Source organism: Protomyctophum parallelum (genome assembly GCF_964188405.1).
Source record: "Protomyctophum parallelum genome assembly, chromosome: 6".
NCBI lineage: Eukaryota > Metazoa > Chordata > Actinopteri > Myctophiformes > Myctophidae > Protomyctophum > Protomyctophum parallelum.
In genome coordinates, this window is record NC_139701.1 from 54,138,563 (window position 1) to 54,282,741 (window position 144,179).

Below are 144,179 nucleotides of genomic sequence, written 5' to 3' on the forward strand. Positions count from 1 at the left end.
GCCAGATAATATATATTTCGATGAACTTGAAACCTGTACTTTTTATGTTTGGGTTAATTATGTCTACTGTATGTCACAATAAAATTGAGATAACATACCTGAGATGTACCTAGAGATTGGAATTTTAACAATTCGTTGTAACTTTTAGAAATGGGTTGTATTGCTGAAATTGTTTGTATTTATCGTAAATTGTTTCATTTTTACACGGGCAAAAATAAGACTTTCTGTACATCTTAACATTCTATACAGCTGATTGTTTAATCAAATTATACACACAGAATAAATTAGTTGTAGTGGAAGCAAATAAAGTGGTAATTTATGTTATTATTTTTAAACCATTCAGTATATTTTCTGATGTACTATATGTCTTTTATCATTGCGTGCACACTAACAGATCTTGTTTTTTTATCAAGCCCAGAAATGAAGGAATGAATGGTCTGTGTCTGTGAAAACATTAAAATAGATTTTCCTGATGAGCACTAGTGTTGTGAAATGTCCCTTTTGTGCAGTGTTTATACATGTGCATGTGAGTAAATGTGATGTATGGCTAGGCATCAGCCTACATGGCATGGCACACGCCATCGAGTAGATATCTTCAAGGTGTTTATTTAACCATCAATCAGGGGTATTCAAAAAGGCAAAACATGTGCAATATCAGACACAAAGCTCACTCGACAAAGGTCTACGAATTACCAACAAGGGCACACTGCAAACTAGAAAAAGTGCCCTTCCGGGCACAGGTCTCCACCAGGTTATCCACAGATCCGTGCAGTTAGAGGTAAAAACACTTTTCGGCCAGTTATAGCGCCACCTTGAGGCTGAGTTGAAATTGTTCATGTGGCATTTTGTCCTCGGCCTAGTGGGAATGTGGGTGCACAATTTCACGGAATTCACGCGATGTGTTCATGATTTGCAGCATTTTGTTTGAAACTGAGCACTCCTGTGAACTTTGGAAGCCAATCTTAACCAATCAGGATGGAGTCTGATAAATCTGAAAGACCCGTTTCGTTGAATGGCTCTAGAGAGACTGTGTACCAATTTGCGTGATGTTTGGACAAAATCTGTAGGTGTACTGTGCAAAAACTTGTTTTGCACAAAGCGGCCTCCTGGTGGCGCTATAACAGGCCGTTGTGGAAAGTTTGGGGCAGAGGTTCATGGTTGGCATCCAGGGAGTGTGTGTGCAAAATATGGCATCGACCGGGTTAACGGTGGCCGAGATTAGCTGTTCACGGACACACGGACACACGGACACACGGACGGACACGCGGACGGACGGAGTGCAAAACATACTCTCCCCACATGCCTTCGGCCTGGTGGAGACAATAAAGGGCTTAAATAGACAGGGGTAACAGGACACAGGTGAACTCAAAACACAATCAAACACAGGATAAGGTAACAGGCAAACAGAACACTAGGTGACTAGGATACAATAATCAGGTAGGTAAGACAGAACAGGAAACGCCAACAAGAGGAGGCAGGAAAGGGCTCCGTCTTTTGAGCTAATTTAGAACTTCCTGTCTGAGAGCTAGCTAATTTAAGACATCCGGTTGCCTTCAGAATAAAATAAGGTTATTTAATTAATAATTATTACATTACATTATTAGTATTATTATTACATTACAGTTATTGTAAAGACACACATTATGTTTCTGTGTAAAAATATGTAATTAAATAACATCAAAAAGTTATCTAAATGGATAAATGCTATTCACTGGAGTGAATATTCTATTATATTCTAAAAACGACTTATAAATCCTAAAGCCTTGTTTATACTTCACTGTGCAACGGTCCTATGCTGGACAATAGCAGATATGCAAACTCACAGCACATCTCATTCAAGACACTGAACTTGCAGATCTGCCATTTTTGAACACACTATAAAGTTAACCATTTATCATGCTGCTCTACGTGGCACTGCATTCTGTGACATTAAACCAAATGGCATTTTCCACTCTATGACACTACTGTTCTACATTTTTGTCTAATAAAATAGGCTATTAATTTAATCAATCAAACTGCATTAACTAACAGAGATAGGCCTACTACTAACCAAGCTATCCATGTCAACATGCTCTATAGGAGTCTCAATAACAGGTATAAGTAACGTTTAATGTTTAGTAATTTTTTATGTAGCAGAAGAGGCCATTCATTGAACAGAGTTTTGCACAATTTTAACATCCCAGATCGATTGAAATATGAATCTACTGTGCTGTGCTACACCATGATATATTAAGAGTACAATAACATTCCATTGTGAATAAAAACGTATTAACCACAGTGTAATGCTAAAGGTTTCATCACAGGGCTGTCTGCTTCATGTAATATCATTAAAAGTGTTGTTGGTGACAGACTGACAGTTATATGAGTTGGAAGCATTAAGACCCATTTTAACCCCCAATGGCTTCCTTTCTGACAAATAACGTTATTGTAAAAGATTCACGCGTTCATATGTAGCTATTTTGCATTTACATTTTTATGAGAAGCGTGTGGGACCAAGGGACCCGGATGTAACGTAAGAGGACTACAATATGACTACAATCAATTCCCGGTTAAATCTCGCGGGCGTGGCCTCACACCGGAAGGAAGTGACGCCGCCCTCAAATACGGAAGAGACGGGTGGAGGTGGGTTTGGTCAGTGTTTGTTTGGAAGTTCCACGTCACCATCGGGTCGTCTTCGGAGCAAGTAAGTGATTAAATGTTATTTAATACTTAACGCTGTTGTTGTTTTTGTGTTCAAACGTCTATCACTTGAAGTTACTTGTTATGATGTTTTATATATGATGTTTGTACGAAACTGTAAAACAGTGTTTTACACCTCAGTCCTGGACGGGGAGTAGGGCGCGGGCCTCAATGTTTACTAACCGTCGACAGTACCCACTCGACTACCGAAACACGGCTTTAAAGAGTAGTATTTACATATCTAAACACAACAAGTAACTTCAAAAGTGATAACATGTTTGAGCCACGGACCACCATTTCACATTAATAGACTCTCAGAATGGTGGTCACTGGCTCAAATGGGTCTGAGAGACTAGATGGCCTCAAATGTTGGTCCGTGGCTCAAACGCTGAATAAATAATCGACTAGAGGTGAAAATAGTATTGTTTGGTAGGTAAAAGGACAAACATTCTGTGAAAATTGGCGCGAAGCAACAAACATTCTTTGAAATTGGTGGGAAACGATCCCGGGCACTAATGTTAACAAAGCTCAGTCACTAACCACTATGCTACAATCAGCATTATATAATCAAAGGATCAAAAGTAGCAATCTTCTACATTCTCTAATTGTGTAGTTTTTTGGAAATTAAGCAGAGGCTTAACAACAATTGAACTATTGAGAGTGTAAATATCTACTATTGGGTTCAATTTGGTTACCTAAATTAAATTGCTCTGTATTGTGACAGTAATCATTGCTATAGAGTGTGTGTTCAGTAACACTGGTGTTAAATAGCTCTATAGTGTGACAGTAATCATTGCTATAGTGTGTGTTGAGTAACAGTGTTAAATAGATATTGTGACAGTAATCATTGCTATAGTGTGTGTTCAGTAACAGTGTTAAATAGCTCTATATTGTGACAGTAATCATTGCTATAGTGTTTGTTCAGTAACAGAGGTCTCCCGGTCTCTCCAGCTTTTTGTTAAACACAGTCCCATAGTAACAGTACCTCCCATTCAGTCCCATTCACTCCCATTCACTTTTATTCACTCCCATTCAGTCACATAGTAACAGTACACCCCATTCAGGCCCATTCAGTCCCATTCACTCCCATAGTATCAGTCCCATAGTAACAATACCTCCCATTCACTCCCATCCACTCCCATGCACTCCCATAGTAACAGTACCTCCCTTTCACTCCCATTCACTCCCATAGTATCAGTAACTACCATTATCTTGCAACACAGCAGCCAAGTATATACAGAACACATATACACGCATTTGACATAACACAAACAACAAGACAATTTACATACATAAAGACATGAAGACAAGAGCAATATCCACCGCTTAGATTATCCTGTGGCTACTACAACTCCTGATTAAACCCTTTTCTATTTATTAAAGAGCTGGAGAGACAGGAATATTCCTGTTACTGAACACACACTATAGCAATTATTACTGTCACAATAACTTTGTAATGCTACTGATGTTTGTGTGCTGTGTGTCAAGTCACCTTAATTCAAGTGATAGATTATATACAGGGGCATGCCATGGGGTCTACCTGCACAGCCTTTGTGATCTACTGGTAGATCACGATGTACCTTTTGGGCACCCCTGCAATACAGGATTCCTGTCCAGAATTGTTTTTTATTAAATATAGAGGGTTTAAGTGTAGGGTTTGTCATGTTGGTGTTCTCTATAACTTTTCGTCCTGGGTGTAGTGTACGGCTCGAGAGGAACAAGGACGTCACTAGAAAGCGACTAAGCGAGTGGTAGGAGTTGACTGAATGTTATGCTCGATGCCTGTACTGTTTCACGTTACTTGCAGTAAAGCTTGAACTACAACACCGTCACAACTGTGTGGACATCAGCTCATTACATTGGCGACGAGAGATGCAGCTTTTCGGAGCTTAAAGAATCCACGGAGATTTTTGTATCTACAGAGACAGCCAGAGGGAGCCAGCTAACAGCTAACAGCAGCAGCTAACAACAACAAGGAGTAAAGTGAGTGAGCACATGAACGTGTTGGATGCCAGGTTACTGCTGTGTCCGCAAAGTTGGAAATTACACTGATAAGAGGCCAAATCGAAAGTGATGGGAATTAATGGAAAATAAAATAAACAAAATAAAAACGCAATTCTAGCAACCATAAAGGCACAAAGACATGGCTGCAGAACTACCCTCTTTTCCACCTTTTGACATAAATGCAGACACTGCTGCTCTAGCAATTACATGGAAAAAATGGATGAGGAGATTTACCACCTTCCTAATTGCAGCTAATGTTGACAACAAAAGAAGGAAGAGAGCTATGCTATTGTACTATGCAGGAGAGCAAGTACAGGATATATTTGAAATATTCCCTGACAAAGGTGCAGACGATGACTATGACCAAGCTGTCCAACTGCTCACAGACTATTTCCGCCCAAGCCACAATGTGGAATATGAAGTTTATGTGTTTCGCCAGTCAAAGCAGAACTCAGGTGAAACAATTGATGCCTATGCCACAAGATTGAGACAGCTTGCCCAGACATGTGAATTTGACGATGTAGACAGGGAAATAAAGTCCCAGATCATACTCTGTTGCACATCATCACGCCTAAGAAGGAGGGCACTCAGAGAGGCTGGTTTAACCCTTAAAGGCCTCCTTGACCTCGCCAGGTCATTTGAAACATCTGAATTGCAAGCTGCAAGCATTGAGAACAGAATTGACTGTGAACAAGTTGCAGCAATGTCAATTAGAGATAACAAGACATGGGCCACAGCACATCAACAACAGACAAACCGCAGAATGGAGAGAAATGATAAAACACCATGCAGGAACTGTGGAGGCACGTTTCCGCATCAAGGTGGCCAGTCAGCGTGCCCGGCAAGAGGACTCGAATGCAGGGCCTGTGGTAGGCTAAATCACTTTGCTCGTTGTTGTCTGTCAAAGCAACACACAGAACAACGTAGCCAACCAGCACAGAAAGAGCCACGTGGACGTGGACGAAGAGACAATCAACGACAGAGAGTGAGAACAATGCAGACACATGAAGATAAAACCACGCCTGTTGATCGCATGACTACAGCTGATTCAAGCACAGATGATGAATATGTCTATGTCACACAAGTTTCGAACTCATCTGAACCACCACCAACGACACAAATATGGATTGCGGGCAGACCTGTGGATATCCTGATTGACACGGGTGCCCAAGTTAATCTGCTGGATAGACCCACTTATGAACAGGCAATGCCAGATGTCACACTTGAACAATGCACCAAAAAGATTTTCCCCTATGGCATACAGACACCAATTCCCCTCCTGGGGAAGGCACAGGCGAACGTTTCTGCCAATGGAAAATCCACACCTGCTGTATTCTATGTGGTCCAAGGTGACCACGGCTCCCTGCTCGGGTACAAGACTGCATCTGAGCTAGGACTGATAAAGATTGTGTGTTCGACTAAAACTATGCAACCCACCATGTCCAAAGCAGGCCAGCTAATGCTCAAATATCCTGACATTGCTAAAGGGATTGGAAAGTTGAAGAATTTCCAGGTCAAGCTTCACATCGATCACAGTGTCGCTCCAGTCATGCAACCGCACCGCCGCATCCCTTTTCACATCAGGAAGAAGGTGGAACAGGAACTGCAGCTCTTGGAGGAGCAAGGCATTATTGAGAAAGTAGAAGGGCCTACTCCTTGGGTGTCCCCCATTGTAGCAATGCTAAAGCCCAAGACCCCAGAAAAGGTACGCATCTGTATAGACATGCGTCTGCCCAACACTGCCGTGCTCAGAGAACGGCACATCTCGCCAACGGTGGATGACATTGTGCATGACCTCAACGGTGCAACTGTGTTTTCAAAGCTAGACCTCAATGCAGGATATCACCAGCTAGAACTTGCTCCCGAGTCAAGATACATCACAACATTCTCAACACACGTCGGACTGAGAAGATACACAAGACTCATTTTTGGAATCTCATCAGCGGCTGAAGTGTTTCAACACACAATCCAGAATGTACTCCACGGTATCCCAGGAGTCCGAAACTTCAGTGATGATATCCTGGTCTATGGTGCCACAGCTGAAGAACATGATCGCTCTTTGGAAGCAGTCTTTGAGACTCTACACAAGAACAACCTGACAATCAACAAAGACAAGTGTGAGTTCAACAAAGCATCTTTGGAGTTCTATGGCTACATTTTCTCAAAAGATGGCATCTCACCTGACCCGAAGAAAATTGAGGCAATCACACACATGTCACCTCCTCAGAACCCAAGTGAAATACGCAGCCTATTAGGAATGGCAAACTACAGTGCTCGGTTCATTCCTGATTTCTCTTCAATCACCCACCCGCTGCGTGACCTCACGAAGAAGGACACAGAATGGTCCTGGGAAGCAAAGCACACCGACGCACTGAACACACTCAAGGACAAACTGGTTAACAACCCAGTGATGAGCTACTTCCATCAAAATAGGGAGACAAATGTCATTGTGGATGCCAGCCCGGTGGGCCTAGGTGCAATCCTTTCACAAACGGATAAAAAGACACAGATGACACACATTGTGGCATACGCCAGCAGAGCACTCACACCAGTTGAGCAACGATATTCTCAGACTGAAAGGGAAGCCCTCGCAATAGGAGCTGTGAGCATTTCAATCTGTATCTGTACGGTGCACCCTTCAACATGTTCACCGATCACAAACCTCTAGAACTTATCTTCAACAACCCAAAGTCTAGGCCGCCGGCGAGGATTGAGAGGTGGGCTCTCAGACTCCAGCCTTACAAGTTCAAGGTGATCCACAAAGCGGGGAAAACAAATCCAGCCGACTACATGTCCCGCCATCCACAATGTGTTCGCTCCTCAGTGCTCACAGATGATGTGGACACTGAAATGCACGTCCGTTTCGTTGCGACGCATGCAGTACCCAAAGCGATGACTCTTCAGGAAGTTAAAAAGGAAACTGCGACTGATCCACTACTGCAACACCTGATCAAAGTCCTTCATTCAGGCGACTGGGAAAGTGTGGATGTGAACTTCCCATTGGAATCTGATCGAGCAGCTCTAAAAGCATTCCACAACGTCAGAGACGAGCTCACTGCCCTTGAAGATGGCTGTCTTCTTCTTCGGGGCAACAGACTGATAATACCAAAGACATTACAGGCCAAAGCCCTCGCTCTTGCGCATGAAGGCCATCAGGGCATCGTTAAAACAAAGCAGCTGCTTCGAGAAAAGGTATGGTTCCCTGGGATAGACAGACAGGCCAAAGAACTGGTTTCCCATTGCATTCCCTGTCAGTCATCTACTCCTACGACGGTGCACCAGCCATTGCAGATGTCAGAGCTCCCACAAGGACCGTGGCAGAAAATCGCGGTGGATTTCTGTGGGCCGTTTCCATCGGGTGACTATCTCCTGGTCATTCTGGATGAATACTCCCGATTTCCTTTTGTGGAAATTACAACTTCCACCTCTGCAGGTAAAACGATTCCCCTCCTGGACAAAGTGTTCTCCATAGCAGGGATACCACTGGAGGTGAAATCTGACAATGGCCCTCCGTTCTCCAGTAAGGAGTTCGCGGACTTTGCACAATATCTTGGTTTCCATCACAGAAAGATTACTCCCTACTGGCCGCAAGGGAATGCTGAAGTTGAAAGGTTCATGCGCACCCTGACCAAAGCAGTCAACACGGCGACGGTGGAAGGTAAACCATGGAAGCAAGAATTGCACAAGTTCTTGAGGAACTACAGAGCTACTCCTCACCTCACGACCAATCGGGCCCCAGCTGACCTGCTCTACGGCCGCCCCATGTCAATCAGACTCCCCACTGCCCCGTTACCTCGGGAGGATATTATGCTTCGCTCCACAGACGGCTCCAAGAAAGAAAAGATGAAGGCATATGCTGACAAAAGGAGGAATGCATCACAACGCACACTGAGGGAAGGAGATGTGGTGCTTATACGTCAGCAGAAGAAAGGAAAACTTGTGACACCGTTTGACCCCAGGCCCTACAAAGTCATAGCGGTAAAAGGCACCATGATCACAGGCCAGAGACATGGCCATGTTGTCACACGAAACCAGTCATTCTTCAAACTCCTGAAACACCAACCTGAAATCCCACTAACACCACCCAGCGATGAAAGTGACGAAGATGATGACAACCCACAGGTTGATCCACAGCGCCCTGTTGAACCGGGACGTGTGCCCCAAGCCATGAGGAGATACCCTCAAAGGCCTGACAGACATGCGCCACAGAGACTGTTGTTGGAAGTTTAAAACACTTTGAAAACCAGTGTTAAAAAAAAAAAGTGTATCTGTATTTTGTGATTTGAAAATACAACAGTGATGGTTATTTGAATGTTCAGGAATATAACCTAGGCAGACGTTTGAAGGTCAGTCAAAAGAAGTGGGTTTTGTTTTGTTTCATTTTCTTAAAAGAAAGGAAGGGATGTAGTGTACGGCTCGAGAGGAACAAGGACGTCACTAGAAAGCGACTAAGCGAGTGGTAGGAGTTGACTGAATGTTATGCTCGATGCCTGTACTGTTTCACGTTACTTGCAGTAAAGCTTGAACTACAACACCGTCACAACTGTGTGGACATCAGCTCATTACACTGGGCATGACATTAAACTGTCCAGTGTAACTCCAAGTTACATGGGGTGGGTATGGTTTGAGAGTTTGTGATGCTCAGTTCTTTTTTTGCGTCACGGTTCCTCAGGTGGAAGCTGCATAGTTGGGTTTTTGATGGTTTGGGTTTCAGGTGGTTGTATTGTAGTAGCTTGACATTTCTTGGAGGGCACTTTCAAGGACAGACTCAATCTTCTGGAAGTCTGCTTGTTGGGTCGTAATGCAGAGGTCGTCGGCGTAGATGAAACGCTGGCATTAGGCATTGGGTAGTGGCTGGTCGTTTGTTTAGATATTGAAAAGGAGGGGGGCGAGCGCGCTACCTTGTGGGAGGCTGTTCTTTTTGGCTTTCCATTTACTCCTCTGGTCATTTAACTGAACATAGAAGCGCCTGTTGTTGAGGAGGCTTTTCCTGACCATTGTGCGGTGTTGGACAGTGTCGTAGGCAGCAGAGAGATCTCTGAATGCTGCTCCAGTTATTTGTTTCCCCTCAAACCCATCCTCAATGTGTTGGGTGAGGTTGAGCTCTGTCCAGCACAGGAGCGGCTGGGACGGAAACCAGCTTGGTCTTTAGTCAGCTTGGTGTCTGAGTGGCAACGAGGCGTTGGAGTAGCAGCTTCTGATATAGCCTTGTAGGTGATGCAGAGGGAAATGGGTCGGTAGCTCTTTGTGGATAATGGGTCTTTGCCAGGTTTAAGGATTGCAACCACTTTGGCCTTTTCCCAGACAGAAGGGATGGTTTTCTGTGCTATGCATGTGTTCAGCATCCCCACAAGCCAGGTCTTTGCGTTGGGTCCCAGGTGCTGTAACATTTCTGCCAGTAGGTCATCAATCCCTGCTGCTTTTCCGGGTTTCAACTTTCCCATTGCAGTTTCAAGTTCTTCTAGGTCGAAGGGTTTGGTTTGAGGGCTGGCTGATTGTGGTTGGTCTGATACCACTGTGCGATGGTATTCTCCTGTGGGTCGGTGGCGGTCTTGGTCACAACTGGTGGCCAACAGTTGTAACCAACACCGCCACCGACTCACATAGAATACCATCGCACAGTGGTATCAGACCAACCACAATCAGCCAGCCCTCAAACCAAACCCTTCGACTTAGAAGAACGTGAAACTGCAATGGGAAAGTTGAAACCCGGAAAAGCAGCAGGGATTGATGGCATACTGGCAGAAATGATACAGCACCTGGGACCTAACGCAAGGACCTGGCTTGTGGGGATGCTGAACACATGCATAGCACAGAAAACCATCCCTTCTGTTTGGAAAAAGGCCGAAGTGGTTGCAATCCCTAAACCTGGCAAAGACCCATTATCCCCGAAGAGCTACCGACCCATTTCCCTCCTGCATCACCTACAAGCTCTATGAGAGGCACTAAAATTTCTGAACAGACTATTTACATCAATATGTCTGAGTCCCCACCTACTCACTCAGGGTTGACGTGTCACACCTGCAGTGATGGGAGGGGCACCAAAATGTGGTATTTTGATTGTTTAATGGGGGCACTCCCTTAGTATAAAAGTGTATGTTTTGTGTACACATGACCTGATGAAGATCAAATAGATCGAAACGTTGTCAGTATTTCAATAAAGAACGTCTTTCTTATACCTGTGGTGTGCGGGCTCCATCCAATACCTACACCAGTTGTGATGCAACAGAGTTTGCTGTGACCGTTGTGAATTATGGGTGGTGTGGTTTTTGCCAAGACGGTGGATTGTGGCCCATGCCTTCCTGCTGTTATTTGTCATGTTGGTGTTCTCTATATCTTTTCGTCCTGGGCATGACGTTAAACTGTTCCGTTCGAGAGTACCAGCGACCCTCGAATGTAAACAGCCACGAAAGGAAATTATGTGTGTGTGAGGTGTTCTCTATGGGTTGGGTTTCAGGTGGTTGTATTGTAGTAGCTTGACATTTCTTGGAGGGCACTTTCAAGGACAGACTCAATCTTCTGGAAGTCTGCTTGTTGGGTCGTAATGCAGAGGTCGTCGGCGTAGATGAAACGCTGGCATTAGGCATTGGGTAGTGGCTGGTCGTTTGTTTAGATATTGAAAAGGAGGGGGGCGAGCGCGCTACCTTGTGGGAGGCCGTTCTTTTCGGCTTTCCATTTACTCCTCTGGTCATTTAACTGAACATAGAAGCGTCTGTTGTTGAGCAGGCTTTTCCTGACCATTGTGCGGTGTTGGACAGTGTCGTAGGCAGCAGAGAGATCTCTGAATGCTGCTCCAGTTATTTGTTTCCCCTCAAACCCATCCTCAATGTGTTGGGTGAGGTTGAGCTCTGTCCAGCACAGGAGCGGCTGGGACGGAAACCAGCTTGGTCTTTAGTCAGCTTGGTATCTGAGTGGCAACGAGGCGTTGGAGTAGCAGCTTCTCATATAGCCTTGTAGGTGATGCAGAGGGAAATGGGTCGGTAGCTCTTTGTGGATAATGGGTCTTTGCCAGGTTTAAGGATTGCAACCACTTTGGCCTTTTCCCAGACAGAAGGGATGGTTTTCTGTGCTATGCATGTGTTCAGCATCCCCACAAGCCAGGTCTTTGCGTTGGGTCCCAGGTGCTGTAACATTTCTGCCAGTAGGTCATCAATCCCTGCTGCTTTTCCGGGTTTCAACTTTCCCATTGCAGTTTCAAGTTCTTCTAGGTCGAAGGGTTTGGTTTGAGGGCTGGCTGATTGTCGTTGGTCTGATACCACTGTGCGATGGTATTCTCCTGTGGGTCGGTGGCGGTCTTGGTCACAACTGGTGGCCAACAGTTGTAACCAACACCGCCACCGACTCACATAGAATACCATCGCACAGTGGTATCAGACCAACCACAATCAGCCAGCCCTCAAACCAAACCCTTCGACTTAGAAGAACGTGAAACTGCAATGGGAAAGTTGAAACCCGGAAAAGCAGCAGGGATTGATGGCATACTGGCAGAAATGATACAGCACCCGGGACCTGACGCAAGGACCTGGCTTTTGGGGATGCTGAACACATGCATAGCACAGAAAACCATCCCTTCTGTTTGGAAAAAGGCCGAAGTGGTTGCAATCCCTAAACCTGGCAAAGACCCATTATCCCCGAAGAGCTACCGACCCATTTCCCTCCTGCATCACCTACAAGCTCTATGAGAGGCACTAAAATTTCTGAACAGACTATATTTACATCAATATGTCTGAGTCCCCACCTACTCACTCAGGGTTGACGTGTCACACCTGCAGTGATGGGAGGGGCACCAAAATGTGGTATTTTGATTGTTTAATGGGGGCACTCCCTTAGTATAAAAGTGTATGTTTTGTGTACACATGACCTGATGAAGATCAAATAGATCGAAACGTTGTCAGTATTTCAATAAAGAACGTCTTTCTTATACCTGTGGTGTGCGGACTCCATCCAATACCTACACCAGTTGTGATGCAACAGAGTTTGCTGTGACCGTTGTGAATTATGGGTGGTGTGGTCTTTGCCAAGACGGTGGATTGTGGCCCATGCCTTCCTGCTGTTATTTGTCATTTTGGTGTTCTCTATATCTTTTCGTCCTGGGCATGACGTTAAACTGTTCCGTTCGAGAGGACCGGCGACCCTCGAATGTAAACAGGTGCTGGGACAGGGACAGGTGTTGTCTTGACGCATCCTGTGATGATGTGACAGGTGTCATTTAGGGCTGTGTCGACCAATTTGGTGTGACGTGATCAGCTCCAGCTTGAGCAGGCATACTCTGCTGTAGAGAAAGACAGGGCCATGGCAGTTGCACGGATTGTTTGTGGGTCTGCACCCCACTTGGAGTTCACTAGTTTTCACAGGATGTCATTGTGGGTGTTGACCGTGGCTTTTATGTTCTCCAGGTGTTTTTTGAAGAAGAGTGTCCTGTCCAGTGTAACTCCAAGATACATGGGGTGGGTATGGTTGGAGAGTTTGTGGCCATCCCAAGTGACGCTCAGTTCTTTTTTCGCGTCTCGGTTCCTCAGGTGGAAGCTGCATAGTTGGGTTTGTGTGTGTCTTTCTTTTTCTGTCTTTCTTTCTTAGGACGGAGATAAAGGTAGACGCCGTTGGAAGGCTCAACACAAGCCGATGACCCTAGAGATCCATCCCAAAGCTTCCCTCAGGGAGCCCAGCAAGCCAGCTAGCCAGCAAGCCTGCCCAGTCAGCCAACGCAGCCAGTCAGCTCCGCCAGTCAGCCAGTGTAGAAAGTCAGGCTGCCAAGCCAGAGCATATCAGCCGTTGCAGTCAGCCATTGCAGCCATACCAGCCTTGCTCAGTCAGCTCAGCCAGGTCTCTCTCAAGGCCTGGCTCTCTGTCTGCCTTGCCCGGTCTGCCCTGCCCTGCCTTGCAGCAACAGAACCAGCCTTTCTGGCAAGCCAGCCCGCTCAGAATGCGAGCTGAGCAAGCCAGTGCAGCAACAAGCCCAGACTAGGTTACTGCAGCCTTACTGTGCAGCCACAGCCACTCAGCCCAGACCAGCAGGAGCAAGCCAGGCTCCAACCCTTGCAGCGCAGCCTTAGGCCGGATAGTCCCCCTGCCTGCACTTCGTTGCCTTCCTGGCCTGTCTGCCTGCCTAGGCGCCTCGGTCTTCCTGTCTGTCTGCCTTGGCCTGCCGGTCTGAAACTGGTTTAGACTAACTGCGTGCTTGCCAGCTGCGCTGGCTTGCTGAGCTCGTATTCTGAGCTGGCTGGCTTGCCAGCAAGGCTGGTTCTGTTGCTGCAAGGCAGGGCGGGGCAGACCGGGCCAGGCAGACAGAGAGCCAGGCCTCGAGAGAGGCCTGGCTGAGCTGACTGAGCAAGGCTGGTATGGCTACAATGGTTGACTGCAAGGGCTGATGTGCGCTGGCTTGGCAGCCTGACTTTCTACACTGGCTGACTGGCGGAGCTGGCTGGCTGCGTTGGCTGACTGGGCGGGCTTGCTGGCTAGCTGGCTTGCTGGGCTCCCTGAGGGAAGCTTTGGGATGGATCTCTAGGGGCATCGGCTTGTGTTGAGCCTTCCAACGGCGTCTACCTTGATCTTCGTCCTAAGAAAGAAAGACAGAAAAAGAAAGACACACACAAACTCAACTACGCAGCTTCCACATGAGGAAGGCAGGCAGGCACGCACGCAGGCAGGCACAAGCTGCCTGCGTGCTTGCTTCGCCCTCCAGTTGCTGCTCCAGTTATTTGTTTTCCCTCAAACCCATCCTCAATGTGTTGGGTGAGGTTGAGCTCTGTCCAGCACAGGAGCGGCCGGGACGGAAACCAGCTTGGTCTTTAGTCAGCTTGGTGTCTATGAGTGGCATGAGGCGTTGGAGTAGCAGCCTCTCTTGTAGGTGATGCAGAGGAGGGAAATGGGTCGGTAGCTCTTTGGGGATGATGGGTCTTTGCCAGGTTTAGGGATTGCAACCACTTTGGCCGTTCTCCAGACAGAAGGGATGGTTTTCTGTGCCATGCATGTATTCAGCATCCCTACGAGCCAGGTCTTTGCGTTAGGTTCCAGGTGCTGTATAATTTCTGCCAGTATGTCATCAATCCCTGCTGCTTTTCCGGGTTTCAACTTTCCCATTGCAGTTTCGAGTTCTTCTAGGTCGAAGGGTTTGGTTTGAGGGCTGGCTGATTGTGGTTGGTCTGATACCACTGTGCGATGGTATTCTCCTGTGGGTCGGTGGCGGTGTTGGTTACGACTGTTGGCCACCAGTTGTGATGCAACAGAGTTCGCTGTGACCGTTGTGAATTATGGGTGGCTCCCTGAGGTCCTTGATCCCCATGGGGTCCAACAGTGGTCATTGAAGCGTGCACAGACATGCACAAATGCACCTACACACGCACAGGCGCACATGCGTATGCACACCTGGACCTGTAAATGAACAACAACACAAAAACTAAGGCACAGGTGTCGGACTTCTGGTTTACCGGAACGGGGTTCAACTCCCTGCAGTGCCCTGCTCAATGTGTTATATTTACATGGTTCATTGGTCCATGGTCTCAGGTCATTGAGCGGCGCGCTATTGTGTGCGATTCTTCATCATTGTTGAGGATTAAAAAAAAAGGTGAAAATCAAGGAAAAGCGAAAGGCTATAGTCCATGGTCACGGACCGCATACTGGTCAAGGTAATTCATACTGGTGAAGATCATTTACTAGTCTTATGAAGGTAATTTATACTGGTCAAGGTCATTTACTAGTCTCATGAAGGTAATTTATACTGGTCAGTCATATACTGGTCACGGTCATTTATACTGGTCAAGGTCATTTGTACTTGTCAAGGTCATTTATACTGGTCAAGGTCATTTACTAGTCTTATTGAAGGTCATTTATACTGCTCAAGGTTATTGATCAATATAAATGACCTTGATGACCCCAAGGTCATTAAGTGGCATGCTATAGTGCGCGATTCTTCATCATTGTTCACGATTTGAAAAAAGGTTAAATCGCGGAAAAGCGAAAGGCTGTAGTCCATAGTCTCGGAGGGCATACAAAAATTTGTGGTGCTATACAGGCCGTTCTGGAAAATTTGGGACAGAGGTTCATCGTTGGCATCCAGGGAGTGTGTGTGCAAAATTTGGCATCGACCGGGTTAATGGTGCTGGAGATTAGCTGTTAACAAACTGACGGACACACACACACACACTCACTCAGAGTGCAAAACATACTCTCTCCCCATGGCTTTGGCCTGGTGCCATACCGTTATTAATTATTGCCTACAATGTCAATTGTGAAATTACTTTACCGTTGCAATGCAAAATTTACATTTCAACGAATGGACCTCGTAAAACAAAACAAAAACCAAGGCACTGGTTGTGGTACTTCTGGTTTACCGGAATGGGGTTCAACTCCCTGCAGTGCTCTGCTCAATTTGTTGTATTTACATGGTTCATTTTTATTTTCTGCTCATTGTGTTGCCTTTTCATAGATGATAACCCCCAGGTTCTTTAATGTGTTTGCACTCCCTACAGTTAGGTTACCAAGTCTATTTATTTATTATTTCTGTTCACTAGAACTAGAACCAATTACCAAAGTAGGCTTTCTAATGACACAACTCGCCTTTGTTTTTATGTGTAGCAAAAACGTTCTTTTTATTTACGCCAAAGAGTAGAGGCTGGTCTGCATTCATGCGAGCGGGGAAGTTTAGAGTAACATAGCTCTAAATGAAACGCATTAGAGCTATGGACCAGAGCTAGTAGTCATAGCACTTCATGGTATATGCATAGTTTATATAGTTTCATTATAGATATATTAAACAGAGAGGACTGGAGTCAATTGGGTTATATTATGTTTAACACTAATTTGAAGCTGTCAAAATCTGACAGACTTCTGGCGGCCATGGCCACGCCCACCTTTTGGTAACGCCCACTTTCGGCCAAGCCCACAAAAAGGACCCCCCCATGTCATTTGCCAGGCAGGCTCCACTCTCAGACAGATATTTGGCTCCGTCTTATGAGCTAATTTAGAACTTCCTGTCTGAGAGCTAGCTAATTTAAGACATCCGGTTACCTTCAGAATAAAATAAGGTTATTTAATTTGTTAATTAAATAATTGTCAATTCCCCAAGGCACAGCACTTTTTTGAGCGTTGACCTCAGTAGAAGGTCTGCTGCCGTGAATTTTACACCTCTCCCACTTAGCGGAGAGTGGGGTGTGGTACACGACATCTCCCCGAACGCGTGGGTATACTGCATCTACAAGTAGTACAAGATAAATTGAAACCATTGACACCTACTTCGATGGTTCAGTTGTCATCTATGCCGGGGAATTTAGCAGCTCTCATTCAAGCGTTTTTTCAAAATCCAGGTCACACATTTGATTGCAAAACAATCTGTGGTGTCACTCAACAACTAGTGAATAGCATCTTACTTGGCCTTAGGAATGCACAATGACCCATTAGATTTTATACACAAACTAGTAGTTTGGTTGAGTATGTGTGGTGTCCACACAGTTGTTCAAGCAAAACATACAGACATCTGTACATTCTGTGCCTGGACAGTTGAAAGCAATTAACAGAACAATAACGGAGGACAATTTGGAAGAAGATGATGATGATGTGGTTTTATGCAATGAAAGTCTAAATGACAATATGTGTGAAGCTATACCATTACCAATTCTAACATTTCTACAACAGACATCTGCTATCAAAAAATGTCACACACGGTTTGAAGAAGCAGCAGCGCAGGACTCAACATTTAGACGGAAACTTGAGAAATTCAATCTAGCCAACACATCAGTGTCATTAGTGTCTCAGAAATGTTCTAGGACAGAAGTATGCACCATATTAAACAGCTTTGTAGAATACACACTTCGGTCTCCTTTCCTTGGAGATGACCTGCTTTGCCTGAAAAGTCTTAGTCTGTATAGTTGTACTCAATGTGGTGACAAGGCCTTACCATCTACAAAGAACATGTCACAATTCATAGTGCAGCCACTTGACGTGTCACAAAAAGGCATCTTAGACACTATTGCACAAATATTACCTGCTCAATCTGAACAATGTGAAACATGTCAGCAGGAAAAGAGCTTATCAACATATGAAGTAATTAACAGCCCACAGACCTTACTTCTCCTGTTAAGAGCTGGCACAAAAATTCCAAAAACGTTCAATTTATCCTGTCTGTACCACCAAAATGAGTATGCTTTGACCAGTATGTGTGTATTTTTCGACAGGCCACCATATGCGTCATTGTACATCCTTAAAGATCATAAATGGCATATCTGGACAAATGAATCGAATGACACAGCTGATGCAAAGAACATCCGCTCGACAGCACACAAAGACAGTAGTCACAAGTAGTTTCTATGTCGTGTCATACGAGAAAATAAACAGTCGAGAAATAATCAAGTTTCGTCAGGACAAACAAATGCATAAATGCACAGACAGATGCAATCAACGCACACAAGTGACACCCATTTCAAAGCTAGAGGTAACTCCTTGACCTGACTTAGCTTGCGTAGAGAAAGTGATTTCATGTCAATGCCCCAAGGCACAGCACTTTTTTGAGCGTTGACCCCAGTAGAAGGTCTGCTGCTGTGAATTTTACACCTCTCTCGCTTAGCGGAGAGTGGGGTGTGGTAGAGGACATCTCCCCGAACACGTGGGTATGTCCAGATAGTTGCCTCGCGGAGGCCTCTTTGTCCAGTGTCCATTCTGGGTCCGGAAACGGTACTTTTTGTCAGCATTGACCCCAGTAGAAGGTCTGCTGCTGTGAATTTTACACCTCTCCCGCTTAGCGGAGAGTGTGGTGTGGTAGAGGACATCTCCCCGAACGCGTGGGTATGTCCAGATAGTTGCCTCGCGGAGGCCTCTTTGTCCAGTGTCCATTCTGGGTCCGGAAACGGTACTTTTTTCAGCGTTGACCACAGTAGAAGGTCTGCTGCTGTGAATTTTACACCTCTCCCGCTTAGCGGAGAGTGGGGTGTGGTACAGGACATCTCCCCGAACGCGTGGGTATGTCCAGATAGTTGCCTCGCGGAGCCGTCTTTTGTCCAGTGTCCATTCTGGGTCCGGAAACGGTACTTTTTGTCAGCCTTGACCCCAGTAGAAGGTCTGCTGCTGTGAATTTTACACCTCTTCCGCTTAGCAGAGAGTGTGGTGTGGTAGAGGACATCTCCCCGAACGTGTGGGTATGTCCAGATAGTTGCCTCGCGGAGGCCTCTTTGTCCAGTGTCCATTCTGGGTCCGGAAACGGTACTTTTTGTCAGCCTTGACCCCAGTAGAAGGTCTGCTGCTGTGAATTTTACACCTCTCCCGCTTAGCGGAGAGTGTGGTGTGGTAGAGGACATCTCCCCGAACGTGTGGGTATGTCCAGATAGTTGCCTCGCGGAGGCCTCTTTGTCCAGTGTCCATTCTGGGTCCGGAAACGGTACTTTTTGTCAGCATTGACCCCAGTAGAAGGTCTGCTGCTGTGAATTTTACACCTCTCCCGCTTAGCGGAGAGTGGGGTGTGGTACAGGACATCTCCCCGAACGCGTGGGTATGTCCAGATAGTTGCCTCGCGGAGCCGTCTTTTGTCCAGTGTCCATTCTGGGTCCGGAAACGGTACTTTTTGTCAGCCTTGACCCCAGTAGAAGGTCTGCTGCTGTGAATTTTACACCTCTCCCGCTTAGCGGAGAGTGGGGTGTGGTATAGGACATCTCCCCGAACGCGTGGGTATGTCCAGATAGTTGCCTTGCGGAGCCGTCTTTTGTCCAGTGTCCACTTTATAAAGTCCATGCACTCCAGTGAATAGCATTTATCCATTTAGATAACTTTATTATTATTATTATAAGGATTTAATTACTTATTCTTACACAGAAACATAATGTGTGTCTTATAGCATCATTTAAATGCTTAATTTGTAGTTTTAATGTGCAAATTAAACTTTTTTTCAATACTCTAGAGGGTACTCTTATTTTGAAGAGATCGTCCACCGGAAGTCTTAAATTAGCTCACTAGATTAGCTCACTAGACGCTGCCGCAGGAAAGCACAGGACAATACTACAAAACAAGGCACAACCAAAACAACAACAACAGAGTAACAGTAAACCAAAACCAAACACCACATTAAGGCCAAATACAGAACATACAGAATGAGTCCAAAACCTACTTAGGTTCCAAGTGTTCAAGGCAACACACATGACGAGCGCTTTCTTTAACATTCAAGGCATTACAGAACATGAACTAAACACAAAATGGTCATGTCATAATAAGAGTTCAGGGTTTGGGTTAGAGCCATGAGTCACGGCTCAAATACACAGGCAGAGGGGTGGGGCGTGACAGCTCTAACCCTTGCCCACTAAGCCCATTAATAACCTATATAGGACCCATACATGGGTGACCAGTGCTAACCCATGCCCACTTAGCCCATATAAACCCACAAGGGACCCATACATGGGTGACCAGTGCTAACCCGTGCCCACTTAGCCTATATATAACCCTCAAGGGACCCAGGTGTGGGTGACCTGTTCTGACCCATGCCCACTTTATAGCCCATACATAACCTATAGGACCCAGACATGCGTGCCCAGTTCTAACCCACTTAGCCCAAATATAACCTATATAGGACCCAGACATGCGTGACCAGTTCTAACCCAATCGTGGCTCAGACCGACACCAGACTGCACCCCCCTGTGGTAGGCCTATGGAATCAACTCACTATACACAAGCAAGTAAGGTAAAACAAAACAAAAATAAATAAATTCAACTGACAAATTATACTCTGGGAAAAGCCCAGGTTAAAAAAACTTGGCCCATATACTGTTGGGCGGGCCGTTCATAATAAAATCCAAGTATAAGCTGCGGGCCGAATATAAAATCGCCCCAGGGCTACATTTGGCTCGTGGGCCACACTTTGCACACACCTGAAGTAGGATGTTAAGTTAGGGAAAACACAAAGTTAAAATATGGAGATAGGAGGTTTCTGCCTGACAGCATCGAAATACTGTACGCATTCACATTATATTGTACATAATCTATCTATTTCATGCAGCGCGCCACATCTCCTGTCATGCTGTCATCTGACCACTAGAGGACGATAGATAACAAGGGCAGATGTGACTTACAGTATGGTGGAGATTTGATAGTCTGTGAGTGTTTGTTTCCTGTTTAACATTATCTTTCTTCATAATAATATGAGTCCAAGCCTCCCACCATTGCACCAACAAAGAGCTGTTGTATCATGTCTAAGCTATCTGAGGCTTGTGACTTGAATACTATACAGCTGTCTATTTTATTATTTAAGCCAAGAAATTCTGGGCTACCTCCATGGGCGCTCTGTGCGTGTAGCCTACTGTCTGTTACTGTATGCGTGAGCGCTTCATTCGCCCCAGGGAAATCCCACTTTCATCATCACTTCCTTATGAAGGTTTAAACATCTGTTCACTGGCCATGACCTAAGAGTCTTAGCAAGGATTGGGACTAAAGAGAGAGGCCTGTGCAGCCAAATACAGAGGTTGATAACGTTTTTGCGCCACTGCCAACTTTGGCATGAAAACATGGGACAGCAAACATACATTTTGCATTTTTAATGCTCAATAGGAACACACAAGGTCATTCATAAATCATAAACACATTCTGTCTGTTTTGTCTGGTTAAGTTCCGACTGAGTATAGGCTACTGCATAAATGTAAACTGAGTAGGCCTATAGGCTACTATATCAATGTAAACCAAGACTATTTATAGTCTTTACCATCATTTCAATATATAAATTATGGCAATTAAATAATCATCTGTTGATAGGTGGTGGAAATGGAGTGCTATAGGAATACTGAGGAAAGCCTGGCTAATGATACAGTGAAATATCTGCACTCCAATAACAGCATATGATCTGCTAACAGATAGTGTTATTTTACCCCGGGGCGTTGAGGGTAATAGACCGTGCAACGACACACACACACACACACACACACACACACACACACACACACACACACACACACACACACACACACACACACACACACACCTCACACACACACACACACACACACACACACACACACACACACACACACACACACACACACACACACACACACACACACACACACACACACACACACACACACACACACACACACACACACACACACAAGAATCATAAACTCAACACGGTTGATATCATTATGTGGTTTTATTTAGCTGTCAGAAAACACACACAGCCTTGAAGTGCAGTCAGCCAATCAGTCGGCCGGGGCATCCATTCAGTCAAGTCAATATGGAGTGTTGGCAACATTGTTCAGAGGCACTGCATAATGTGGTTTTCACAGAGAAAACACATTGTTCAGAGGCACTGCATAATGTGGTTTTCACAGAGAAAACACATTGTTCAGAGGCACTGCATAATGTGGTTTTCACAGAGAAAACACAGTGTTCAGAGGCACTGCATAATGTGGTTTTCACAGAGAAAACACAGTGTTCAGAGGCACTGCATAATGTGGTTTTCACAGAGAAAACACAGTGTTCAGAGGCACTGCATAATGTGGTTTTCACAGAGAAAACACAGTGTTCAGAGGCACTGCATAATGTGGTTTTCACAGAGAAAACACAGTGTTCAGAGGCACTGCATAATGTGGTTTTCACAGAGAAAACACATTGTTCAGAGGCACTGCATAATGTGGTTTTCACAGAGAAAACACAGTGTTCAGAGACACTGCATAATGTGGTTTTCACAGAGAAAACACAGTGTTCAGAGGCACTGCATAATGTGGTTTTCACAGAGAAAACACAGTGTTCAGAGGCACTGCATAATGTGGTTTTCACAGAGAAAACACAGTGTTCAGAGGCACTGCATAATGTGGTTTTCACAGAGAAAACACATTGTTCAGAGGCACTGCATAATGTGGTTTTCACAGAGAAAACACAGTGTTCAGAGACACTGCATAATGTGGTTTTCACAGAGAAAACACAGTGTTCAGAGGCACTGCATAATGTGGTTTTCACAGAGAAAACACAGTGTTCAGAGGCACTGCATAATGTGGTTTTCACAGAGAAAACACAGTGTTCAGAGACACTGCATAATGTGGTTTTCACAGAGAAAACACAGTGTTCAGAGGCACTGCATAATGTGGTTTTCACAGAGAAAACACAGGGGCACAACTAGGAATGTGGTGGCCCCTGCATGGTGATGGGGCAGCTATAGGGCTCTTTTCCCTGAAGAGGACCTCCTAGGTCGAAACGTTGGATTCTTGTCAATAAATATACAGCATCGTGGCTCATTTTTACGCGGCTATAGGGCTCTTGCCAGCAATCAATAGTGTACAGTGTAGGTACATCACATTGCGACTTCTGAGCTTGTACAATATGCTATTTCAGCTATGAATACAGTTGTGCGTTGTGATTTTGACTTTCCCATTGGTGGGCCTTAATTGGTCAAACCACTGTTCTAGATTGATGTGCAATTGAATGCAGGTGAATGTCAGATACGGTAAAGGTACATTTCATGTCATGTTGAAATGGCAGGTAAACAAATCAATCTGCTTTTTCAACAAAGGCAGATCATGTACATTACCTGCTTCCATGCTACGGTTTCTCAGCAACTGGTGCTGATGCTGCACTGCTACTGTACTGCTACTGTACTATACTACGGTGCCTCAGTGAAATCCATATATCATGCCCTGATTCCTACTGTAGGTAAATACACAGCATCGTCAGTGTGTGAGTCATATCCCCTCGCTTTCTGTAAACATTTGATAAAGGTTTGTTGAGAGGCAAATATACTGTACAATTGTAAGAAAGTTTATTTTTTGATTAAATTATATTGTAAATATATTCATTCTGAACAGCACTTTCTCTTTCGATATTCAGTGCAAAATATTATGTACCACCTTTCTCACACCCACAGTATAGACTTTAGGTTACAGTGAATAATAGCTGAATCAGGATTTTGACAACAGACCCTGTTGTCAAAATGTCTGACCACAGTTACTGTACTACAGCTGCAAAAGTGCAAACCATATTAGAATATGATATTACTGATCATGCAAAAAATAAATAAACAATGTACAGCCTGATGGACTAGACCAAATACCACCACAGTATGCTGAACACATCATCATCTTTAACAGCTTTGATAACAGTATTGGTTACTAATAGCAAACAAATTAGTAGTAGAACAACAGTAATAGTATCTGAACAAATAGACATGATTCATGGCTAGATGGAAAACAAGAGGAAAAAGGACCAGGGGCATTTAACCTTTCAAAATTTCCAGGCCGAAAAAGAAAAAGAAAACAGTGTTACATAACCATTAATGCATTCAAATCCATTTAATAAAAAACAGGCCAAACAGTGGCCCGTAATGAAATGCCAAGCCTTTAATGCCTTTGTGTAGTCATCAGCCTTGTTGGCCTGAAACCCTTTAAAATGCCTCTATACAAATTCCCTGACGATGGTGAATTTTTTGACAGCAAATATCTGGCCCATATTCCATTCACTCTTTCACATGACCAATAAGAGCAAGCGTAGAACAAGTTATATAAATATTCAGGATTATAACAAGAGTCATTTGTCACAAAAAGTCTTATTTCTATATCAGAAATATATATACAAATGCATTTCTATAAATCATCTCATGAACCCTATAGGGGAGGCCATGAGCACTAGATTGGGGAACCACAGCATGTTTAACTCTGATAAAGTACACTCCTGATATGTTGGCCATCACCGAAATGCCAGACTATAAAAAGGCTTTTTTCTAGTCAATGTTTTGATGTCGAGTCAAGCACGAGTTCTGAGATCACATTTTCAATTCAAGTTCTTCGGACCACTCCCATGGCCCTTTGTTGATCCCTTCTTTCTTCTGCAATGAATTATTCTATACGGTTGATGATGGCGTTATTCAAAGATGACCAGTATTAGATGCACACGCTCCCCTTTCAGCGTAATGCATAATAGATTACTCTGCTACCGATTGAGCTAATTCAATCCAGGCGTACGAGCGTAGACTAGTGGACAGAAGTTCTACTTTAGGGATGATAGTCGACTCCATCAACTCTGTTAGTGTGTCTACGATAATAAACTCTTCTTCTAGTACAGTAGTGTTCACCACGTACACCTTTGGTTACAGCTCTGCCTTGGTTCTTTTCTGATTAAACTGCATGGCACTGTTGGTTTATGTAACAGCCTAGCCTTTGCCCTCTCCCTGTCTCTCTCTCTCTGGTTTATATCCCACAGTTGTTCTTATCACAGTACTATTCAGTTTCACATGTGTTTGTGCTCTACTAGACGTGAAGCTGAGTTCTGAACTAGAGTTCTCAAACTCTGCTTGAATCCGACCAGGCCCAACCCGACCCAATGTTTTAGGCTAATCAGTAGGGCCGGGCTGGGCCTTCGGGTTCCATGAACAAATATATATATATATATATATATATATATATATATATTTAATTTGTTTATAATAATAAAAACAATAGTTCTGTTCTGTCTGTTTGTGAATATATCTATTATGAAGATGGTGCTGACTGGGGTTTCACTTTTACTCTGTGTAGAGTTCTCAAATTCTGCACAAACCCCCAACGCTTTAGGGCCGGGTCTATAATCTATTCTGATTAGTCGGGCCGGGCCCGATGAGAACTCTATTCTGAACAGCTCACCACAGCTAGTTAACACAACCAGAAACGGCTATGATGCCACCTTCAGTTTGCGCAACTAAAGTACTCTTCTGGAACAGTCGATCAGACTTTTTAACATTTTTATAACTTTATATATTCTTAATAATGGGGAAAAAAGTGCAGTGTTTTTCCGTACCCGCCCCCCAAGATGAAGAAAACAAAATAAATTTTTTCTGTTTATCTCATAGAATCAGCAATAAATTATTCATGTACTGTACACAGTATTTTCCTATGTGTAGTAGCAGTTGACCTTTATGTAATAGTTTAAATCAGCTTTCAACCCTAGGTTTAATAGCTTTTCTTTGAGGAAGAAACCTCATATCTCCATATTATTTCAACTTTTCTTTTTTAAATGAATGCCCTATTTCATCGTCACTCAAAAGTAGCAGAAATAGCCAAACTACGAGCTCACAACGTGTCACATCGCGACCCCCTCAAGGACCCCCTCAAGGACCCCTGGGGGTCCCCGGACCCCACTGGCTTATTCTGCACCAGTCCGAAATGCTCTGGACTGTACATTGCAACTTGCAATCTAATTTCAGGTGTAAACACTTTATGCAGCGTGGTGTATCCTTAGAAGAACATGCATGGCCCGGCCCGGCCCGCCGGCCTAGTGGTCCGGACCGCGGGCCTAGTGGGCCTAGAGGGCCTAGTGGTCCGGACCGTGGGCCTAGTGGGCCTAGTGGTGCATACTGTATATCCAGGCTCAATGTAGCCTGCCTTTGCTGCGCGTCATCCCCATCTCTCTCACCCCATTTTCTACTATCAATAGAGGCATGAATAAAAAGCCCCAAATCAAATCTTTAAATAATATATAGGGGAAAAAAAGGACATGCATATTCAGGAGACACATCTGCTAAGGTCAGGGTGGTTGTGTTTGGAGGACGACTGGATGCAAAAGATATCTATAGAATATGAGGAGGGAAAACGTTGAATGGTGTCTTTTTTTTTAATTTGTGGTCGAGTCAGCTCCTGGGTGTTGACCATACAGAGACAACACAAACATATTCATATAGGGAAGACTGATTAAAACAATCGAACAAATTACCGGCATTAATAATTACATTGTCATCTAACAAGACCCAGATATTCAATAGCATAGTGTATAGATAATACTGACTGTACTTAAATGGGTTTGAGTTCATATGCTGTAAATATGTATATGGTAGTCAACCCACCCATTCACCTGCTCTCTGTGAAAGGGCCAATAGGAACCCACCCATTAACCTGCTCTCTGTGAAAGGGCCAAATAGGGTTTTCCAGGGTTAATGTTGATAGGCTAACCGCTAGCCTATCCCCAGTGTTTACTTCTTATCCCGTATTCCCACCACAGGGCCAAATGGAACACTTTAAAGCTTCTATTTATGTCACCCCCTTTGGGTCAGGTAACTCGGTTGAGTTTGATTCTCAATGAAACATATGGTGTTTTCATCTTCATTATCTGTGTTAGACACGGTGAACATGCTGCTGGCTCTAGGCCCACTTGTGTGGCAGTGTGTGGCGAGTGGCTGTTCACTCCTTGACGTGATGCCCTTTTAACTGCAGGGCGTTAAACCAGCTGTGAACGACTGCAGCGTCTCTGCGGCAGTCGTGTGGCGTTCCGTGGTCTCTTCCCACGTCGTATCTCCACTCCATTCTATCAATACTCTCCCTTTCCTCGCCTGCCGGTCTCCCTCCCTGCATCGCTTAGCCTACCAGAGCCTATAGACGACTTAAAGTGCATTCACACACCGGACCGCAATCGAAAATAATCACGTCGCTTGAAGTGCAGGAATCGCGAGGAGTCGCGTGTATACATGACATTTGCGCTTGGAGTGGTTACTCCCAATGCCTCGTCTACAGTACAGTACATATCATATAAGTACATGCAGGTTCCACAGTCTCCTTTCTGTTGTTGTATCTGTATACTGTACTGTATGTAGGGTGGTAGCCCTATGTACTGACAGCCCACCCTCCTCTCTTCAACTTCAGTTCCCTCTTGCCTCAAATTCTCTCTGAATAATTATACCCCAGGTTGTCCACCACAGTGCAGTATTTAAATTTGAACTCTTAATACTTTGGCCTTGTGCTATTTGCTTTATGCCCCCCCCCCTCTCCCCCCCCCCCCCCCCCCAAACCCCGCTCCATCATCGTTCTCCTCCTAACTGTAGCCCAGGTTTTCCATCTCACTCCGGTATCTTAACTCGGACACTTTAGCTTTGTGCTGCTTGCTCTCCAGGTGCAGTCTGAAGTCGCTCTCCTGCTCGGCTCCACAGTTGCACATGGAGCAATAGAACTGCCCGCTAGGGGTGACGCACATGGCCAGGTCCCTGGGGATCCGCTGCCTCGGTCTGGGGTTGTAGTACGGCCCTGAGGGGAGAGGGGGAGAGAGAGAGAGAGAGAGAGAGAGAGAGAGAGAGAGAGAGAGAGAGAGAGAGAGAGAAAGAGATGAGAGTCAGCAGTACTTTTTATCCAAACCATGGAGAGCTTGGTAGATTTCGAGTTATTCAGCATTTTAGTCAGCCTGTATAGAGCTAAGTTGACATTTTGACCAGCGGGTGGCACTAGATGACTACGGTCACGGGGTCACTCAAATGGTTAGGGGTCATCCTTCAGGGAGCCCCCATGGCAATCCAGCCAGTAATTCTCTGAATAATTGGATGGGGCAGATGCAGGAGTCTAGTTTAGTTTAGAGTGCTTGAATTCTTATGCAAAAAAATAAATACCTTCCAGAATATGAAAGCAATGGAGAGAGAGCATCAGAGACGTGTGTGTTTCTGTGTGTGAGTGTGTCTGTGTGTGTGTGTGTGTGTGTGTGTGTGTGTGTGTGTGTGTGTACTGATTCTGACTGTATCCTGAGATCGACATAATGTCCTAGTTTCTTAAGGATATAAGGATACATGTTTTATTCTATTTTATGAAAAAAAGTAATTTCTTTATATATTTCAGTTATTTGTCATGTCTGCCCTCTGCAACCTATGATTACAAAGCCTAAAAGGCAAACATACATTATGTTTATATTCATATAGAGTTCCAATGTTCCATGCCAATGACTCAATTAAATCGTAAATGGCAATTATTTGTGTTAATCTTCAACGTTGTAATGGTGACAGTTCCAATAATGCTGCCAAGTATTTGACGAGACATGGCAGGCCCTCCTCGGCTTTAATTAGAAGCTGGAGAAGTGTGTTCCCCTTAGGTTGTTGTGGCGGTGATGACGGATCTGGAAGGTGCTAGCCTAGGCATTAGTCTAATGAAGTGAGAGTGAAACATTAGACTGCTAGCATTGACCATGAGCTTTTGTTTGAGTGCATCGCTAGACAAACTTCATGGAACAAGTTTGTCTGACTTCTGGGATTTACTTGTCATTACTTTATTGTCACGGCCCGCTCCTCGGACCGTGAACTTTGTCTGTCCTCATTTAGTTTTTGGACTATAATATGTATTTCTGTCACAGTGCAAGGGCAGGAGCAATTAGGACCCAATTGCAGACAGATAGGCGCAGGCAGATGAGCTTCAATGCAAGGGTTTTATTCCAAAAAACCAACACAAGGAATACAAGGAACTTGAAGTACATAGAATCAGGAATACACTAGGAGGCAAATCATGGATACATGAGGAGCTGAACACTACTGACATTAAGTGACGAACTAGCAAGGGAACTGAACAAACAGGGGAGTATAAATAGACACAGACTAACTAGGCACAGGTGAAACAAAACTCAAAATCAAGACAGGGATTGGCTGAGGGACTAAGAGGACACAGGTGATTGGCTGGGGGACTAAGAGGACACAGGTGATTGGCTGGGAGACACAGGTGGAAAACAAAGACTAATCACAATACAGGTTAGACAAGGCAGCTACAGAACTACAGGGGCAGACAGGAGGGCACAAAACAATACTACAAAATAAAAGGTACACAAGTTAAACATAACACGTCACGAACCGTGACACTTTATGCACAAATGGTTCTACAATGTGTAGGTACAGTAAGGTAACCAAGTTCTGCCATCAGAATATAACATGTTGCATCCTAGTATTGAAATTAACTACCGGGTGAAAACCATGAACACACACACACACACACACACACACACACACACACACACACACACACACACACACACACACACACACACACACGCACACACGCACAAAAGTACACACGATTTAAAAAAAAGAACAAATATATTTCGGAAGAAAGTTGCAGAGGTGTCAACATCAATGCCTTTCTCTGCCCCTTTGTTTCTGTGAGTCTCTCCCTCTCCCTCTCTCTCTCTCTCTCTCTCCTCAAGTGACTCTCTCTCTCTCTCGCTGTCTCTCATTCCCTGGGGGATGCAGAGGCGTTGAAAGAAGAGACAGCGCGCCTGTCTGCCTGTCTGCCTGCCTGCCTGCCTGCCTGCCTGTCTGCCTGCCTGCCTGCCTGCCTGTCTGCCTGTTACTGATGCCGTGCCACCATACAACAACACCATACAACAACACAACATGCCACACAGCTGCTGTCAGAGTGGTAAGCTGCAGGGTGACTGGCTGCAGGGTGACTGGCTAAACACCTGGTAACATTACCACCACCGGAGCCTGCCCGCCATGGCCGTGTGCCTGACTCACTGATTGGCTGGCCCAACAGCCTCCCACTACCACTAACTGGCATCGGTATTATCAACATTCTACGTTTGCAGTCAATACTGTAAAACGAGTCATTTCAGGATCATGTATTCCGACTTATGTTTCCGTGCAGTAAGATACAGTACAGGAGCTTTTGGAGGGATTTAAACACAATTTAATTAACTATTATTATATATTTAAGGTAATTTCTGGCAGTTTTTGCTTGGATAACCGTACAAACTGGCTGCACAGTGCACACACAGCACCTTGAGTTGAGTCGTTATTTTATTTCACTTTATCACAGCTGTAATCAATAATAATAATAATAATAATAATAATAATAATAATAAATCTTTATTTATATAGCACCTTTTGAAACGAAGTTACAAAGTGCTTCACAGAGAATAAAAACAATCCACAATGCATTAAGATACGATAAGTAAACAGTTATAAAAATGAGTTTTCAGGAGGGATTTGAAACGGTGGGTGGACTCTGATCTCCAGAGGGAGGCCATTCCAGAGGGTCGGAGGTCTGAAAGCAAAAGCCTGATTGCCTTTTTGTTTTCAGCTTGGATGTTGGGATTTGAGCGTTGCGCCTGACCTACGCTGTAAAGACAATTATTTGCTTGGGCGGAAGTTGCGGGATTTTAGCGGAAGTATCGCCCAAGGAAATTACGTTGATGCTTTACATGTCAAAATCAGTTTACATTGAATGAAACAACTAGTGTTGTGATTGGTCGGAAAAATATGGTATCCGGGGGAAATACATCTGACGGCTGTTCCGGAGGATACATCCGCCGATAGCTTCTCTGCCTTACGTTGTGACCAGGCTTTACTTTATGCTTCTCTGCCTTGGGTTGTGACCAGGCTTTACTTTATGCTTCTCTGCCTTACGTTGTGACCAGGCTTTACTTTATGCTTCTCTGCCTTACGTTGTGACCAGGCTTTACTTTATGCTTCTCTGCCTTACGTTGTGACCAGGCTTTTCTTTATGCTTCTCTGCCTTACGTTGTGACCAGGCTTTTCTTTATGCTTCTCTGCCTTACGTTGTGACCAGGCTTTTCTTTATGCTTCTCTGCCTTACGTTGTGACCAGGCTTTTCTTTATGCTTCTCTGCCTTACGTTGTGACCAGGCTTTTCTTTATGCTTCTCTGCCTTACGTTGTGACCAGGCTTTACTTTATGCTTCTCTGCCTTACGTTGTGACCAGGCTTTACTTTATGCTTCTCTGCCTTACGTTGTGACCAGGCTTTACTTTATGCTTCTCTGCCTTACGTTGTGACCAGGCTTTTCTTTATGCTTCTCTGCCTTACGTTGTGACCAGGCTTTTCTTTTTGCAGATAAGTAAGCCTGGGACCGAGGCTACCCCGGGATACGATATTTATTCGACCAATCACAACACGTCCACGGAGATGTAAACAGATTTGTGAAACGTCAACGTAATTTCCTTGAGCAGTACTTCTGCCCAAATCCCGCAACTTCCGCCCAAAATAAATTATACTGTCTACAGCGTTGGTCTTGTCCAGCATGAGTACGGCGTGAAGTTCATAAGGAAATATCTCCCCTGACTAAACAGAGACACCTTATTAGTAGAGAGGAAGAACCTTATTGCTTTGAATCTCTGAGAGGACATGGAAGTTATGAACTGCACCTTTATAATGAAATGTATTTCAGTTATTGCTTACCTGGCATAGCCACAGGTATCTGTGGGCTACGGCGATTTTTCACTAGCCTGTACTCGCTACCGTCCTTCCTGTTTCTCCGCTGGTTTGTCTCGCTGCCTTCCCTGAAACACAGATATGTTCGGAACATGGAACAACAAACTAGTGTGTGACTCGTGGGAGACTGCGAGAGAAATAAACAAACTAAACATGGTGGAGGAGACAAAAGAAAGCAGCTATAGCACTTTGTTGTTCAAAGATTGTGTTTCGTTATCATTTTGAGCCCAGGTGTGGTTTTCATTTAGTCTGTAATTCATACAGAGTAAAAGTCTTGGTGTTCATTTAATTCAATTGAGTGTACAAATGGAACCAGATGGACCCATCATCACTGTTTTCAGAGTGCAGAATGGGGGGGGGGGGGGGGGGGACTGCAAATGTTGAAAATGCAAAGTAAGACTTTTGGCAGGGAGTAATAATTAAAGTAACTATATTACTTTAAAAAAAGTAATATTACTGTTTAAGAGTAACTTTGACAACACTGAGTATAACATTCTAAAGAATGAAAGTATAAGATTTGCAATTAGTGCCCCCTGAGCAGTTTTGTGACAATAAACTGTGACCATATTATTTGAGCAAATCCAGTTTTGATGTCATTATGTTCAAAGTTGTTGTGCTCGTCAAAGATCTTTTGAGTGGTGCAACCACTCCTACAAGCAGCAACGTCCGTGTGTATCATCAGCACGAGTGGTGTGCGCATGCGTGAAATTGGAACGTGAGAAGTATGTGACATGGCTGCCACCTGCTGGACGCAAATCCAACTTCTGTCTGTATGTAACCATACTAAAGCTAATCAGAGAGAGAGAGAGAGAGAGAGAGAGAGAGGAGTTGCACCACTCGGTTCACACAGGTGTGATTTTTTTTTTTACACTTTACAAATCAGCAAGTTCACAAAGTTTGTGATTGTCATTAAATGTAACAGTGAAATATTTCTCACGTATACCCTGGCCTACACACATACCCCTATTTGAGAAACACTGCCCTATTCAGCCGTTATTGTGCTATTTTTAGCCCCCCCTGAAAACAGGTTGCTTCTAATGCATTTCTGCATGAGAAGAGGTCTCTGTTGTACAAAACTGCAATTCAGCTTCTTTATACCCAAACTTACGTGTTATTATTAGTGTTGTGCTGAGCCTCGGCCAGCCGTAGCCTCTTGGCATGGTTCTTGCCCTGGTAATGGGCCTGTGCTACTGCCGGGGAACTAAAGGAGGCGTCACACAGCTTGCAGTAGTCATGCTCTGTGGCCAAAATAACTCTGGCAGCCCCTTTATAAAGTGCCTGGATAGGAAGAGAGAGAGAGACGGAGAGAGAGAGAGAGAGAGAGAGAGGTGTTAGAGAGGAGGCGATGAGAGGGAGTGTGGAGAGAGAGAAGGGGATCAAATGCAGTGAATGGGAAGAGGGATCATTCTGAGCTCCTTGAACTATAGATTATGGACCCTTTCCTCAATAGCTGATCCACCATGTCCCAGGAATTCATTACCTCTGCTTGGATGCAATGCCATCCTCCTCTTTTTGTGCCATTTCTTTGCCCCCGTAGACCATATTCACACAGAGGCCATCTTGCCATTATAACCCATTTAGGCCTGACGTCGAAATTTTAAAAATGTATTTTTAAAAATGCATTTTTTTCTGAAAAACCTCATGTATTTTACCTCACGCCTTTAACCCATTTAGGCCTGATGTCGATTTTCTTTTTTTTTCTTTTTTCTGAAAAACTTCATGTTTCTATTCTCAATATTTCATGTCAAGGACCCCCAAAAATATATGAAATTGGCCTCTGACCCCCCATCTGAAAACGTGTTGTTCCAGGGACCGCCACCTCCCAGAAGCAAAGATTTGAGTTAAAAACGTTCGCTCTGAAAGAATATATATATTATTTCAAAGCTTTGCACCACATGTTCATGATTTCTCAAAAATAGCAGACCTGTAGATCTGCTATTTTTCAATAGCTAAATCATAACATAATGTTTAAAACACCAAAAGGGGTTCCCGCCCCCAAAATGGGTTCAAGTGAATGGCACAATGCAAAACGCCAACATGGTCACTGTGTGAATAATGGTCTCTTGCGCTGAGTTTTGGGCCTCACCTGTCTGCTTGTGTCACCGTCATTAGGCCCAGCTCCACCGAGTACTGTCGTCTGGCTGACCGTCTCCATAAGGACCTCTGGGGTCCTGATGGCTGGTGGCTGCTGACTGCCTGCATAGAAATTTCTCAGCTTCTTACTGTGGTTCTTTCCCTAGAAAATGGGAGAGTGAGGAAGACGATGAGAGAGAGGAGGAGAGGAGAAGAGCAGCGAAGAGAGGGAAGGACAGGCGAGGAGACGAGGAGAAGAGAAGCGAAGAGAGGAAAGGACAGGCGAGGAGAATTAAGGTACGGGACTATAATGAAACCATGTGGAAAACCATGTGGGTCACGCGTTGGGCCACATCGGCACATGCAATGGCACAAATGCAGCCGCCCTCAATAACTCATTTTTGGAGCGACGTCGTCATCAAAATCAATCAATCAATCAAAATCAATCAATCAATCAATTTGATACAGTGTTGTGTGTTGTTGTTTTGTTTTTTTCCGCTCTCACTTGAATTTTTGCAATTTCTATTTGCTTTTATCCGAACTAATGTGTGTTGAATACTGACTTTTTAACAATTGTGAACTTTTTATCAATTGTATGAGTACTGGAATGTTTATTGTTATGTGGACCCCAGTATAAGACTAGCTGGTTGCTATGGCACCAGCTAATGGGGATCCTTAATACAAATCAAATAAAAATCAATCAATCAATCAATCAATCAATCAATCAAAAAAGTGAAGATGAAATGTGATAATTAGAGAGCACTTTCTGTATTACATATGCCCTGTTTCCTTCCATTTTAGAGGGATGTAATTTCAAAATGGAAGCATCCTCTCAATATTACCAGAATTGCTACTGTATGTACAGTATCACTGATATAAACATTTATGATGATTCATTTATGATATTCTCATAGCAGTTACAGCATGTAAATAAATATCCTGTAGTCCTTTTGACTTTAATAAGTGAATGCATTTTGCGACAACAAAAGTAAATAACAACAAATATAATAACTAGATAGTTAATCTATCGACATAATTCATGACATTCAAAGATGATTAAGTTTGCATGCTTGCGATGTGCTATAGCGCATGTGTGTGCATGCTTATGTGCGTGCGGAACTGCATGTGTGTCGCGTGTGTGCTTCATCAGACCTGGTAGTGAGCTTGGGCCTGCTGAGCAGAGTTGAGGGTAACGTTGCAGAGTTTACAGTAGAGAGGTTTACACAGTTCTTCCAGCCCCAGCAGAGAGCCTTCTTCCTGCTCCTCCATGCCCAGCGTTGAGCCCTCATCCTGGGACTGCTCGCTGGACGGTGCCGCCTGGGCTGGTGGTAGTGGACCAGCGAGAGGACCGGGAATGGGGCCAGAAATCAGGGCTTGGATGGAGGCTGGGATCGGTGGTCTCGGAGGCAGCTGTGAGAGGTCCGGGGTCGGAGGTGGTGGGGGGGAGGACAGGGAGAACCGTCCGGTTCCAGGGGCCAATACGGCTGGGGGCCCCAACGCTTGTGTGGGGTTCAGGGGTGGAGCTCCCAATGGTTGTGCAAGGTCCATGGATGGGGGTCCTCCTAATGCCTGCATGGGGTCTATAAGTGGAGGCCCCAAGGCGTGTGCCATTGGCGGAGGTCCTAGAGGCTGTGCAGGGGCCATCAGTGGTGGGGGCCCTAAGCTATGTGCAGGGTTAATGGTCGAGGGCCCTAAATGGTGTGCTGGGTTACTGTTTGGAGGCCCTAAGCTATGTGCTAGGCTAATGGGTGGAGGCCCTACTACACTATGTGCAGGGTTAATGGTTGGGGGCCCTAAATGATGTGCTGGGTTAATGCTTCGTGGCCCTAAGCTAGGAGCTCGGTTAATGGTTGGGGTCCCTAAAGCGTGTGAGGCAGGGATGGGAGGTGGCCCCAGAGATTGTGTTGGAGCCAGCTGGGTCGGGGGTCCAATTGCCTGAGCAGGTGCCATCGCCGGGGGGCCGAGGGGCTGCGCAGGGGCCATGGACAAGGGTCCCATTGCTGGGGGGCAGAGGGGCTGTGCAGGGGCCATGGACAAGGGTCCCATTGCTGGGGGGCAGAGGGGCTGCGCAGGGGCCATGGACAAGGGTCCCATTGCTGGGGGGCAGAGGGGCTGTGCAGGGGCCATGGACAAGGGTCCCATTGCTGGGGGGCAGAGGGGCGTGGCAGGGGCCATGGACAAGGGTCCCATGTGGTGGAAGTGCTGCTGAGGGTGAGTGAACAAAGTGAAGGTGGGCTTCAACATGGCCTCTGGACCTGGGGAGAGGAGGGGGCACCGGTCAGGGCAAGAAACAATGCATATACACAACATTCAAACATTGAACTATACTAATAAAGTGTTATAAACACATCTTGGACCACATTCATACACGTTTAATCGACCTTTCAATGGCACCCGATTTGAATGTTATATCAACCGACAATCACCAGTACTGTATGTTCATTTTGACCTGAGATCAGATTCTAAAAATGTCTTCTACATCCTGACAGTTTTCTGAAAAAGCTGTTTCTATATGTCAGTCGTTCTTTGATTTTTCAAAAATATCAGACCTACAAGCTCATAGCGCGCCACCGAGTGGCGCACTATGAGCTTGTAGATCTGATATTTTTCAATAGCTAAAGCATAACATAATGCTAACACCAAAAGGGGTTCCCGTCCAAAATGGGTTAACTGGACCATGCAATGCAGGTAATATATGGTCCACATACTGGCACCGTCGAGTAGGTAACTAGGAAATGTGGATGTGAAATGACTGCCACCGAAGCGAAAACGTGGCCGGTTAAGACTGAGGTTATTGTTGGGGTTAGAGTTAGGGTTACGGTTAGTATAGTATTTCGTATTATAGTCATAATAGATAACGTGACCAACGCCTCGTCGGACAAATGAGACATTGGCTGACAACGTCAATATGTAGGAAATGTCCATACTGCTTTCATTGCATGGCGTTGATAAGGGCTGATATCCATCTATCCATCCATCCATCCATCCATCCATCCATATGAGCGTCCCTGTGTACACTCTTATCATCCCATACAACGCATTCATGGTCTAAACCTCAGGTCAAATGCTTGGCTACGGTGTGTAGTGTGTAGTGTGTAGTACCAGCATTCAAATCCGAGGGGGGTAAAAATGTCTTTGGCCCCCTGGTCGTGGGGAAACTGCCCATAGATCCGAAGTCCCGTTAGTCCGAACATGCACTGCTCCCGTGCTTGCGGTTAGGTTTAGGTTAGGGTTAGAGATAGGGATAGTAATTTCGGAAAACAATGAACCATCTGACTAATGACCCGGCACCGGTCGTGGAACGATCTACAGTCCAGACTAAAATTGGCATTGAAAGTTCCTTTGAGAAGTTTCAAAAGGATCATCTTAGATGTACAGTCCAACACCTGCACGTGTTTGGATATAGTACTATAGCCTTTGTTCATATATTTATATGTTTATATTTTGCACATTGTGTATTTGCCCTGCCACTAAAAGATTAGCACTTTGGTGATTTGTGTATCATGGATGTTTTATTTGCTGTTCTATAATGTTCGATGTAGCATTGAAGTGTCATTTTATTTCTGCCACTTGGCCAGTTTCCCACTAAAAAATACAAAATAAAAATGTGTTTACTGGTTAAATAAAGGTTACATATAAAAAAAGAAATCCAGGCAAGTGCCCTCTGGACCTTCATGTCCTGTTCCGTCAAGGCATTCAACATATTTAAAGTCCTACCTCGAGCACCATCCAGCTGGCACCTAGCTTAGCTGTAGCAATGGTTCTGCCCTAGGGTTAGGGCAGAACCAACTTCAGATTTTTCTTTTGCCTTTGAGCCAATCTTACTGCACTCAATTTCTACTGCCACCTGCTTCCTTTCTCTGCTGGGTACTAGGGCAATGTCATCTGCATTCTGCATAGTTCGGTTCGGTGATCACGGTGAGATGTACTCATTTAGTTTGCCTTGGGACCAGCGTGAAGTGTCTCCTTTTTGCCTCTGATAGCGGGTCTCAGCTGGACATGTGGGGCCAGGGTATATATCGCCCCAACCCTATCCTGCGAGAATCTAGCAGTCTCACCATCGTGGTCTCTCAACCTTGTCTCGAGTCTGACTATAGAGCTTGCTGCTATAGTATCTGCACCATCTTGAAGTCGATTACGGTGATCACTGATGCCAGTTTCCACTGTTTGACACGTTGGCAGTTATAATTGTCTCGTTGATTTGTACACATGCTTTAAGAAAATACCAATACAAAAATACTAAGGGTTATAACCCAATAACGTGAAAATATGTGGCCTGAATGAATCACTTTTGTATTGTGCTTTATATACGTAAACTCTCTTGACAGGAACCTTCATTATTCTGAAATGAACGAGTGAAAGAAATAAACAAAGATGCGCAAACAACGGTGCTATAGCAGAAACCGCACCATTAAGGGCCTGAGGCTGGAGAGGACGGACGACTGGAACACATCCAGAGACGTGTAGAACTACACACTCCAATAGACATCTGAACGATTAGGACAGACAAGCCTGCAGTCATGCATACGGAGCACCACGTAACACACACACACACACACACACACACACACACACACACACTCACACACACACGCACGCACACACACGCACACACGCACGCACACACGCACACGCACGCGCACGCACACACACACACACACACACACACACACACACACACACACACACACACACACACACACACACTCTATGGCTGTGATAAACAGAGCTTCGCTGATCAGAACGGATCGCTTTATGAAGTCCGTCCGCTTGGCTTGGCTTTTACACATTGTGTGTGTGTGTGTGTGTGTGTGTGTGCATGCGATGCCGTGCATGTGTGTGACAGAGAGAGAGAGAGAGAGAGAGAGAGAGAGAGAGAGAGAGGGGGGGGGGGGGGAGTAATGGCCCTATTTTCATCAGTGCTAAACCCCTTATCCCTAAACTTCTTTGCCTTTTTTACTATTTTGAAAACCATTTTTGAATAGTTCAAATAGCCAATCTACAAGCTCACAATGTGTTTATGTAGATCGGCCAGTTGAACAATTTGAATATGTTTTTCAAAATAGTAAAAAAAAGGCAAAGTTTAGTTTAGGGAAAAGGGGTTTATAGCACTGACAAAAATAGGGCCCTAAATGATCAAAGAATTGTTGCAAGAAGAACATTGGGTAAAATAGATTTCTCCAACAAAAGGTATATCACCGTACAGTAGAGTAGGTGTTTGTTGTCTGTGCACATGAGAGAGCATTACTTCATTACATACTGTACTATATATTCTTCAGCCAGGACTAGCAGTGCAGCAGCTGTGCTGAACTCACTGTGCCGGAAGCCTCCATCGGGCATCTAATTGGACACCTCTGCTGTAATGATTCATGGAACTAAAATAACACCCTGTGTGTCTGACTGCTGTCTGCTGTCAGTCAGTCTTACAGTATATGCCTGCCTACCTGTGTTGTCTATCTGACTATCTATCTATCTATCCTACTATCCTACCATCCTACCATTGTCTGTCTGTCTGTCTGTCCGTCCGTCCACATGCTTGTCTGTTTTCCCCGCTGTCCTTCTGTCTGTCTTTTCATCACCCGGTCTGACTTTAGAACAGTGGTTATGAGCGTACATGACATCAAAAGGTTCGTGAAACACTAATGTAGAATATAAGTAGTATGCCGATTGCTGAAGTTATGCATTTGCCACACACGCTGCAGAGTGCAGACAACGCGAGGCAGTGTAGTCTAGTGCACACCAAGTGCACAGCGTCGAGTCTGTCGGATAAAGTCCAGAAAATGCTCTGTCCATATTATGGCCCAGAAAAGCCAATTAACCCATTCTGACCTGAGATCAGATTCTAAAAATGTCTTCTACATCCTGACGGTTTTCTGAAAAAGCTATATTCAAAAATAGCAGACCTACAAGCTCGTATCGCGCCACCCGGTGGCGCTATATGAGCTTGTAGATCTGCTATTTTTAAATAGCTAAAGCATGACATGATGCCAACACCAAAACGGGTTCCCGTTCAGAATGGGTTGATAGCCATGAAAACTCCAGCCTAAGCTAGATTTGGTCAATTCCACACACCTGCCATTTGATTACTTTAGTCAGTCCACTTTTCACAGCAGTGCATGGGGCCGCAAAGCTAACCGATCGTTCATTTTATGATAGAAGCGCCAAACTCTTTAGGCAATTATCATGAACGTTGAGTGGCCCAGGAAATAATTCCCCATTCATTTCTATAGGCCTTTAAAAGGTATTTATTTAAAGACGTTTACGCCGCGGACAAAGCCAACTCCAGTTGTGACAAATCATGACAATAAACACAATGTTTTGGGGCCGATCAAATAATTAGTAAGAAGAAAAACTAAACAAAAAGTGTTGTACCCTCAGACATTCTCCACAGACGTTTACACAAGGACAATGGTGCAGTAGCATCAAAACGCCCGTATTGTATACTTTGCACCTTATTAAAAGAGGCTTAAATTGGCACAGAGGGCATGGGGTCATCTCCTAGCTGATTTCTGTGCCTGGGTGGTAACATAATGAATCTAGTAATAATAATAATGAATAAATAATAATAATAAAAACATTAATACGTCATTAATACAATAAGTATATTGTATTTCTCTGTGTACTGTAGTGTAAAGCACCTATTTACTTACATCCTGTAAGGAAGCCGGCGTCGGTTTCCAGTGCTAGTTACAGACATTTGTGTGTGTGTGTGTGTGTGTGTGTGTGTGTGTGTGTGTGTGTGTGGACTCTGGGGAGGAAGGAATCAATTTGAATAACGACTACATTGGGGAGAAAAAAGGGTCAAAAGATAATTGGCTACTGTTTTTTTTAAGTTCACACACACACACACACACACACACACACACACACACACACACACACACACACACACACACACACACACACACACACACACACACACACACACACACACACACAAAACATATAATGGAAACCACTAATACGATGTAGATAGGACAAGGTCAGCTCCTTGTCTCCTCGGCCACCTAAAACAGAGCGTTCTCCTCAGAGACCATGGCTTGCTCCTCGGACTGGAGAGAGAGAGTTTACACAAATTGCTCCTCATATAATAATAGAGGAGCATTAGAGATCTCTGGGGATCCAATCCAATTTCAAACTACAAAGTCAGGCTTATTCTGTGCTGCTCAGATGTACAATGCTCCTATAGTTATCATTTAAAAATGTATTCACAGTATTTACATGTTCTAAAATAAATGCTCTAAGCACACGTCTTTCCAAATGTTTGAAAACCGCTGGTGCTGGAATGAAAGCTATAGAGACATTACGTGCATTACTATGAGAAACTATAGCCTGATTTATGTACGACTTTGTTGAGAGTCACTGATTTCAGCTTGAAGATCTGTTGTGTGATGGGGTGTAAATTAAGCTCATCTCATACAGTAGCATCAACATCACTTCACTAGTTTTGAGGGGCTTTCTGAAATCATGTCATGTGGCAGCCAAGTCTATGGACTTTTAATGTTTGTTTAGAGTCTAATTAAAAATAACCGGTTGCCAGCCAAGTCTACGGACTTTAATGTTTGTTTAAGGCAGTAAATGACAACGTATAAGACATCATTTGGCTGATATTATACTGACCTCGTTGCGATCCTCACTTCACACGAGTGTGATTTTCTTCCTAATGCCTCAATATTTTGGACTGAGGTCGATAAAAAAAAAGGCTTCTAAATCCTAATTTTTTTCCTTAAAAACCCATGTTTCTATGTCAGTGGTCCTCAACCTTTTTCATGTCAAGGACCCCCAGAATTATCTCTATTGGGCCACGGACCCCCATCTCAAAATATGTAGTTTCAGGGACCCCGCCCACAAGCCAATATTTTTGTTAAAAATGTTCACTCTGAAATATATATTCAAAGATTTGTAGCACATTTTCACGACTTTTCAAAAATAGCAGACCTACAAGCTCGTAGCGCGCCACTCGGTGGCGCGCTATGAGCTTGTAGATCTGCTATTTTTCAATCGCTAAAGTATAACGTAATGCTTGAAACACCAAAAGGGGTTCCCGCCCAGAATGGATTAAATCAGGCTTTAGTCCTGAGTCAGGACTCCTGACAGCCCTACTGGTCTATAGAACTAAGAGTTAATCCTGAGTCAGGACTCCTGACTGCCCTACTGGTCTATAGAACTAAGAGTTAATCCTGAGTCAGGACTCCTGACTCCTGACTGCCCTGCTGGTCTATAGAACTAAGAGTTAATCCTGAGTCAGGACTCCTGACTGCCCCACTGGTCTATAGAACTAAGAGTTAATCCTGAGTCAGGACTCCTGACTGCCCTACTGGTCTATAGAACTAAGAGTTAATCCTGAGTCAGGACTCCTGACTGCCCTACTGGTGTATAGAACTAAGAGTTAATCCTGAGTCAGGACTCCTGACTGCCCCACTGGTCTATAGAACTAAGAGTTAATCCTGAGTCAGGACTCCTGACTGCCCTACTGGTCTATAGAACTAAGAGTTAATCCTGAGTCAGGACTCCTGACTGCGCTACTGGTCTATAGAACTAAGAGTTCTATAGGGCCGAGAACACAAGAAGAAGCTGCCGTTCCGGTCCGGACATGAATCTGTGTGATTATTAGACTGCTCCCACTGAGAGGCCTCTGCTTTTATTCAGTAAATAGGCCAAGTGTTCCTTTTCTCCAGAGTTTCTCTTGGTGCACTATGTTGTGTCACATCAATTATAGAGTGATGAGAAGCCTATGCCCCGTCGTCCACCTACTGTACTGTAGTCCATCTGCTCCACTGGGCATCGGATGAAGATGGCCAAGACCACCGCTTCATTTAACATTCTGGAACATCAGGGGTTGATGTTTTAGCTCTTCCCGTGTTGGACTTACTTTGGACTTTGGTATAGCTAAGTCCAGGGGTGTATAGTACAGACTATTATCCTATACTGAAAACGTTGAAAAACATTTTCCCGGTTTTATTTGACCTTGATTATGTTGTCCTTATTGCTTGTGTAGTACTCTTTGTATAGAATGTATCATTACACTGTCCTGTTTTAATGTTGATTGATTTTATTATGTTCGCTGTACAGCACGTCTTTGTAACCTTGTTAAGAAAGGTGCTTTATAAATAAAATGTACTTACTTACTACTCACTTATACTATAAAAGAAAGGCTATAGGCCTAAAGAATATCATTTTAAGGCCACACAGGCCGAAACGCGTTCGTTATCGACGTCAGAGGTAAATAAATTCATATGAAAAGGACATACAATGATTGCTGGCATTTTCTTCATTGCAACCTGTATATTCGAGCCTTGCACCGTAAGGACTTTATCCCATTCTGACCGGGCACCCATTTTGGTGTTGGCATCATGTCATGCTTTAGCTATTGAAAAATAGCAGATCTACAAGCTCATATTGCGCCACCGAGTGGCGCGATACGAGCTTGTAGGTCTGCTATTTAAAAAAAATCGAAGACACTTTTAGAATCTGATCTCAGGTCAGAATGGGTTAATAATGAAACTGTCAGGATGTAATAGACATTTTTAGAATATGATCTCAGAATGGGTTATTCTAACCTGGAGTGTTGCGGGTAATTGTCTGCTTCGGCAGTACTTTCTTGCTATTGCTCAAGAATATCATGAATTGTGTTATGATTTTGTACATTTCACGGTAAAGGCAGATGAGTACGGCTGGGACCGAGGCTACGGTAAAGGTATTAATAGGTAGCTATTTCTGTATCTTATCCATTTGTCCCCATGAATAGTCAATGGGTACAGTGGACCTGGTAGCTATAGTGAACATGTTTTACTAAAACAATCATGGACCAAACTCATACATTTGTGTCATCATCAAACATCAAAGTCTATTGGAAGAGCACTATTGACTTATTTTAATGGGGGTTTCCACACACGCTCGTGCATGCATGCACACACACACACACACACACACACACACACACACACACACACACACACACACACACACACACACACACACACACACACACACACACACACACACTGTTATCAGTTAATAGCATATAAAGATACATGCATGGCAACTTAATTGGTCCCCAAAAACCAAAATCACCACTACATAATATCAGTGCAGGTGTACAGAAGACCCTATACTGATTATATTGCATGTCATGGATCAGCTGTGAGGACAGCACAGAATCATGCAAACCAGATCACAATGGAGCAGATTAAAGTAATTTGTGTTATTATTTTTTCTTGTTTTGTTTTTTAATATCTTCTTCTATATATATTTCATCATAAATCTAATTCATACATTTTTACAAAATCACCCCCACGTACGCCTCGAGCACTGCCATGCCCATGCATGCCTATCAACACACAGAGAGAGAACCGTAGCTTGATCGATTATCGATAAGAACCTCTGCATTTTGCTTCTGAGCATATACATGCTCGGATATACTCTCACCTGTAAATAATAATAAGCTATTATGTGGCGAATGCACCTCTCTAGGTGTCATTTATGACGATGACAGCACAGCAGAAACAAGGCGTCCTGTCTGAACAGCCAGCTATATCCGTGAGTATAATCAGCATATTTCACTGGTTAGAGTTGTCTCCATCCCTCCCTCCACATCAGCGAGCAGGACCGCTGACAATCGGACAATATAAAGCATCCCCGACAAGCATCTTCTTACCTGGCAACCGGGCGAGATAATGGCTGCTGTCATTGTAGCTGACAGGCGGAGAAGTGTAATTTCTGCAGTATTGTGCACTTTGGTAGTACGCTCCATCGCCAACAACGTTCTTCATCTGCAACGCCATCATCGCAGTCGCTATCCCTTCGCCAACTTCTCTCTCTCCGATCTCTCTGTCTCCCTCTCTCTCTCCAAAAAAAAATCAAGCGGCCAAAGCAGCAGTAGGCTCAGGCTAGCCTAAACCATTAACCGCAGATTCAAAGGGTTTTCACCGCACAGCGGGAGGGAGGGGGGGGGGGTTCCCAAAAATAGGAGAGTCCGAAATAATAAACAAACTCTACATTCTCCTCCCAGGCGGAACTTATAAAGCTAACACCATTGTGCTTACTGGACCAATAACGTTGCCACATATCCGTCCCCATGCGAGGTTGAAAAATGTAAATTCTTGTGAAGTTCAGTATAAAAAAAAGGCTCTAGAGACTGTAGACGCTCTCCTTCGATGTTATGTTGGTACAGTCCAGTTTCGACAGCGCTGCCTGCCGCTTGCATGCATTCGCATTGGCGGTATTAATATGCACATACATGTAATTCTGTTACACCTCAGAGATGAGAGATCCTGCCCATAGGCTATTTATAATGATATTGACCTTTATTATGCATATATGTCTGAAAAAATGAGAATTGAATTAATGTGCATGCAGGAAAATAGGGTAGCCTACCATATAGCCTACCTGGCATTTTCAAAAGGGTAATACACGTATTACATTTGCCAAAATGTGACAGCAATATTAGACACTTACATCAGAAACTATACACTTGCACAGAAAACTATGGATCAATAAATCATTATTTGATTGACATATGATATGGAATACTGATATGGATCAAAATCTCCCAGACAGCTTGCGATCACTGGCGTGCGTGCAAGGAGGGGGGGGGGGGGTTATTGGTCTATTACCTATAGTAATAGCTACGATCAAAATTCAAAACATTGCAATTTGACAGTCAATTCTAGTTGGTATACTATACACACTACAGAATCTCCCCTGTACTGTAGTGTAGTGTACGTGGTGGTGTGTCTGTCTGCGCGCTGCGCGCCCGAAGCGCGCAGACAGCGTGGCTGCTGCACTGTCGCAAGAGGAGGACAAGTTGTCCAGTCTAGCTGCGCCCTGAGCAGCGCAGCGCCACAGACAGCACACACAGACGGGCGGCCCCGAGGCGAGCGAGCCCCCCGCCCGCTAAAATGGCTCGAGCCTCCAGTCCGTAGAACCTGACTGACCGTCATTGACCGACCGTGCAGCACGGGGCAGGAGGAGGGAGGAGGGACCGCCGGCGCCATGGAGTAACGCCCGCCGGCTACTGCCACGGATATATTATCTATCTATCTGTCTGTCCGGTCCGCCGAGGGAGAGTTGCAGCAGGCGGCAGGCGGCAGGGGAGACGGAGCCGGGCGGCTTGGCTGGCTGGCTGGCTGGCTGGCTGACCGGCGCCGGTGAACACCACCACCAGCAGCCCCCCAACCCAACCCAACCGGCCGTACAGACAGTGTATCAGTGCTCACTGCGTTCGCAATTAACCGTGCTAGCTGACTCTAAAACCAACGGTGTTTTCGTTTCAGAACCACACCAACATCATCTTTTGAGCCGTTTCACGCTGTGGAGGAGTGGAACAGAGTGGATGTGCCACGCCAGACTAGAAAGGTCAGTCTCTCGAGTGTTGGAAATGATGGTCGTTCTTATTCTAGCGATGGACTTGTTTGTTTTGTGAGGGGAATGTCACTGTGATGATATCCTTTAATAAGAGGATGCCAAGGTATAGCTGTTAGCTGTTGAGCTATGTGTAGCAAGCTAGCCCCATACTGTTCCATCCTAACCGTTGTCTAAATAATATTAAAGACTTTGAACATGTCGAATTGTAATAGCCTATGTCAAAGGCAGTTTGGGTTTCTTTATCTGTCACTTAAGTTCTGGAACCAAACCAGCTAGCTTTGCTGTCTAGTGTGAATATTGAATAACTATAGAGATGTGTGTGTGTTTGTGTTATAATTATTTCTCTTCTTTCTTTCAACATACAGTCATTGTCGCAGTGACTGCGTGAAGAGAAGATATGACTGAGACATGAAGGGTGGAACTGTCACACCATCAAAGTAGGAGGTAATAATCACATGCACAGTTCCACTAACCACCATGCACTTTTCCTCTCCCCATCACACAAACAAAACATTGAGTGTTGCCTGCCTCTGCCTGGCCTGCAAAAGTACTTTAAAAAAAGAAGAAGAAGCTCTTTATGGAAAACAAACATCGAACCAATTTCACTGACCACGTAAAAATAATTGTTTCTCATTTTGTTTAGACGGATAGTTTTGACATTGTTGAGTGTGAAACAACTGCACCACCTAATATTATTTGTTTTACTTAGCTGAGCCTTGGCTTCCTTTTTGACGTGACAACCGACAACCTGCCAGTGCTCGCCTATCGTTGCATTTCAGCATTGAAAGTGGACTTGTGTCTACTCTCTAGGCCAGTGTTTCCTCAACCCCATATCCTGTGTTGTGGGGAAAGCTTCCTCCTCGGCCCCCCTCGGGGTTTGCTGCATCCTGATCAGGGTCACGGCTCAGTGGGTGATTTGTTGTTTGTAGCTTTTTATTTAGTTTATGTTCTAAAATAAAAATACACATTTGATCCCATTCTCCTGCTTATAAGTTACCCCTTATTATTATGTCCTCACGTTTCCATCCTGCTCACAACCTCGCAATATATATAGGCCTATATATATATATATATATTTTTTTTTTGCGGCTTACGCCTTTTATTGATTTTTGAAGGGACAGACAGTAGGCTGACAGGAAACGGGAGAGAGATGGGGGGATGACATGCAGTAAAGGCCGTGTCGGGTCCGGGAGTCGAACCCGCGGCACACTGCGACTGGATTACCAGTCCGGTGCCCAGACCGTTACGCTACGGCCTGGGCCAACCTCGCAATATTAACCCATTTAAAAACCGGGAAAGCATGCTGTGTCATTTCATTTTTGCCTCGGCTGTTCAAAAAATTGCAGATATACAAGCTCACACAGCGTGTGTGTGTGTGTGAGAACTACTGATTTAGAATTACGGCATTTTGTGGAACCGGCCTCATGAGTTAAATACATGTGAATGGGCGTGAGGAATAAACGTGATGTTAGTGTTAGAGTCGTAGATGGCCTATGCTCCACTGGGAGCAATGGGCCTAAGGGCCGATTCTACTCCTATTCTACCGCTGTAGTGCCGAAATTATTTTGGCTCGTCAGAAATTTTTAGTAGCACCACCGAAGAGCCGACTTTAGGACGGTACCCACCCCCCGAACCTCAAATGATGTCACATTGTAGGCTCTACAGGGCCGAACCGACTTGTGTTTTCTGTGCTGGACAACACATTTCAGCACTTGTATTACCAAATAGATACACCCCCCCCCATTTCCTCTGCTTGTACTAAAACTGTACAGCAGCCTTTCCTAATAGACTGTGAACCTTAATTCATAATTTGTGTTAAGGTTCAGGTTGACTGTTTTGCCAGGCCTAATTATTTTTACTGCGTTTCTCACCACACCGTTTGTTTCCTCGTTGTTTGAATGCAAGACAGCCATGGCGTCCACACAATGAGCTTCTGTATAACAAGGCAGCTGTCGTCATTATGACACAAGGCATCCCTTCGAAGAACAGTTGGGAAGGGACCGGCTAAACACAGGTGTGTAAATAAATGCTGTCCTCTAAATGTCCATGAAGGTTACACTGTCAGTCTCAAGAAGGCTATATTCAACCTTCGAGTCACTACTCATCAGCTAGATAATTCCCTTCCCTTCCTTTATCGAGACTGCCGTACATGGGGGTTTACTCAATTTCAAATACCGGGCACAAGACGAGAGCTCCACGTAAATCATTGAGAGAATGACTTCTCATTCCTGTGTTATTCCTCTGAATATTACGACATCCGTGAGCATTGTTTATGGCTGAGGTTCAAGTCAAAACATTGCAACGTTGTATAATGTTCTGAGTCAGTCCACAACACACTTTGTTCCCATCGTGTCACAATCGGCCATGGAGTCACTTTGGTGTCGTTGTGGCCATATGACCACAACAATCAGTGATGACTGATGAGTCCGAGCTGTGTATCTAAAAGAGTTGAACCACTGATGTCCCCAGACACCCAGATAAAGACTTGAACCACTGATGTCCCCAGACGCCCAGATAAAGAGTTGAACCACTGATGTCCCCAGAGACACCCAGATAAAGAGTTGAACCACTGATGTCCCCGGACACCCAGATATTTCCTAGTGCCTGGCAGAAAGTTCAGTGACCTGTCGACCAAAAGCAGTGGTAGCATGTTTTTTGTTTTTCCAGGCAGTATTTTTGGCCAGTGTTGCTTCACAATGATGAACTTCAGCTCCGGGAACAAGCATACTGTGTTTCTGAAGGTGTAGACATATTCTATCTCATACAATATTGCAATTCATAGAGCTAGAAGGGGTGGATATTTTTGGGTCCTAGTGTGATGTGATGTTGTGTAGTTAACTTGCTACAGTAGGTCCTCTTGAGCAATTGTTTTCTTTGTAATTTGTTTGTGTAAAACCAATATTGGAAACCACTATTTCCGCTTTAATATATGTTATATTACGTTTGTACTTTGTACATACATTGGAGATTGGAGAACCAGCTCAGTGGCTTTGTGGTTAGAGTGAGGGGCAACATGATGATGTGGCTGCACGGTGTGCCCTGCACATACTGTAGCTCGCAAGGAAATGTCTTTGACGCAGTTGTACAGTACTGTACGTTTCATCTAATATCAGCGTATGCAGGGTAACCAGAACCTATAGCCTGGTCCCTGGGTTTACCAGGCTACCCAGAACCTTGTGACATACGTCGTATATTTTAAAATGAGGTTTTACGGAAACATTAAGCAGGGCCACTGTTGCAAGGTTTGGGGAAAATAAAGCAGTGTGTTATGGCTGACTGATTCTACATTGTAACACAAAAACCTAAATTCATGGAGTGGAATGCTTTCTTTTACACTGAACCACGGTTCCTGCTTATAGTTCTTGCTTCAATTTGAAGCACAAGGACACATAAGATATGCACTAGATATTTGTGAGGGAACCATGTGTCCATCAATATAATACCTGATATAGATTTCTCTGTCTAATACATACAGCCTACAGGTATAAGTTCATTATGTACTTACAGTATTTACAGACCCCTTAGTTTTCACTGTGAACCTCAACACACAGATGCAATGACAGTGTGTCTCTTCTTCTGGGGCAGCGGTGGCCGAACGGTTTGCGGAGCGGTCTTGATATCGGAAGGTCGCTATAGTCCGTAATCCGTATCCCTGGACCGGCACGTTAAAATTACCACCGCTGAAGTGCCCTTGAGCAAGGCATTGAACCTCTACCATGAAATGTTCTATGAGCAGGGCCTGGCTGTAAACAAGTTATTGAGCTTTGTCCAGTTACCCTGGGTAAACATAGTACCTTTCCTTTCCTTTCTTGTCTATTCAGGTTCTGCTCTGTGTGTGTGAGCTGAGGGACAGACAAAGATGTCTCTGTGTGTGTGAGCTGAGGGACAGACAAAGATGCCTCCCCGGCCGTCCTCAGGGGAGTTGTGGGGCATCCACCTGATGCCTCCCAGGTACAGTACCTCAGTACAGTACAGTATCTCACTACTTTGGTGGTGTCCTATTGCCATGTTGTACCTACCTACCATGCATTTGATTAACCCATTTTGGACTGAGGTCGATTAAAAAACCTTTTTCTGAAAAACCCATGTTTCTATGTCAGTGGTGCTCAACCTTTTTCATGTCAAGGACCCCCAGAATTATCTCTATTGGGCCACGGACCCCCATCTCAAAATGTGTAGTTCCAGGGACCCCCCCAGAAGCAAATATTTTAGTTAAAAAGGTTCTCTCTGAAATATATATTCAATGATTTGTGCCACATTTGAATGATTTTTCAAAAAACTAAAAGCTTGAATTATCCTCTTTCTATCTGCAAAGTTTTGGTTTCATGAAAATCCACCACAGAAACGTTATGAGCTACTTTCTGTCAAGAAATGCCCTGCAAGTGTCTTGCCCTGCAAGAGTTTGGAAGTGCTTGTGCTTTCTTCTAACAACGATAATAGTGATGACCGAGAATGAGAAAATAAGATTGCTGTCGTCGTTCGTCCCCGGTAGTTCGACGTTCTGGCCAGCCATTAAAGTCGCTTTCCGCTATATAATGTCGCTTCCCTGCGGAATGCACTTCCCGTTGCAATCAGAACTGCAGCATCACTCCCAATCTTCCGCCGTAGTCTGAAAACCCACCTTTTCAGACTCCATCATGGCCCATAGCACTTACCCTATACCCCCTTAGATAGCATTTCTGTAGACTTAGATAGCATTTGATACAGACTTATAGCATGTTATGTAGACAGCACTATAATTGCATTTTATGTAGTCATACTAGCACTTCATAGTACATATGTATAGCATAATATAGTATATACAGTATGTATAGTTTATATGTATAGTTTCATTATATAGATATTCCACTGTTACGTTCTTAGCTTATGCATGTTTCATGATAAATACTTTTTATATAATGTGATGTATTGCCATGCTTTTTGTTCTTGCTTAATGTAAGTCGCTCTGGATTAAGAGCGTCTGCTAAATGCCTAAATTGTAAATTGTTCCCTGCAGGATTCTGGTTGACTGCCTGCTTCCCAACGGCATGATTCTGACCCTGGAATGTCTCCGCGAGGCCACGCTCATAACCATCAAACACGACCTGTTCAAGGAGGCTAGGAAATACCCCCTCCACCACCTCCTGCAGGAGGAGGCCACCTACATCTTTGTCAGTGTTACACAGGTAGGAAATACCCTCTCCCACAGGTAGGAAATACCCCCTACACAGGTAGAAATACCCCCTACACAGGTAGAAATACCCCCTCACAGGTAGAAATACCCCCTCACAGGTAGAAATACCCCCTCACAGGTAGAAATACCCCCTCACAGGTAGGAAATACCCCCTCACAGGTAGAAATACCCCCTCACAGGTAGGAAATACCCTCTCCCACAGGTAGGAAATACCCCCTACACAGGTAGAAATACCCCCTACACAGGTAGGAAATACCCCCTACACAGGTAGAAATACCCCCTACACAGGTAGGAAATACCCCCTACACAGGTAGGAAATACCCCCTACACAGGTAGGAAATACCCCCTCACAGGTACTAGGAAATACCCCCTACACAGGTAGGAAATACCCCCTACACAGGTAGAAATACCCCCTACACAGGTAGAAATACCCCCTACACAGGTAGGAAATACCCCCTCACAGGTACTAGGAAATACCCCCTACACAGGTAGAAATACCCCCTCACAGGTACTAGGAAATACCCCCTACACAGGTAGGAAATACCCCCTCACAGGTACTAGGAAATACCCCCTACACAGGTAGGAAATACCCCCTACTGTCACGGTGAGACATGTGATGGACCAAATGCAGAACCAAGAGCAGGCAGGCAGATAGTAGAATGATGATTTATTCACAACTAGACAGGACATACAACGGCAGGACACTGTGACAACAAACTATAATCTGACAAGGGAACACTGAACACTGGGAGGTATAAATAGACACAAGACTAACTAGACACAGGTGCAACATAACTACAATCAACACATGATTGGCTGACACTAAACAGGTTACAGGACACAGGTGAATTACAATGCAGACTGGTGAGACAAGGCAGGTATCAACAAATGGAGCAGACAGGAAACACTAGGAAAACAACTACACAATAAGAGTACACAACAGACAGATAATGTGACAGTACCTCCCCCCCAAGGGATGGGTTCCAAACATCCCAAAAAAATAATAATAATAATAATCCCCGAATACTGAGTAGGGTGGGTGGAGGGGAGGTGGAAGGAGGGAAACAGGGGCACAAAACTAACATAGGACTGGCAGGACAAAAACACTAAAAAGACAGATCTACAAGCTCAAAACAAGTTGTAACAAAACACAGGACTGGCTCTTGGCAGGGCAAAACGAGGAGTCATACAGAAATGCAGGTGGGAAGACACACAGACAAGCACACAGACAAACAGACAGACACAAACTGAGACAAACCCAAAGACAAGCAAATAAACTGACAAACAGACAGACAGGCAGACAAACATGCGGTCTGACACAACAGGTGGGAAAACAGATTAGGGGGACTAAAACACTGGGGAGCAGACAAACGCACAAGCATGCTGGCAGACATACACGCAGACATACAAACCGGGACACAGGTAGACAGAACGACAGGTAGAGTGGCAAAAAGGCTATCCGGCGGACCAAAATAACCACTCACAGGATTACATTGTTCAGAGCGGGTTCGAGGGGGCTGGGGACCCAAAGCTGCTGAAGCCCCTGGCAGGAAGTTAACAGGGGGCAGCGGCGGAGCCTCAGTGGAGGCGAACTGCAACGGCGGGGCCTCAGTGGAGGCGAACTGCAGCGGCGGGGCCTCAGTGGAGGCGAACTGCAGCGGCGGAGCCTCAGTGGAGGCGAGCTGCAGCGGGGCCTCAGTGGAGGCGAGCTGCAGCGGGGCCTCAGTGGAGGCGAACTGCAACGGCGGGGCCTCAGTGGAGGCGAGCTGCAGCGGGGCCTCAGTGGAGGCGAGCTGCAGCGGGGCCTCAGTGGAGGCGAGCTGCAGCGGGGCCTCAGTGGAGGCGAAATGCAGCGGGTCCTCAGTGGAGGCGAGCTGCAGCGGGGCCTCAGTGGAGGCGAGCTGCAGCGGGGCCTCAGTGGAGGCGAACTGCAGCGGGGCCTCAGTGGAGGCGAACTGCAGCGGGGCCTCAGTGGAGGCGAACTGCAGCGGGGCCTCAGTGGAGGCGAACTGCAGCGGGGCCTCAGTGGAGGCGAGCTGCAGCGGGGCCTCAGTGGAGGCGAACTGCAGCGGGGCCTCAGTGGAGGCGAACTGCAGCGGGGCCTCAGTGGAGGCGAACTGCAGCGGGGCCTCAGTGGAGACGAACTGCAGCGGGGCCTCAGTGGAGACGAACTGCAGCGGGGCCTCAGTGGAGGCGAGCTGCAGCGGCGGTGGCTCTGTGGCGCTGAGCTCTGGCAGTGTGTCGCTGTGTGCCAGCGACGGCATCTGGGGCGGCGGTGGCCGCGACTGGGCGTCGCTGGGCGGCGGTGGCCGCGTCTCGGCGACACTGGGCGGCGGTGGCCGCGTCTCGGCGACACTGGGCGGCGGTGGCCGCGTCTCGGCGGCACTGGGCGGTGAGGAGTGTTGACGTCGTCAAGAGCCATGGCGACCACGCCCCCTCACCCGGTTCCCCCTGAAGATGGCCAAGCGAGTCCCAATGAATGGATCCAAAGCTGAAGCTGTCTCAGCATCGGCTGGCTCAGGGAACACAGGGTCAACAGGGGCAGGTTCAGGACAGACAGGCTGGAGGCCTACAGACCCCAGCCTGATTGACTGGATTGCAGGCTGGTAAGCAGGTAGGGAAGCAGACTGAGGAGCAGGCTGATGAGCAGGCTGGTGAGCAGGTTTGGATGCAGGGCAAGCTGGAGTGACAGGCTTGTTGGATAGCAAAGATGCCAATAAAGTTCTTATTTGCCTGGCTGTTCCATCCACCAGATGAGCCAATTGTGGATTATTTTTCATGAACTGAAAAGTCTCTTTCAAGGCCAACCTGAGAGCCATCTCTTGCTGCTTAACACAAGTCGTTGCTTTAATTGCATTTACATAGCTGTCAATGACTTGCAGATCCTCATCAATTCCCTGGAGTTCTGCTGGGTCCATGTTGGTCAGATTATACTGTCACGGTGAGACATGTGATGGACCAAATGCAGAACCAAGAGCAGGCAGGCAGATAGTAGAATGATGATTTATTCACAACTAGACAGGACATACAACGGCAGGACACTGTGACAACAAACTATAATCTGACAAGGGAACACTGAACACTGGGAGGTATAAATAGACACAAGACTAACTAGACACAGGTGCAACATAACTACAATCAACACATGATTGGCTGACACTAAACAGGTTACAGGACACAGGTGAATTACAATGCAGACTGGTGAGACAAGGCAGGTATCAACAAATGGAGCAGACAGGAAACACTAGGAAAACAACTACACAATAAGAGTACACAACAGACAGATAATGTGACACCTACACAGGTAGAAATATCCCCTACACAGGTAGGAAATACCCCCTACACAGGTAGGAAATACCCCCTCCACCACCTGCTGCAGGAGGAGGCCACCTACATCTTTCTCAGTGTTACACCAGTAGGGAAGTTTCATTCAATTAATAACGATCGTGGGACACTTTACACAGCTGGTTGTTACTTCCGGTTCACGGCCCGGTAATGGTACGCCTTCAAAATAAGAGTATGCACTGAAAGGATTATGCCACTGGCGAAGGATTAGTGAATTAACTGTGGCACTCATAGAGTTAAGAGTGTTAAGTTCAGATGTCGCAGCAGCTGGCTCTGGGTATATGCACATGTTTTGGCATTAAGGCCCTCATTTATCAATCGAGTGTAAAATCTGCCACAGATTCGAGTGCAGGTTTCGTAGTACACACACGTCGCCACGGCATTTATAAAGTGATCGCAAACAGCTGATCCTTCCTTAATGTCGTTCCGACGTTAATAAATGTGACGGCTGAAATCTATCTGGCACGCCCTATTAAATCAAGCCTCGCCCTTGTTTTTGCGACATGAACGTTCTGCCATACGATCCTGAAACCATGGTTACTTCCTTGCTGCCCCCTTTCTCATACACACACACAGACGCACGCACGCACACGCAACTTGCAACTTGTTGTATCTTAAATAAATAAACCTGCATGAATTAAATAACCCCCCCCCCCCCCCCCCCGCACGCACGCACGCACATATCGCAATTTGCAAGCAACTTTAACTGTGTGTTGTTAGTGTTATTAAATTATTAAAGTCTTTTAAATTGAATATACAACATATATTAGTGAACGAAAACCTGAACCTGTGAACCATGAATTAGAAATAGGCACACACACGCTGTTTTGCATATTGCTCCTCCTGTCCTGTCTGTCTGTCTTTCTCTATCACTGTGGTCCGTCCGTGACCAACTGACCATGCACGTTCGACAGTCTATTTAGATTGCCTCGCAGTCGCCGATCGCTGCAGTGGCTGGGCTGTCAACTGTCATTATATGAATGTGCTGCCGTATAGCCTCATATGTGGCTGGCACGGGGGTGGTGGGCTGGCTGGGTAGCCTACCTATCTCCGATGCGGTTCCCATTTGCGCTGGCACGGTACATTTGGCATTCGAGCGACGCGTCGGGTTTATTAAACGAGGAGGAGATTGCACATACCGTAACTCCAGAAAGACATCGGCCTGCTGTAGATTAGGCTACAGTAGGCTACCCACGTTGGGACTCTCCACAACTGCAGCACTGCATATACTCTCCAACGTCCCGTCATGGAAATATTTCAGCACAGACAGCCCAAATCCTCGCATGTATGTGCTCATGCAAAACACTGTTTAAATGGCTTAAATCTAACTTGCAACATTGTTTTTAATTGCGCGATTTTAACTCCTACTAATTTCATATGACACAAAGACACATCATTGATGTATTCCTTTACTTTTTATTTTTTACATGTAGCCCATATACATACCTATACAGTTTTATATAAACATTTTAGGAGTGAATACATTATGTTTAGATGCCTGTGACAGCCTCTCAGCTGGTCAAACAATGCTGCTCCGCTGTTCTACGACAGAAAAACTGGTGAGGACAAAGCGTACGACAGCTCCCGACCAGACGTGACTTTTTGTCCTACTCAAGTTCAATTTCAAGCTTTGCCGGAAATGGTAAATGCCGAAAATGTCGGTAATTTCGGCGTGCACCCATATTTTGGCGTACGCACGGTTGATAATGTGATCTGGGAAGTATTTCTTTTTTGGCTTCAGTGAAAATATTGAATGTGAAGAAAGTGTTTGTCGTTTGCTGCAGGAAGCAGAACGAGAGGAGTTCTATGACGAGACCAGAAGGCTGTGCGACCTTCGACTCTTCCAGCCCTTTCTCAAGGTCATCGAACCCGTTGGCAACCGAGAGGAGAAGATCCTCAACAGAGAGATTGGTAAAGAAAGACACGCTTCTGGTCTCATCGCACAAAGAATAGACACGCTTCTGGTCTCATCGCACAAAGAATAGACACCTTCAATAGCTAGAGGAGAAGATCCTCAACAGAGAGATTGGTAAAGACACGCTTCTGGTCTCATCCAGGGCTCGAAATTAACTTTTTTACTTGGTAGCACTGGTGCTCCCAAATTCAGAATGAAGGAGCACCAGAATTTTCTTTGGAGCGTGTGTGTGTGTGTGTGTGTGTGTGTGTGTGTGTGTGTGTTGCCTCCACACATTCCATTCAATTGAGCCCTTTTGTTGTCTCTCACAGCTGAGGACCTTAGGTCTGATCACCCAGCTGATGTTAATCACCCACTTAATGTCCACGGACTGACGGGAGGTTAGAGGGAGAGCAGAACAAGCCAAGGAGATATTCCTTTAAAAAATCATAACTCTGGACAGGAATGGACTAGAAACTTTTTTATTTTGACATGCTCAGATATTTATGCTCTACAAGTTTAAATCATCACGGCCCGCGGCACTTTCGGTCGCGATCGTTTTGGTCGCACTACAGCAATTATATGCAGTGGCACTGGTGCTCCCAGTTATATTTTTTAGATCGCACAGATTAAAATTCAGGCGCATTTGCGACCAAAATTGTCGCAATTTCTAGCCCTGCCATCGCACATGGAATCCACTTCAAAGAATAGACACCCGCACGCCATCTCCACTAGCTCGATACAGAAGAAGATTTCATTTGAAAACGCAGAGTTTCAGTACAAAGGCTTTTCCTCAGCTATTTGCATGTTTAAATGAAAGTTTCTTCTCATAATTTGAGCATGTGAAGATGGTGTGCACGGGTCTGCTCTTTTTTTAACCAACAAACATCGCAGTAGCCTGGTTAATAAACCAGACTAATATCGCACGGATCCGCGGGATATTAGTCTGGGGAGGCTCAGCTTGGATTTCATTTCCAGGGAAACATTTTCTCTTTGACGCAATTGGTCAGAGCTACTGTCAGTCAAAGGTCTCAAGCATTGAACGTCACTGTACCAAAGCCCGCCCATATTGCATACCGTGTCCCTATTGGGCGCACACGTTCTCGTGTGTAGAAAATGGGCGTACAATTGAGCCTCTCCAGACCGAAATCCGCCGGTAGGCAATTTTTTTTTGCCAACGGCTGATTCGGTCTGGTTTATTAACCAGGCTAACATCGCAGCACACCACACCACACCACACCACACACTCGCATCCCCAAATATATGAAATACGAACACCATATGCACACATTCGCTGTAATCATAACAGAGATTTTGTTGAGTGGTGCGTAAGACTTTTGATAACCTGTCACATGGAATATGGGTACCATGTGACCTGGTAGAGGACCATGTGGACTTGGTAGAGGATGACAGACCATGTGGATGACAGAAAGTCTGACCTGGAACCCTTTTTTGTAACTATACCTTTCAGGGCGGGAAACCCTTTTGGGGTAGTTGTTGCTATGTACATACAGTATATACCAGCTGTAATTTGTCATTTTTTTGGTAAATATTTGAAGCTTTTCAGAACACTTAGGTCAGGACTTAGAAGGTGTTGAATCGGCCTCAGACTGTCCTAAATTTAAGTTCAAGTTGTTTATTCTCTCATGCACATTCAATACAACACAACACAACACAACACAACACAACACAACACAACACAACACAACACAACACAATACAGCCAGTATAACAACACTGACGTAAAATTATATTACTCCATTCTCATAGCTTCTCAACAGTATGAACTCCCTAGTTGTAATGTGGCCTCAGATTCACTTCCAACTAGCCCTGGAGCAGAGCTACAACCACAGTTATATTTAGTATCTGGCTCCTGGCTGGCATAACAGCTTAACGATGATATTGACATCGTAACGCGGTGTAATCCTAATGGCTTCTAAAGTAGGGAGGATTTTCTTGTGCAGCTGAACTGGAAAAAAATGCCATAGGTAAAGAGATTTCACATTTTGCAGTGTTTTATAAATGCTTCCAAAAACAATGTGAAGCACAGAAGAAAACACATTTTTGACCATATTGAGTAATAAGGCCTGAATGTAAGATCAATATATGTTCTTAAGAGTGCTTCTCTTGTGCTTTTTTGTGTTGACTTTGTCGTTTAGTAGTGTGATTGCTGTACACACCTTTAAAACTCTATCAATGTATTTAGTTAAATAATTTAGTTCTACTTCAGAACCCCTTTTGGTGCTTTAAACATTATGTTGTAATTTAGCTATTGAACAATAGCAGATCTACAAGCTCATAGCGCGCCACCGAGTGGCTCGCTAAGAGCTTGTAGGTCTGCTATTGTTTTTTAATCGTGAAAATATTTATTTCAGAAAACTGGAGGATTTCGAAGATTCTTTTTTAACCCATTCTGACCGGGCACCCATTTTGGTGTTGGCATCATGTTATGCTTTAGCTATTGAAAAATAGCAGATCTACAAGCTCATATCGCGCCACCGAGTGGCGCGATACGAGCTTGTAGGTCTGCTATTTTTGAAAAATCGAAGACACTTTTAGAATCTGATCTCAGGTCAGAATGGGTTAATAATGAAACTGTCAGGATGTAATAGACATTTTTTTAATCTGATCTCAGGTCAGAATGGGTTAAATGTCGACGTCAGTCCTAAATAGGTTAAACCCACCCTGACGTGTACTGTGCTGCTGTGTGTCGTGTATAGGTTATTAAACCCACCCTGACGTGTACTGTGCTGCTGTGTGTCGTGAATAGGTTAAACCCACCCTGACGTGTACTGTGCTGCTGTGTGTCGTGTATAGGTTATTAAACCCACCCTGACGTGTACTGTGCTGCTGTGTGTCGTGTATAGGTTATTAAACCCACCCTGACGTGTACTGTGCTGCTGTGTGTCGTGTATAGGTTATTAAACCCACCCTGACGTGTACTGTGCTGCTGTGTGTCGTGTATAGGTTATTAAACCCACCCTGACGTGTACTGTGCTGCTGTGTGTCGTGTATAGGTTATTAAACCCACCCTGACGTGTACTGTGCTGCTGTGTGTCGTGTATAGGTTATTAAACCCACCCTGACGTGTACTGTGCTGCTGTGTGTCGTGAATAGGTTAAACCCACCCTGACGTGTACTGTGCTGCTGTGTGTCGTGAATAGGTTATTAAACCCACCCTGACGTGTACTGTGCCGCTGTGTGTCTTGTATAGGTTTCGCTATTGGAATGCCGGTGTGTGAGTTTGACCTGGTGAAGGACCCTGAGGTCCAGGACTTCAGGAGAAACATCCTCAGCGTGTGCAAGGACTCGGTGGAGCTGAGAGACGCCAACGGGCCCCACAGCAGAGCTATGTACGTCTACCCGCCCAACATAGAGTCAGGCCAGGATCTGCCCAAACACTTCTACAGCAAGCTGGACAAAGGTTAGACCACAGCCTTCCAGCGGGACATTCCTCTACTAAAACTATGGCGGAAAATGTTTGTCGACTATGTCAGGAACACCTCAGTATTTGGACCCGTATGCAGAATAATCCAGGCAACAACGACTTGCACTCAAGCACTTTTATTATAACTTAGAAAACCCTCCCAGGGCATACATAACATAAGGTCCCACTTTGGAAACACAGTGTTATAATCGAGCAACCTAACCAATAACACAGAGTCCCTAATATACCACCATGCTCATTAACCAAAGTCTCTTCAGCTTAGAAGCGCAGGTGGACACAGTCTCACAATCAGCCAGGGGAAGGGAGGTAACAGAGGGGCAAAGGTAGGGACGGCGGTCCAGGCGCGGTACGTCCTAGGACAGGACGTGACAAAAATGATGATAAATGATTAAATCGATGATAAAAAAATTGACTAAAATGTTAGGGAGGGCCCAGGCGGTGGCGTAACCGTCTGGGCACCCGACTGGTAATCTAGTCGCAGTGTGCCGCGGGTTCGACTCCCGAGCCCGACACGGCCTTTACTGCATGTCTTCCCCCCATCTCTCTCCCGTTTCCTGTCAGCCTACTGTCTGTCCCTTCAAAAAAACAATAAAAGGCGTAAGCCGCAAAAAAATAAAAATAAAATAAAATAAAATGTTAGGGAGGGACTAGTGGAGAAGAGATCCAGTGTAAATAAACGACAAGTCATTTGATGTTTGGTTGAGTTCGGGTGGTACACTGCTAAAAAATAGCAGATCTACAGGCTCACAACGCGTTGCAGAGCTTATAGATTGGCCTTTTTCAGCATGCAACTCAGTGTAAAATCAGCCATTACGACGCCCTCAATGCCTGCCAAAATACATTTTTGTCAACAAAATCAACTGAAGATTTGTCGACTAAATCTCTGCTCTTACTCAATATAGACGCGGACCTGCAAACGTTTCTACCTTTCATGAACCTTGATTGTTACTTAGACCAAAGACAAAGACAGCAGAAGGAATGTAAATATGCAGCAGGCACCGGAGCCAACTAGCCTCCCGAACAGTTAATCAATGTATTGATCCATGTTTTATTGTATAATCAATCGTAAGACAATACTTTCAGAAGTAGCATAGAGTCATCATTATTACAGTCACAGTCACGAGATATAGATTTTCATTTGTTTGGCTATCAACACAATGTAGTTTTATTGATTTATTTTTCTCCTTGGCTTTCTCAAAATGGCAGAGAAATTGACGAGCAAACACATTGTTTTGTTTCCTCCATCTTTATACCACAGCAGGTTTATCAATTTATGCCGTTTTGTGAAATGTGCCGAGTCGTGATCCTTAATGAGCTGCGGGTGGATATAGCTGTTTGTTTGTTTCTTTGTATTTTACAACTTGAAGCTGATTTGAGAAAAGTGCTAGGCTAGTATTAATATAATTATTTCTCATCTCCTACGTGTCTGTGTCTGCAGGTCAGATCATAGTAGTGATCTGGGTGATTGTTTCTCCAAACAACGACAAACAGAAGTACACTCTGAAGATCAACCATGACTGTGTGCCTGAACAGGTCTGGTAGAATTAATACTGATAATAAGTTTAACATGTTTCTGTCGTGTCCACAAGGTTCATGTTTTAGGTTGTTATGAGAGAAAGTAAAAGATGAGGAGGGGATTTTAGCTGTTTTTGACAGGGGGGCGGGGGCATTCGAGCATGGGGCTAAATATGTATTTCTTTACACAATGTTATAGCGATTTATTTTTTTATTATTTACTATAGTCCTACTAGACCCCAAGAAATGACATCTGGCCACAGAAGATCACGGGATCTACTGAATGTGAAGTTAGCCTACTGGGGGGGAAGCCAAACTGTGTGTCATATAGGCTCAATATGCCAGTTTGACACATTCAGTAGATCCCGTGATCTTCTGTGGCCAAATGTAATTTCTTGGGGTCTAGTAGGACTAGTAAAGAATAAAAAAATAAATCGCTTTAACATTTTGTAAAAAGAATACATATTTAGCCCTGTGCTCGAATGCCCCCGCCCCCCTGTCAAAAACAGCTAAAATCCCTAAAACGAAAGAAAGAAATTACACTCACCTTTTACTTTATCTAATAACAACCTAAAACATGAACCTTGGTTGGAAAAAACTGCATTTTCAGGGCATGTTAATTATAATGAACAATCGATCGATTGTGTTCTGGCTTCAGTCAGTGAAACTAACAGTATTCCTTAAGTTCCTATTTACTCTTATCACAATGGAAACAAATGGTACATGAAACATATACCATGACTTTGATTATGCATTATTAAAAAATCACACCCGTGTGAACTGAGTGGTGCAATTCCCCCCACCTCTATCTCTCTCTCTCTCATTAGCAGGCTGCAGCACTATCCCTCTCTATTTATGGCACAACAGCGCCCCTGCTGGTAGTCAGAGTCATATACTCGTGCTCATTAACCAACACATAGACACATGAACCAACACATAGGTGAACCAACACATAGGTAGGTGAACACGGACATTGCTGTTCCTTGGTGTGGTTGCACCACTAAAAAATATATATAAACGTTATAAACGTTAGTAAAATCATGTGCTACGTATACTGTTGTAGGTGATCGCCTCCTGTCCTATACTGTTGTAGGTGATCGCCTCCTGTCCTATACTGTTGTAGGTGATCGCCTCCTGTCCTATACTGTTGTAGGTGATCGCCTCCTGTGCTATAACTGTTGTAGGTGATCGCCTCCTGTCCTATACTGTTGTAGGTGATCGCCTCCTGTGCTATAACTGTTGTAGGTGATCGCCTCCTGTGCTATAACTGTTGTAGGTGATCGCCTCCTGTGCTATAACTGTTGTAGGTGATCGCCTCCTGTGCTATAACTGTTGTAGGTGATCGCCTCCTGTGCTATAACTGTTGTAGGTGATCGCCTCCTGTGCTATAACTGTTGTAGGTGATCGCCTCCTGTGCTATAACTGTTGTAGGTGATCGCCTCCTGTGCTATAACTGTTGTAGGTGATCGCCTCCTGTGCTATAACTGTTGTAGGTGATCGCCTCCTGTCCTATACTGTTGTAGGTGATCGCCTCCTGTGCTATACTGTTGTAGGTGATCGCCTCCTGTCCTATACTGTTGTAGGTGATCGCCTCCTGTGCTATAACTGTTGTAGGTGATCGCCTCCTGTGCTATAACTGTTGTAGGTGATCGCCTCCTGTGCTATAACTGTTGTAGGTGATCGCCTCCTGTGCTATAACTGTTGTAGGTGATCGCCTCCTGTCCTATACTGTTGTAGGTGATCGCCTCCTGTCCTATACAGTTGTAGGTGATCGCCTCCTGTCCTATACTGTTGTAGGTGATCGCCTCCTGTCCTATACTGTTGTAGGTGATCGCCTCCTGTCCTATACTGTTGTAGGTGATCGCCTCCTGTGCTATAACTGTTGTAGGTGATCGCCTCCTGTCCTATACTGTTGTAGGTGATCGCCTCCTGTCCTATACTGTTGTAGGTGATCGCCTCCTGTCCTATACTGTTGTAGGTGATCGCCTCCTGTGCTATAACTGTTGTAGGTGATCGCAGAGGCCATCCGTAAGAAGACGCGCAGCATGTTGCTCTCTCCGGAACAGCTGAAGATGTGTGTCCAGGAGTACCAGGGCAAATACATCCTCAAAGTCTGTGGCTGCGACGAGTACCTGCTGGAGAAATACCCCTTCAGCCAGTACAAGGTACCTGCTGGAGAAATACCCCTTCAGCCAGTACAAGGTACTATAGGGAGGTGAAATACCCCTTCCGCCAGTACAAGGTACTAGGGAGGAGAAATACCCCTTCAGCCAGTACAAGGTACTATAGGGAGGTGAAATACCCCTTCAGCCAGTACAAGGTACTATAGGGAGGTGAAATACCCCTTCAGCCAGTACAAGGTACTATAGGGAGGTGAAATACCCCTTCAGCCAGTACAAGGTACTATAGGGAGGTGAAATACCCCTTCAGCCAGTACAAGGTACTATAGGGAGGTGAAATACCCCTTCAGCCAGTACAAGGTACTATAGGGAGGTGAAATACCCCTTCAGCCAGTACAAGGTACTATAGGGAGGTGAAATACCCCTTCAGCCAGTACAAGGTACTATAGGGAGGTGAAATACCCCTTCAGCCAGTACAAGGTACTATAGGGAGGTGAAATACCCCTTCAGCCAGTACAAGGTACTATCAGTTTGTGTACCGCAGCCTCTGCCTCAGCTCATGGCTTCACGTTACAGAGTATGGGCTATTATGTCGTTCAGACTATGGGTTGTATGGGTAAGTCTCCCATTGGCCTAGAGGCAGTCTAGAGACAGCCAACGATGAAAAGGTTTTCACTAGATCGCTACTACGGTTGCTAGTAGACGTAGGTGAACATGTGGTCCAGCATCTTTTCAAGCAGCTGTAAAAACACCACTCACTCCCTAAATGTGGAGTGCTAGCAGACAGTTCACTCCATGGTAAAGATACACACACAGTATCACTGTTTCCTCATGTCTCATTCCCGCATTCACTTCAGTCAGCAGTGGAGACCCCCTCGGACCCCTCCCCATCCATTGTCAGATTGCATTACACGCACACACGCATGCACGCGCGCACACACACACACACACACACACACACACACACACACACACACACACACACACACACACACACACACACACACACACTCTCTGACACGAACATCGGCACATACACACAGTGCATGCAAAGCTCCAGTATCGCTGATGGACCATTTATTTCCTCACACCTTCTTGTCTGTGTGATGATACCTCTTTCCCTGGATGTGTCTCTTACTCCAGCATAGCTGTAGTAGTTGCATCACATCACAGCACAGCACACCACACACACACACACTTGCATCCCCAAATATATGAAATAGGGCCGGGACTAATTGCGATTAATTTAGATTAAATAACTACAGAAAAATTTATCGCGATTAACTACAGATAAATTAATCGCACCTTTTTTTTCACCGCGGAACGTTTCTCACTGGGCGCTTTTCTATAGTACTGAAAACTGGAAATAAAAAATAGTCACCCCATTTTGTGTTGCCTAGAACTGGAGGTCTGACAAAAAAACAGTAACAATATGAAGTAAGTACAGCTTTGTGATGTCACTGAGATGTACTTGTTACTGTTACTACATTTCTTTCAGACCTCCAGTTCTAGGCAACACAGAATGGGGTGACTTTTATTATTATTTCCACAACAGGTATATTAATGACAGTAAAATGTTGAAAATGAGTGGTATCCTGTAGTCACTATTCATTGATTCACTGGGATACCAAAAAACATTTAAAAAAAAGGTTTCTCGCTGTTCTCGGGTTGAATATTGATATGCGATTAAAATGCGATTAATCTAGATTAATTAATCGCAAAGCCTCTGATTAATTAGATAAATTTTTTTAATCGAGTCCCAGCTCTAATATGAAATACAAACAACATATGCACACGTTCGCTGTAATCATAAAGTCAATGACTGCACAGTGTGCACAGTGTGATCCTCTGTTGACCTCCCTATTCTTGGCATGTCATACATTAAAGAAACATAGTAAATCTGCAAAAGTAGCAGTGGCAGAAATAGCATCCGGGATCCCAGTTCATGAAGAATTTAGGATTTAAGTGGTTAATTTATGCATGTGTAACTCAAAAACTAGTAGAATTTCTCAGATTTAAATTACGCACGCACGCACACACGCACACACACACTGAGGACCCCCTCTAAAATGAGATGTGATATCTCAAGGGGCTTATCCTTTCAATAAAGGTATATAATAATAATAATAATACACACACACACTGCTTTTTCCAAAACATTTTTTAAACTGTCCGTTTCGTACCGCGCTTCCTTGAATCGCTTAAAATATCTCTCTCTCTCTCTCTCTCTCTCTCTCTCTCTCTCTCTCTCTCTCTCTCTCTCTCTCTCTCTCTCTCTCTCTCTCTCTCTCTCTCTCTCTCTCTCTCTCTCTCTCCCTCCCTCCCTCCCTCTCTCTCCCCCTCTCTCTCTATCTCTCTCTCTCTCTCCCCAGTACATCCGTAGTTGCATCATGCTGGGCAGGATGCCCAACCTGATGCTGATGGCGAAGGACAGCCTGTACGCCCAGCTGCCCATGGACACGTTCGTCATGCCGTCGTACTCCCGCCGCATCTCCACGGCGGCGGCCTACATGAACGGCGAGGTCAGCGCCAAGTCGCTGTGGACCATCAACGGCACGCTGCGGATACGAGTGCTCTGTGCCACGTATGTCAACGTCAACATACGGGACATAGACAAGGTGACCGCTAGAGCTGCAACATGAGCAATATTACACGAGAGGGTGTAATAAGCGTACTAAGCGATTTTCTTCGTTTTAAGAAAGTGATGCTTGCGGAACTCGACCTCGTCTCGTTCCCCTATCGCATCAGTGTCGTGGCAAATAATCACGTTAAACAACACCCTCTCGTGTAATATTGCAATTCTACAACAGTTACCCTTAAAACTAAGAAAATCGCTGAAAAAAAATATATTTTTAATGACAGATGTAGTCACTACGACCACAAATGTCCAAAGAAACTAGCTAGCCTAGCCACCGAGTTTGCTAGCGCTCTGGGAAAACAGAGCGGCTGAATTCTTTGTTTTGATTAGGTGGTGAACAGTGCTGGTTTGATCAACGGCTAGAAACCGTTTTAACCAATCAGATTGCTTCCTCTTAACGACCTGTTGTAGAATGTCCAATAACATACGGGACATGGACAAGGTGACCGCTAGCGCTGCAACTGTCCAATAACATACGGGACATAGACAAGGTGACCGCTAGCGCTGCAACTGTCCAATAACATACGGGACAAGGTGACCGCTAGGGCTGCAACTGTCCAATAACATACGGGACAACGTGACCGCTAGGGCTGCAACTGTCCAATAACATACGGGACATAGACAAGGTGACCGCTAGCGCTGCAACTGTCCAATAACATACGGGACAAGGTGACCGCTAGGGCTGCAACTGTCCCATAACATACGGGACATGGACAAGGTGACAGCTAGCACTGCAACTATCCATTAACATACTGGACATGGACAAGGTGACCGCTAGGGCTGCAACTGTCCAATAACATACGGGACATAGACAAGGTGACCGCTAGCGCTGCAACTGTCCAATAACATACGGGACATAGACAAGGTGACCGCTAGGGCTGCAACTGTCCAATAACATACTGGCCATGGACAAGGTGACCGCTAGCGCTGCAACTGTCCAATAACATACGGGACATAGACAAGGTGACCGCTAGCGCTGCAACTGTCCAATAACAAAGCATTTATACCAGGGGTGGGCAACTTTGACGATGGAGAGGGCCACTATATTTCCACACTCACTCCCTAGGGCCAATGATTACTGCCGTAGCAAAAATAGCCGATCACCTGTACGAGCTCAAAACGTATTGTGGGGAGGCATTTTGTCCGGTTCTTATTCGGTCCGAGTTTGTCAAATTGGACCCGTGAAGACCTTTTCATCGCCTCTATTCTCTGCCCATAGATCTACGTGAGGACGGGAATCTACCACGGAGGAGAGCAGATGTGTGACAACGTCAACACCCAGCGAGTGCCGTGCTCCAACCCCAGGTAATCCTTCACAACGTCAACACCCAGCGAGTGCCTTGCTCCAACCCCAGGTAATCCTTCAGCACAACGGCCATAGTAGTCAACGCCATGTCCCGTTGATCCACTTAAAGGAGAATTCCATGCTAGAAGGCTTTCTTACCTTTCTTTGTAGTCGTTACGTCCAGGTGTTTTTTTGTGCAAAAACTCCTTATTGGCTATTTCCCCTACCATGAGCCCTCAATGAATTGCATTGAATTGAATGGGAATTGAATGGGGCTATGGGGGTGTTGTGCTAATTCACTTATTTCCATCGAAATAAGTAGTAAAGTGTGCCTCTTGGGATATTATTTACATTATGAAGAGAGGATATATACAAAACAATACAAATTTTGAGCGATGGAAATAAGTGAATTAGCACAACACCCCATAGCCCCATTCAATTTCCATTCAATTCAATGCAATTAATGTAGGGCTTATGGTATAGGGAAATAGCCAATAAGGAGCGTTTGCACAAAATAACCCCTGGACCTCTTTGGTGGGGACGTAACGACTATAAACAAAGGTAAGAAAGCCTTTTAGTATAGAATTCTCCTTTAAGCCCCACACACACTGCATGAGATCCCCCAGGGCTTTTCCCTGTACACCTCATGTCTTCACTCATTGTGAGCTTGTTGACCTTATAGTGATTAGATAGTAGAGCTATTTTTGGCTACATGTTCGCACCAGGACAGGGACACTATAGGGTTCATGTGGTTAATTTTAGAAACGCTGATCTAAACAATGGTTTCACCTCATGCCTGTCTCTCCCTCTCTCTCTCTCTATGTGTGTGTGTGTGTGTGTGTGTGTGTGTGTGTGTGTGTGTGTGTATGTGCGCAGGTGGAATGAGTGGCTGACATATGACATGTACATCCCAGACATCCCGCGCGCTGCCAGACTCTGTCTCTCCATCTGCTCTGTCAAGGGCAGGAAGGGGGCTAAGGAGGTAAGGAGGGGGCTAATACCAATGGATCTCAAGGTCTCCTTAACTTTGACAGTATACAAATTGAACCATTTTGTATACTGTCAGAGTTACAGACTTGTAACCTGTAAATTGTTTGAGTGCTTTTGCCACAAAAAGTACAGGTAAAGAGTTTTCTTCTGTGTGGTTCTTAGATTTTCACTAGCTTTTGCCACAAACTGTACAACCAAATGGTCTCTTAGCTGTAAGCTTCGTACCCTATGTTAGGAAACGGCTTGCCAGGTTGTGTCATGTGACACAAAGTTTACTCTAACGCGTTTAGATCCTCGCTTTAGAACTGCATAGCAACATTGTAATGACGTAAACAGGTGGTGATTAAAATACTAGTGAATGTAATAGGCTACAGTCTGGATAACAATGCAAGAACAGTAACTGAGGTTATTCCCCTATTTTAAGTAGTGTGTTTGCCTATCACTCACACTCACAAAGGAAAAGCTTTTAAGCACCGTGTTCAGGTCCAACTCATCAATCAACTGTCTTAGGTCACATTCTCACCAGAGAGCTTTGCTGCGATTAAAACTAATCCTGCTGCACATTTTCAGAAAGTGCGCTTCGTTTGGCAGGTGTGAAGGCTCATTCGAATCCTAATGCGCAGCAAAGAACCGCATTTTACTCCGCCCAAAAACGGGGGTTTCGCTTCCAATCGCACATGACTACGATTCGGTGCAGGTGTGAATGCAATCCGCAGTAAATAAAGGAAATGAAGCAAACAATGTGGCGGGTGAGGAGCTGAACACAGTTGGAGACGGAGAAAGCATTTTTACGCAGCGCAAAGATGTCCCGTTACCGTGTATAGACGTGGTCGAATGAGGAGACTGAAGCCCTGATCGAAATGAGGACGTGTACATTAATCAATTGCTTAAGAAAACACATAAAAACACTGCAGTGTAGCCTATTATAGGCTACAGAATATTCTGTCTGTCTGTCTGTGCGTGCCGTAAACATGGAGTGCTGTCACTGTGTGGGGACTGTCTGGGGAGTTATTAGCCATGGTTCATGACTCTCGTATTCATACGAGAGTCATGAAGAAACTTCACCCTGTTTTGTGAGCTCGCTGCATTTACAAGATTTCCGTATATATAAACATTCAGATTTCAAATATAAAGTACTCACAATTTGTCCCACGGGTGTTAGTTAGTTGCAGCTCCAGCGATTAGAATTTCTGCATCCCGCGTTGTTTAATAAAAAGCATTTTTATCCGAGGTGTTATTTTGCCATTGGCTTTCAACTACGCGCCCCTATCGGTCGGGAGGAGGGTGGCACTCAGTGTGTTCGATATAGGTACGCTGACCGCCCTGCCAATACAGACTAATAGGCGAGTGCGCTCCCGGTGTGCAACTGTGGATTTCCCAAACGAACCCCGTTTGAAAAAAGTAGCCGGGGAGCTCGGACAAAAATGCTTTTTATTAAACAACGCGGGACGCAGCAATTCTAATCGCTGGCGCTGCTACTAACTAACACCCGTGGGACACTTTGTGAGTACTCTATATTTGAAATCTGAATGTTTATATATACGGAAATCTTGTAAATGCAGCGAGCGCAAAAAACAGGGCAAAGTTTCTGCATGACTGTCATGATAATCATCATGGCAGTCATGTTCCAGGGCTAGGGAGTTATATCAGTGCGCTCATAGCGCTGTGCCTCCATGCCCAAAAGAACAGTGTGTGGCGGCTGCGTGCGTAGAGAGAGAGAGAAAGAGAGAGAGGGGGGGGGGGTCCCAGACGGCACGACACATGCACGTTATGAGTGTAATTTTATCACCATAGATTTCACTGTGTAGGCTAGTTTATGAATGGAACACCGAACACATTGATAAAGGTCCCCCCTGCTGCGTTTCCAATTGCTGCGAATGACAGTGTGAAGGCAAACCGCAGCCAATTAAATATGCAAGAATCCCAAATTCCCCGCCCATACGCATCCGAGTCTACCGAAGTATTAGTTGAGAATGTGACCTTATATAACTCCCTGTGCAGGTTTGTATAGAGATGTCCATATGATCACTGCTTCATGTACAACTTGCTCAACTGGCATTTACATTGGTCTCTCTTCATTTATAAAAGTATTTATTTCAAGTGTCCTCCTTACCTGAAGAAGTACTTGGCCCAGTCTACTTCATCTTATCCACTTAGACATCTACAATGCCCTTACTTTAAAATAACACAAATCTCTAACGAGGTTGGACGGAGGTCTTTAATACCCATTTGATAATAATAATAATCTTCCTCTATCTCTTAGATCGATTTCATCCTTCAGTTGCTTTAGTACTTCCCTTCATTTACATCTTGACTCACCTTGTTTATGTTTTTAAAGTACCAGTTATAGCACATTCACCGATATAATTTGCACTTTCATTCCTCTGTTACTTAACAGCTGCTGATGATGTGGTGGTTGGTGGGGTGGGTGGGAGAGGTGTGTGTGTGTGTGTGTGTGTGTGTGTGTGTGTGTGTGTGTGTGTATGTATGTATGTATGTATGTGTATATTGTCTTTATCTGTGTACTGAGATGCTGCATCTCTTTTTTTTTTTTTTTTATATATTCTTTGTCCCACAATTTTGTAACCCATTTTTCACCCCTGTGTCAATCATCCTGTGATGTGATCCTGGGCTCTACACACCCTCCGCCAACCTAGGGAGAGCAACGGACTTAACTCATGCTTCCTTCATGCTTGAGTGTCCGAGTTGCTCCTTTACACCTGACAGGGGGGAGTTTCCCTGGTTGGACGTAGCGTGTGGAAGGAGCACGTTATTCCAACCAGTTCCTTTCCCCTCCATCAGGCGTCCCGGCTGGCCAGGGGGAGGCAGTTTAGAGACCAGGATTACTGAGATGCTGCATCTCAAGGGGCTATCTCTTCAATACAATCTTTACAACCATGGTTGTACAAGAAAAGCATGTACGGCCCCTTACTGGTGAATTTAGGTTGAAGCCATCCCCCAGCGGCTTCTAATTGGTGAATTTAGATTGAAACCATCCCCATAGAAGTTTCTAATTGGTGAATTTAGGTTGAAGCCATCCCCATAGCAGTTTCTAATTGGTGAATTTAGGTTGAAACCATCCCCCAGCGGCTTCTAATTGGTGAATTTAGGTTGAAGCCATCCCCCCAGCGGCTTCTAATTGGTGAATTTAGATTGAAACCATCCCCATAGAAGTTTCTAATTGGTGAATTTAGGTTGAAGCCATCCCCATAGCAGTTTCTAATTGGTGAATTTAGGTTGAAACCATCCCCCAGCGGCTTCTAATTGGTGAATTTAGGTTGAAACCATCCCCATAGCAGTTTCTAATTGGTGAATTTAGGTTGAAGCCACCCCCCAGCGGCTTCTAATTGGTGAATTTAGGTTGAAGCCATCCCCCCAGCGGCTTCTAATTGGTGAATTTAGGTTGAAACCATTCCCATAGCAGTTTCTAATTGGTGAATTTAGGTTGAAGCCATCCCCCCAGCGGCTTCTAATTGGTGAATTTAGGTTGAAACCATCCCCATAGCAGTTTCTAATTGGTGAATTTAGGTTGAAACCATCCCCATAGCAGTTTCTAATTGGTGAATTTAGGTTGAAACCATCCCCATAGCAGTTTCTAATTGGTGAATTTAGGTTGAAGACATCCACCCAGAGGCTTCCAATTGGTGAATTTAGGTTGAAACCATCCCCATAGCAGTTTCTAATTGGTGAATTTAGGTTGAGGCCATCCCCCAGCGGCTTCTAATTGGTGAATTTAGGTTGAAGGCATCCCCCCAGCGGCTTCTAATTGGTGAATTTAGGTTGAAACCATCCCCATAGCGGTTTCTAATTGGTGAATTTAGGTTGAAGCCACCCACCTGGAAGTTTCTAATTGGTGAATTTAGGTTGAGGCAGTCCCTCAGCAGTTTCTAATTGGTGAATTTAGGTTGAAGCCACCCACCTGGAAGTTTCTAATTGGTGAATTTATGTTGAAGGGCCCAGCGGTTTCCAGGCTGCCAACAGGCCACCTTGACAGACAGTGAGTAATGACAGTCAAGCCTCTTCCAGTGTCAGTTTACTTTTCACCACTGAGTCTGTTACTAAGGATGCAGGATATTTAGGCTTCTCACATGACAGACAGACAAACGGTTGGTATCGTGCGGTTTAAAGTGGTAGTAATTTAAGTAAACCAAGACAGCCGCAAGTCACCTCATAGCTAGATCACGTTCACGATGTTATTTTTAACCCATTTCGGGCGGGAGAACCCCTTTTTGGTGTTTCAAGCATTATGTTATACTTTAGCTATTCAAAAATAGCAGATCTACAAGCTCATAGCGCGGCACCGAGTGCCGCGCTATGAACTTGTAGGTCTGCTATTTTTGAAAAATCGTAAAAATGTGGCGCAAATCTGTGAATGTTTTTAACTCGGGTCTAAATGGATTAATTCAACACTGACACGTCGCTAACCCATCCACTGTGTGTGTGTGTGTGTGTGTGTGTGTGTGTGCGTGTGTGTGCGTGTGTCCTTTTTGAATGGTTGCCAGACGGTATCATCTTTGGTTCTGTTTAATTACTAATCGGTCAGGGGCACTGGTGTCAGACGGCCTAGAAACACAATCGACAGAGAGGATTTCTTTTTCCATTCAAAGTGCGAAGGAACTAAATCCCTTTAACCTCTATAATATAACGCTGTTGTCGGGGCAGAAACCTCCTTATCTCTATAACTTAACCTCTCGTGTTTTACTACCGTTGCATTAACGCCCTACTGATTGATCATACTACGGCGTGACACACACAAAAGTATAGCAGATCCACGAGCTCCAATAAGCGACGCGTTTTGAGCCTGTTGATCTGCTACTTTAGCTATTTATTTATTTATTTTTGAATCCTGAAAGGTTTTGGACATACTAACGTATTCACCCGACAGAGATGAAAAGTGAAATGGTACCAGAGCCATATGACAGTGTGTCTATTGGTCTCTATACTATAGTAGGTCTTAATATCTAGCTTTGCACCATCACATCTAGAACAAACAACAGTCTGAAAACATTTAAAACTTGCTGATAAAGTGCAATAACCACATTTTTAAAAACGTTATTTTAACCAAACTGCACGGTGAAGTTTAGACGGATATTAGGTCATTTCTGAGCTTGTTTATGATCCTTGATGACTATTTCTTTTTGTTTTGTTTTTGGGCTTTATTGATAGTTATTAGTGAAGACAGACAGGACAGTGGGAGGGAGAGAATGGCCCGGGAGAGACACGCAGCAAAGGTTGTCATGAACGGGAATCGCATACACGCAACGCGCTGTTCAAGGTTCAAGGTTGTCTTTATTTGTCTCCCTTGGGAGAAATGTGTCTTGGAGACATAGTCACAGCTGCATACAAATAACAGACACGTTCACATAGGAAAAGGAAAAACACCATGAAACACCCACATACACAAAACAGAGATATTGCACAAAACAGTCAGGCCAGAGCCTATTATGTGGCATTGCGCCTGGACCGCTTGGGCCAGCGGGCGCCTCCTTGATGACTATTTCGTTGTGTTTGATGTATATTACCTTGTTCTTGCTTACTTCTTTACAAATTATAAAGTATGTCAATGCAACTACTACTACTATAACTAGTACTGTGCATCGGTGCTCCTCCCTTCTGTTTCATGGAGACATTTAGACCCTGGCGTCAGGCAGGACACCTACTGGTTGACAAGTAGTACTGCCTGGAGCTCATAGCGGTGCGATACCGTCCTCTCGCTGAGCGCTGATTCCATCTTGTCTGAGCGGTAGCTGGTGTATGGTGGACCGGCCCGGGTTTCAATCTCGGGTCAAACATGAAACTTTAATGCAATACATTTCTGAATAAATGAGAAAATCTCTATAATTTCTTCCTTTATATATTCACATTGCATAGACGCAACATTCACAACATCGCACACATTGTCTTGCAAAGACTTTACAATAAAGACTCATCTCTGAAGAACACCTTGCACATTCCAGGAGGAACCGAGAGACAACTCAATAACAACGAGCTTAGTCACACCGTTTTACACAATTATGCTCCTCGACTTAACAGTTAAAGGAAAGCTTTTAGTTTTCTGTCTACTCACTTATTCTGTGTATGTGAGATGTATTTGATTGTGTTTGATTGATTGATTAGATAGATAGATAGATAGATAGATAGATAGATAGATAGATAGATAGATAGATAGATAGATAGATAGATAGATAGATAGATAGATAGATAGATAGATAGATAGATACTTTATTTGTCCTTTCGGAAATTTGTTTTGTGCACAGCAGTCATCAGGATATACATAAAACATGCAAACAAACAGATCACACAGTACATAGACAATAAAGAAACAATGCCAACAGAAGGCCACCAGTCATAGTTCCAAGAGGCTGCTTGTTCATAAGTCCTATACTTATGGGAACAAACGATCTTGAGGCCCTAGCCTGCAGAGATGGTACCATGTACCGTCGCCCTGATGTTAAAAGATGGTATTGGCTGTGTAACGGGTGTGTGTTGTCCCTAGTAATAGCTTTCCCCTTCCTGAGTACCCAATGGGTCTCATACATTGAGGTCATACTCTCAAATCGTACCCCAGCTATTTTGCTCGACACGCTGATGATTTTATGGAGTTTGTTCTTATTGTCTCCACCAGGCTAAAGGCATGGGGAGAGAGTATGTTTTGCACTCCGTCCGTCCGTGTGTCCGTGTGTCCGTGAACAGCTAATCTCGGCCACCGTTAACCCGGTCGATGCCATATTTTGCACACACACTCCCTGGATGCCAACCATGAACCTCTGCCCCAAACTTTCCAGAACGGCCTGTTATAGCGCCACCAGGAGGCCGCTTTGTGCAAAACAAGTTTTTCAATGCCATATTTTGCACACACACTCCCTGGATGCCAACCATGAACCTCTGCCCCAAACTTTCCAGAACGGCCTGTTATAGCGCCACCAGGAGGCCGCTTTGTGCAAAACACGTTTTTGCACAGTACACCTACAGATTTTGTCCAAACATCACGCAAATTGCTACACAGTCTCTCTAGAGCCATTCAACGAAACGGGTCTTTCAGATTTATCAGACTCCATCCTGATTGGTTAAGATTGGCTTCCAAAGTTCACAGGAGTGCTCAGTTTCAAACAAAATGCTGCAAATCATGAACACATCGCGTGATTTCCATGAAATTGTGCACCCACATTCCCACTAGGCCGAGGACGAAATGCCACATGAACAATTTCAACTCAGCCTCAAGGTGGCGCTATAACTGGCCAAAAAGTGTTTTTACCTCTAACTGCACGGATCTGTGGATAACCTGGTGGAGACCTGTGCCCGGAAGGGCACTTTTTCTAGTTAACCAATGATAATGAGCCATGCCAGGAAACAAAACAAAATGTCAATGCACTCTCAACAACGGATCGGTGGAAAAGTGCCATGATATTTTTTTCAACGTTATACTGTCTCAGTCTGCGCCAGGGGGGCAGTCAGCCAGATATTTCGTGAAGCCTCATTTGAAATCGGTAGTTCATATAATGGCCTGTTGTGGCGCTGGACCGGACCCAAAAAGCCCCATAGCTCCATAGAGGCCCATGTATTTTGGCCCAACTTCACCTAGACTGTATTACCTTAATAAACATGGTCATGAATACTTTCTTCTTCCAGTCACTAGTTTAAAGTCTCATTTCTAATGTCATAATATTCTTTTTGGAAAATTATGGTCCCATTAATTAAAAAAATGACCATAAAGAAAAAAAACCATCGCGTATGTTCTGAGGGGCGTGGCTACCATTACAGTCTATGATCGGGATTCCCCTCCCACTCGAGTCAAAATAAAAACCAACGGAGAAGAAGGGGGGAAGTCCCGCCTCGTTGTCTGGGCAGCCAATGACCAGCTGGTATACAAAACGGAGCCAGCCAATGGCCAGCTGGTACCAAAGATGGCGACTTACATCAGGAATTAGCATATTATTACAGGCTTCATTTTACGTTCATGTTAGACCCGGGGAACGCTTTGTCCATATTTTTTACAGTCTATGGTCTGCGCATAAAATGCAGCCTCTGCTGACCTTTCTTGTAGATGGAATGAGTGTTGGAATTCCATGTCAGCTTGGAATCAATCGTTGTACCCAAGTACTTATATTCGTCCACAATCACTACCCCATCCCCACCAATGACTATTGATTTATTTAGTTTGCAGAATTACAGTACATTTCAAGCACAAACTCAATACAAAGACTGTTAACTGTGAGTGGACGACCCAATTAAGCATTACACTCGTTTATAAGAGGGTCCACCGTGTTCAATTCATCAACACATTAAGAGACGTACAAATAGACACTTCCATAATATAGTCAAAGAACAGGAATTCATCATAAAGGAAGCAAAAAGGGAAAAGAAACATATACAGTGAGGGGGAGAAGGGGATAACGTGTGTGTGTGTGTGCGTGTGCGTGTGCGTGCGCGTGCGTGTGCGTGTGCGTGTGCGTGTGTCTGCATGTGGGTCTCTGTGTCTATGGGGCCTTAGTTAGCAGACACCCTGGCTGATTGATCGGACGGATCGATCAGCCTCCTCTTTGGCAGGGAAAACCTATACAGCCAGAGAAGTGTGTGTGTGTGTGTGTGTGTGTGTGTGTGTTTCATCCGTCTGCGCTGGGCATGGATACTGTAACTGACACCACAGTCATGGCTGTTCTCACCTGGTTTGACCCGCGGCCGCGATGAGCTCGGGGTAGCGGATGCTCTTTCATGCCTCACCATAAATTAAAGATAAACACTTCCACGCTAGCCTCTCGGTTCCAGTGCCTGCAATAAGTAGGTGCTTTTTGACCAGCTGTCGTCATGTTACTCTGTCTCATGTCTCTGTGTGTCAATGATTTACTTACACGGCTGCCTCTTAGCCTAAAGATTAAGATGTTATCGCGGAACGTAAAAGAATAGGGCGTGTTGTTCAGTCTGTCAACTTCTACTGTAGGGAACTGGGTTTCATTGACGGGGTTGGTTTCCTCATTGAGTTTTGTGAGCGGAAGGCGTTTTACCGGAAGTCTAATCCAGCAATTAAGCGCCAATGACGTACATGTGGGTATATTCAGTGGTTTGTGATAGAGCGCGCTCTTCACCAACGTACCGTATGCATGCTTCTAGGTTGCAAAGCAACAGATTGAGTTTTTGGTCAAAACAAGCCTCCTTGAATGGCCCATGATAACTAAAGAACAGAACCTATATCCGGTTCACGTCTTGGGGCTCGGGTGGACCTTCAAAATAAGGGTTTCGCTGGAAAAACACTGCTGGTTTTGGAATAATTAATTAACGAGTACCTGGCAGTATTTGTGTTATTAGGAGAATCTTCACGTAACACAGCAGCTCCTCCATACCCCTCTCTCATCCTCTCCTCTCCCCAGGAGCACTGTCCCCTGGCCTGGGGGGAACGTCAACCTGTTTGACCCCTCTCCCATCCTCTCCTCCCCACACAGGAGCACCGTCCCCTGGCCTGGGGGAACGTCAACCTGTTTGACCCCTCTCCCATCCTCTCCTCTCCCCAGGAGCACTGTCCCCTATGGCCTGGGGGAATGTCAACCTGTTTGACCCCTCTCCCATCCTCTCCTCTCCCCAGGAGCACTGTCCCCTATGGCCTGGGGGAATGTCAACCTGTTTGACCCCTCTCCCATCCTCTCCTCTCCCCAGGAGCACTGTCCCCTGGCCTGGGGGGAATGTCAACCTGTTTGACCCCTCTCCCATCCTCTCCTCTCCCCAGGAGCACTGTCCCCTGGCCTGGGGGAATGTCAACCTGTTTGACTACACCCACACCCTGGTTGCACACAAGATGGCCCTCAATTTATGGCCGGTTCCCCACGGCCTTGAAGACCTGCTCAATGCCATCGGCGTCACAGGATCAAACCCCAATAAGGTACTACGCGCTCACAAGTTCATGTACCATGTTGTCTTAGAACATAGTAAGTTTAAATATTCACAGAGTTCAGTTATAATAAACTGATGGTTGTCTCTTCTAAGCACATTATTATATTATATTATTTTAGATTAGATTATCCTTGGATAAAAACAAACAGACATTTTGAAGAGCTAAACAAACAGAGACATCAGCAAAATAATAAAGTGAGACTCTTTGCCATTTGTTATCTCCATGTTTTTTGTTGTTGTAGGAAACCCCGTGTTTGGAGTTGGAGTTTGACCACTTCAGCAGCCCAGTGAAATACCCAGACATGACCACCGTCGAGGACCACGCTAACTGGACCATCTCTAGGGAGCTGGGATTCAACTTCAACCTCTCTGGACAGGTAAACAACCACTTCTGTAGCCTGCTGAGGAATCTTCTAAATCCTAACAGTTTTCAGAAAAACCAGTGGTTCTCAAACCTTTCCATGTCAAGGAGCGCCACCCAGAACGATATGTAATTGGCCGCCGACCCCCATCTGAAAGTATCTTGTTCCAGGATCCTCCAGAAGCAAAGATTTGAGTAAAAACATTTGCCCTGAAAGAATATAATATATCCTTTGAATATATTCTATTCAAAGATTTGCACACATTTTCACGATTTTTCAAAAATAGATCATCATAGATCTAGATCAAGATCATAGTGCGACAGTCGGTGCCGCACACTATGAGCTTGTATATCTACTATTTTTCAATAGCTAAAGTTTAAAATAAGTTGACCCAGATGCGTTCCAGGTCTTAATGGGTCAACTCAGTCGCTCACTCATCCCATTACGCCAGGCTGGCGCATAGGGCAGCAACACAGTCCCTCCCCTCTCTTTCTGTCTGTCTGGCCATCTTCTCTACCATGCTCTGATGGCGGTGTTGAGAGTTCCTTTTTGACCGCGTTCTTGACCGCTGGGCAAGGTGGCGAAACAGAGCGCGCTAACTGGGTCAGCTCCGGGGAACTGATCCTCAGCCAGCAGAGTCTCTTGTCAGGTGACCAGGTGCCACCAAATCAGTTTACTTACAGGCAAAGTGACAGACCCTATATGGATTACGTTAGGTAATGAACTGGTAAAATGCTCTCTAAGTGCTCTCTGCGGTCTCAATTACCATTTCAAGAGGCCTGGCTTCAAGCTCCCCCCTTTTGGACCAAGGCCCCAGAGATGCTGTCCAACGTTGAGGCGCTCGGCCCTAGTGGTAAGAGGAGGGACTGCAGGCGGAACCGTGGAGTTCCGCCTGAAAAGGAGCCTCATTAGGTCCACTGGCAGAGCCTGGCCCAGTTGGCCCATTTGAAAGGAGTTGGCCTCATTAGGCCCTGCACTGGCAGAGCCTGACCAGAGCCTTTTGTGGTGGTTCTGGAGAACTGTGGGTCCGACCGACTCTATACCGGGCACTGCACTCCCTGCGGGGATGTGGATCGCTTGTGTCGAATGTGAAGTCGGTGGGTCAAGCGGTTCTCGAGTTACGCGCATTACACACACGTACACACGCACGCAGACAGAGACAGAGGCATTTATAGTTATAAGATGCACCAGGGAGTTCATTTATAGTTCATTTATAGTTAGAAGATGCACCAGGGAGTTCATTTATAGTTCATTTATAGTTAGAAGATGCACCAGGGAGTTCATTTATAGTTAGAAGATGCACCAGGGAGTTCATTTATAGTTCATTTATAGTTAGAAGATGCACCAGGGAGTTCATTTATAGTTCATTTATAGTTAGAAGATGCACCAGGGAGTTCATTTATAGTTAATTTATAGTTAGAAGATGCACCAGGGAGTTCCACAAGAAACTAAATAGCTGACTACTGCACTGGTGGTATTGGCCGGAGGTTTTTGTATTAAACAAAAATAACTATCAGCCTGATATAATGCAATATAAACGAGGCAATAATAATAAATAATACCTCAGTGTAGTGCAATGTTGATTTATTTTCATCACCTATTCACCCTCAATCCTCATGTTGTTTATCATAAACACAATCCAACATTGTGGTATATCGATGATTGACTTTTATGCCTATTGTCTAGCAACTGACACCACTTCCTTCATTTCACACACAGCTGTTGGTTGCTTGGTTGGTACCCTGGACTTTACTGTTATATCAACGACCATGAGGTTGATCCAAACAATTTCGGGTGGCAGTTCTTCCTAGGCCTGCTGGAGTTTCGCGACAATCGGACGATGCGTTCACAATTTGGCATTTGTGCAAAACATGCACCCCCACAAATGTTGAAAGCCGATCGCAATGGAAAATCTGACGGATACATCTTGATCACGTGGCGAAGAATGTTGTCAGACAGAAATGGGCATGGCCTTTTTATGGGAAGTTGCATCATGTCCATATCCAGGGGGTGTCTCATTCCTTGGCCTACTGGGCGAGTGCGTGCAACGTTTCACAGTTCACACCAATCAGTACAATGGTTCGGTGCCAGAGATAAGCTGCTCACAGGCACACAGACACACACACAGACACACACACACAGACACACACACAGACAAACACACAGACACACACACAGACACACACACACACACAGACAGACAGGAGCAGAAACATAGCCTTAGGCCACCCAGCCTTCGGCTGTCCGTCCGTCCGTCCTGGCGGAGACAAGTACATTTCTGATGTCCGGTAGCTGACTATTTCAAAACCTAGACAACTTCTTACTGGGCTTAGATCTGCTTGTTCAGATCAGCCAACACAGGGAAGCTGGCAGAACCTTCAGTAAAACAGCCGGGACAACGCTCCATATGTCCCAGACTCTTCTCCCTTCTGCAGTGGCGTGCACAGACATTTAGAGGGGCAGGTGCTCAAGTGAAAAAAGGGCAGCTTGTGCAGCGTGTGGAACCGGCCGGTTGCCTTAATAGTGTGAGATTTATAGATTTTGGGGCCTAAATAATATATTAGAAGCGTTTTATCAAGAATTAACCAATGTCACCATGGGCCACATACTGTAAAAAAACCTCTAGCACCCCTTAGTGTCTATCTGTGCATGCCACTGCCCTTCTGGCTGCAAAACTATGGAATGAACTTCCCATTGCAACTGCAGACTCACTCCCGATCTTTCGCCGTAGTCTGAAAACTCCATCTTAGCCCGTAGCACTTGCCGTTGCACTTGCACTGGGCTCAACGACCTTGCAGGCGTATGCAAAGACTGAACTTGTGTAATTTAGATATCATATTATGTAGACATTAGTACTCTATATTGAATACTCATAGTTTCATTGTACAGATTGTACTGTTAGACAGTTCTTAGTTTTAGAAAAAGTCTGTGTGCTTTTCGCCTATTTTAACTGCGCATTTGTTGTTAGTGTACATTGATTTTATGATGTCATAGGTTTTCCCCCCAATGCCACTTTCCAAGTTTCAGACCCTCATGCCAAATCGAATCGAATGCTTTTTTGAAGTCGACAAAGCAGGAGAATAATTTGCTTTTGTTTATTTGGTTGTCAATTAGGGTGGTGAGAGTGTAAATGTGGTCTGTTTGGTAGAAAGCCAATTTGTAATTTGCTCAGGATATTGCTTTCTGTGAGGAAATTTAGAATTCTGTGGTTGAGGATCATGCAGAGGATCTTTCCGAGGTTGCTGTTTACACAAATTCCACTCCACTTTTGTGGAGTGGCATTATCAGCCCTTGATTCCATGTGCTGGGGAAAATCCCAGAGCTGAGCACGATATGTAGGAGTTTTAATATGGCCAGTTGGAATTTGAGGTCGGTGAATTTTATCCTTTCATTTAGAATTCCGTCTGCCCCACAGGCCTTCTTTGTTTTAAGTGTTTTTATTTTGTCTTGTAGTTATTTTAGGTTGATTTGGGAATCTAGTGGATTCTGGTAGTCTTTTATGGCTGACTCTAGGTTTTGTAGTTTATCTTTTAATTGTTTTTGCTCTTTGTTCTTCTCGATTGGGCCAAAGAGGCTAGAACAGGGGTACTCAACTGGCGGACCGCGGTCCACGACCGGACCGCGGACCACGACCGGACCGCGGACCACCTCTCTGCGGACCCTAGGCTTTTTTTTTTGCATCGGGTCAGGCCAGCAAAAAAAGATCTCTCCTAAGCTCAGGCCAGGCCAGCCACAGTCAATTTCAATTCAATTCAGGCAGTGTTGCTGCAGCACAACTACATTGTGCGTCTTACGTTAATGGAGGGAAGAAGTTAATAATATAAATAACATCAGATGGTTCATTTCTCATGTGAAATTGCTGCAAAGGCCCCCAAAATGTCCCCCAAGGGCCCCCAAAATTCTGGCGCGTGCTATGCGCGCGAGCAGTGTGATTTGGATTTGGAGTTCCACTCCGGGCCTGCACTCTGCACCCCATTATTGGTTGGTTGGAAGGGGATCTGATTTGTATAAGCTTGGCTTGACCATACTAAACGGGCATAGAGCCCCGCTCTCCGATGGACGCCGCGCATGGGACCGGACCTCGGTCTTATTCAAAAAAATATTTGTGGACCTTCATCATTTCTAGTTGAGGACCCCTGGGCTAGAAAAATGGTTCACCCATATATCTCCATTTTGGATGGGTAATTCGTCCTGTTTTAGCTTATTAAGTCTGTTCCAGTTTTCCCAGTAGCGGTTTGTCTGTATGGAATCCTCAATATCTTGCAATACAAACTGACTGTAAACATATCCTTAATAATAGAGAAAATCATAACTGAATACTGAAATCAGATATAATAATTTCTTTTTTTTTCCAAAATGGGTTAATAGCACAGGCAGACTCTTCACATATAGAGCATGTCTGAAATAAGTGTCAGAGCTGAAATTGTAAATAAAAATGTAAATATGAAATAAATGCTTAAACATGTAGCTATAGGTGTAATGTTAGAGACCACAGAAGTGAACATTTCAAGCCTGTTTTCTCAACTCGCTTTTTTCTGCAAGACATTACTCTATAAGCCATATCTCCAAAACCGGTGGGTCAAACTGAACAACCAATATGTCAATTTGAAGCTATGATTCCCTCCTTTCATAGGACATGAAAAAAACGAAAATTAAAAAAAAACCCAATGGCAGTCCCTCAGTCAAATTTGGTCACATATAATAATTTGGGTACCCCCCAAAATAATACGGCGACCCCCCCCCCCCCCCCCCCCCCGAGGGATCGCGACCCACGGGTTGAGAACCCCTGGGTTAGGGGTTAAATCTCTTCCTCAGGGACACTTGGACACAGACTGCAGTAGACAGTATTTCATTATGGATGGGCCTTCACTACTTCACTAATTGGACAGCATCTCATTGTGAATGAACTTTCACTACTCCACTAATTAGGAAAAAGAGCTTGAGCCATCTCCCCGGCCCCTTTGCAACGTTGGTGCCACTGGTGCGTCTTTATAGAGTTTTATAATGTCAAGGGATCGATGTTTTGATACGGCTTTAGGCCGCGGATGCACGTTTAATACCGTTTTGACCTGAGATCAGATTCTAAAATTGTCTTCTAAATCCTGACAGTTTTCTGAAAAAGCTATGTTTCTATGTCAGTCGTTCTTCGATTTAAAAAAAATAGCGGACCTACAAGCTCGTAGCGCGCCACTCGGAGGCGCACTATGAGCTTGTAGATCTGCTATTTTTCAATAGCTAAAGCATAACGTAATGTTAACGCCAAAAGGGGTTCCCGCCCCAAAATTTGATTAATACCGTTTCACTGTACACAGCGTTTAACCACTTTAACCATTATTTTAAACTTTAGCTGTTGGAAAAACAGCAGATATACAAGCTCAGCACGACTGACACTGGAAGTGATAGCCTCTAGGCTGTGTACCTGGGTACAGTCTATGGTACTAACGTGCGGACGACTAATTTCCTTAGCGTGAGCACAGATTAATGTTTTATAAGGTCCCAAACATGGTACTTCATCCCATTTTGAGCAGAAAAAACACTACTAATCCTGTGCGGTCAGTCACGTGTACCGCGGATTATCATGTAGGCTGTTCCTACAATGGGAGGCCTGTGGAGGCTAGCAAAGGAAGCTAACAGAAGCTAACGGAAGGCCTGTGGAGGCTATAGCAACAGAATGGAAGTGGAAAAAAGGAACCAATAATATATATTTTTAATCAAATCTCGTGTTTCTCGTGGATGGACCAGATGGTAATAATATAGCTTTCCTCGAGATATCTTGTGGGTGGCTTGGATTGGGCCAATGTAGGTTTTTCAGAAAACCGTATTTAGAAGACATTAGAATCTTGTCTCAGGTCTCAATGGGTTCATTGAGGTTCAATTGAGGTTCATTGGGTTCAACTCACCTATGCTTTCTATGGCATAGGCAGCTCCCGGCAGGATCCGCCAGGGAGAAACTGTGCCCAGCTGCTGGACATGAGACTAATTAATTAGAGCGACAGAGAGAGAGAGAGAGGAGTGTGTGTGTGTGTGTGTGTGTGTGTGTGTGTGTGTGTGTGTGTGTGTGTGTGTGTGTGTGTGTGTGTGTGTGTACGGGTGTGCGTCAATTTAACAAAGGTGCAGACAATCCGAAATCAGCAGAGAGTGATCGACGTTTGCGCTACTCTATGCCGTATTGAAGTGGACTCGGACCCAGACTTTTTTTTCCTCCCTGGAAATAAAAACGTCTGTGTTTCCGAGGCTATTTAACTCTGCGACGGAAATGTTTGTACACTGACATGTTGAAGTTACAGACCAGTTCTCCATTTGATCCTGATTACTTACTGTCCATCATTTAGCTGGGGAACCCCCTCAAGGACACCCCCTAGCTGGGGAACCCCCTCTTTGACATCTGTTCTCATGAAATGCCTGGAGAAAATGGTTATCTCTTATATCAAGAGCATAATTCCTGCTAGTATTGATCCTTTACAGTTTGCTTACTGTGCAAATAGATCTGTGGATGATGCAATCTCTCTTGCTTTACACACTGCCCTGGTACATCTAGAAAAGAAAAGCTCTTATGTCAGACTACTGTTCATAGACTATCGTTCCGCATTTAACACTATTGTACCATCTAAATTAGTGTTGAAACTCAGTGGCCGTGGTGTGGGCAGCTCCATCTGTAACTGGCTATTTGATTTTCTGACGGGTAGGCCCCAGTGTGTTCGCATAGGAGAGAGAAGCTCATCCACAATTCTCACCAGAACCGGTGCGCCCCAAGGCTGCTGCCTCAGTCCTCTGCTGTACAGCTTGTTTACGTTTGATTGTGTCGTCAGATACGAGAATAACATCATAATTAAATTTGCGGATGATACCACAGTGATCGGACTAATAACCGACGGTGATGAGAGGGCCTATAGGAGGGAGATAGAGTAACTAGACTCTATGGTGCGATAACAACAACCTCTCACTTAACACCAATAAGACCAAAGAAATCATTGTAGACTTTAGGAAGTCCAAAGGCATCCACACCCCCATTTCCATCAAAGGGTCATCCCCTCAACCCCCTCAAGGACACCCCCGGGGGTCCCCCTAGCTGGGGAACCCCTTCAAGGACTCCCCCGGGGGTCCCCACGTTGATAATCAATGGAATAGAGCAGTGGGGTCCAGACACCCCTAGGGGTCCTTGAGAGAGTTCATGGGGGCCCCCCAGCTAAGGAAAGGAAAGGAAAGGTACTATGTTTACCCAGGGTAACTGGACTAAGCTCAAGAACTTGTTTACAGCCAGGCCCTGCTCATAGAACATTTCATGGTAGAGGTTCAATGCCTTGCTCAAGGGCACTTCAGCGGTGGTCATTTTAACGTGCCGGTCCGGGGATACGAACTAGCGACCTTCCGATATCAAGACCCAGTTAAATCAACAGTGATTTATAATATACATTGGGGGTCCCAGAGATATAAATGCCATTAAATGGGGTCCGTAGTACTCAGTAGCTTAATGCAGGTCAAACTGGCGGTCCTTGAAATGAAAATGGTTGAAAATCACTGCACTCCTTGGCGTATATTTTCTAAATGGGGGGTCCGCGGGCTAATGAGTGTCAATCTGGGGGTCCTTGACATGAAAAGGTTTGAGAACCACTGCGGGATAGAGAATGAACTGGTTGAACTGAGACCATACCGTGTAAAAACCACCGGTTGAGACCAATCCCATCAAATATTGATGCTTTTTTTTTTTTTTTTTTCAATCGGTGTGTGGTTACATCGACATCGTGTAATGAAGGAAAATGTGGTGGCACCGGCTGGCAGCGGGACAATGGCCGACACAATATCCGATTTATGTTGTTTCAGCGTGGCACGCGGTCGGATATCTATCAGACACGGGTGTGATCATGATGATGGTGATGATGTTGACGGGGGTGACACGACTGACAACTGTCCCACGCAGCGTTTATTTATTTACGACGTTAACTCAATACAGTGTATTAAGTTATACCATTTTCTGTAACTCGAGGACCCGGGCTGGTAACAGGAGCGCTAACAGTAAATGGTGCTTAATGGATCGCGAGTGTTGCCCTAAAGCCGTGATTCTTAACCTTTTCAAGGACACGGCGGACCCAGTGTGATATACGATAGGCCCAGGGGGTCTTCAACAGGGGGTCCGGGACCCCCAGGTTATCCTCAGAGTAACTACAGGGTGCCCGAATCTTTACATTAACCACTTGAGCATTAGTGTCCCTTTTCTGATTAGCCAGAAATAGCACGAGCTCACAGCGCCTGTATAAGGGGCTATTGTTATGGCTGAGGGAAGATGCATCATATTAGCTGAGGTTTTGTAATACAGGGATTCCGCCAGTACAGTTACATTCCATACTAAAATGTTCAAAATAATAAGTGCGTAATCGACCTTATTTTTTAAGAATTTATTTAGTTTTCACTGTTGCTGCACTTAAAATCTAAATTAAAGGACCACTTCACCACTTTTCAACCTATCTTCATATAATAGGTAAATAGGTCCTCACTAATAATCATGATAAAATGGCACGAATTATTTCTACTCAGTCTGTGTCTCATAGGAGGGCTGTGGGCAGTTTAGAAACCGTCTTCCAGTGACATCATCATTAGGCAGATAACTTTTTGAACAAGATATTAAAAAAAAAAGTTGTTTAGATTTTCTTGTAGGTCTGCTATTTTTTTTTTAATCGTGAAAATGCGTCACAAATCTTTGAATATATATTTTTTCAGAAGACTTTTTTTTCTTTTTTCTACAGGTTAGTGGACACGACGTTGTGAGCTTGTTCTTTTCAAAATAGTAATAAATTGGCCAAACCGTCTAAGGGACAGGGGGGGGGGGGGGGGGGGGGGATACTAAGGCCCCACATGCCAGCAGAGTGAGTGACGTGTCTAATATTGCATCAGGTGTGGTTAATAATGCATCAGCGTGTTTCAGTTGTTTTGTCCCTAATGTATTCCAGAGTAACCGTGTGGCCAGGGACCATGCAGCGCTGACCGAGGCTGACGTAGACCAGCTGAGACAGCTGAGTAACAGAGACCCGCTGTCTGAAATCACCGAGCAGGAAAAGGACTTCCTCTGGAGACACAGGTATAACACAGTGGTATTATTATTATTGTAGCATGCAGTGCAATGTAAAATTACCCTTTAACCCATTTAGGCCTGACGTCGAATTATTTTAAAATAACTTCTAAATCCTGAGTTTTCTCAAATACCTATGTTTCTATACGAGTGGTGCTCAATATTTCATGTCAAAATTACTAGAAGACAAATGTTTTGACAAGTATAGTGAAAAAAGGAAATCTGCTATTTTCACTAGTTTGGGCCCCGGGCTAAAACGTTTGGGAACCACATGGATCTTAATTGGAAAGTGGGATATGAAGACAGATATCCACATTGGGATATTGTGTTTAACATGAGTTACATGTTGAATGTCTTCTCTGTACCAGACACTACTGTATGAACGTACCTGAGGTCCTTTCAAAGATTCTCCTGTCTTCTGTCTCTACCAGACACTATTGTATGAACGTACCTGAGGTCCTTTCTAAGATTCTCCTGGCCGTCAAGTGGAACTCCAGAGACGAAGTAGCACAGGTACAAGTACAACAATGCTATCTCAACTCACACGCATGCACGCACGCACGCACACACACACACACACACACACACACACACACACACACACACACACACACACACACACACACACTCCTCTACTCCACTACTCCACTTGAATTCCGAAATAGTTTGAGAACTACATATTTTAGTAGGCATTTGTAGAATCGAACATTAAAACCGGGAAAGCTTTGGTGTCATTTTATATTTTTGGCTATTCAAAAAACTGCAGATATACAAGCTCACAGCACTTCACTTCGTGCCGCGCTATGAGCTTGTACGTCTGCTGTTTTTTTTTTTTGTGAGGCCTGCTTGTTTAGAAGCCATTCGTAGAACCAGGCCTCAGGTCTTAAACCAATGTGAAATAAATCAAACGAATTCAGTATTTAAGTCCGACGTCATTTTGTAGTGCTATGTTACGTCCGGGTCCAAGTGGCACCAGCTCCCGTCCGCATCTCATTGTAAATCTAAATGCGTGAATCTTTTTACAATGACGTTATTTTTCAGAAAGGAAGCCATTGAGGGTTAAAATGGGTCTTAATGCTTCCAACTCGAGTAGAATTATTAATGTTTCGTACAAGTGTCCATGACAACAAAAAAATATTGTTATTATATATATATATTATATATTGTTATTATTGTCATTAGTATTGAAGGTGGCAACATTTGCTCTGTAAAATATTTCGGGGGCATATTTAGAATGTGTGCAGGCTTGAGTATGTTGAATCTAGTTTGCATTCATGAGGATTTAGTTGACACAATAAAATAAAATGGCGATAGTAGGCCTATTCCATGTGGGGCAGACGGCCTGTCACAGCCAGATTTGGGAGAGCAGTGCAGCTTTGTTGTTGCAAGGAAAGCGGTAAAATTAGACTTTCGTGGTTGTTTTTGTCTCAGATTTAGTCCGACGGAGCGTCACAGTATAACTATGGGGACACAAAAGCGACACAAAAGTAGGACCCGGAAGTATCTCAGGAGGGGGCGCTCACGTCACAGCTAAAATACTGACAGATGTACTGATAGTGAATGAACTAGAGTTGTTCTTCCTCAGATGTTCTGATAGTGAATGAACTAGTGTTGTTCTCCCTCAGATGTACTGATAGTGAATGAAGTAGTGTTGTTCTCCCTCAGATGTACTGATAGTGAATGAACTAGTGTTGTTCTCCCTCAGATGTACTGATAGTGAATGAAGTAGTGTTGTTCTCCCTCAGATGTACTGATAGTGAATGAACTAGTGTTGTTCTCCCTCAGATGTACTGATAGTGAATGAACTAGTGTTGTTCTCCCTCAGATGTACTGATAGTGAATGAAGTAGTGTTGTTCTCCCTCAGATGTACTGATAGTGAATGAACTAGTGTTGTTCTCCCTCAGATGTACTGATAGTGAATGAAGTAGTGTTGTTCTCCCTCAGATGTACTGATAGTGAATGAACTAGTGTTGTTCTCCCTCAGATGTACTGATAGTGAATGAACTAGTGTTGTTCTCCCTCAGATGTACTGATAGTGAATGAACTAGTGTTGTTCTCCCTCAGATGTACTGATAGTGAATGAACTAGTGTTCTTCTCCCTCAGATGTACTGATAGTGAATGAACTAGTGTTCTTCTCCCTCAGATGTACTGATAGTGAATGAACTAGTGTTGTTCTCCCTCAGATGTACTGATAGTGAATGAACTAGTGTTCTTCTGCCTCAGATGTACTGATAGTGAATGAACTAGTGTTGTTCTCCCTCAGATGTTCTGATAGTGAATGAACTAGTGTTGTTCTCCCTCAGATGTACTGATAGTGAATGAACTAGTGTTGTTCTCCCTCAGATGTACTGATAGTGAATGAACTAGTGTTGTTCTCCCTCAGATGTACTGATAGTGAATGAACTAGTGTTCTTCTCCCTCAGATGTACTGATAGTGAATGAACTAGTGTTGTTCTCCCTCAGATGTACTGATAGTGAATGAACTAGTGTTCTTCTCCCTCAGATGTACTGATAGTGAATGAACTAGTGTTCTTCTCCCTCAGATGTACTGATAGTGAATGAACTAGTGTTCTTCTCCCTCAGATGTTCTGATAGTGAATGAAGTAGTGTTGTTCTCCCTCAGATGTACTGATAGTGAATGAACTAGTGTTGTTCTTCCTCAGATGTACTGCCTGCTGAAGGAGTGGCCGTCCATCCGCCCTGAGCAGGCCATGGAGCTGCTGGACTGTAACTACCCGGATCCCGTGGTCAGACACTTCGCCGTGCGCTGCCTCGACAAGTTCCTGACCGACGACAAACTGTCCCAGTACCTCATTCAGCTGGTGCAGGTAGGACTGTGTTCACTGGTTTATTCAGCTGGTGCAGGTAGGACTGTGTTCACTGGTTTATTCAGCTGGTGCAGGTAGGACTGTGTTCACTGGTTTATTCAGCTGGTGCAGGTAGGACTGTGTTTACTGGTTTATTCAGCTGATGCAGGTAGGACTGTGTTCTAGGGCTGGGTGCAATAACCGCAATACCGCCATACCGCCGGTATGTAACGCATACCGCGGTTACTGGTTTATTCAGCTGGTGCAGGTAGGACTGTGTTCAGTGGTTCATTCAGCTGGTGCAGGTAGGACTGTGTTCACTGGTTTATTCAGCTGGTGCAGGTAGGACTGTGTTCAGTGGTTCATTCAGCTGGTGCAGGTAGGACTGTGTTCAGTGGTTCATTCAGCTGGTGCAGGTAGGACTGTGTTCAGTGGTTCAGTCAGTGGTTATTCAGCTGGTGCAAGGTCAGCTTTTGAGCCACTGACCACCATTTAGACTCTCAGGCCCAAATCTAAAGAATATTTTGTTATCGTTGGATAAGATTTGGTCCCCAATTCCATGCTGTATTGATGTCGTTACCATTAGGAGAGATAACAGGCAAACGTTGATCAAAAATAACAATAATTTTTTCCAGTTTGTCATGTGTCTATGAAATAAACAGTAATATAGTGACATCACATTATCAGCCCCTCCCCTAACCCCTCCCCCTTTATCATACAACTACAGCTGTGGGTGCGGCTTCAGTTCACCCATTTCCACCCATCAAACCAGGCATACTTGATGAACTGGTGGGCGTGTCCACATAAAAATTATATTTTAACAAATACAAAAAATAAAAAAAAGTTCTATAATAATAATACCTGATGATCATGTTTTAGGGTGGAAAAGAATTGTGGCACTCCATCTGTGCGGGAACCCCTTTTGGTGTTTTACCCCCTCAGGCCGGGAACCCATTTTTTGAAAAGAATTGCGGCGTAATTTTGGCGTGCACGCATATTTTGGCGTACGCCGAGTTTTATAAATGAGGGCCATAGTGTCTCAGAAATGCCTCTCTCTCCTCTCGTCTGCTATAGGTGTTAAATGCCTCTCTCTCCTCTCGTCTCCTATAGGTGTTAAATGTCTCTCTCTCCTCTCGTCTCCTATAGGTGTTAAATGTCTCTCTCTCTCTCCTCTCGTCTGCTATAGGTGTTAAATGTCTCTCTCTCTCTCCTCTCGTCTCCTATAGGTGTTAAATGTCTCTCTCTCTCTCCTCTCGTCTCCTATAGGTGTTAAATGTCTCTCTTTCTCTCCTCTCGTCTGCTATAGGTGTTAAATGCCTCTCTCTCCTCTCGTCTCCTATAGGTGTTAAATGTCTCTCTCTCCTCTCGTCTCCTATAGGTGTTAAATGTCTCTCTCTCCTCTCGTCTCCTATAGGTGTTAAATGTCTCTCTGTCCTCTCGTCTCCTATAGGTGTTAAATGTCTCTCTCTCCTCTCGTCTGCTATAGGTGTTAAATGTCTCTCTCTCCTCTCGTCTCCTATAGGTGTTAAATGTCTCTCTCTCCTCTCGTCTCCTATAGGTGTTAAATGTCTCTCTCTCCTCTCGTCTCCTATAGGTGTTAAATGTCTCTCTCTCCTCTCGTCTCCTATAGGTGTTAAATGTCTCTCTCTCCTCTCGTCTCCTATAGGTGTTAAATGTCTCTCTCTCCTCTCGTCTCCTATAGGTGTTAAATGTCTCTCTCTCCTCTCGTCTGCTATAGGTGTTAAATGTCTTTCTCTCCTCTCGTCTCCTATAGGTGTTAAATGTCTCTCTCTCTCCTCTCGTCTCCTATAGGTGTTAAATGTCTCTCTCTCCTCTCGTCTCCTATAGGTGTTAAATGTCTCTCTCTCCTCTCGTCTCCTATAGGTGTTAAATGTCTCTCTCCTCTCGTCTCCTATAGGTGTTAAATGTCTCTCTCCTCTCGTCTCCTATAGGTGTTAAATGTCTCTCTCCTCTCGTCTCCTATAGGTGTTAAATGTCTCTCTCTCCTCTCGTCTCCTATAGGTGTTAAATGTCTCTCTCCTCTCGTCTCCTATAGGTGTTAAATGTCTCTCTCTCCTCTCGTCTCCTATAGGTGTTAAATGTCTCTCTCTCCTCTCGTCTCCTATAGGTGTTAAATGTCTCTCTCTCCTCTCGTCTCCTATAGGTGTTAAATGCCTCTCTCTCCTCTCGTCTCCTATAGGTGTTAAATGTCTCTCTCTCCTCTCGTCTCCTATAGGTGTTAAATGTCTCTCTCTCCTCTCGTCTCCTATAGGTGTTAAATGTCTCTCTCCTCTCATCTCCTATAGGTGTTAAATGTCTCTCTCTCCTCTCGTCTCCTATAGGTGTTAAATGTCTCTCTCTCCTCTCGTCTGCTATAGGTGTTAAATGCCTCTCTCTCCTCTCGTCTGCTATAGGTGTTAAATGCCTCTCTCTCCTCTCGTCTGCTATAGGTGTTAAATGTCTCTCTCTCCTCTCGTCTCCTATAGGTGTTAAATGCCTCTCTCTCCTCTCGTCTGCTATAGGTGTTAAATGCCTCTCTCTCCTCTCGTCTGCTATAGGTGTTAAATGTCTCTCTCTCCTCTCGTCTCCTATAGGTGTTAAATGCCTCTCTCTCCTCTCGTCTGCTATAGGTGTTAAATGCCTCTCTCTCCTCTCGTCTGCTATAGGTGTTAAATGTCTCTCTCTCCTCTCGTCTCCTATAGGTGTTAAATGTCTCTCTCTCCTCTCGTCTCCTATAGGTGTTAAATGCCTCTCTCTCCTCTCGTCTGCTATAGGTGTTAAATGTCTCTCTCTCCTCTCGTCTCCTATAGGTGTTAAATGCCTCTCTCTCCTCTCGTCTGCTATAGGTGTTAAATGCCTCTCTCTCCGCTCGTCTCCTATAGGTGTTAAATGTCTCTCTCTCCTCTCTTCTCCTATAGGTGTTAAAGTACGAGCAGTACCTTGACAATCCTCTCGTCCGCTTCCTGCTCAAGAAAGCCTTAACCAATCAAAGGATAGGACACTTCTTCTTTTGGCATCTGAAGTGAGTTGGTGGCTGACATCATGTGTGCAGGTGTCAGCATGGGCACACTTGAGCCGACAGCCGCGGACAGAAGAAGCTGTGTTTTACGTCAATTCCGAGTTTTTAGACAGCTGGTGGATGGAAAAGAAGCTCCACCCCCGCGGCTGATTGTCGCGGAGGAGAGCGTTTCCGGGAATCGGTCCGTCGCGGCACTCAGCTTCTTCTGTCCACGGCTGTCGGCTCAAGTGTGCCCCTGCTGACTTTCTCTCTCTCTCTCTCTCTCTCTGCTTTATTGTCACATTACCCAGGGGGCAAACCACCCTTTTTTTAGGAAACCTGCATTTGCCATGACCTCAAAGGTTGTCCACCAGAAATAGTATCTATGACCCCATAGGATCACAACCTATATGGACAACCCGGTCAATTTTTAGCTGGAAGTCCAATATGGCCGCCGCAATATTGGCCCCTATTAGTTATAATGGGGGGTGAATAGGGCAAAATTTTAAACCAAAACCAAAATCCACGAAACTTCTCAGGTTGATCAATGATATAAATATGAACATATTTTGTATTGAAGGTTTCCATGAAATTCAATATGGCCGCCACAATATGGCCGCCACAATATTAGCACCCAGAAAATAGGTTTGGCTCTAACTTCTGAACCAGATGAGCTAGAAACGCAAAATCAGTGTCTATTTCATGTTTTCTGACCATGAGAGACTCAATGGAATACCTATTTTTATTATTGGGTGTGTCTGGACCCTTATTGTGCATATTTACAAGATGGTGACTACCCGAAATAGTGCTTTACCATGATTTCTACCATGATTGTTGACTGTTTTGAATATCGTCACCTTATTAAACTAATTGCCTAAGTCATTTTTTGCCAAACTGCTTTTTTGGCCTAAATCACCACCTGGTGATGCTGGCCACCTCTGGTAAAATCACCCGAGCCCTAATGTAAAAGGCCTTCCTGTTACGCCCTATTAAAACAATGGCCTATGTCAAGAGGGAGACTTAGGCCATATTATTTTGCCTAAGTCATAATAAAATGTGACTTAGGCCATTTTAACACACCTTTCAAAATGGGAGTGAATGGGAGTGAATGGGAGGTACTGTTACTATGGGACTGATAGAATGGGAGTGAATGGGACTGAATGGGAGTGAAAGGGAGGTACTGTTACTATGGGACTGATACTATGGGAGTGCATGGGAGGTACTGTTACTATGGGACTGATACTATGGGAGTGAATGGGAGTGAAAGGGAGGTACTGTTACTATGGGTAACAGTACCCGGCCAGGAGACAACCCACAGAGCCTAGTCCCTCCATGTGCCAGAAGTGTACCTCCCAGCCTTGGCAGAGTAGTTCTGGAGTAGTTCCAACTGATTGTGTGCCCCTGGTTTTTCCCTAGTGGGACTGATTGAGGGTAGCTACTGGGACGTAAGTCGGGACTTGATCACTCCCGGCTGGGTCGCCTAAGTGATGGGTATGATGTTGAGAGATCCGAAACACCGTTGACCTCAGGATACATCACTGAGGATACGTCCCAGGTGCATCCATGCGATGTTTTTTAGTTATAGTTCTTCTATTTATATAGTGACTCATAGGAATAGACTATGTGACAACCAGGTATAGTCTGGTGACACCGGAGAGACGGGTGACAGCCGGAATGTAGACGGCACCCGCGTGAGCAGTATGGGTTAGTGCCCCAGCCTGTGTCCTCTGTGAGGATGAAGTCCAACAACCCTCTGTGAGGCCTTTGGGAGGGCCATGCAAGCAGCAAGCGGAACCGCAGCACCATGACCCTGCGGAACCATTGCCCAAAGCCCACCACTCCTGAATGAACTGTCTGGTGCTGGGACTCTGGTGCAACGCACAGGTCCTCGCTCTACTCCTGGTGAGAGCAGGAGTGGACCTGGTGAGACGTAGGAGGGGCCCGACCAGGAGACAACCCACAGAGCCTAGTCCCTCCATGTGCCAGAAGTGTACCTCCCAGCCCTGGCAGAGTAGTTCTGGAGTAGTTCCAACGGATTGTGTGCCGCTGGTTTTTCCCTAGTGGGACTGATTGAGGGTATAGCTACTGGGACGTAAGTCGGGACTTGATCAACCCCGGCTGGGGTATGATGTTGAGAGACCCGGAACCCCGTTGACCTCAGGATACATCACTGAGGATATGTCCCAGGTGCATCCATGCAATGTTTTTTAGTTATGGGACTGAGACTATGGGAGTGCATGGGACTGAATGGGAGTGAATGGGAGGTACTGTATGGGACTGATACTATGGGACTGAATGGGAGTGAAAGGGAGGTACTGTTAATATATGACTGATACTATGGGAGTGAATGGGAGTTACTGATACTATGGGACTGAATGGGACTGAATGGGAGGTACTGTTACTATGGGACTGATACTATGGGAGTGCATGGGAGTGAATGGGAGGTATTGTTACTATGAGACTGATACTATGGGAGTGAATGGGAGGGAATGTAACTGAATGGGAGGTACTGTTACTATGGGACTGACACGATGGGAGTGAATGGGACTGAATGGGAGTGAATGGGGTGTACTGTTATTATGTGACTGAATTGGAGTGAATAAAAGTGAATGGGAGTGAATGGGGGAGTGAATGGGACTGAATCGGAGTGAATGGGAGGTACTGTTACTATGGGACTGTCACTCCCATTCACTCCCATTCAGAGTGAAAGGGAGTGAATGGTAGGTACTGTTACTATGGGACTGTCACTCCCATTCACTCCCATTCAGAGTGAATGGGACTGAATGGGACTGAATGGGAGTGAGGGAGTGAATGGGAGGTACTGTTACTATGGGACTGTCACTCCCATTCAGTCCCATTCAATCCCATAGTATCAGTCCCATAGTAAAGTAATCTCTAAGATACATTGTTTTGGTCTCTGATTTTATCTGAAATCATTCCTACAACTCTACATAGGATCTGAGGGGAAATGACAATATGCAAGGTCAAATATATATGTCCCTTCTGTGTCATAAATCTTAGCCAATGGATTAATATTGCTTGTGTTTGCTAAAACAGTCAACAATCATGGTAGAAATCATGGTAAAGCACTATTTCGGGTAGCCACCATCTTGTAAATATGCACAATAAGGGTCCAGACACACCCAATAATGAAAATGGGTATTCCATTGAGTCTCTCATGGTCAGAAAACATGAAATAGACACCGAGTTTGCGTTTCTAGCTCATCTGGTTCAAAAGTTAGAGCCAAACCTATTTTCTGGGTGCCAATATTGTGGCGGCCATATTGTGGCGGCCATATTGAAATTCATGGAAACTTTCAATACAAAAAATGTTCATATTTATATCATTGATCAACCTGAGAAGTTTCGTGGATTTTGGTTTTGGTTTAAAGTTTTGCCCTATTCACCCCCCATTATAACTAATAGGGGCCAATATTGCGGCGGCCATATTGGACTTCCAGCAAAAAATTGACCGGGTTGTCCATATAGGTTGTGATCCTACGGGGTCATAGATACTATTTCTGGTGGACAACCTTTGAGGTCATGGCAAATGCAGGTCAACCCCCTTTGCCCCCTGGGTACATCACAGTTTTACAAGTAAAACAAAGTGGGTGAAATTAGTTTTTGTCTATAGTTCCCATCGTGTCGTTTTTCCAAGAAAAAAGAAGGGAAGAAAGGGGGGGGGGGCAAGGCCTGAAAAAAGGAATGTTTAAGCAAAGCTTTTACCACAAAACGTACAAGTAAAGGGGTTCCCCTCATATAAGATACAAGTAAAGGGGTTCCCCCTCATATAAGATACAAGTAAAGGGGTTCCCCTCATATAAGATACAAGTAAAGGGGTTCCCCTCATATAAGATACAAGTAAAGGGGTTCCCCTCATATAAGATACAAGTAAAGGAGTTCCCCTCATATAAGATACAAGTAAAGGGGTTCCCCTCATATAAGATACAAGTAAAGGAGTTCCCCTCATATAAGATACAAGTAAAGGGGTTCCCCTCATATAAGATACAAGTAAAGGGGTCCCCCTCATATAAGATACAAGTAAAGGAGTTCCCCTCATATAAGATACAAGTAAAGGGGTTCCCCTCATATAAGATACAAGTAAAGGGGTTCCCCTCATATAAGATACAAGTAAAGGGGTTCCCCCTCATATAAGATACAAGTAAAGGGGTTCCCCTCATATAAGATGCAAGTAAAGGAGTTCCCCTCATATAAGATACAAGTAAAGGGGTTCCTCCTCCATATAAGATACAAGTAAAGGGGTTCCTCCTCCATATAAGATACAAGTAAAGGGGTTCCTCCTCCATATAAGATACAAGTAAAGGGGTTCCCCTCATATAAGATACAAGTAAAGGGGTTCCCCTCATATAAGATACAAGTAAAGGGGTTCCCCTCCATATAAGATACAAGTAAAGGGGTTCCTCCTCCATATAAGATACAAGTAAAGGGGTTCCCCTCATATAAGATACAAGTAAAGGGGTCCCCCTCATATAAGATACAAGTAAAGGGGTTCCCCTCATATAAGATACAAGTAAAGGAGTTCCCCTCATATAAGATACAAGTAAAGGGGTTCCCCTCATATAAGATACAAGTAAAGGGGTTCCTCCTCCATATAAGATACAAGTAAAGGGGTTCCCCCTCCATATAAGATACAAGTAAAGGGGTTCCCCTCATATAAGATACAAGTAAAGGAGTTCCCCTCCATATAAGATACAAGTAAAGGGGTTCCCCCCCATATAAGATACAAGTAAAGGAGTTCCTCCTCCATATAAGATACAAGTAAAGGGGTCCCCCTCATATAAGATACAAGTAAAGGGGTTCCCCTCATAAAAGATACAAGTAAAGGGGTTCCCCTCATATAAGATACAAGTAAAGGAGTTCCCCTCATATAAGATACAAGTAAAGGAGTTCCCCTCATATAAGATACAAGTAAAGGAGTTCCCCTCATATAAGATACAAGTAAAGGAGTTCCCCTCATATAAGATACAAGTAAAGGGGTTCCCCTCATAAAAGATACAAGTAAAGGGGTTCCCCCTCATATAAGATACAAGTAAAGGGGTTCCCCTCATATAAGATACAAGTAAAGGGGTTCCCCTCCATATAAGATACAAGTAAAGGGGTTCCCCTCATATAAGATACAAGTAAAGGGGTTCCCCTCATATAAGATACAAGTAAAGGGGTTCCCCTCATATAAGATACAAGTAAAGGGGTTCCCCTCATATAAGATACAAGTAAAGGGGTTCCCCTCATATAAGATACAAGTAAAGGGGTTCCCCTCATATAAGATACAAGTAAAGGGGTTCCCCTCATATAAGATACAAGTAAAGGGGTCCCCCTCATATAAGATACAAGTAAAGGGGTTCCCCTCATATAAGATACAAGTAAAGGGGTTCCCCTCATATAAGATACAAGTAAAGGGGTTCCCCTCATATAAGATACAAGTAAAGGGGTTCCCCTCATATAAGATACAAGTAAAGGGGTTCCCCTCATAAAAGATACAAGTAAAGGGGTTCCCCCTCATATAAGATACAAGTAAAGGAGTTCCCCTCATATAAGATACAAGTAAAGGGGTTCCCCTCATATAAGATACAAGTAAAGGGGTTCCCCCTCATATAAGATACAAGTAAAGGAGTTCCCCTCATATAAGATACAAGTAAAGGGGTTCCCCTCATATAAGATACAAGTAAAGGGGTTCCCCCTCATATAAGATACAAGTAAAGGGGTTCCCCTCATATAAGATACAAGTAAAGGGGTTCCCCTCCATATAAGATACAAGTAAAGGGGTTCCCCTCATATAAGATACAAGTAAAGGGGTTCCCCTCATATAAGATACAAGTAAAGGGGTTCCCCTCATAAGATACAAGTAAAGGGGTTCCCCTCATATAAGATACAAGTAAAGGAGTTCCCCTCATATAAGATACAAGTAAAGGGGTTCCCCTCATAAAAGATACAAGTAAAGGAGTTCCCCTCATATAAGATACAAGTAAAGGGGTTCCCCTCATATAAGATACAAATAAAGGGGTTCCCCTCATATAAGATACAAGTAAAGGGGTTCCCCTCATATAAGATACAAGTAAAGGGGTTCCCCTCATATAAGATACAAGTAAAGGGGTTCCCCTCATATAAGATACAAGTAAAGGGGTTCCCCTCCATATAAGATACAAGTAAAGGGGTTCCCCTCATATAAGATACAAGTAAAGGGGTTCCCCTCATATAAGATACAAGTAAAGGAGTTCCCCTCATATAAGATACAAGTAAAGGGGTTCCCCTCATATAAGATACAAGTAAAGGGGTTCCCCCTCATATAAGATACAAGTAAAGGGGTTCCCCTCATATAAGATACAAGTAAAGGGGTTCCCCTCATATAAGATACAAGTAAAGGGGTTCCCCTCATATAAGATACAAGTAAAGGGGTTCCCCTCATATAAGATACAAGTAAAGGAGTTCCCCTCATATAAGATACAAGTAAAGGGGTTCCTCCTCCATATAAGATACAAGTAAAGGGGTTCCCCCTCCATATAAGATACAAGTAAAGGGGTTCCCCTCCATATAAGATACAAGTAAAGGGGTTCCCCTCATATAAGATACAAGTAAAGGGGTTCCCCTCATATAAGATACAAGTAAAGGGGTTCCCCTCATGTAAGATACAAGTAAAGGGGTTCCCCCTCATATAAGATACAAGTAAAGGGGTTCCCCTCCATATAAGATATTATATTAGCCAGTCTCCATTAGCACTGGAGACTGGCAGGTTTAATGCCACCCCTGAAGATGAGAGCTATTGTCTGTTCTGTGATCTAGATGAAATTGAAAACGAAGTTCACTTTTTGTTTTACTGCTCTAAATACGATGACTCAAGGGATATTTTGGTTAATAAGATGTCTTCTATATGTGGGGATTTCCTAGATTTGAATGACTATGTAAAAATGGAGATATGTTTTGCCAAAGGGACTTTCGAGTACTCTGTATACATCTGAGGTGTAATATAATGAATTATGTAACGTAAACATGCTGTGAAATGCATAAATTATGTAATGTAAAACATGCTGTAATTGCAAATGTGAAATGGTGTCTTATAAACCCATGAGGGTTGGGCACAAGGTGTGCATGACAGGAAAATAAATAAACAATCAATCAGTGTTGTTTTCGTCGAGACTAAAACTAAGACGAAAAATGTTCGTCGACTACCTTTTTTCACTGATTAAAACTAAATAAAAACGAATCTATGATGACTAAAACTAAGACTAAATATACTGACAATTTCGTCAACAAATAAAAACTAGACTAAAATGTTAGGAAGGGACTAGTGGACAAGAGATCCAGTTTTATGCTGGGTTACATGCTGAAAATAGCAGATATACAATCTCACAACGCGTCGCAGCGCGACGCGTTGTGAGATTGTATATCTGCTATTTTCAGCATGCAACTAAAGTGTAAAATATGTCATTACAACGACATCAAGGCCTGTCAAAACACATTTTAGTCGACTAAATCAACTGTAGATTTAGTCGACTAAAATCGTATGACATTTAGTCGACTAAAACTAGACTAAACACTAGAACATTCCAGGTGACTAAAAATGTGACTAAAACTAAGTGAAAACTATTCAAGAGACAACGACAAAAAACTAAAACAGAAATTTGCTGCCAAAAACCAACACTGCAATCAATCAATCAATCAAACATTGAAGCCTTTGCTACAACACGTTCACAACCAAACGGTTTGGTTCCCCTCCTTTCCCCAGATCGGAGATGCACAACAAGACGGTGAGCCAGCGCTTCGGCCTGCTGCTGGAGGCGTACTGCAGGGCGTGCGGCATGTACCTCAAACACCTGAGCAGACAGGTGGAGGCCATGGAGAAGCTCATCAACCTCACCGACATCCTCAAGCAGGAGAAGAAGGACGAGACGCAGAAGGTAATGATAAGGGAGAGTGGACGACTGGACCGACGCGCATGCGCACCTTTACACTAGGTTGCATTAATATTCTGACCTGAGATCAGATTCAAAAAATGTCTTCTACATCCTGACAGTTTTCATTCTGACCTGAGATCAGATTCTAAAAAAATGTCTTCTATGTCAGACCTACAAGCTCGTATCGCGCCACTCGGTGGCACGCTATGAGCTTGTAGATCTGCTATTTTTCAATAGCTAAAGCATAACGTAATGCTAACACCAAAAGGGGTTCCCGCCCAAAATGAGTTAAGCAACTAGTTGACTAGTTTACTAGTCGACTAGTAAATCCACTAGTCAACCTTGTTGGTACTAGTCACTAGTTGACTAGTTGATAAGGATTTTTTTTTTTTTTTTTTTTTTTTTTTCTCCAGATTTTGTAGGCCTCAAGATCAGGTAGATTATAGTTATAGTCACCAATGTACACCGTTTCTGAATGTTTTTTAAATGTACTAATAGTGTAATTTATTCCCAAAAAGAGATTTTTCTTTTACATAATAGGTAGTTAAACAACTAGTCGACTAGCAAACCAGGCAACTAGTCAACTAGTAAAAATGACTAGAAGTGAATGCCCTACCTTACACACACACACACGCGCGCGACAATACGTGCGGCAGGTATACAGAGGCTCAATACAAAACAAGCTTCCCAATGTGGGCACGTTGCCCGGCATGTCAGGGACACCATGCAGCGTCAGCGGTGCTTGCAGTGTGCCAGGGCCTTATTTCAGAATCTAAGGTCTAAGATGCATAATTCATGATTTAACCTTTCACACACGCGCGCGACAATACGTACGGCAGGTACAGAGGCTCAATACAAAGCAATACAAAACAAGCTTCCAATGTGGGCACGTTGCCCACTGCATGTCAGGGACACCATGCCGTGCCAACGGTGCTTGCAGTGTGCCAGGGGCCTTAACCCATTCTGACCTGAGATCAGATAAAAAAATGTCTGTTTGAAAATGACAGTTTTCTGAAAAAAGCTGTGTTTCTATGTCAGTGGTTCTTCGATTCTTCAAAAATAGCAGACCTACAGGCTCGTAGCGCGCCACTCGGTGCCACTCGAGCTTGTAGATCTGCTATTTTTCAATAGCTAAAGCATGACATGATGCTAACAGCAAAAGGGGTTCCTGCCCAAAATGGGTTAATTCACAATCTAAGGTCTAAGATGCATAATTCATGATTTAACCTTTTCACACACTGTACTGTATCTAATGGCTATGCTCCTGTCCTGTGCATTATTTCTGTCTACAGGAGGCACACATGCATGCGTACTGTAGTATTGTGCCGGTTCAAATTTCTCACGTTTTGAAAAAACAAAACAAAAAACAAACTCTAAATACATTTGAGAGGAGTTTCTGGTAGGACTGGGGCGATAAGAATTCAACTGATTATCACGATTATTTCAAACATTTGCCTCGTTTACGATTAATTAACAGATCTACAAGCAGATCTACAGCAGATCGGATATTATTAAAAGAGAAATACAGCACCATTGTACAATAAATTATAAAACAGTGTCAAGTAATGTCATGTATGTATACATATATATATATAGGACCTTTTCGTGTTGATTCGTTGAAGAAGAAAGGTTTCTTGATTATTTCAGATTAAGTCGCGTATAAGTGCCCAGTGAACCTGGTTGTTGTGTACACACAGTTTGTGTATACTGCTGGCATTCACATGTGTATCCATGCTGTGTGTGTGTGTGTGTGTGTGTGTGTGTGTGTGTGTGTGTGTGTGTGTGTGTGTGTGTGTGTGTGTGTGTGTGTGTGTGTGTGTGTGTGTGTGTGTGTGTGTGTGTGTGTGCGCGTGCGTGTCTGTCTCTGTCTCTGTGTGTGCGTGTGCGTGTGCGTGTGCGTGTGCGTGTCTGTGTCTGTGTCTGTGTCTGTGTCTGTGTCTGTGTCTGTGTCTGTGTCTGTGTCTGTGTCTGTCTGTGTGTGTGTGTGTGTGTGTGTGTGTGTGTGTGTCTGTATCCGTGTGCGTGCGCGTGCGTGCGTAGGTCCAGATGAAGTTCCTAGTGGACCAGATGAAGAGGCCAGACTACATGGACGCTCTGCAGAACTTCACGTCTCCTCTCAACCCCGCCCACCAACTAGGAAGCCTGCGGTCAGTAGCATTCTGTCCTCTTCCCTTAAAATAGGGTTAAGGTGGTTGAACACATTCTGACCTGAGATCAGATTCTACAAATGTCTTCTACATCCTGTTTTCTGAAAAAGCTATGTTTCTATATGTCCGTCGTTCTTCGATTAAAAAGAAAATAGCAGACCTGCAAGCTCGTAGCGCGCCACTCGGTGGCGCGCTATGAGCTTGTAGATCTGCTATTTAGCTAAAGCATAGCATAATGCTAACACCAAAAGGTGTTCCCGCAGTTAAAGGTGCACTAGCCTGGATGACCTTACAGGTGTGGGCAAAAGGCTAAATGTAACTTAGATAGCATATTATGTAGATATAGCGCTCTATAGTGTATACTCCTACTTCTACTGTTAGACGGATGTTACTGTAGGACCTTAGTTTGCTTACGATCTATGATGACTATTTCTATGTATTTGATTGTGTTTGTATTGTATTTGTATCCCCATGTGTTGTTCTTGCTTACTGTAAATCACCCTGGATTAAGAGTGTCTGCTAAAATGCCTAAATTGTAAATTGTTAAACTAACTGACTGAGGTACTGGGGTACCTCCTCAAACCTCCTCAAAGACCCTTGGGGCATTTCAAACCTCCTCAAAGACCCCTGGGGCATTTCAAACCTCCTCAAAGACCCCTGGGGCATTTCAAACCTCCTCAAAGACCCCCTGGGGCATTTCAAACCTCCTCAAAGACCCCTGGGGCATTTCAAACCTCCTCAAAGACCCCTGGGGCATTTCAAACCTCCTCAAAGACCCCCTGGGGCATTTCAAACCTCCTCAAAGACCCCTGGGGCATTTCAAACCTCCTCAAAGACCCCTGGGGCATTTCAAACCTCCTCAAAGACCCCCTGGGGCATTTCAAACCTCCTCAAAGACCCCTGGGGCATTTCAAACCTCCTCAAAGACGCCTGGGGCATTTCAAACCTCCTCAAAGACCCCCTGGGGCATTTCAAACCTCCTCAAAGACCCCTGGGGCATTTCAAACCTCCTCAAAGACCCCTGGGGCATTTCAAACCTCCTCAAAGACCCCCTGGGGCATTTCAAACCTCCTCAAAGACCCCTGGGGCATTTCAAACCTCCTCAAAGACCCCCTGGTGCATTTCAAACCTCCTCAAAGACCCCTGGGGCATTTCCGGGGTCCCACTTTGTGGGAATCAAGCCCAAAATGTTGGGATTATGTCTGCCTTATATGTGTGGATAAAACATGTTTTTGTCAGGCCAGGTCCTTGTGTGAAACAGCACGAAAGAAGCTTCCTAGTTCCTACTAATAAGAATTACGCTATTGTCGTTCTAAAAAGAAAACTGACGTCCATTAGGGTTTTTTTGAAAGATGTATTGTATTGCTAGTTTGACCAAATTACAACTTCAATAATCTGTTATTAGTACTGTAGTACAGTGTTTCACAATGTGTTGGCTGTGCCCCCTACTGGGGTGCAAAGGTACTGCAAGGGTGAGCTGAGGTGATAAATACAAAACAAAACATTCTATTTGGGGGGAAATGGAATTAGGATCACCGATACTATTATGGTGTTGGCTCAAACTACAGCTGCTTGCTGTGTGCATTAGCCCATTTTGGGGTGGGAACCCCTTTTGGTGTTAGCATTATGTTATGCTTTAGCTATTGAAAAATAGCAGATCAACAAGCTCGTAGCGCGCCACCGAGTGGCGCGCCACGAGCTTGTAGGTCTGCTATTTTTGAAAAATCGAAGAACGACTGACATGGAAACATAGCTTTTTCAGAAAACTGTCAGGATGTAGAAGACGTTTTTAGAATCTGATCTCAGGTCAAAATGTGCATTAAGTGATTCTTTGTTATCAATATGTTTGCCATTGGGGTTTATTCACTACCGCAATTGGGAGGACAAAAACAAACTCTGCGTCTTAACACCACTCTGCTATTTGTGGCAAAGAGCTTTGGCGTGTGGACGCCGGAAAAAGGCGGGTCCAAGTGCAACAGAGCCAACTCCGGTCCAGTGTATGAAAGACAATGGGACCCTTTCGCTAATCCCCACTCCACTCCACTCCGCTCTGCCAGACCAGACTTTACTGTGCTTCAGTTCTCACCCATTGAGATGCATGTTAAAATTACCAGGTTTCTCCATATAAATAATACATCATTTCTGTAGCAAGGGCTTCAAAATGTCTTGTCAACGAGAGGCCTGCAGTATAGGCTGTGCACTGGAAAAGATGGCCATGAATGACATTATTTCAATAAACTAGAAATATGAGGAAATGTTGGAGGGAGAAACGGTATGTTTTACAAACACAGGATATGATGTTGTTTTACCCATTCTGGGCGGGAACCCCTTTTGGTGTTAGCATTATGTTATGCTTTAGCTATTGAAAAATAGCAGATCTACAAGCTCATAGCGCGCCACCGAGTGGCGCGCTACGAGCTTGTAGGTCTGCTATTTTTGAAAGATCGAAGAACGACTGGCATAGAAACATAGCTTTTTCAGAAAACTGTCAGGATGTAGAAGACATTTTTAGAATCTGATCTCAGGTCAGAATGGGTTAATCCAAAGTGCCTTGGACTCTGCATGGCAGGGGGCTGTCCTCCTCCCTGAGCCAAGCTTGCGCCTAACCGCATACCTGAACGGGACCGGGTGTTACAATCCGTTTATACCATCAGATCAACACCAACGTTTGATGACTGATGTACGAACCGTACGGCCATGTCGTAACGTGCCACAGCGATCTAAACAACAGCACGCACCCTTTTATTTTTGGCGGATCTACACTGATCTCATATGGTCGTGATGACTGAGACTTTAATCCATGCGTCTGTCACCGTGGGGAAAGCCACCCCTGTCAGTTGTTCAGTGAGAGAGTCAGGAAGGGTATGTGGCTGCATTCGTGCCATTGGTCGTAAATCCCCGGAGCAGAGCTGAGCTGAGTCACCAACTATACCGACCGAGGTGTTCAGTGAGTGAGGGAGAGAGGGCCGCTCGATAAGTAAACAATATTTCATACAGTTATTTTAGGAGCTGTTGCACATTCAAGTGCAGTCGCTGCCAGAAAGACAAGTCCCTGGCGAACTGGACCGCACAGCCACACAAAAGCACTGCTCCCCGACCCTCAGCACCACCTGATCTGATCCAAGTGCACTTGTGCCATCATGGTCCCTCGAGACTGACGGCGCCGCTATACGCTTACGCTACTGTGGCCCTTGCGTATTAACCCATTCTGACCTGAGATCAGATTCAAAAAATGCCTTTCTTCATCCTGACAGTTTTCTGAAAAAGCTACGTTTCTATGTCAGTGGTTCTTCGATTTTTAAAAAATAGCAGACCTACAAGCTCATAGCGCGCCACTCTGTGGCGCGCTATGAGCTTGTAGATATGCTATTTTTCAATAGCTAAAGCATGACATGATGCTAACACCAAAAGGGGTTCCCGCCCAGAATGGGTAAAAAAAAAAAGAAACACGAAAAAAACAACGAAAAACGTATTCTTTTCCTTATTGTTTTGTTATCGAATGGATTCCCAGATTGGTAGGTTTATATGTCACTTGATGTAGAATGACCCAGTCATTATATCACTGAGCGTGGGGAAGGTTCAGGGAGGGGAAACGTTCTAGGCCCCTCTTTTCACAGCAGTATATGTATGTGTGTGTGTGTGTGTGTGTGTGTGTGTGTGTGTAGGTTAGATGAATGTAGGATCATGTCGTCGGCCAAGCGTCCACTGTGGCTGAACTGGGAGAACGATGACATCATGTCTGAGATGCTGTTTCAGAACAACGAGATCATCTTCAAGAATGGAGACGGTAACGCGCGCACACACACACGCACGCACGCACGCACGCACGCACGCACGCACGCACGCACGCACGCACACACACACACACGCACGCACGCACACACACACACACACAGTCACTTTCACATTCACATTCACACGTACAACCGAACCCTCACCTGTGTGTGTGTGTGTGTGTGTGTGTGTGTGTGTGTTATAGACCTGCGTCAGGATATGCTGACTCTGCAGATCATCAGAATCATGGAGAACATCTGGCAGAACCAAGGACTTGACCTACGGTACGTCATACTGTATGTGGACGAGCAAATCCACTTCACGTCATGATGATAATAGCGCCCCTCACTTCACACAGGTGTGATTTTTGAGGGGCCCAGCTTTTGTCCCCACAAAATGTCCACAACACAAACATTTAATGCCATTGACAATGAAGGGAAAAATGTAGGTCATCTCCTAACGCTGATATCACTGAATCTTTAAATCACTTTCGATTCTAATCAAAAATCTGTGTTTTTGACGGCCCATCGCCGTCCCGTCTCTATAGTCTCGGTAGAATAATTCTTCGCCTCGGGTGGTCGGCGAATGTTTCCGTTAGATGCTATGCTATCTGCACAACAAGATGGAGTCACTGTGTCACCTTGAAAAGGGCTCTGAAGCTGCAAATAGCTGGGCACACCACTTTACTGCATGGTTCCAACTGACGCTGGGCACGCAGGATGCTTCCTTACGTCTGTCTGTCTGTCCCTGGGTCCATGTGGGTCTCATTGTTAACGTGTGTCCATGCAGGATGCTTCCTTACGGCTGTCTGTCTGTCCCTGGGTCCATGTGGGTTAATGTGGGTGTCATTGTTAACATGTGTCCACATAGGATGCTTCCTTATCTCCCTGGGTTAATGTGGGTCTCATTGTTAACGTGTGTCCATGCAGGATGCTTCCTTACGGCTGTCTGTCTGTCCCTGGGTTAATGTGTGTCCACACAGGATGCTTCCTTACGGCTGTCTGTCTGTCCCTGGGTTAATGTGTGTCCACACAGGATGCTTCCTTACGGCTGTCTGTCTGTCCCTGGGTTAATGTGTGTCCACACAGGATGCTTCCTTACGACTGTCTGTCTGTCCCTGGGTTAATGTGTGTCCATAAAGGATGCTTCCTTACGACTGTCTGTCTGTCCCTGGGTTAATGTGTGTCCATGCAGGATGCTTCCTTACGACTGTCTGTCTGTCCCTGGGTTAATGTGTGTCCACACAGGATGCTTCCTTACGACTGTCTGTCTGTCCCTGGGTTAATGTGTGTCCATGCAGGATGCTTCCTTACGGCTGTCTGTCTGTCCCTGGGTTAATGTGTGTCCATGCAGGATGCTTCCTTACGGCTGTCTGTCTGTCCCTGGGTTAACGTGTGTCCATGCAGGATGCTTCCTTACGGCTGTCTGTCCCTCGGAGACTGCGTGGGTCTCATCGAGGTAGTCCGAAGCTCCCACACCATCATGCAGATCCAGTGCAAAGGTGGCCTCAAGGGGGCGCTGCAGTTCAACTCCAACACGTTGCACCAGTGGCTCAAAGACAAGAACAAAGGAGAGATGTGAGTTTTTGGTGTTTGTCTGTTTGTCTGTTTCTTTTAGAGCATCTCTGCTTTATTAGGTATTAAGTTGAACCAGGGCTGGGCGATGTGACTTAAAATCAATAGCATGATCATTTCAAAGCTGTTTCCTCGATTATGGTTTATTCATTATTACTATTATACATTTTAATCTATAAGTTCTGCAACAAATGTAGGCTTATTGATCGTCTATGTTTGTGTTTTCGTATGCCACAGTTTAACGTATAAATCAGTGTAAACTAATTGATTTAGTTGATTATAAAAAATATCATAATCATTTAATTGCTCCAGCCCTAAGTTGAACTGTAAATAATAAGAACTCATTACAAATCACAAGCATATCATATCATCAAGGTTATTTATCTCCTGCAGGAATATTACTTAACACTGAGTGCCACAATTTTTGTATTTTTCCAGTTTTTCATGTGTCTATGACTTCATGGTGACAGTACTTCATTAGACACCCTGGAGTCGTTTTTATGTGCAATGGTGTATTAACTTTGTATTTAGGGTTTCTTAACTTTCTTCCTGGAGGCTGAACCCTTGACAGTCAAACGGGCCAATGAAGTAAACAGTAATATAGTGACATCACATTATCAGCCCCTCCCCCTTTATCATACAACTACAGCTGTGGGTGCGGCTTCAGTTCAGGTGGATCACCACCCATCACCACCCACCAGGCAAACTTAATGAACTGGTGGGCGTTTCCACATAAAAGCATGATTTTAACAAATACTGTACACTTTTTGGAAAAAGTTCTTCCTCCTTATATTATAATAATACCTGATGATCATGTTTTAGAGTGGAAAAAAATTGTGGCACTCCAAAGTTATCAGCCGTCTGCTTCTCTGAAGTCCATTACTGTGCCAGTGTGAGAGTCCATTACTGTGCCATTGTGAGAGTCCATTACTGTGCCAGTGTGAGAGTCCATTACTGTGCCAGTGTGAGAGTCCATTACTGTGCCAGTGTGAGAGTCCATTACTGTGCCAGTGTGAGAGTATCCATTACTGTGCCAGTGTGAGAGTATCCATTACTGTGCCAGTGTAAGAGTCCATTACTGTGCCAGTGTAAGAGTCCATTACTGTGCCAGTGTGAGAGTCCATTACTGTGCCAGTGTGAGAGTCCATTACTGTGCCAGTGTGAGAGTCCATTACTGTGCCAGTGTGAGAGTCCATTACTGTGCCAGTGTGAGAGTCCATTACTGTGCCAGTGTGAGAGTCCATTACTGTGCCAGTGTGAGAGTATCCATTACTGTGCCAGTGTGAGAGTATCCATTACTGTGCCAGTGTAAGAGTCCATTACTGTGCCAGTGTGAGAGTCCATTACTGTGCCAGTGTGAGAGTCCATTACTGTGCCAGTGTGAGAGTATCCATTACTGTGCCAGTGTGAGAGTCCATTACTGTGCCAGTGTAAGAGTCCATTACTGTGCCAGTGTGAGAGTCCATTACTGTGCCAGTGTAAGAGTCCATTACTGTGCCAGTGTGAGAGTCCATTACTGTGCCAGTGTGAGAGTATCCATTACTGTGCCAGTGTGAGAGTATCCATTACTGTGCCAGTGTGAGAGTCCATTACTGTGCCAGTGTGAGAGTCCATTACTGTGCCAGTGTGAGAGTCCATTACTGTGCCAGTGTGAGAGTCCATTACTGTGCCAGTGTGAGAGTATCCATTACTGTGCCAGTGTGAGAGTATCCATTACTGTGCCAGTGTAAGAGTCCATTACTGTGCCAGTGTGAGAGTCCATTACTGTGCCAGTGTGAGAGTCCATTACTGTGCCAGTGTGAGAGTCCATTACTGTGCCAGTGTGAGAGTATCCATTACTGTGCCAGTGTGAGAGTATCCATTACTGTGCCAGTGTAAGAGTCCATTACTGTGCCAGTGTGAGAGTCCATTACTGTGCCAGTGTGAGAGTCCATTACTGTGCCAGTGTGAGAGTCCATTACTGTGCCAGTGTGAGAGTATCCATTACTGTGCCAGTGTGAGAGTCCATTACTGTGCCAGTGTAAGAGTCCATTACTGTGCCAGTGTAAGAGTCCATTACTGTGCCAGTGTGAGAGTCCATTACTGTGCCAGTGTGAGAGCATATCCATGTGTGTGTTTGTGCAGGTATGACATGGCTGTCGATCTGTTTACAAGGTCATGCGCTGGCTACTGTGTAGCTACATTTATCTTGGGCATAGGAGACAGACACAACAGTAACATCATGGTCAAGGATGATGGACAGGTTTGTTCTCTTCTCTTTACTTTTACAAACGCTTCTGTGATGTTAACCCATTTAGGCCTGACGTCGAAATAAATAAAAAGTCTTCTGAAAGAATATATTATACGGTATTCAAAGATTTGTGCCGCATTTTTATCACTCAGTGGCGCGCTATGAGCTATGAGCTTGTACTGTAGAACTGCTATTTTTCAATAGCTAAAGTATAACATAATGCTTAGTTAAAACACCAAAAGGGGCTCCCGTCCAGAAATTCACCTAGTGTAGGTATTATTCAGTGTATACCAGTAGCATTTGAACCCGCGATAGAATGCAAGATCAAGCGATAGCTTTTAGCTGGAATGACTGTTTACTGAAAGTGATGGCGGGACTATGTCCATGAATGGAAAATTTGGAAGTGTAGACATATTATTCTTTGCAGTTATACTGTGAATGTCATTTAGCAACGTTTCTAGCAAATTAGCTCCCTGTCATTCCATCAAACAGCTAACTTTTGAGCCGAATTCCCTGCAGTAAAGAGGCACATCATAAGTTAAGTTATCCATTAATGTTGCAGTCTTTGGAATAATGGTCTGCATTCTTGTCATTATTCTATACATAGGTCATTTGCACCATACTATAGATTAACCCATTTAGACCTGACAAAATGACAGTTTTCTGAAATACCTCATGTTTCTGTATCAGTGGTGCTCCATATTTCATGTCAAGGACCCCAAAAATGATGTAATTGGCCCCCATCTGAAAATATATTATTCCAGGAACCCCCCCAGAAGCAAAGATTTTAGTTAAAAACGTTCGCTCTGAAAGAATATATTCAAACATTTGTGCCTCATTTTCACGATCTTTTCAAAAATAGCAGACCTACAAGCTCGTATGAGCTATGAGCTTGTAGATCTGCTATTTTTCAATAGCTAAAGTATAACGTAACGCTTAAAACACCAAAAGGGGATCCCGTCCATCTCATTCTCCTCCTCTCCTCCAGTTGTTCCATATAGACTTTGGTCATTTTCTGGACCACAAGAAGAAGAAGTTTGGCTACAAGAGAGAGAGAGTTCCCTTTGTGTTGACACAAGACTTCCTCATTGTCATCAGCAAGGGCACCCAAGAGTGCACCAAGACCAGAGAGTTTGAGAGGTATACTTTACTTTATTCTCTATAGATAGATAGATAGATAGATAGATAGATAGATAGATAGATAGATAGATCGATATTTACAGTAGCCTACAGTATGCAGATGGCACACTGTATATTGTAATGTCTTCTTCCTGTGTGGAGATCCAGGAGAGAAGGTTCCGGTCAGGTTGGATGTGAAGACGTGATCTTGTCTAAAAACCTTTATTTTTCTCACATTGTCATATTCTTACATTTTGGCCGGTCCCTCTCATGTTACTCCATCCCCATCCACTCTCTCCTCTCTCTGTGTGTCTCTCTCTCTCTCTCTCTCTCTCTCTCTCTCTTTCTCTCTCTGTGTCTCTCTCTCCCTCTCCCTCTCCCTCTCTCTCTCTGTGTGTCTCTCTCTCTCTAGGTTCCAGGAGATGTGTTATAAAGCCTACCTGGCCATCCGGCAGCATGCTAACCTGTTCATCAACCTGTTCTCCATGATGCTGGGCTCCGGGATGCCTGAGCTGCAGTCGTTCGATGACATCGCCTACATTAGGAAGACTCTGGCGCTGGAGAAGACAGAGCAGGTGACTCTGCTCTTTTAGTTCTATATCTACGCAGTGGTGGGAGGAGTACTCACATTTGTTTTACTTAAGTAAAAGTACCAATACCACAATGTAGACATACTCTGTTTACGCAAGTAAAAGTCCGGTATTCGTCTGGTATATTAATAATTCCCCAATTCTGTTTCGTCTTTACAGACACGCAAATGTGTCCTAGGCTAGTACAAATCAATATCATCGCTTGATGCTTAGCAGAAATGGGGATTAAACAATAATAATTATGTAAAGATTCTTCCTGCCGGCCCAGGCCGTAGCGTAACGGTCTGGGCACCGGACTGGTGATCCAGTCGCGGTGTGCCGCGGGTTCGACTCCCGGACCCGACACGGCCTTTACCGCATGTCATCCCCCCATCTCTCTCCCGTTTCCTGTCAGCCTACTTTCTATCCCTTAAAAAATCAATAAAAGGCGTAAGCCGCAAAAAAAAAAAAAAAAAAAAAGATTCTTCCTGCCTGAGATTTCGGAAAGTGTAGTTCCAGACTCTATATATAGCATTGGGAGATAGAATTGGTGTCTACGCGTACGCGATACTACTGTAACTCTGTTCCGTCCCTCCCTGTGCTGTCGTATTCATACTGTAACTCTGTTCCGTCCTTCCCTGTGCTGTCGTGTTCCTACTGTAACTGTTCCATCCTTCCCTGTGCTGTCGTATTCATACTGTAACTCTGTTCTGTCCTTCCTTGTGCTGTCGTATTCATACTGTAACTGTTCTGTCCTTCCCTGTGCTGTCGTGTTCATACTGTAACTCTGTTCTGTCCTTCCCTGTGCTGTCGTGATCATACTGTAACTCTGTTCTGTCCTTCCCTGTGCTGTCGTGATCATACTGTAACTCTGTTCTGTCCTTCCCTGTGCTGTCGTGATCATACTGTAACTCTGTTCCGTCCTTCCCTGTGCTGTCGTATTCATACTGTAACTGTCCCGTCCTTCCCTGTGCTGTCGTATTCATACTGTAACTCTGTTCCGTCCTTCCCTGTGCTGTCGTATTCATACTGTAACTCTGTCCTGTCATTCCCTGTGCTGTCATATTCATACTGTAACTGTCCCGTCCTTCCCTGTGCTGTCGTGTTCCTACTGTAACTCTGTTCCGTCCTTCCCTGTGCTGTCGTGTTCATACTGTAACTCTGTTCCGTCCTTCCCTGTGCTGTCGTATTCATACTGTAACTCTGTCCTGTCATTCCCTGTGCTGTCATGTTCATACTGTAACTCTGTTCTGTCCTTCCCTGTGCTGTCGTATTCATACTGTAACTGTCCCGTCCTTCCCTGTGCTGTCGTGTTCCTACTGTAACTCTGTTCCGTCCTTCCCTGTGCTGTCGTGTTCATGCAGGAAGCGCTGGACTATTTTATGAAGCAGATGAACGATGCTCACCACGGAGGATGGACTACCAAGATGGACTGGATATTCCACACCATCAGGCAACACGCACTGAACTAACATAACTAACATAACATACTCATACTACTACCGACCATTGAGCAATTAATCCTCTCCATGGACTCTTCAGTTTTCCTCTTCTGCTGCTAATCCCAGGACCTGGCAACACAGCAAGACCTGGCAACACAGCAAGACCTGGCAACACAGCAAGTTAGTCTTTCGCAATATTCAGACTTTTTTTTTTTTTTTAACACAGCAGCTGTATTGTTTAGAACAGCGGGTCCTCAAACGTTTCATTTATTTATTTCAATGTAACTATTTCAATGTAACCGTCGTTCAATTACTGCCGTTATTAACCCCGACACATTTTTTGGTGCCGGTGCCGCTTATATGAACTCTCTTATATGAACTCTTGGGTGCAGGTGAAGCCCAAAAAAACAGCACTTTTTAACAGCAGATTTATTATGATTTTTATAATTTAATTTTTCTTTAAAAAAATAAGTGTATTTATTTATCTATTTTCTTTGCATTTTGTGCACCAGGACAAAGACCGCAACTCACCTCCTCCTCTTCTGCCTATACCGTATATATATTATATACCATCAGTACAACTTTACTCTTTCATTTCATTACTTCTTGTTTTATGTTGATAGAATAGGAGCATTGGGCCGATAGCCTCCTGGCTATGCACGGTAAAATCCTGAGGGTTGACCACTTTAACGCTAATAGCTTCCTCGTTCTGAGTGTATATCGTAGTAGGCGAACATTCGGTGAAATTAGGAGGACATGATGAGCGGAAAATAGCAGATCTATAAGCTCACAGTGCATCGCAATGCAACACCTTGTGATCTTGTACATTGGCTATTTTTGGGAAAGAGATTTGCGGTGACACTTAAGGATTTTACTGTAGATCACTGTCATTTATTTCCCCTTGATGTTTGGCGCGTGCAAAATGATAGGAGTGAACGTAGTCATTTTGTAGCTGTTTGGCGAGTAGTGGGACCCGTGTTCTCTAGCCTCTCTGTCAGCATGCTGAGGGCCAATGAAATGCCTCTGTCAGCATGCTGAGGGCCAATGAAATGCCTCGGTAAAACAACACAGCGCTCCATTTATACACTGACATCCACTGCAACACTCCATTAGGACTCTACAATACGTACAGTACATAACGTATACGGTAGCTTCACTGACTACTACTAGTTGCAGCGTGAAAACCATGGCGTGCATGGCTATGGTGACACTTAGCTGCTTAGCTTCTGCATGCTGCAAAGTGAAACATCCCAGATGCAGTGCTGTGTACGCTAGACTCCAAACGTATATATTTTTTTTTATTGAGGCATGCGTTGCCTTTCAAACCAGCAGCAGGCGACTACTAGACTAGTGACACAACCACCGCCTCATTTCCAAAAGAGAATGCCTGATGGCCGGTGCAGCAATCATCATCCACGAAACTAAAACACCCTTCAGTGTGTCGCTTCAGGGTTAATCACAGTACTGTATTTCTGTCCATTTTCACGTCATGTCATTGGGCAGAATGACATTTTCAATGGCGATACATGAAGCGCATTGTTTTTTGTTTTTTTTTAAAGATATTTTTTTTTGCGGCTTACGCCTTTTATTGATTTTTTAAGGGGCAGATAGTAGGCTGACAGGAAACGGGAGAGAGATGGGGGATGACATGCGGTAAAGGCCGTGTCGGGTCCGGGAGTCGAACCCGCGGCACACCGCGACTGGATCACCAGTCCGGTGCCCAGACCGTTACGCTACGGCCTGGGCCATGAAGCGCATTGTTGTTACATAATTATGAACAAACATAACATATGACCTCTTCGTTGGCAGTTTTGTCCAAAGCATTTCACACTGAGCCTGAACGCCTGGTAGATTTGGAAACGCATTGTTGCTATCAAACTAAACGGGAGCTAAAGAAAAAAGTAGAATCTCTAACCATATCAGTTTAAACGGCTTGCAGCATACTCCGACATACAAACTTTGTTTGGCGAGGTTATAGGCAATAAGGGCCGATTCATACTCCTATTGTACCGCTGTAGTGCCGAAATGATTTCCAACTTGAACCCCCTGAACCTCAAATGACGTCACATTGTAGGCTCTACAGCGCCGAACCGACTTTTATTCGGCTCTAAAATAGGAGTTAGTAAGAGAAATCTATGAAAATCTGGGAACTAAATCGTTACCAAGAAATTTCTTCACCAATGTGTTTCTAAATGTGTCTAATAACATGTACTAAAAGTTTGAAATTCAACTCCTGTGGGAAATTGAGTTATTAGCATAATATGTGACCATACCCATAACATCCTATATAAGGCCAAAAAGTCAAAACTTCATCATTCTTTAAGTAGCATGTGACATATGAAACTAGGGGTTTTTCATGATTCTGAATCCATTCCAAGCATTAGTTTTGCACAAAAAACACTCCTTGGGCTAAATTAGGCCATATCCACTTGACCAATTAATGTGCTGACCTCATCACCTTTCACCTTTGTGATGACGGCTATGGCCGTTTTCCTCCCAAGGAGTGTTTTTTGTGCAAAACGAATGCTTGGAATGGATTCAGAATCATGAAAACCACCTAGTTTCATATGTCACATGCTACTGAAAGAATGATGAAATGTGGACTTTGTTTCTTTATATAGGATGTTGTGGGTATGGTCACATATTATGCTAATAACTCAATTTCCCCCGGGAGTTGAATTTCAAACTTCTAGTACATGTTATTAGACACCTTTAGAAACACATTGGTGAAGAAATTTCTTGGTAACAATTTAGTTCCCAGATTGGTCAAATACCTGATAAAATGCCCTTACTAAGTATGAATCGCACCTATAAGAATCCACTCAGAACTTTGGCAGTGCCTGTCCGTCAGAACGTTGTTCGGTAGTTCTTGCACCTATACGAGATTGTCTTTAATACTAGCCGATCAAAATTCTGGCAGAGTATCGTGTGTGATCGTGATTTATAATTGTATTTCCGCAGTTTATCAGTAACGTAACCGTGAACTGTTTTGAAGAAAGGCTGGAGGCGGCGGCTGATCCTTCACTAGAGCCTCGTACCATTCCTTCTGTGTTGTTTCTCACTGCTCTTCCTTTTCCAGTCTATAATACGACACATTACATATGCATTACATATACTGTACATACAGTACATTACAACAAACACTACCAGATGGCAATTCGTTAACCCATTTAGGCCTGACGTCGAATTTTTTAAAATGTCTTCTAAATCATGACAGTTTCCTGAAAAACCTCATGTTTCTATGTCAGTGGTTCTAAATATTTCATGTCGAAGGACCCCCAAAATTATATGTAATTGGCCACCGACCCCCATTTGAAAATATGTTGTTCCAGGGACCCCCTCATGGAAGCAAAGATTTGAGTTAAAAACGTTGGCTCTGAATGAATATACAAAGATTTGCGCCACATTTTCACGATTTTTCAAAAATAGCAGACCTACAAGCTCGTAGCGTGCCACTCAGTGGCGCGCTATGAGCTTGTAGATCTGCTATTTTCCTAATCTCCTAGACAAATATAGGTCAAAGCACGTCAGAGATTGATCAAAGTAAATGGTGGAGATCCAGGCGTCTAGCATTCAGATCAGCCTATAGTTCTGAGGCAGCATAAAGCACTTTTAGTCCTTGCCAAACTTTCTTCGCCTCAACAAGCCCTTCCGAAGCCAAACAACGTTTTCATTCATTTTGCAGTATGTTTGCTGCCTTGCAGTGCCATGTTCTACCAACAGGTGGTTGGTTTGATTGGTGAATCTTCCCTGTTGGAAACATTAGTATGTTAGTAAGTTTCATTTATGCTTTAACATGTTGAACCGAGCATGTGGGGCTATATAACTATTTAAATTCTTGCAAAACCGCTCCACAAATTCACCCCCAAAAAGCAGCTGCTGTTTTTGACTTTTTTAAGTCCAACACAGCACTTTTGAATGGCAATTACAGTAAGAGTAAGGATTAAATGACATGTCTGTCGTCATGGTAACCATGTCACAGTGTGTGCCTATAATTAATACTTTGTGTCCTGCATTGGCCATTATTCAAACAGTATCGGCCATGTATACATATACGCTCTTTCCTCAATATAGAGCCAAGACATGTGAATGTGAAAATGTTCGTATAGCTATACGACTAACTGTGAATGTCATGGGGAGGGGGGGGGGGGGGGGGCACCCGTACAGTACAGTACAGTACATCTGTTGATTGGACTGAAAACAGAAACCTCCTCTTATATGCAGATTTCTTCTCCACCGTAAATTAATGCTGCTACTACTACTGTATGTCATACACTACAGAGTCACACAAAAATAATTCTATAATTAGTTTTGGACATAATGAGACGACAGCGACGATATTATGGCAGTATTACTAGAGTGTAGCTAGAAGCGTCCGGCTTAATGGGGCTTTACACTTTACACTTTACACGTTCTAGTTCTTCCTCACGGCCTTTTTGTCCGCAGTGACACAATGGGAAGAGAGTGTTAGCGTTAGTTAGCCTAGCGTGCATGTTTGTTTCTCCAGCGGCATAATAACCAGTATGTATATTGAGGCAGAAAGTACAGTTACAGTCTCTTTAATACCTATTTTTTTAGGCCTTCTTGTATCATCATCATAGCCTTATTCATTTCATGAACACCCTTCTTACCCATGGTTTTGTGTGTGTGTGTGTGTGACGTGTGTGTGTGTGTGAGGGTGTGTGTGTGTGTGTGTGTGTGTGTGTGTGTGTGTGTGTGTGTGTGTGTGTGTGTGTGCGTTCGTGTACTGTAATGTCAGTGGTTCTCAACCTCTTCTGGATCAGGGCCTACTTGAAAATCTCAAAAGTGTTCGCAGGCCGATGGGTGTTCATTAAACATAATTTTAAAAATATATTGTTATACTATCATTAGAATCACAGTGTTTGCCAATTATTTGGGGGCCCACTTGGCAATACCCTCACGGCCCGCCAGTGGGCCCCAGCCCACAGGTTGAGAATTGCTGCTATACTGTGTGTGTGTGTGTGTGTGTGTGTGTGTGTGTGTGTGTGTGTGTGTGTGTGTGTGTGTGTGTGTGTGTGTGTGTGTGTGTCTTTGGTCTTTCTGTACAGGTTGCAGAGTGTATAATGGGCGGGTCCCACTGACATCCACACGTGTGTGTGTGTGTGTGTGTGTGTGTGTGTGTGTGTGTGTGTGTGTGTGTGTGCGTGTGCGTGTGCGTGTGCGTGCATGATGATAAATGTCTCTAAATGTTTTGTAGAACTTTTCCACTCACTGGTGTCTGTGCCAGAGAAGAAGAAGAACAAAAAAATGTGTTGAACTGTTTCCATCGTCTGTAAGAGAGAGAGAGAAAAAGAGGAAACTTATTTTTTTTTTCATACAGTACTTAAATTGTAAATGTTTTACTTGAAATATTATGCCATGAATGTCAGTTATATGTTGTCAGTTTTCAAGATGATATGGGGAATATTTTGTGTGTATGTGTGTGTGTGTGTGTGTGTGTGTGTGCGACGAGTGTGTGTGCGCGTGTGTGTGTGTGCGTGCGCACGTGTGTGTGTGTGTGTGTGTGTGTGTAGTGCATACAGTATGTACAGTAAGCACTGAATGATAGATGCTATTAGTGAATGTTGTTGACGTCGGAGGACTACATGTTAGGGCGGTGCGGCCGTAGCAAGATTTATTGAGCTAGTCGAGGACCAAAGTATGGCATTGAAGACAAATGTACTATTTTCCAATGATAATATGTTGGTCTAAGGCTCTAATTTGTGTAAAATGGTTTGATTTGGATCGATTCGTTCGATGAGGAACACCCCATAGAAATGTTATGGGGATTGAAAAAGAATGTGCCACGGTTTACAGAACATGTTCCGGAGTGCAGGACTTAGATTTCAAAGTTACCCCGTGGTGTCGTGACATCAGCTTTGAATTAATCAAATTTCTATTCAAAAGTCAAAACGTTGGGAATTCTGCAATAAGTCTTGCCGGTGTTCCTCATCCCTCAACTGAAGGCCTCTGCCTGTTTGGTGTACTGTACAGTACTGTACTGTACAGTACAGCCTGTTTGGTGAAGTTCATTGTTTGTCCCAATGAACTATCAGAAGACTGTCAGAAAGGCTCAGCACATTCTGATGAAGCAAGACATAAAAACATGTATCCATATTAGTATTAGCAAACCTTCCCATCGCAGGCTGGTGAAAGCCATGAGTTATATTGTGACTAGATTTGACTGAGGGACTGCCATTGGATTTTTTGGAATTTTCGTTTTGTCATGTGATATGAAAGCAGGGAATCATAGCTTCAAATTGACATATTGGTTGTTCAGTTTGACCCACCAGTTTTGGAGATATGGCTTATAGAGTCATGTCTTGCAGAGAAACAGCGAGTTGAGAAAACAGGCTTGAAAGGTTCACTTCTGTGGTCTCTAACATTACACCTATAGCTACATGTTTAAGCATTTATTTCATATTTACATTTCGATTTCAGCTCTGACACTTATTTCAGACATGCTCTAGTATGTGAAGAGTCTGCCTGTGCTATTAACTCATTTTGGGGGGTACTATGCTGTTAGTTACTAACTAACAGCATAGTGCAGTAGTTCCCAAAGGTTAGCTCAAGACCCAAAAGATAAATTACACGATTGCCTCGGACCCAAACTACTACTTCTTAAACATTTGTTTACTAATCTATGGAATTTATTTGATTTTTCTTTTGATTTCTTCATGAAATTAGTAAATTACTGAAGAAACAAAATCCAAAATCCAGAAATAATAATAATTAAAAACAAAATGTAGGAAATAAAATAATAAAGGGACCCATGAAAATGTTACCGCAACTCACAAATTGGTTCCCGACCCAGAGTTTGGGAACCAGTGGTCTAGTAGTGCATCAAAAAACCGACGGCTCCCTCTAGTGTAGTGAATGATATTGCAGGAGGTCATCCATGTACCGCTTGTTATTATAATGGCAGCTGTGACCTTTGACCTGATAGAGAATATGAGGACAATTAGAGATGAGATTCACATAGTGGAAAGTGTGCTCTAAAGCAGGTGTCAGTAACCATTTTGATGGTATTAATATATTAATCTTATTATATATTAATCTGCCCGCAGATTAATATTGGAATACTGACATGCAAAGTGGCCCTCTGGAGTGAGTGTGGAACTATAGTGGCCTTCTCCTCAAAGTTAACCCACCCCTGCTCTGAAGTAACAGGATTTTATAGAAAACTCCCACTCTTCACCTGCAATGAGGAGGCTAGCAAGCAAAACACACATAAACAACAGTCTTCTATGATTTGATTTGCTATTCTGCAGAACTACAGTACATATCATTCATATTTTTCCATAGTTGCCATTCTGTCATATAACCATAATATTCTACTATTATGAATGTACAACGGGCCAGCATATTTCACTACACGCCACCTGCATGATTTTTGGATAAAGATCCTCTTACTGTTTTTTTATATTGTTTGCTAAGCAGCCATACTGTTTATTAATTAATATACCTTAGGTTTGCTCACTGTAATAACAGTTGCAGGAGAACTCCAAACCCACATTGACGTGTTTTTGTTATTGTTTTTTTGTACATTGTTTTCATGTGGAACCTTTTGTTACCCTGACTCACTGACAGACTTACTGATAGTTATCTGAGTGTTTTGTGATGATGTACAAATAAAACTCAGTTAAACATTCACCACACTGTGTTTGCGCTGACCCTGTGCCCTGCATGCCTCAGCCCACACACAGCTGAACTGTCAAAAACTGGTCCGTCTGAAAACTATTTTATTTGCTACCGCAATGTTGAAATGACAGGCCACCTTTTTACAATATTGTAATAAGCTGTTAACTCCTTTGTGTTAGTGGGGGGGGACGAGAAGATTGGACCAATGAAGTTCTCACTCAGCTATTTGTGTAGCACGGTTTTATATACGATAGGCCGATTCTACACTGCCTTTTGGCGCCTTCTAAATCAGTAGTACTCACATTTTCAAGGCTGTCAAAAGAAAAACAAGAAAAGGAAAATAGCAGATGTACAAGCTCGCATTGCGATGTGAGCTTGTAGGGAACTCTGATTTCTAGCCTTCTGTGACGCATAGTCCTACTGTATAAATAAGATGCGTCACAGAAGCTTAGCCAGAAAGGAACATATCTAAAGGAAACAACAATGCAATGTATATACATATATTTGTTTATTTCAGTTTAAATCAAACAAGGCTCTGGGAGTATTGTTGTCCAAGTATTATCTACTGCATCTCAATGGTTGGCTCTATATTGGTTTGCTGCAAAATGTGTGCTGCTATTTGTGTTTTTAGTAGCAAATGATGTAAGTAAGCACCTAAAATGTCACAACTCATAATTGTAATTGTTTGCGAAGCTTCTGAGAACTATTGGCAGTTCCATTCTCACCATCTTATCTAAAATAGAATAATATGCCACACTATAGCATGCTATTATCTTACAAAAAGGGGTTGTACTTGTTTTCTAGATCGGCCTGGAAATTCTGTGGTTTTTAAGGAAAAACATACCAGTATGTTATATTACGTGAATATATATATATATATATATATATATATATATAGAAAATAACGTGGGTTTCCTTTCCTGTAAAGCAGTGGTACCTGAGATCAGATTCACACGAGGTTTCCACTGGACACACACTGGTCTGATTAAAGGGAGTTCCAGGGGGGACCCAGCTAAATGATAATTTGGAACCAAATGGACCCTTTATGGGTCTGTAACTCAGAGAGTGTACAAATGGAACCAAATGGCATTTGGTTCCATTTGTACGCTCTCAGATTTAAATTAGCATTGATTTTACAATATAAATTGGGGGTCTCAGAGATAAAAAATGCTATTCAATGGGGGGTCCGTATAGACTAATGCATGTCAAACTGGGGGTCCTTGAAATTAAACGGGTTGAAAATCACTGCCACCATAAAGATCTTCTCTTATGGGGGTCCCTTGGCATATCTTTTCAAATGAGGGGGGTCCGCGGGGATATTTGGTGTCAATTTGGGGGTCCCTGACATGAAAAAGGTTTGGGAACCAGTGCTGTAAAGAACAATAACCCATTTTGGAACCCCTTTAGCTATTGATAAATAGCAGATCTACAAGCTCATAGCGCGCCAGCTTGTAGGTCTGCTATTTTTTTTTAACTGTCAGGATTTAGAAGACATTTTTTAGAATCTGATTTCAGGTCAAAATGAGGTTAAAGAACCACCATTCTTCTGTGCGTTAGAATCTGGTCTCAGGTCAGAATGGGACAAGCAGAACATTGCTCTATAATCCCAGCAGGTCCAGGTCAGTGAGCGCTCCCTGTACTGTGGGGGCTGGTTCTGGTTCTGTGGGCGCCGCTGGGCTGGGCTGCACCGGGCTGAACACCTTCCAGGGCTTGGAGGGGCAGTGGAACGGCCCGTCGGCAGAACCCTGGACCTCCGCGGCTCCGGTGGCGGGCGGCGCCTTAGAGGAGGCGGGGTCTTCCTCCTCAGAGGACTCCTTGACGGGAGCGGTGGGAGGGGGAGGGACGATGGTTTCGGAGGGGCCGACTTCCGCAAAGTCGACGACGTTCCTGAGAGGAGACCAGCCCGGGGGACGGCGCCTGGTGAACGTTTGCTATAAGAGCAGAGAAATGAGAAACATTATTTATACGGGTGATTCAAAGTAATGTCAAAGTTAGGGCTGATTTATGCAGAGGAAATGGCAATTCAACCAGTTTCCAAAGGCCTCGGTAATAGGGGGTGCATACTTAGTATAGACTAGTCATTGGTTAGACATGGTTAGGGTTAGGTGTGCTGCCCCGTGGGAGGTTAGGCTTAGGGTGAGGGTTTGAGATAGATTGTAGTTGTAGGACTAATGACTGGTCTAACCAATGACTAGTCTAAACCAAAAACTGTCTAAACTAAGTACTGCACCCCGGTAATAGACATTCAGGTCAGCAAAGAATCTCACAAATCCAATTTAAATCCCAGCGCAGCTTTTAATTTAACTCTGAAGAAGCATGAAACTAAAACATGGTTTACTGTGCTTCACACGTAAACCATTCTTCACACGTCTTCTGTGAAGTTACTCCAACGTTATTGATAAATGACAGTTTCTTCACTTTAAAAGTTCAAGTTTCAAAAGCCTTTATGCATTTTTTTTATTTAACAATCCATGTCTTGTTCAGCAGACAATCTGTAATCGGTCTAATCTATACGACATGTTTGATTTGTGGCTATATTCTACCCTTGGGGGAAAAGCCTCTAATCTCTATACAACCACAACCAGGCATACTGTATAGTTTGTTACCAGATCCATTATTGGGCCTGGTCCGCACTCTATGTTGGCCTCGGGGACCTCATGTCTCCACGGCGCTACATCCACTGTGGAATTACAGTTAGCCATCTCCTACACACACACACACACACACACACACACACACCGTCACAGAGCCATTATGCTGCAAATGTCCAAGTGAATGAAGTGTGATTGGTCATGTGTGTCGTTTCTGTTTTGTTTAAGGCTCACCACATCATCCTTGTTGGGGACACAGAGTTCATTAACGTCTTTGTGTTCAGACTTGGGACACGTGCTCTTTCTCATATCAAAGCTCAGCTTGTACCTGAAACCAGCCACCACCTGGAAGGACACAGACACAGGCAAGAGGGAATGTGAAGAAAAACAACTGCCAGCACTCACAAACAAGTCCTATGCTCCGGACAGGGATTTTGAATGCATAGCATGTAGAAATATATATTCTCGTTAAGAAAACTCACTGACAAAAAGGTACACTGGTGGGCGATTTCTGTCGTCATCAAAGTCATACGATTTGTCACACGCGTTACCGCAGTGAAATTTGTTCTCCGCATTTGACCCGTCTCTTGGAGCGGTGAGCTGCAGCCAAGGAGTGGTACAGTAGATTTGACCCCCCCAATCCAACCCTTTGATTCTGAGTGCCAAGCAGGGAGGCATTGGGTCCCATTTTTACAGTCTTTGGTGTATGACCCGGCCGGGGATCAAACCCCCGACCTCCCAGTCTCAGGGCGGACACTCTAACCACAAGGCCACTGTGTAGATGGGCGTATCAGGTTTGTTTGTGGTTATAGTGTCATACTGACGTGACCGCCCTCCCCTTAGTTCTGTTTTCATGTGTTTGTCGTCTATCCACACTTTTCCTGGGCTGTGTGTGCTCCAGTTCCTGTTGATTTCATTGGATATCATTGGTCATCTGACCAGTTTCATTGGCTTTCATTGGATCAAATCGACAGGAACTGGATTGCACACACAGCCCAGGAAAAGTGTGGATACAGTCGGTTCTTATGTCTATCCCCTCAAAGGTAGACCAATCACAGGCTCACCCCTGTGGATTCCTTCCCGATGCCACCTGGTGTGGCCGTATACTCATGGTTGAGAAGCCAATCACAGCTCACAATACTACGTATATGTAAATGTACCACCTTGTGCATTTGTTGTTCATAGGACCGTCTGTACAAGCAGAGTTCCAAGCAGGCCTTTGCAGGGGTTCTAGAAATCCCAATCAATGCAAGTTTGACTCATGCTTGTGACAAAGCAGCCTCTGTGTGAGTAATGTAAGCTGTTCAACAATACACATTCATTGTATTGTTGTTGTATTGTATTTTGTAACAGGTTGATTCTCAGTCCCCACAGAAGGTGCACATTCTGCTGTGACATGTGAATCTAATATACTTGTGTTTATCTATGCAGATGCTGTAATTGGGAAGCTGCCTTGATTGCCTGAAGAGAGCTCTGATTGATTGCTTTAGGGGGAGCATCTTGGGTGTTGCTAAATGCTTTGTGATTTGCTGACTGCTTAGCCAGGGGTGGAGTCAGGAGTCTATATAAAGGGGAATTGGTTCAGTAGAGAATGGGCTGCCTTGGGGAGAGGTTGACACCAGTACCGCTCTGCTTCAGTTATGTTGAGTTCTGTTGTTTGAGTTATTTCTTTTCTTCAGTTATTTCACTTATGTTGTCCAGGCCTGGAACACATTAAACCTTATTTTTCACCTGTAAGTCTGCCTCATGTCCAGGATGTCATTTTAAAGGTTTTATTACTGACAAACAATCCCACTTGGTAACAATGCTATTATAAAATCACATTCATTTGGAGTAGCAGCCTACATAGGCTGCCAATGAATGTGGTTCCCAAAGTGTGGAAAGACTAATGGAAACATCTAGTTAGTAGCTGGTTCCCTCTGAAGTTTCCCCCAGGTACTATATAGGTACCTCTTTGGTACTAATGGAACACTGCTACCAGACCCATTTGTTTTTGTCAATATTATTTATTCCATAGGGTTAAGATTATTTCCCTGCGTCAAATTCTTCCTCCTCCTCCTCCTCCTCTCTCTCTCCCAGTCCTTACCTGTCTGGTGGCGTAGCCCACACTCTTAAACATGAACAGGTGTGTGGAGTCGGAGATAGAGTTGTACTTTGAGATGGACACAGAAAGGGGAACTTTGAGGTCCTCCGAGTCCACATCGATCTCCGTGGGACAGCCGAGACAGGCAGAGCGCTCTGGGATTATGACATCATCTGGTTGAATGGGGAGAGGAAGAGATAGTTAGATAGTTAGTTAGTTAGCTCTGGGATTATGACATGTTCTGGTTGAATGGGGAGAGGAAGAGATAGTTAGATAGTTAGTTAGTTAGCTCTGGGATTATGACATGTTCTGGTTGAATGGGGAGAGGAAGAGATAGTTAGATAGTTAGTTAGTTAGTTAGCTCTGGGATAATGTCATCATCTGGTTGAATGGGGAGAGGAAGAGATAGTTAGATAGTTAGTTAGCTCTGGGATTATGACATGTTCTGGTTGAATGGGGAGAGGAAGAGATAGTTAGATAGTTAGTTAGCTCTGGGACTATGACATGTTCTGGTTGAATGGGGATATCGAGGAAGAGATAGTTAGATAGTTAGTTAGTTAGTTAGTTAGCTCTGGGATTATGACATGTTCTGGTTGAATGGGGAGAGGTAGAGATTGTTAGTTAGTTAGTTAGCTCTGGGATTATGACATGTTCTGGTTGAATGGGGAGAGGAAGAGATAGTTAGCTCTGGGATTATGACATGTTCTGGTTGAATGGGGAGAGGAAGAGTTAGTTAGTTAGTTAGCTCTGGGATTATGACATGTTCTGGTTGAATGGGGAGAGGAAGAGATAGTTAGTTAGCTCTAAAAGGGTCGTTGTTCAAAAGCTGCTTCAACGGGGTGTCTGGGTCATTCAGGCTTTTTGAGCACAAGGTTATTTGCTTTTGTAAAAGCTTGGGATAAGCAAACAATATACAGTACTAGGCTTGGGGTGTCCGATATTGACTATTTTACCGATATCCCAATATTGTCTCTTTTTTTCCCACACTATGCCTACATTTATTGTGATGTCCCGCTGGATGCATTCATAAATGCAAAATAAACAACATAAACATCATGAATTCGGAAGAAATTTAAATGATCGAATTAAAACCGATAATGATATTTTCCGATTTTATGCAAATATCGGCCGATAATAACGGACATCCCTATCATCGTTACAATGTTTGTTTAACCAAATACACACACGTGCGTGAACGCACGCGCACACACACACACTATACATTTATTTGTATTTTCCCCCTACATTTAAAAGTTTAGCTAAATATAGTATTTCAACACCACTCCAAAATAAACCTGCTGACCTTCCTCAGCAAAAGCCAAAGCACATGCAAGCTCTGGAGTGAACTGTAAATATGAATTGAACTCTAACCCTAACCTTTGTTTTGAAAACAGGACAGACAATATGGTCCATGTTCAGGCCATTTCCTTCAATTGAGCAGCCTTAAAAACTGCCTTTTAAGCTTAAAGGGACACTTCACCCTTTTTGCACACTTTATGTGTGTAACATGTGGTTTTAGATATTTTAGATTGTAGCAGTGAGCCCAGTGTCTCTGATGTCATGGACACTGGACTCACTTCCTTCCTGGACTACATGTTGTCTCAGTGAGACAGCCCTCCCCCTATCCACAAGGAGGAGCAGTGCACCAGAGCATTGTGGGAATTGTAGTCCAGGAAGGAAGTGAGCCCAGTGTCCATGACATCAGAGACACACAAAATCTAAAATATCTAAAACCACATATTACTGTACACATAAAGACCCCCCAGGAAAGTGTTCTAAATCTTCTAAACGTCATTAACATTTATTCTTTTATATGTTAGTGTCCCTTTAAGGATAAGTTCATGTTGTTATGTCGTTGGTAATTGGTACAGTATGCCGGTATTACACAATCCAATGCCCCGTTCGCCCACCAGTGTACCTTTTTTTGTCAACAAGTCACTGTTTTCTTAATGAGAAATATATCTTTTTTACGTTGAAACAACCTGTTTCCACACGCTATATGCATTCCCATGAGTCATGGATGGAACGCACGGTATTGACACAAGTAAATCAACAGGCTATGGTGCTATCTCAGGCCGAACAAACAGGGTTGGATCTTCTGGGGGATGGGATGGGATGGCCTACTATGCCAGCAGACAGGCGTACCTCTGCTTTTGATACACCCCAATCAATCAATCAATCAAGCAATATTCTGAAGGGCAGAAGGCATACTGACGGCCATGATGGCCTTCATGAAATCCCTGGCCTGGGGGCGTGTCCTATATCCCTGCTTCTGAGGCCTTGCTTTGCTCGTTTGGAAGTCTGAGGATTTCAACCTCTTGCACAAAATGATAACTTTACAATAACTAATATCCACACAGTACTCAATGAGCTATGCAGTCCCAACTTGTCATACAAAGAACTGTACTTGTGCATGCGCACGCACACGTGTTGTTTTTGGCAGCAGCTTTTGATTTTAGTTTTAGTCATAGTCTCTTGAAGAGTTTTCATTTAGTTTTAGTCACATTTTAGTCACATGTTTTAGTGTTAGTCTAGTTTTAGTCGACTAAATATCATAAGATTTTAGTCGACTAAATCTACAGTTGATTTAGTCGAACACAATGTATTTTGGCGGGCCTTGATGCCGTCGTAATGACTGTTTTTACACTTGCTGAAAATAGCCGATCTACAAGCTCACAACGCGTCAGCTATTTTCAGCATGCAACTAATCGTAAAATGACTTATAGTGGATCTGTTGTCCACTAGTCCCTTCCTAACATTTTAGTCTAGTTTTTATTTGTTGACGAAATTGTCAATATATTTAGTCTTAGTTTTAGTCATCATATGTAGCTTAGTTTTTATTTAGTTTCAATTTAGTTTTCGTCTGTGAAAAAAGGTAGTTGACGAACATTTTTCGTCTTAGTTTTAGTCGACGAAATCAACACTGGATGTAAGAAACAAGGTATAAACCACAGATACTGTTACCGACACGTTATGCGTTGACTTTATTTACTGAGACTTACCAAGCTTGCACTCCACAACTTTGGTCTCTATCTCCGTTCCTGTCACGTATACTATGGCACTGCATTGCCGGGGCTCCTGTTTGTTAGAACAATGCATAAGAGAATCGAGGAGACTTAGATAGTTCGTTAGGTAACTATAGATGCCATTCTATTCATATTAGGAGCACTACCTTGGGGGCGCTGGGCAGATAGTCACACTCTGACCACAGCTTGTCCTCCGTTACTGGACAGTCACTCCTCCTGCTGCTGAACTGGATGGAATACACGGAACTGGAACCGTTCTCTGACTGGAGAGAGAGAAAGAGTGAGAGACATGTACGTACATGTACACACACACACACACACACACACACACACACACACACGTAAGTAAGTAAAATAAGTCTCAATACTACAATGTATAGAAATACTCTTGATGCAAGTAAATGCCCAGAATTCAAAATGTACTTGAGTGAAATGTGTACAAACATTTTAGATCTAATAAGCCCACAATGCGACACATCGCGACGCGTTATTGTGAACTTGTAGATCGGCTATTTTCAAATAATAGCTTGGTAGCTGACAGTATCCCCCCCCCCCCCCCCCATTTTCCCTCACTGTATATTGCATCTTTTCCCTTTTTTGCTTCCCATATGATGAATTCCTGTTCTGTACTTTAGCTACATAGAAATGTCTATTTGTATGTCTCTAAATGTCTGTATGTCTTTAAATGTTTTGATGAATTGAACAATGTGGACCCTGTTGTAAACAAGTGTAATGCTTAATTGGGTCGTCCACTCACAGTTGACAGTCTTTGTATTGAGTTTGTGCTTAAAATGTACTGTAAATTCTACAAACTGTTAATAAATATTTCAATCAATCAATCAATCTGTCTGATAGTGTTCATGTGTGTGTGTGTGTGTGTGTCTTGCTTACCTTGGTGGCAGACAGTATCTGATAGTGTTCGTGTGTGTGTGTGTGTGTGTGTGTGTGTGTGTGTGTGTGTGTGTGTGTGTGTGTGTGTGTGTGTGTGTGTGTGTGTGTCTTGTTTACCTTGGTGGCAGACAGTATCTGGTAGTGTTCATGTGTGTGTGTCTTGCTTACCTTGGTGGCAGACAGTATCTGGTAGTGTTCATGTGTGTGTGTGTGTGTGTGTGTGTTGCTTACCTTGGTGGCAGACAGTATCTGATAGAGTGCCAGCTTGTTGCCAGATGATGGCTGCTTGTTCAGTGTTGTTAGAGCTTCGCTCACTGCTGTTTCTAGAGCGGGATCATCACAGAACACCAACATCCCCGGTTGGACCTCGTACTTCTCCCCACGAGAACCATTACCCAAATAAAAGAGGAGTAATCGGGACATGTACGCAAAGGGAAATATCAACTATGACCATTTGAAAAAGGCATAGACAGATAAAGCCTCACATACATTAATGTCATGATAGTCACTGTGCCACTGTGGGGTCAAATAAGGCTCGTCAGGGTCAACTCAATAAATGTTTTAATACAGGACTCAAAGTCAAAGGTATAATTTTCCCATACCTGTCCCAAGACGGAGCCATGGAAATACAGTAGTCCCAACAACACGCACAGGCCCGCTCCGCGCCTCATTGTCCAACGCTGCTGGCTGTCCTGGGCTGCTGCGTCTCTCAGTGCTGCTGGTACTACAGACACACGGAAGTATCAAATGCTGGCCTCATGTCATAATGGACAAGGTCAATGACAGCATGTTCCCCAATCAGGACTGCAGTATGTTACACAGTGATACTACAGACGGGCTGCAGTCAGAACAGAGTCTGTGGCCTGGGCCGTGGCTCAGTGGTCCGGGCGCCTTATTGGCTGGTGATCCAGTCTGGCAGACTTACTCCCGATCTGCCTTTACTTTACTGCATGTCTTCCCCCCCCCCCCATATCTCTCTCAGCCTATACTGTCTGTCCCTCCATAAAAAATATGAAATAAAGGCAAAAGCCACAAAAAAAAAACATTTAAAAGAACAGAGTCTGTAATCCTGCTAAGGTGCTGGTATGTAGTATGGAGCTACATCCAGGATGTAGTCATGGAGCTTCACTCACTCATCCGCAGTTGCAATGTATTATAATTGTTAGTATCCAATAATCCAGCTCTATGTTACTTATGGAGCGACACTTGACCCACTTTTTATCGTGACGTTGGTATTATAAGGTTGATAATGATTTGATGGTGGTGGTTTGATTATTTCTTTCAGCCTGACAGCCTGCCTTGTGAACTGTCGACTCTTGGTTCACAAGCAATGGGTTCATAAACTTCAATAAACATATTTGAATAATAACAATGGGGTTCATGTCCAATGTTTGTACTGAACAACAGAGAAGACGCTTTCATGATCTTTGAGTGACCACTTGAACCCCAGCATCCATTGGTGAGTCCCGTTGGTCTGACTGGCCCCATTTATGACTAACCCTAACCTCACACAAAGACTGACCCAACGCTCAGAATAATGGCATGGGAATAATGTGCGGACAGCCGGACACCAGCCCATATTCTAACATTAGACAAACAATTGCAGATCTCCAAAGTGTCACGTTGTGGGGGTGCATACTTAGTTTAGACTATTGGTTAGACATGGGTTAAGGTTATAGGTTTAGGTGTGCTGCCCCGTGAGAGGTTAGGTTTAGGGTCAGGGTTTGAGATAGGTTGTAGTTGTAGGACTAACGACTGGTCTAACCAATGACTATAGTCTAAACCAAAAACTGTCTAAATGAAGTGCTGCACCCGCGTTGTGAGCTTGTAGTTTGGCTATTTTTCACGAGAGATTTGCTGTAGATGGAAAAAAGCAGTCCAAGTATACAGAGTCGACTCGGGTCCAGTTTACTCAAATCTAGAGCAGAGGTTTGCAACCAGTGGTCCGGGGACCACCAGTGGTCCTTGATGGGGTTAGCAGGTGGTCCCCCAGCTAAATGATGGAGAAAGGGTAACCGAATGGACCCTCATAGATCTTTAATGCTTTAGAGTGTAACATTTGGTTTCATTTTTAAGCTCTCAAAGAGTTACATTATTGTTAAACATCTGCATTACTCAATTTACAAGAAGTCTACACAATTAGAGGACGTAGAAGAATTGTTATTTTGATCAAAGTATGCATGTTATCTGTCCTACTATGGTACCACATCAATGCAGCATGGAATTGCGAACCATATCTTATTCAACAACAACAAAATATTCTAAATGTTGGGACTGAGAGGCTAAATGTCATCAAATGCTGGTCCGTGGCTCTAATGCCCAACGAATAATGAGCCTTGGTAGAGAGGGTATAAGTACTTAACCCATTCTGACCTGAGATCAGATTCATACGAGGTTTCCACTGGACACACACTGGTCTGTTTAACCCATTCTGACCTGAGATCAGATTCTAAAAATGTCAGTCGTTCTTCGATTTAAAAAAAAATAGCAGACCTACAAGCTCGTAGCGCGCCACTCGGTGGCGCGCTATGAGCTTGTAGATCTGCTATTTTTCAATAGCTAAAGCATAACATGATGCTAACACCAAAACGGGTTCCCGATCAACATGTGTTAAGACAAGACATCTCCAATCTCGCACCACACTCTGGTTCTATGGCTAATCTTTTCACCATCGTAATGTTTCTCCGACAGATTCTAACTATAAGAGACAGAGATGGAGGTACTCACGTGTTTGAGTGGAGGTCGCCTGGTCTGTAGCGTCGGTCTCAGAGCTACTGGGTTCAGAGGCAAAATGGACTCCTGTGATTGACAGCTGAGTAAGAGCAGACTGACTTAACAGAGCAGTAGTGTTTCAATCTATTGGTGGGGATCAGCACCACATGATGACACAGAGACGAACAAACAACAGGGAGGACGCGCACGCACGCACACACACAGACACATGCACGTCGCACACACACAGTAAATGTTTGCTCTGTCGTTTGGTCTCCTCTCCTGCCTCACAAATCAATACATTAGTTTTGATTAAAGGCAGAGACAGGGGGGGATGTAAGGCTATGTATAGGAGCATGGCTCCGTTACATTATGCTAAAGACTTTGACACTTATCAGCAAACACTGTCCTGTCCAATAACCTGAACACTCACGCCCGCGGCCCACACACACACTTAATTCACACAGAGGGACCTCGGTGTTACGTTATACTGTGATTTTCACTGTGACTGTTCAATAGAAGCCACTGTGTGCATTCATAGCCGAGGACACAGTGAAATCCTGAATGCTCAGAGTGTACAAATGTTAAATTGTGTAGCTGAAACTTTGTACCTGGAGACCTTTAGCCTACATGACCACACGCACTGACACTCGCCCGCCTGAAGCCCAATTTATACAAAAATAATAGATGTTCATTGTGTGACAGTAAAGTATATTATTTAGGCTCAAAGGTACGGTATACGAAACCCTTTGGGTCTAGAACATACAGATATATACCAGGCTGTTGAGCATAAGAGGTGCAAATCAAGGAGACCAAACAAAGGTTTTGAGTCAATGGGTGCAAGGTGCTTTTATTGTGCCTCCCAGTGTCCCCCCAGTGCCTCCCCAGTGTCCCCCCAGTGCCTCCCCAGTGCCCCCCAGTGCCTCCCCAGTGTCCCCCCAGTGCCTCCCCAGTGCCTCCCCAGTGTCCCCCCAGTGCCTCCCCAGTGTCCCCCCAGTGCCCCCCAGTGCCTCCCCAGTGTCCCCCCAGTGCCTCCCCAGTGCCTCCCCAGTGCCCCCCCAGTGCCTCCCCAGTGTCCCCCCAGTGCCTCCCCAGTGCCCCCCCCCCCCCCCCCCCAGTGCCCCCCCCAGAAAAAAACGACATGCTATAGTTCATGGTTTTGGAAGACAGAATATAGTTGTGTAGAGAATGATTAGACGGTACTAAACCAGAGCATGATGTTTCTAAAGAATTTATTGTAGAGAAAAATCACACCCGTGTGAAGTGAGAGGCGCTCTTATCAACATACACATATACATCATCATCATCATCACGCCGGCCAATCACAATTTGCGTCTTCACTTTTCTGATCTCACAAATTTCCATCATAATTTGGCGGACATTTGACCAAACTTCTCCTCTCATCGTCAGTGGCAAATATGAGACGTGTGGGGACAAAAGCTCAGTAATAAGACATAATGAGACGTGTGGGGACAAAAGCTCAGTAATAAGACAAGATGGAGCTGCTGTCAATCACAGAGGTGCCCCCTCAAGACGGGCCAGTGTTGCCAGATTTCAATTATGCTACCGGAGGATTACAATGATCGTGATTTGAAAGAAAACTATCGTACACAGCCATATATATCATGGGTGTGAATATGAAATTTCACATTTTGTTTCCTGTATTTATTGTAAGAAAACAACCCTGTTTGAGAGTCCTATACGAGACTAAAACGTATCATGACATAATGCCTCGTGGAAGCAGGCGACTTCCTGGGACTGACCTTATACACAAATAAAAGCCTGGACTGATCTAGGGTCAGATTGGAACTGGACATGGAAGGACGCCAGTGGTGTTTTGAATGCCTGATCTAGGGTCAGATTGGAACTGGACATGGAAAGACGCCAGTGGTGTTTTGAATGCCTGATCTAGGGTCAGATTGGAACTGGACATGGAAAGACGCCAGTGGTGTTTTGAATGCCTGATCTAGGGTCAGATTGACTTATTTTGAAAAGCCGAACCGGGATCCCAAATCAGCAGGGAATTTAGAAATTTTTCTTCGTACAATGTCGTCGTACATTTGGGGCGTTTTTGGAATTATTGATCGTACATTGTATACCGAGGGGTAAACTCATCGTACAAAAAGGATAATCATTGTGCATCGATTATCAATCAGATTAATCGACGCTACAAACGTCCACAAAGATAGAAATCCAAAGCTGAGCCGACTTCAACTGCAGCCACAAAGCTACCAAACCAACAGGGGACTTTAACCCAGTGCTTCTCAAAGTGGGGTCCGGGGACCCCCAGGGGTCTTTATGAGGGTTCTAGGGGGGTCCCCGTGGCATGCAGCTAAATGATTGTTAATTCTGAGAGTGTGCAACATTTAACCAAATGGACCTGTACACTCTCAGAGGCTCTAATGCATAGGGGAAAATTAAATATAACGTTTGAGAACCACTGATTTAAACGTTTCCACTCACCTTCTACTAATCATTTAAAAACATCACGATATTTAAGTATACACAAGTTACATCGTAGAGATAAGAAAATATATAATATAATATCTCTGCTGTCGGGAAGAAACCATCTAACTCCAAAATGTTCATTTTTCAGGAAATGGAGAAAAAATGATCTTTTCTGGAAATTTAGAAAACCTTGTATTTTGAAAACAAAGTTGTGACTTTATATATTGTCAATTACTTCCATGAGAGGGGGAGAGGTGGTGGAGTTAGTTGCTTTAGTAGACAATTTGAGGGTCCAATGGAGTTAAGAGGTTTTCTTTACTACTTTTCATTGGTTCAATATTTCCAAAACAACACACAGTCTGTTCAATAGCACTGATTTAGGCTATGCCAACAAATGGAGTTAGGTGGTTTCATCCCGACAGCAATGATTATAGAAACTGCTTCTTGAAGCATAAAAACATAACAATAATTAAGTACAAAAGTAACATCATAGAGATAAGAAAATATATCACATACAAACTGCTTCTTGAAGCTGTAATCCACAACGTATTGTAATTCAAGTTTTATTTTAGCACATGTGTTTGGTACTGTATATGAATATGTGTACAGTACACCAGGGGGAGGAAACCTTAGGCACCGTTCCAATGTTGGCACAAAGGAACCTTAGGCACCGTGCCAACATTGGCACAAAGGAACCTTAGGCACCGTGCCAACGTTGGCACAAAGGAACCTTATAGGCACCGTTCCAACGTTGGCACAAAGGAACCTTAGGCACCGTTCCAATGTTGGCACAAAGGAACCTTAGGCACCGTTCCAACGTTGGCACAAAGGAACCTTAGGCACCGTTCCAACGTTGGCACAAAGGAACCTTAGGCACCGTTCCAATGTTGGCACAAAGGAACCTTAGGCACCGTTCCAACGTTGGCACAAAGGAACCTTAGGCACCGTGCCAACGTTGGCACAAAGGAACCTTAGGCACCGTTCCAACGTTGGCACAAAGGAACCTTAGGCACCGTGCCAACGTTGGCACAAAGGAACCTTAGGCACCGTTCCAACGTTAGCACAAAGGAACCTTAGGCACCGTTCCAACGTTGGCACAAAGGAACCTTAGGCACCGTTCCAACGTTGGAACAAAGGAACCTTAGGCACCGTTCCAACGTTGGCACAAAGGAACCTTAGGCAACGTGCCAACGTTGGCACAAAGGAACCTTAGGCACCGTTCCAACGTTGGAACAAAGGAACCTTAGGCACCGTGCCAACGTTGGCACAAAGGAACCTTAGGCACCGTTCCAACATTGGAACAAAGGAACCTTAGGCACCGTTCCAACATTGGAACAAAGGAACCTTAGGCACCGTTCCAACGTTGGCACAAAGGAACCTTAGGCACCGTGCCAACGTTGGCACAAAGGAACCTTAGGCACCGTGCCAACGTTGGCACAAAGGAACCTTAGGCACCGTGCCAACATTGGCACAAAGGAACCTTAGGCACCGTTCCAACGTTGGCACAAAGGAACCTTAGGGACCGTTCCAACGTTGGCACAAAGGAACCTTATAGGCACCGTTCCAACGTTGGCACAAAGGAAGGGGATCATAGATGAGAGAGGATTATTGGTTTTAAAATAAACTGTCAAATAAATGTCCCTCACATGACAATTACATCCTGTACATTTTCTACATTCATTCAAGTTCTGAACTCTGACTATTGAGAGTCTGGGAGATAGGTGGGGTTATTGCTCTGAGTCTAATGATCATTTTAACAATGTTTAAAAAGAAGGGAAAACGTTATATTTGTGGACAATCAAAATTATTTTTATGTGGTGTCATTAAAATGAATGTTGACATGATGTGGTGTCATTAAAATGAATGTTGACATGATGTGGTGACATTTAAACAGTTCATATCTGTGTATGAATCCTGAGCTGGACATAAAACCTGTGGATTGCAGCTTTAACTGAGCTCACAAAAAAGCAGCAATAAAAATACAAAATGGTTCATTTGATCAGAACTAATCGGTTGTTCTCAGTGTGAACACAACAACATTACATCAGAACTAATTTGTTCTCAGTGTGAACACAACAACATTACATCAGAACTAATCCTGGTTGTTCTCAGTGTGAACACAACATTACATCAGAACTAATCCTGGTTGTTCTCAGTGTGAACACATTACATCAGAACTAATCCTGGTTGTTCTCAGTGTGAACACAACATTACATCAGAACGAATCCTGGTTGTTCTCAGTGTGAACACATTACATCAGAACTAATCCTGGTGGTTCTCAGTGTGAACACATTACATCAGAACTAATCCTGCAAGGATCCTTGCAACTCAATGACAGCATAAGCCAGCGGAATGTATATATTTTTTAATATATTTCCCATCGCACGGGAACCGGAGTGCTACGGGAGCTTACAGAACAGTTTTGAACCGTAATCAATTTATATTAAAAAAAGGCGATCTCTGCGACGAGTGCGTTTGGGGCCAGAAGGCATCATAAGGCGATCTCGGCGGGGAATGAGTTAACACAGCGGTTCCCAAACCTTTTTGGCCAAGCACCCCCTCCCCCCCATGCACCCCCTGTTACCTCCCGACGCACCCCCCCATGCACCCCCTGTTACCTCCCGACGCACCCCCTCCCCCCCATGCACCCCCTGTTACCTCCCGACGCACCCCCCCCCCATGCACCCCCTGTTACCTCCCGACGCACCCCCTCCCCCCCATATTACCTCCCGACGCACCCCCTCCCCCCCATGTTACCTCCCGACGCACCCCCCCCATGCACCCCCTGTTACCTCCCGACGCACCCCCCCCCCCATGCACCCCCTGTTACCTCCCGACGCACCCCCTCCCCCCCATGTTACCTCCCGACGCACCCCCTCCCCCCCATGTTACCTCCCGACGCACCCCCTCCCCCCCATGCACCCTCTGTTACCTCCCGACGCACCCCCTCCCCCCCATGTTACCTCCCGACGCACCCCCCCTACATGGAAATATATACTGTAAATGGCATAAGCTATATAGAGACATATATTTCCTATTCATCCACATATATGCACATGTATGGGCCGATTCATACTCCTATTTTACCTTACTGTTTCGGCGCTGTAGTGCCGAAATGATTTCGGCTCGTCAGAAATTTTCAGTATCACCGAAGAGCCGACTTTAGGACGGTACCCGCCCCCCCGAACCTCAAATGACGTCAAATGGTAGGCTCTACAGAGCCGAACCGACTTTTATTGGGCTCTAAAATAGGAGTATGAATCGGCCCTAAGAACCTGAATATGGCATATAGTAGATTACATAGATACATACCGGTAGGTTATATTTCTTTTTTAGTTTTTTCTTTTTTTTAGTTTTTTTTTTTACACAATTTAGATGTAGGTTAGGAGGTAGGTTATTGAGTATGTCAATATTACAATACTTACCAAACATACATTAACCAATTCATATTTTATATCTTCAATAATAGCAGATCTTTGTTATCATGTCTGCTGTTTCCAAAACAGTTTGAAAACACCCAGAGCTTTTATTTTGGTAGCTGCTCTAAGAATGTTGCGATGCCAGTTTGAAAACATCCAGAGCTTTTACTTTGGTAGCTGCTTTAAGAATGAAAACATCCAGAGCTTTTACTTTGGTAGCTGCTTTAAGAATGAACACATCCAGAGCTTTTACTTTGGTAGCTGCTTTAAGAATGTGTTGATGTCAGTACTGTTGTACATTAAAGGAGCATTCAGTGATTTGGGTGGTTTGGAACCCCCCCCCCCCCCCCATTGACAATGAATGGTAGACTCTCTTTGCAACGTCGTGGCGCTGCATAGATTACATTGACAATGAACGGTAGACTGCATTGTTTCATCTGCCCGTGTGAACGCAACAACAGAGTGAGTGGACAAAAATGGTGACATATTGTTTTAAATGGTGCATATATATATATAGCGCCTTTATCCAAGGCGCTTTACATAGATTGTGCATCACATTCACCCATTCACACACACATTCATACACCGATGGCGGAGGAAACCATGCAAGGCACCAACCAGCACATCAGGAGCAATCAGGGGTTCAGAGTCTTGCTCAAGGACACTTCGACACCAACTCTGGGGGAGCCCGGGTTTGAACTGGCAACCTTGCGGTTACCATCCGGCCACTCTACCCCTGAGCCACCGCCGCCCCGTCTCAGATCATTCCAGACGCTCCTCGTAGTCTCCTAATGAGCTGAGATCATTCCAGAAGCTCGTCTGGCTCCTCGTAGCCGTCTTCTTCTTCTTCTTCTTCTTCTTCTTCACTGAGTCTGGCGTCAGCGCTGGAAGCCGCCACATTAACGTAATCCATCTCCACGTTCTCCACGTCTACACGCTGCATCCTGGCGGCCTGGGAGACACACAGCAGCAGCAGCACACTTTGACTGAACTGGATCAGTGTCGTTTACACTGGCTCTAGGGTGAAATGGTTTAGTGTTCTAGGCTCTAGTGTGAAAGGGTTTAGTGTTCTAGGCTCTAGGGTGAAATGGTTTAGTGTTCTAGGCTCTAGGGTGAAAGGGTGAAAGGGTTTAGTGTTCTAGGCTCTAGGGTGAAAGGGTTTAGTGTTCTAGGCTCTAGGGTGAAAGGGTTTAGTGTTCTAGGCTCTAGGGTGAAAGGGTTTAGTGTTCTAGGCTCTAGGGTGAAAGGGTTTAGTGTTCTAGGCTCTAGGGTGAAAGGGTTTAGTGTTTAGGGTTTAGAGTTATAGGGTTAAGGATTGTGGTTGAATGAAAGACAAGTATATTTACCCTCCTCTTCCAGAAGAAATATTGGAAGATGAACTGTCCACACAGAATGATCATCGACACCGTCATTCTGATGACTCTCTGCTTCAGAGGAGAGGCTGTGGGAGAGAAATATGATGATTAATAATACATTACATCATGTAGGAAACAAACTCACATGACTTAGATAGATAGATAGATAGATAGATAGATAGATAGATAGATAGATAGATAGATAGATAGATACCTTCTACAGTGAGAGAGAGGAAGTGGCTCTCGGAGGTGAAGTTATGGCCGAACACAGTGACGCGATAAACACAGCTGTAGTTTCCTTGGTGGTGGGCGTGGTCGGCGGCAGGAAACAGGAAGTGTGCAGAGTGATTGACAGCTGTCTGGGTGTAGCTGTGTGTGGCGTTGGCTCCAGTGAAGGTGAGCTGGAAGGAGCCTCCTGGGTACTGTGGCCGGACGGAGCAGTCCATGGAGAAGTTGAACGTCTCCATCACCCACAGCCCCTGATGCTGGCCCTCGGAAACCCCCTTCATGGGACAGGAGACGCTGAGGATTGGCTCAAACAGCAGGTCTGTAACAAGACAGAGGTGATTGGTTATTACCTTTGATTCATTGATTGATTGATTGATTGATACAAGGCAGAGTCAGTGTGTGATAGTTATTACTAACATTTAAAAGTGACTTACAGATCTATAGAGATGACATTTCCATTACATAGTATTGATTGTATGGCAATAGAGTGGTCTGGAGATAACTACATTCTCTCACTAAAAGTCAATGGGATTTTTGCTTTGGATGCGGATATGTGTGTGTGTGTGTGTGTGTGTGTGTATGTGTGTATGTGCGTGCGTGCTTGCACACACACACACACACGCGCGCGCGCGCGCATGCATGTGCGCACACACACACACACACACACACACACACACACACACACATGTGCGCACACACACACACACACACACACACACACACACACACACACACACACACACACACACACACACACACACACGCACACAGAGAGAGAGAGAGAACCTGGCACGACGGCCACATGTTGGTGATCATTCATAGATTAGTGTCATTGTTGAAGTGATTGTTCGTTACCTGAACAGATCACCTGCACTCTGTAGGAGGAAGAGGAAGACTCCATGTCTACACACTCCCTCAGTGCAGATTCAGATCCAACACAGTGAGGGATAATCCACCATACAGGTTGACGTGTAGAACCATAACTCCTGTGTGTGTGAACAGCAGAGCCACAGCTCAGCTGTCTACACACTACAGATGATGCCTTCATGGTCCCGGGGGAGGAGTAACCATCCACTGCTCTCCAATCTCCCTGGTGTTCAACCTCCAAAGTGCCAGTACAGAGACTGGCTCCTCCCACCAACCTGACATCATCAGGCTCTGGACACACATAGACAATAGAACAGACAATATAACAGGCAATAGAATATAACAATAGAACAGACGGCAAATAACCAATATTACTTTTATTTCATCATAATTTCATCACTAGATGAATTGCGAAAAAAAAATCCCATTCATTTCAATGGGGAAATTTACAGGGAATGGTCGGAATAAAGAGTAATACTAATAATAATAATAACAATAATAATAATAATCTTGTTCATTATCATCATCCAAACATAATGTGGTGTTTGTGTTTTCCTGATCAAAATAAGTAAGCCGTAAAACGTAGTATTACTTTCATTAAATTATATCCCGGAACAATAATAATATTGTCATCATCAGGCTCTGGACACAGACAATAGAACAGACAGCAAATAAATAAATGAGCGTCACGCTGATTGTAACATAATATTAATCCAAAGTTGAAGTGTAGTTTTGTGGTCTTACCTGAGCAGGTGAGTCCAACAGTCTCGTCAGGAGAGCAGGTGTTTCTCGTTGAGTCTGAGGTTCTACAGTCCTGGAGAACAGACTCACTGCCTTCACACTGGAACTGTTTGGTCCACATCGGAGCCTTGCCTTCCCCGTAGAGCGCCCCCTGGAGGACTGAAGGAGCCCCGCAGCCAAACTCCCTACAGACCACCTCTGCATCCTGCTGGTCAAAGTCACCTTCACACACCGAGACCCACGACTGGTCAGACTTCACCTCCACTCTGCCTGAACACAAACCACGCCCATTCACCAACCTCACTGACCCTGGAGAGAGAGAGAGAGAGAGAGAGACTTTTGACTTTTAACAAAATCTTTATTTTAACAAAACTCTCATCAATCAACAAGTCTCACAAAAATAAAAAACACATTCCAACAAGTATTTTTTTTAAATCACATCATTTCCAAAGAGAAAATAAGTTGCTCATCCATTATGGAACATAAAAAATCATCATATGTCCAGACCATCGTAAATTTATCAATGTCATTCATTGCTTTATAAAAATTAAAATCAATCATGATTCTCGCTTTCACCATCCTTTTAAACAATAAATCCACATCAATGTCCACTGAGTCGTCAATTTTTCTTTTTCTACTAACATAGATAGCCATTTTTGCTTGTCCCAGAATAAAATTCATGAGTTGAGACTTTTGTTTTGTAGCCATTCTGTATTTAAAACCCAAAATAAATATTTGTAAGGAGAAAACTTCTCCCACCATACTGAATAGCCTCTCCAGCAACCTGAACAAGGGCACCAGGCGCTTACACTCCACAAAACTGTGGAACACTGTCTCCCTGCCAGGACAGAAAGGACATTTATCAGTTACATCCTGATTCATGACAGAAATAAAAGCATTGACAGCTACTATACCATGTAACACTCTCCACTGTAAGTCAGCTACTTTTTTTGTCAATGGTGGCTTGTAAACACTTCTCCACTCAGGTTTAACCTCTTCCCCCAAAAGCAGATGACCCCTCCAAGGTGTATCAACCCGATTGTGCAATTTATCCTTATTTAAGCATTTTACCATCATCTCATATAGCGTTTTGCCGTTTGCCTCCATCAAATCTATGACATTAGAACTCTCTTCATTTAAGAAAACCCCAGCACAGTTGCCAAAATCAGGACAGATACCAAGACCTGGAAAAAAATCATCATTATGAGGCCCAACCAAACCTTTGCTATATTGTTCCAGCAATAGGCATTCATGTCCAGTCAGTTGATGTTTCCAGTGATCAAGCAGCTTATTTACATTCCTCACAGATCTCACTCCTAACTCAGATGCTAGAGCAGCAGCATTATCCAAGTTAGGCCCAGCAATGTCCACAACAGATCCCAAAGTTATAATCCCAGCCCTGCGAAACACTTCTGCAACCGCTGAACCTGCCCAGCAGGGGGTGCCCAAGCGTTCTCCATGCAGTACAGGTTCTTTTAACAGCCAAAACAAAGAGATGTTTTCCTCCAGCCTCTCCTTCAACAACAGTTTCCAGATCGTGAATATTCCGCGGTAGAAAAGCGGCAACTCCTTGAAAATCATTGTTTTAAAATCCACTAGAAACAGTGAATTATCCAGGCCCAGTCCATTAAAATGTTGAAGAGTGACATGAGCAAGTGGTCTCCATACCAAATCCTCAGGTCCATACAACAGTCTTTGAACAAACTGTAGACGGAAAGCAGCACCTCTACTAGGCAGATGTATGAGTCCTTGTCCACCCTCCTCCTTTGGAAGGAAGAGAACAGCTTGTGGAATCCAGTGCAGCTTATCCCAAAATAAATTTACCAAAATAACCTGGATTTTTGAAAGCAGTTTTGGCGGAGGGTCCACACAAACT

General features: G+C 44.3%; 4 protein-coding genes across 4 annotated transcripts in view; 1 reads left to right on the forward strand and 3 right to left on the reverse strand.

Annotated features, from left to right (window-relative positions):
* Positions 1-27,414: 27,414 nt before the first annotated feature.
* zmat3 (zinc finger, matrin-type 3) lies at positions 27,415-35,501 on the reverse strand (the record flags this gene model as incomplete). The annotated part of the gene is made up of 5 exons (XM_083766863.1): positions 34,800-35,501; positions 33,661-33,810; positions 32,683-32,852; positions 31,542-31,642; positions 27,415-27,623 (listed from the first exon to the last, which is right to left on the reverse strand). Exons 1-5 carry the CDS (start codon positions 35,289-35,291, stop codon positions 27,415-27,417), a joined length of 1,122 nt encoding a protein of 373 aa, XP_083622989.1. The 5' UTR covers positions 35,292-35,501.
* A 10,373-nt stretch (positions 35,502-45,874) lies between these two features.
* pik3ca (phosphatidylinositol-4,5-bisphosphate 3-kinase, catalytic subunit alpha) lies at positions 45,875-114,331 on the forward strand (the record flags this gene model as incomplete). Its single annotated transcript, XM_083768100.1, has 26 exons — positions 45,875-46,004; positions 46,379-46,457; positions 49,835-49,964; positions 51,010-51,178; positions 56,316-56,442; positions 59,640-59,849; positions 61,312-61,406; positions 63,398-63,553; positions 65,881-66,126; positions 67,366-67,451; positions 68,308-68,413; positions 78,140-78,292; positions 78,546-78,680; positions 87,611-87,738; positions 88,161-88,242; positions 90,395-90,559; positions 93,457-93,560; positions 101,278-101,449; positions 103,487-103,593; positions 107,259-107,380; positions 107,573-107,651; positions 108,774-108,944; positions 111,066-111,183; positions 112,160-112,311; positions 112,703-112,865; positions 114,224-114,331. Exons 3-26 carry the CDS (start codon positions 49,909-49,911, stop codon positions 114,329-114,331), a joined length of 3,210 nt encoding a protein of 1,069 aa, XP_083624226.1. The 5' UTR covers positions 45,875-46,004; positions 46,379-46,457; positions 49,835-49,908.
* Positions 114,332-123,540: 9,209 nt separating this feature from the next.
* Positions 123,541-130,956, reverse strand: kng1 (kininogen 1; the record flags this gene model as incomplete). The annotated part of the gene is made up of 7 exons (XM_083766864.1): positions 123,541-123,873; positions 124,549-124,647; positions 124,771-124,878; positions 126,620-126,789; positions 129,619-129,694; positions 129,789-129,905; positions 130,765-130,956. The coding sequence occupies 7 exons, from the start codon at positions 130,954-130,956 to the stop codon at positions 123,541-123,543; spliced, it is 1,095 nt and encodes a 364-aa protein (XP_083622990.1).
* Positions 130,957-139,914: 8,958 nt separating this feature from the next.
* Positions 139,915-144,179, reverse strand: part of LOC310860099 (scavenger receptor cysteine-rich type 1 protein M130-like) — a gene marked incomplete at both ends in the record, with an annotated part of 33,216 nt that continues 28,951 nt past the window's right edge. Inside the window, 5 exons of the mRNA XM_083766865.1 lie at positions 139,915-140,064; positions 140,459-140,553; positions 140,682-141,014; positions 141,551-141,853; positions 142,307-142,612. Coding sequence (XP_083622991.1) covers positions 139,915-140,064; positions 140,459-140,553; positions 140,682-141,014; positions 141,551-141,853; positions 142,307-142,612 — 1,187 coding nt within the window. The remainder of the gene's footprint in view (positions 140,065-140,458; positions 140,554-140,681; positions 141,015-141,550; positions 141,854-142,306; positions 142,613-144,179) is intronic.